The sequence below is a fragment of the Phyllopteryx taeniolatus genome, chromosome 3 (genome assembly GCF_024500385.1).
Source record: "Phyllopteryx taeniolatus isolate TA_2022b chromosome 3, UOR_Ptae_1.2, whole genome shotgun sequence".
Taxonomy (NCBI): domain Eukaryota; kingdom Metazoa; phylum Chordata; class Actinopteri; order Syngnathiformes; family Syngnathidae; genus Phyllopteryx; species Phyllopteryx taeniolatus.
Window position 1 is genome coordinate 31,982,098 of NC_084504.1, and position 134,078 is coordinate 32,116,175.

At 43.3% G+C, this 134,078-nt stretch overlaps 3 protein-coding genes and 1 long non-coding RNA gene across 6 annotated transcripts; 2 read left to right on the forward strand and 2 right to left on the reverse strand.

Moving 5' to 3' along the window:
* The first annotated feature begins 12,415 nt into the window (after nucleotides 1–12,415).
* On the forward strand, nucleotides 12,416–57,620 carry lmx1bb (LIM homeobox transcription factor 1, beta b). The gene is made up of 9 exons (XM_061768727.1): nucleotides 12,416–12,571; nucleotides 12,726–12,830; nucleotides 13,147–13,333; nucleotides 50,207–50,439; nucleotides 52,507–52,685; nucleotides 53,553–53,630; nucleotides 54,002–54,068; nucleotides 55,434–55,595; nucleotides 56,427–57,620. The coding sequence occupies exons 2-9, from the start codon at nucleotides 12,764–12,766 to the stop codon at nucleotides 56,582–56,584; spliced, it is 1,131 nt and encodes a 376-aa protein (XP_061624711.1). The 5' UTR covers nucleotides 12,416–12,571; nucleotides 12,726–12,763; the 3' UTR covers nucleotides 56,585–57,620.
* A 13,299-nt stretch (nucleotides 57,621–70,919) lies between these two features.
* LOC133475621 (uncharacterized) lies at nucleotides 70,920–85,979 on the reverse strand. The gene is made up of 3 exons (XR_009787884.1): nucleotides 85,878–85,979; nucleotides 78,686–78,850; nucleotides 70,920–72,700 (listed from the first exon to the last, which is right to left on the reverse strand). It is a non-coding gene; the product is annotated as an uncharacterized LOC133475621 (long non-coding RNA).
* A 5,541-nt stretch (nucleotides 85,980–91,520) lies between these two features.
* Nucleotides 91,521–107,918, forward strand: zbtb34 (zinc finger and BTB domain containing 34). Of its 2 annotated transcripts, none has more exons than XM_061768729.1 (2): nucleotides 91,521–91,947; nucleotides 101,502–107,918. In XM_061768729.1, the coding sequence occupies exons 1-2, from the start codon at nucleotides 91,891–91,893 to the stop codon at nucleotides 103,062–103,064; spliced, it is 1,620 nt and encodes a 539-aa protein (XP_061624713.1). In that variant the 5' UTR covers nucleotides 91,521–91,890; the 3' UTR covers nucleotides 103,065–107,918. The 2 variants fall into 2 exon arrangements, with proteins under 2 accessions (XP_061624713.1, XP_061624714.1); XM_061768730.1 differs by lacking the exon at nucleotides 91,521–91,947 and adding an exon at nucleotides 91,954–92,204.
* A 6,737-nt stretch (nucleotides 107,919–114,655) lies between these two features.
* On the reverse strand, nucleotides 114,656–124,699 carry angptl2b (angiopoietin-like 2b). 2 transcript variants are annotated; one of them, XM_061768731.1, is made up of 5 exons: nucleotides 124,147–124,699; nucleotides 120,990–121,878; nucleotides 118,053–118,246; nucleotides 117,051–117,321; nucleotides 114,656–116,163 (listed from the first exon to the last, which is right to left on the reverse strand). In XM_061768731.1, the coding sequence occupies exons 2-5, from the start codon at nucleotides 121,852–121,854 to the stop codon at nucleotides 115,964–115,966; spliced, it is 1,530 nt and encodes a 509-aa protein (XP_061624715.1). In that variant the 5' UTR covers nucleotides 121,855–121,878; nucleotides 124,147–124,699; the 3' UTR covers nucleotides 114,656–115,963. The 2 variants fall into 2 exon arrangements, with proteins under 2 accessions (XP_061624715.1, XP_061624716.1); XM_061768732.1 differs by lacking the exon at nucleotides 124,147–124,699 and having other exon boundaries at nucleotides 120,990–121,629; nucleotides 121,698–121,872.
* Between the last annotated feature and the right edge of the window lie 9,379 nt (nucleotides 124,700–134,078).

Here is a 134,078-nt window from a genome sequence, read left to right on the forward strand (position 1 = left end):
TCAGCGATGCCCTAGAGCGCACTGACAGGCTCCCGGAGCCTTCCTTCCTGATGTGCACACGGTGGATATACTGCATGCCAAATGCATCCACATCCACTTGCAGACTGTGAGCGTTGTAGTGCATTCCACCACTGGCGTACAGAAAAACTGAAGAGCTTTAAACGGATTTATAATAGAAATATTTACTTAGCCCTTCCCATCCGCTCTCGTGTAAACTGGAAATACAGTAATTCAGAACAGATTGGGATATTGGGACAATGTGTAATTAAAACGCAATAAGTACATCGCCGCTTCCCGCATGGGTGTTTGAGTATAAGCAAAAAAATGAAACCACTCCAGGAAGATAGTTTGTCTGTGCCTCGGTTTCCTCGGTCACTGCAGTACAAAAAGCCACCGACACATCCCTGCTGCAGAGAATACCTGACTACTCCCAAAAGTACCTTCAAAACAAACCAAGAACAAGAAACCACATGTAGTCATTACATTACGTAAGTAATTACCCTTTGAAAGTTACAATTGACATTAAGTTGTGCAATGTCTGTCAGCACAAATTGGCAAGAAGCATGTAGATAAGTTATGTTGGTGCACGTCAATTCAAGGCATAATGAATATGTCAATGAAATACATACGAGTAAATGTGTCATGATCCGTGTTTTTCTTGACTTTGTTTTGTTCTAGCTTTCGGTTTGCTTCGTGTTCTTGTCTCGTTTTCCCGTGTGCCTAATGTCTTGTGTGCTCGTTAGGTTTTCGGCTCCACGTGTTCCCGTCAGTCGTGTTGCTCGTGTCTACCGATCAGCTCCATCCGGCCACTCGTGTCTTGTCCAGTTGTGCCTCGTTGTCACACCAATTTGTTTGCATTGATATCCGTGGTTTCTTTCATTCTGTGTCGGTTCATTGTTGTTGTTGTTGTTGTTGCTTTCATTGCATTCATTGTTTTTCTTTTGGGGGTTGCTTCAGATTTCACCTGAGCTGTGTTTGCCTTCTTTGTTTTTGAACGCATTCTTTTGGAAGATGACACCCCGACCTCCCCACCTTGCTTCCCTGCATTTGGGTCCAACTCTTGCCTGCACTCCATCACAACCAAACCTGACAATTGTGACAATAGGAGCATTTCTTTCACTGTAAACAAGTACACCAAAAGAGGGTTTCATGTTACCGCCCTTAAGATAAGAATCAATTCCAAAACATCAGGCTCCACACTTGGATCACAAACAGTGGGTAGTGGTTAAGAATGATATTTTACGTACAAGCAAGTAAAATGATACACTGTACCTGCATGTTCCTTCATCAGCTTGTACGTAGCAAAAAAGTAGCTGATTATTAAGATTAGAAATAACTAGCGCAATTGGAACGGTATCGATCTTCATAATTGGAGCTGAACCCTCCCAAAAAAAAAAAAAAAGAAAAAAAAGTCATCCAAATAAGTTGTGTGGTATACAAGTTACTTTTGGTTAAGCAGCCGTTGTGAGGCACCAAGAAGTTCAAGCATGTGTGTCTCAATATTTGTTGCATGAAATTATATTCCTTCATTCCCAGCAGTCTATTCTCCTGATTTTGTAGTGTTTCTTTTGGCTGCACTGCTTCCAGTAGTGAATGTGGCTGTTTTCAATGACTTCCGCCTCTGTGTGCTGTCATGTCAATCTAATCTTCCCAGAGCCTGACGAATCAGTTGTGCTGGCCCATATAAATTCAACTATTTGCAATGGGACAGTTGAAACTTGACATTTGTCTCGCAGGGCCAGCTCGCCCTCGATGACGTTGGCATTTTTTCTGTGCTGTTGATTGGTTGATTTTGAACTGCTCCGGTACGTGGCGCAGTTGCGTTTTGTCGTGTTGCGTTGTTGTATAGAATTGATGGTTTGTACAACTGTGATGTTAAGAGACGGATTAAGTCGGCTCAGTCCCAACTGACGGCCCGGGTACCAAATGCACGGCCTGCCGCTGGAAAATTGTGGCAGTACAGGTCGGATAAGAAAACGTTCTGCCTCGTGGAAGCAAGGCTTTAGAGTATACAGAGGGGCCCGTGGAGTTTTTTACAGGACCGCATGCCCAGAATCACCCCTTTAAAAAAGCCGCCACAGATGGTTTCCATTTTCTATTCACGACTTTATGATAAGGCAAATGATTATTTTTAGACCACACATTAAAATAGATGTGCGTGTCTGATGTGAGTGCTCACTGTGAGCAGAAATGGAAAGACCAAAAGATTCATTTAAGGCTGTTGTGTATTTCACATGTGGCAGATGTGTTTCCAGGCCTCCTTTCAAGTTCTCCGCTATCTCTGACCTAGCGGGGCTACTTGTGTCTCAGTGGCACGGAGTGTTGTTGCAGAGGGTTTGGCCCACTGAGGCCGAGCTGAACTGGTGAGCAGCACATCAAAGCTCCACCCTCTGTGACTTTGCCAGATGGCCCGCGGTCATTTTTACACTCACACCCGAGCGCATGACACAGAGCGGTGTGTAAGCATGTAGACAGGAGTGGATGGGCTGCTTGGAAATTAGAAAAGGAAGCCCGTATTTATGAGGTGGTTTGAGATGCTGCGTTAAGACGGGCTTAGCTTGCCACTCTCCCTCTGACAGCCCTGTTTCCCCTGCGCTTGGGTGACCAGAGACAGATCGAGGTGAAGGAGTAAAGGCAGAACGCCTGTCAAAACAGGTCCTGACCAGACCTGAACCCACAGCCAACAAACTCACCAGCAGGTGATGCAGCAAAATCACACGGACGCCACGGAACATCATATACAACTAATGAGCTCGTGTTTTGTACTTTGCCTGAGCTTCTTCTACGCTGATCTAAAACAGGATGAACTAGAAATTACAATTATCGAAACTGTGAGTCACCGCTGTGAAATCCAAATTCAGAAACATTTCGTAAAACTAAATTAGAAAATGCCAAAAGGAATCAGATTGGAAAATGCAAATGTACATTTGTCATTCTGATGTTTTTTCTGTTTTACAGCAATGTCTTCAAATACACCGCAAAAGGCATCAATTGATTATACATATAACCCCTCAAGGGGAAATTCAACTCACACTCTGCTGTGTATATTTCGTGTTGCACACCACACCGAGAAGCAGAAAACGCACGCATCCTAACGTTCAAGAAATCGAAGCAGCGCGCAAACAGTGCTGCCCCTCTTGATCTGGGGGTGGAGATGGTGCCCCGCCCAAGGGCACCCTGACAGTGGTCAGGAAGCAACCGAGCAGATCTCCAACAATTAGTTGCCATTCTACAGTTTTCTGTAGCAGGACTTTAACGGTCCTCTTCCAACTCTAAACTGCAAGTCCTTACAGATGAACAACTGCCAGCCAGTTAGACGGAAAAGTAAATCTATCTGTTAATAGGTGTCACCACTATACAATATACATACAGTATGTAAAAATGAAAAGGCAATATTTTCTGAAGTGCACCAGTCCCTCCTGTAGAAAAACAACCCCACAACATAATGCTGTCCCCCCTGTATTTTACAGTTGGGATGGTGTTCTCAGGCTTGCAAGCTTCCCTCTTTTTCCTCCTAATGGAAGGACGCTCATTGTGGCCAAACAGTTCAAGTTTAGTTCCGTCAGACCACAGGACATGTCGCCAAAAATTAAGCGATTTGTCCTTGTGTGCATTTGTAAAATGTAATCTATCTTTTTGGTGTTTCTTCTGGAGTAATAACTTCTTCCTTTCAGCTCATGTCGGTAGAGTACTTTTTTATGCTGTGAATAATGACGCACTATTACCAGTTCAAGTCAGCATCTTCACAAGGCCGTATGTTGACTGGACATTCCCATGGTGTTTATACTTGCATATCATTGTTTGAACAAATGAATGTGGCTCTGCCAGGCATCTGGAAATTGCACCCATGGATGAACCGGACTTGTGCAAATACACAGGTCTCTTCCTGATATCTTGGCTGGTTTGTTTTGACTTTCCCGTGATCTTTCCCAAGGACGCAGTGTGTTTTACGTGTGCCTAATTCAAATACCTCCACAGTTGTGTCTCTAATGAACTCTGTTGTCAATAAATCTATCGGAAGTTTCCAAAGTCATGACATCATCATCTGATGTTTGAGGGCATCGTAATCTTGCTGTATGTAAACCTCTGGCTTTGAAGAAAGTAATGAAAAATTGTCTAGAATAAATCTGTCTCTCATAGAAAATAGCAAATAGAAATAAGTATGGTCATCCTAACGTCGTCATGATGCGGCCAGACAATAGCCTGCGAGCCATTTGTGTTATTTCCAGCAGACTCTTGCTTCTCCATTTGCATTCTGACATCATCGAACGTCAGAGGGTCCCACAGAGACTTGGAGAGAGAGGTTAGCCGTGCGCTCGTCGCTCCACCGCCACCTCGACAAGCCTCCTGGCTGCACTCCAGCGGGACATCAAATGTGAGGTTCCGTGAGTGATCTCCCAGAGCAGGGATCCCCTCCTCCCCAACACAGCCTCCACGCTCTCCCTGCCATGCCGTGGCCAGCACATGTGAGTCAAATTATTATAATTGAGCTGAGATGTAGTCGGGTGTGAGGTGATCTCTCTCTTCGACCCGCCCTGCGTCCCCCTCGAAGATATCCGCCAAATGACCGGCAAGCTTCTTTTGCCCCGCCTCTGCCGCCTGTAACACAGAAATCAATTAACTCCTTTCAAGTCTGATCAAAGCGCCTGATCACCATGCAGATCTTTCCACAACCTGCAGGACAATTAGCCCTCTTTGCTCCGGTCTGGATCTGCCACTGTGTGCATTCAGTAGGACTAGAGTGAGCAGAAACAAACAGGAAGCACCCTAAAAGGGCACAATTTCATCATCCCTTAATTGGCAGACACAAAATAACATGTGCCAACGACCCCGGCATACAGTACACGGACTTGGTGTTACAAAGCAGAGGAAGACTTGTGACATCAAACTGTTTGGACGTGGGGGTGGGGGGAGCAAGTGTAGTTTTCGTCCATAGACAGGTGCACTGACCCTGTCCACCCTCGAAGGTGCCACTTGCATTTTATTTGACATTAATGGCTGGCCAGCATTTTTTAACAGCCACCTGGATGCAATAAAGGCCCAGCTCCCGAGCTCTGGCTGCCCACAGGACTTCCCAGCGGCTCCCGCGGGACCTCCGGCTTGTTAAGATGTTTATGAAGCTGAAAGTGGTCCAGTGGGAAAACACAGCACTTCTGAAAGATTCGGGCCAGCAGTTTTCTTGTTAGTCGGACCTCTCCCCTGAGAGTTGGGTTTCTTTTCCTTTCAAACCGCGGAGGGAGGACAGGGTCAGTTCACGGGGCCACGAGGTTGACCGGCTGGTAACTAGGTGCACGAACCCAGCAAGGGAAGAATCCAGAGACATTCCTAAACTTAGAACATTAACTAAACACATCTCGGAGGTGCAGTCGTGTCACCGCTGTGTCAGTTGAAATTTGGCAGCAGTCATGGCGAGATAGGAATCTTGAGATTTGCTTCTTCCTGCATGCTGTTTTGTTTTTGCTTTTGTAAATGATAATAATCTCAACTCAATAAGTAGCATTTTGTGGGAAAAAGTACTTGGGGAAAAAAACAACAACATTTGAGCGCTATGGAAATGAATGCCTTCTTTGTAACCCCCAAACTGCTTAGAAAATTGTGTGATTTTGTGGCAAATTGTTGCATTCTATGCACAATATGTCCCACCATGTTTGTGTTGTCTTTTGGTAAGATTCGGCGTTGTTTTGCAATGTGCCAACCTGTGGATTTGTGCAAGAACATGCTTTTCACTAACTCAGTTCAAATATACTGCAATACTGTGTCTACTTCTTACCTTTGCACATTGTTCATTCTACCATCTGTCATTCATGCTTTTATCTCAAGTAGACTTGACTATTGTAATGGTCTTCTGACTGGACTCCCCAAAAAGAGCATCAAACAGCTGCAGCTCATTCAGAATGCTGCAGCTCGGGTTCTGACCAGAACAAAGAGGTCAGAGCATTAATTAATAATTGATTTTTTTTCCCCTCCTTGTTTTAAATGTTTATAAGCGTTTTCTTTTTCATTTGTTTTTAACTGCTTTTAATCATGTATAGCACATTGAGCTACCTTGTGTATGAAATGCGCCATATAAATACATTTGTTTTGCAAACCGACCTCGAATAAGCGGAAGAAAATGAATGAATGAATGCTTTGCTTTGCTTTGCTTTGCTTTACCAATGTCTCCTGAGACCACATTCAGATACATACAGTATCTCGCTATCCTTTACCAAGTAGGAGTAATTTCATCAAAATACTTGTGGCCGTAGATATTGTCTGTGCCCAGATTATAGCGATGTGAGTTCTGCTTGGTGTTTGCCAGATCTTGACCTCAATAAGCTGGAGTTCAAAGCTCCGGTCTCCAGCCCCGAGGCGCTCTGCCCTCATAACTTCACTTAGCCTTTGGGTTTTTTTTTTTTTTGGTTTTTTTTGTGTGTGTTTGTTTTGGTTTTTTTCAAAGTCATCACCCTCACTCCAGTTTCAAAGCGAAATGGCGTGTTTCAAATAGTCCGACGTGGAAGGCTCGGCTCGATAAAACTCGTCTCTTGTTCTCCTTTAATTTTGAACTCGAAGCAAAAGGCCGAGCCGGGCCGGGCCGAGCCGGGCGTGGCGTGGCGTGGCGTGGCGGCGGCGAGCGCTTTGTGAGCTGAGCGGCGCTCTCAGCCCGTGATGGTTTTAGTGCTCTCTGCCTAATGTTGTGGACAGATTAGAAATGGCCTGAGCCCGTGACAGATGCTGTCTAGATCTTCAGCACCAGATACAAGCAGCTGCCAGACATCTGGACGATTTCGACCTTCTTAAGACACACTTGCAATCGTACCGGCGCGTACATACAGCTCATTGTCATATAATGTGATCAGTAACGCTTAAGACATACCCCAGTGAATTTCTTTTGGAAAATCAAGTCATTTTTCTGATAGGTGTTTTTGAATTATTTGCATTCAAACAGTACTAATTGTTTCTAAGGAATAAAAGTATGCTAAAGTAATGTTTTTCAAGCATTTAATGCAAAATGTCTTTATTGCTGTGCGTCTCAAATGAAGTTTCATGATTTGCAACATGTTTTCTGAAGATGCAAATTCCATTTTGGGATATTTTGCTTTCTTTCTCCCATGGCTTAATATGGCTTTTCCATGAAAAGGAACACAAATGCATCTTAGTGTCGAAAGAGTTCCTATTTTTTTTGCTTCTACAAATGGTCCTTCTTTGTCACTCGAGCTGTCTTTCCCGTTAATTCCGCTGGGTAGAGCCTCATTATGTGGTTGCAATACACCACAGGGATCTGTGCGCTGAAGTGCCAGGATGAGGCGGCCATCAGACAGCAAAATAAATGCGGTTATTGCTGACATATGAATGAATATGTATGAATTTGTGAAAGTGTCAGAACTATTGCATGCCTTTATCGTTATTAGGGCTGTATAAAGACAAAAGTGTAATATGTCATGAGTGTATTGTGTACTTCCGTTTATTTAGCGTAAATATTAGATTATGCCATTTTGTCTTTACCGTTACGCAAGGAGTTGAATTCAGTGATTTTTGTTTTCTCAATAGGGATTGCCTCTACCATGAATGTCAACAATTTCAAAATCATCAATAACATTTTGTGTGGCTGGTTGGTTATGCGAGACAAGGAAGTGTAACATAAACCAAAAATGGTCAATTGAAATGTTTTTTATATATATAGATATACAAAATGTTGATTGGCATGGTTTCATTCTAAAATATTCTCTTAAAAAGATTTTCAAGCTGTATTTATTCCGTACCGGGATGAAGTATTCAATGATTTTCCCAATACAGTATGTGTTTATCAGCTTTGTATTACAATCAACACTGCCACAACGTTGCTATATTAATATCAATACAAAATCTGTAACAAATCTGCCTCGAGCAAAATATTTCAAACGCCGCTCAGTTTCATGCTGTTTGGTTTAACGTCTTATTAGAAATGGAATATTCTTCACAAAACTGAGCACTGATACCTTTCATACTGTTCTTATATTTGGAGCGCAATCAATTGTCGTAGCCAGTGTAAGTGAATTGGTTTTATTTCGCCAATCGTGTTTATTGTTTTCCAAAAGAGCGGCGATGGCAAACATCCTCATATTCTGCGGTCTTCTCCAATTTTGGGGACGAAAGAGAAGATGATCATCTGAAAGAACCTGCAAAGATTTTGTTCAGAGCTCAATTGGTCACAGTAGCCTGTGCTGGTGATTGATTTGGCATTTTTTCAGTGTCTTGCTTCAAGTGTGGCCCTTCCACTTAACACCACTTGTGCTGCACATTGTTAGACAGATTTCAAATTCTGAATTCACTCGTCAACAGTCACAGGAAGTCAAGTTACGCGTTGGTGGGGGTCTCCGGGAGACATTTGGAGCCCGTGGGCCCATTTCGTCTCAAATGATCCGGCTGCGCGTCTTTCCTCATGTGTCCACACAGAAGCTTGTTTGGCTATCGCATGTGAAAGTTTCATTCATTTGGTGCCAACTATGTCTGTACTGTGATGTTTAAACAACAAACATTGTGAAATAACTGTGTTATTGGTCATTTATTCATTTCAAATTCATCAAAGGTTATTTATATTTTCTACTGATTTGAATTTACAGTATATGCTGAATAATAATTCATGGAACTTGTCGGTGCAAGCAAACCCTTGCTGCATTTTGTACCTTTGAACACATTCACAATTGCCAATAAATATTTTTGGAATCTTTTTTTTTTTATCTTGTTTTATTTTATTTTTTATTTTATTTTTATGTTCGATTTATATTTCACAAGTCTTGAGACCCATTGGGCTAATCTGGACTTTGGGTATATATATATATATATATATATATATATATATATATATTGCCATATCATGTGTAAATCTGTGTTGGTATTAAAATTAAACTCTTCGAATCCTTGAAACGTTATTATTATTGAACTCATTCATTTTTCCAACTCCCCTTTATAGTTCACATTAACTTGTGTGTGGGTGTGTGTGTGTGTGTGTGGGCGTGTGTAATGTTTTATCCTAATAAGGAAAAAATGCACGTGTGTTGCGGGCGAATCAGACACAAACAACATATTGAAATTCATATTCATAATGTGCATCTGACTTTGTTTTGGTCTGTGAAATTGTAACAACGGCGAACGACTGCTCCAGTTGTGACCTCTGACAAATGCCTTGTATTGACCGCTTCCTGCCAGCAGGAGGCGATGTTGCAATTCAGACGCCAGGTTATTGGCTTCAAATAAGCTTGTAAAATCAAATCAAAGTATTGAGGGCAATCACTGACATCCGATCACACTCTCCGAAAATCGAAGCACTTTACCAAAATGTCTTTTTAAACCATGAAAGAAGAAAATTCAAAATGATTTTAGAATGGAAAAATAAAACACACTTAACTCCATATCTTGTATTTTGTATTTTATTTTATCACAACAATTATTTTCACTAATATATAGCACAAGTTATTTTCCGATAAAATAATGACTGCAAGCAATATTTTTGTTTGCTTATTAAGCTTTTAGTGCACTTTCCTGACTATATGAAGGACTTCTATTCCTTATAATTGGGTTATGTGATTATTACCCAAACCAAAAAAAACACGCGTGTCGACATATTTTAGAATCGTTTTTATTTGCAGGCTAACGATCCTAACTTGTCATTTCAATTCTAATTCATATTTGGGGCGTCTGGTTTCATGTAGATGAGACAAAAAAATAAAAAAAAAATACATTTTAAAGTTCGTGCATGTTTGTGAAAATGCGGATTGATTTACATTCGCAGCTCGGCTCCACGCGACGAATGAATTGATAAATGAATTGTGTCGGGCTCATAATGACGCGTCAAGCTCACTTCTCGTCGGGCCATTTGTCAACGGATGCAAGACATCTCAGACCAATCGATCAAAAACAAATGGAAGTGCAGGCGGGCGGGGATGATGGTTGCGCCCGTCTGGAATCGCGCGAGCCTTTGTGGAGGATGGCAGCCAAAAAAAAGCTGCAGCTTTTCTCGCCTTACACTTGCACGCAAGTCATTGATTTGAAATCTCAAACGCATTTGGGAATCGTTTTTTGTGTGTGTGTGTGTGTGTGTGTGTGTGTGTGTGTGTGTGTGTGTGTGTGTGTGTGTGTGTGTGTGTATGCGTAAATGATTCTTATTCTGTCCTCCAGTGTGACCCGAGGAGACGTGAAGTGCCGGGCCCCGTTTGCCACAACCTCTTTGTGCTCATTTTTCTGCTTCATTTTTGTGTAGTTGAAGGCGCACAAATGGCTAAAATTGGACGTAACGCGAGCTATGCGCAAAAAAAAACTTTAGCTGATTCGTCACAAATTGCGAACCTCCAACAGTGCTGACGAGATACGAGCCGCGGAAGAGCTTTTCCGTTCAATTATAATATCAATAAATTTAGGCCGCAGTGTGTGCTTAAAAATATGCAATGCGTTCGAAACGAGATTTGAAGATGCTCAAGGGCAATTTGTGAAAGAATCGAAGGATGTCTTCGTGTTTTGACTTTCCGTCTTGTCAAAATCCATCCACGTGCACTAAAGTTCAAACATCCAAGAGTCTCCACGAGCACAATCGACAAGTTGCACATTTTTGGGCACCGGACCGATGAGTCGAAGCAAGCCATTTATCCCAAATATCATATCAATGGCAGATTTAGTTTGATTTGAGCGAGACTCGTTCGTTTGACTTTGCGGTGCAAAAACATTGACTTGATGCCACATTAGTACGTGCATGCGTAAAATACCGTAGCTTTATTTGTTGTAAAGGTTGCAATGAAAATGTTGGCCGGGAGACGTTTTCAAATGGAGCAAATTAAAAAAACAAGGCAAGTCGCGCAATTTGCATTGGCTTTCTTTCTACTGATCAGATTTGCAATAATGATGATTTGCAACGAGACACGCACGCACTCACGCACGCGCGTGCTCGCCATGGCATTTGGAAGTGGCCCAGTTATGGCGACACGTGCGCTCGCTGCGCTTTGGCGTTGCTCGTCTTACCTTGCTGCTGCTGCAACAAACTGACTTCACTTCCAGTTGGCTTTTGCTGCTGCAACGTCTTGTTGTTTTCTTTCTTTCTTTCTTTCTTTTTCCGCAGCCAGGCCTCATTAAAACACCCCCCCGGCCCGGCTAAAGTCGCCCGATTGATTTATTGAACGCATGAGCACAAGTGAGCTGCGGAGTCGAACGGCTGTGATGGTGATTTTTGTTTTGTTTGCTTTCGTTTTTCAAGCGTATCGATTCAAATGTACTGACAATGCTCAGCTCATAATGCTGTTAGTGGGCACCGTAATCTAATAGAGGGTCGCAATGGAGCCCCTCGTGGCAAAAAAAAAAGTGTTGTAAGTAAGGAACTCGACTTGATGACTGTCAGGTGTGCCCGATTTCGAGAAAGCTTCCGCGCCCTTCAATGAAACCGCGAACGCATCCACGTTCGCGTGAGATGATTGCGAAAGAGCGGTTTCAGAGGAGGCCTGCAATTCTCGCGGTGAGCAGCAGAGGGCGCGCCCGGCAATCCGCTGCGCTCTTTCCGAACGCCGACTGCGGGTCGCGGTCCGGATGCTCCGCGGAGGCCTCGAGAAAGCCTCGCGCCGTCTTGAACGCCGATCAGGTTGATTCAGGCTCCTATCATTCGTAGCATTTGCACTGGCAGTAGCAAGCGACCTCCATTGTCGCATTCGACGCCACATCGGGATTTTGTCTACTAAAATAGCAGATAAAGCAACAAATAGTATCGGCAAAAAATAATATGAAATGATCACCATAATAATCACATTCAGCTCCCTAATTTTAGATTGATTTCATATGTGCATTTTTCATCCATCAAAGGCAATCGATGCCTATCGTTTCTATTATTATTATTATAATAAATTGGGTTTCTGCACGTGCAAAATGTTCTTTTCTGACGTCATGTACATTTCATTCGCTCCCTGTGTCGACCGTGTCACTGTTTGGAATTGCTCTCAACGACCTCGCAAATGATGTCATAATAGCGAAAGAGACTCGACGGCATTTTGTAGAATGGACAGGACATCTTTGTGTGGTTCTCATGCAACGTTGCGCTCCTTTGCATATGATTGTTATGATTATGTGGGTGTTGTTTTGTTGTCGGCGTTCCAATGGAAACAATACGAAGAACAAGTGATGCTCACACACACGCACGGACGCACGCATCATCAGTGTAAATTACACGCGTGGCTGTTGTGATTCGATTCTCCATTGCCCCGACAGTGTCTTTATTTCTACAGTATATTTTCTAAAGGGTCAAATTCTTGCCATTTTATTTTGAACGGTGAGTTGCGGTAATTTCACCATGATGATGATGATGATGATGATGGTGATTTGGTGTCATGTTGTTGTTGTTGTTGTTGTTGTTGTTGTTGTTGTTTGCGGCGATTGGGCCTCGCTCTCCCAAAGCTCGTGCGCGGGGAGTGAAAAAGCGCAGCCGTGCGTGCGCTCGGGTGGGAGGTTCCACTCGCCTCAATCACGACGCGAGACTTGAGCAGCGACACGAGCACAAGCGAGCGAGCGAGCGAGCGAACCTCCCGCTCGCCGGCCGGGACCGAGTCTTCCGTTCGGACCCACGCGGCTCTGATTTGCACAGGTGACAGCGAGCGCCAGCACTTTTCTCCATTGGTTTTGTGCACGCGAGGCATCCGTCGCGCTCTTGCGGCCGCTCAACAGGTTCCGAGCGCGGCTGTGACTGCGCCCCGCGTGTGCGTGTGCGTGTGCGTGTTGTGTTGTGGATCTCGCAACAGGTCCGCTGTCACCGGAAGAACAGTCCGAGACGCGCACCATGCTGGACGGCATAAAAATCGAAGAGCATCCGCTGCGATCGGGACAAGTGCTGGGGGTCATGCTCGGTGAGTCAGCAAACACACACACACACACACACATCCCCCTCCCAAAAAAACCCCAAAAAACAACAACAACAACACCCAAAAAAAACAAATATATATATATATATATATATATATATATGTAATAATAATAATAATAATGAGAGAATTGCACGGTTCCCATGTGTATTTGTTGACGTCGCCAACGAAGCTGCTCTCGCGGCTTGAATTTGTCGAGTTTTTGTTTTTTCGTTTTTTTTTTTTTTTCTTTTATCCTTGCCCACATTTCCCGTTGAGTTGAAACTGCCGCGGCCGACATTTGAAGGCAGTTTTCCGGCAGGGACGGCGTGCCAGCACCAGGCGGTGTGCGAAGGCTGCCGCCGCCCCATCTCCGACCGCTTCCTCATGAGGGTCAACGAGTCGTCGTGGCACGAGGAGTGCTTGCAGTGCACGGTGTGTCAGCAGCCGCTCATCACCAGCTGCTACTTCAGAGAAAGGAAACTTTACTGCAAGCACGACTACCAACAGTAAGAAAAGCTTTTTCTTTTTTCTCTCTCTTTGCCGCAACGTGTGCGCGCGTCTCGGTTGGCTCGGTGGTGTTTCGGCCTGCTCGCATGTTGGGCGTCTGCTAAGACATCTTTGACATTTTAATGCATATGTTCTCAACATTATTATTGTTAAATCTTGGCTTTTTTTTTTTTTTTTTTTTTTGGAAACAACAACAACCACAATTGTAGGACGTTTATTCTCTTTAAACATCTCCAAGAAATGTATTTATTTATTATTTATTTATTCCTTATTCTGAAATGTACTATTATTATTATTATTATTATTATTATTTAATGAGGCAGGAGCAGTCTGTATTTATTATTCTCTCCGTTTCGAAAATTGCGACGCTATTTTCAGTGCATTAAACAATCTGTTTTTATTGGAGTCTGTGAAACCAGAAATTCGTATTTTCCCTCTTATCTAAATCTGTTGTGAACATTTCAAGTAGAAAATAGATCATTGATCATTTATTTGACATTTACATACAAATGTGTGCTTTGCGTGGGCTTTTTTTGTGTGTTTACAAATGATATTTAATTCATCCGTTTTAACATGCGGCGGCTACAAGGTGCTCGTGCGCCATTCCAAGGTTTATAAAGTGCAGATTAAGAATGACGTGGTTTTTTTTTTTTGTTTGGTTTTTTTGAGTTTTTGAATTATTAGCATAGCAGTCTTGCGCATGTGCGCCACTCCTAACGCGCAAACGTCGTATGCATGACTTAATCGTGTTTTCGAATTACTGTCGGACTGCAAGGTTCCCAATTTAAATAAAATAAAAAAAAAAATAAAAAATGAAAATATTTGCTGTTGTGTAATTATATTAGTCGCAGGGATTTGATTAGTTCTGACGCAAACCAACCCTAAAAACAGATTGCATTTGTTATTTCATTTAAGAATCAATCATTTGTAATTGAAAAAAAAACCTGTATGTATTTGATATTTTATTATATTTGAAACCACCGTTGCGATATTCGCCCGATGATCGCACAATATTGCGGCCTAGCAGCATTTTAGCAGTTGTGTTTGGTGCTTTACGTTTCTGACCTTTCACGCTCGTCCTCAAATGTTCAGATTTTTTTGTTTGTTTGCTTTTTTTTTTGTCTGCGGCCTTTTCAACAATTCCACTCGTCTTGCGAGCGACAAAGACTTACAGCCGTCGCCGTGTGTGCGCCATTTCCCGCAGCTTTGCGACACTCCAGGTGCACCATAACAATGGTGGTAAAAAAAAAAAAAATCAGAGCAGTAACTATGGGTTACCAGAGTCATGGCGTCGAGGCTGACAGGGAGAGAGAGAGAAAAAGAAAGAGAGAGAGAGCTCTCTCACTCTCTTTTTCTATTTGTATTTGAGAAGAAATGAGAGTGCACTGGAACTTTCTACTGCTAGATGATAACAAGTGGTCCCCTTTGTCCTTTTGGTGTTTGGAATGGCGTCAGCTCGCTTGTGATCGGAGCTGAACCGAGCACGACGACGACAACAACAACAACAACAACCCGCTGGGCGCCGTCCTGCTCTGGCATGCTGTTACAATCCAACACATCTTTTCATTTTTCTTGGACTTTCCGACCCCCTACTGCTCCACGTTTACGCCGCATGCTAAGCGGAGGGTCCTTGTGTCACACACTGACATCACGGTCCCCTTTTCCTGTTTTGTTCCATTGGCAGTGATGGGATATTTAAGGATGTAATTGGCACCTTTTTGACTTTTATGACATCCATTTAAGATGCATTTGTCAGCCCACAAACTGCTCGGGGCTGGGAAGAGAGCTCCTAGCGTTCTCGGTTCTCCTTCCTAATTGCATTCCTCCAGCAACTGATTCATGCTCCGTAATCAGCTCTCACCAGCTATAATAAATCAAGGGATTGGCACGCAGTCTTTTTCACACCTTTGGTACAGCTTTAAGTGCAGACAAGGGAAAGAATTGCGTACCGTTTTATTAAAAGTCCCACCAACACGGTTCGACCTATCTTGCGCCATATAGTGCAATTATATAGTAACGAGATTGGATTTTATTATCCTTTTATCCCATATTTCTTTTCTTTTTTACTAAAACACCAGGCAGCTGACCCGTGTTTATTGTTGCTGCGTTGACCTAAATTTAAGGAAATTGGAATTTATGTGAAGGCAAAATATGTCTCACAACTTTTATGTTCATCAAAATTGCCAAACAGAGCATTTTTTAAAACAAAGTACTTTTCAAAATACTGAAATCCAAGATCACTTTTGGGTGCATGTGCCCACGTTCAGATCTTTTGGGCGGTTGTGAGTCGCAGGCGTCGGGAGCGACAAGCCGGGACGAGACACGGACGTTTTGTAAGAGGCCGAGTGGAATTACACCACCCCGAGAGAGTTTGTGTTTGCACCCCGGCGTTCGCAGGTCAATCACGCGTCATGAGAAAGAAGGAGAGCTTTTCCCTCCGGGGCCCTTTCCTCTAAGCAAGCGTCCATGTAGCGAGGCCATCAGTGGGCCCAGGGGTGTCGGGCAACACCCCTGGAATAGACGGCCTCGTTACAGAGTGCCGTGGGCTACGGCCGTAAATACTCAAGTCAAAATGTAACCGTCGCCAGATTACACCAAATAACTGACGAGCAGCAAATGTGGACGTAATAAAATGCACAATAATGTTTTACAGTCAAAAGTTGAACTATTTTATTTGCTGTTGCCCCTGATGGGTCAAACCGCAAGTCGCAACAACAACATTTGCAACTTGGCCCGAATGCACACACATGGTGAGCAGAATTTGAAATCAGGTCACGATAGTATGAGGAGTAGATCGAAACAGCGGCGATGAAGCCATAAAAGCGGCCTCGCCCCCCCCCATGCGCGCTGGACCGTCCCCAAGTGTGCTGAGAGCTGCCTTTTTAGAACTGTTTGGAGTACCCTCCTGTGAACTTGTTGCTTTTTAATTAGCTGAGCTTGGGACGTTGCAGCAGTGTGCCGGATAGATGCTGACGGCTGGCTTTGTGTTAGCTGGACCAATGTGTGTGTGTGTGTGTGTGTGTGTGTGTGTGTGTGTTTACTCAGGTCCAGGACACTCCCGTGTGGCCTGTGTATGCTGTTGCCCATAGAACAAAAGCTAAAGATGGAAAAAAAAAAAAAATAAATAAATAAAATCACTGGATGGACTTTGTGTTGTCAACCCAGCGGGCTACTTTTATAGTTAATTAAAGACTCTCCTATGTTCTGCTACAAAAACAACCTTTCATTTTTCGAAGCTGATCTTTGTTTGTTCCTTTGAGGAAGACCTTTCTTTCCAGATTTGAATTTTTTTTATTTTTTTGTTTTTTTTTTAATTGACCCTAAAAGGGATAAAAATGAGTCTTCAACCACTGTTCTTGGGTAAATAAAAATGAGAGCACTATAATGTTAGAAACGCTAAGCTGCATAATATTGCTTCAGCTTGTCGGGATTTTTAGTGCTCGGCGAGCAGCTAGCTCCATCTGACCCTGTTCCTCTGTAAGGAAGTATTGGGTTCTATGTCAACATGGCCTGGCCTGTCCAAGCAGCACACTCGGATGCATCTTCTGTCATCTCACTATAACGCTTCCTCTTATTACTATTAGTATTATTATTATTAAAAATGTTGGTCAATTTGCCCGGGTGGGATTGATGTGCAATGCTACATCTTCCAAAATTGTTGTTCTCTCATGCTCCTTCAAGAGAAAAAACAATTGAACATCCTCGTGTGGTTAATACATATTATTTGCAGTGTAGAAAGTGTTTAAAAAAAAAAAAGGTGACAGTAGAGATAAAGAGGGAGTGCAAATAGTGATTTTATTAAATGAGGTGTTTTTGACTTTTAGAGAGGCATTTGCGATGTTTTAGAGTGTTCGTGGCTATAGGTGTGTTCGTGTGGGTGCGTTATGTATTTGTGCGCGCTGCAGTTAGGAGACAAAGCACTTTGCGGGATGCTTTGTGGAGCCACAGAGGCTCAGCCGTGGTAATGCCATCGTCACTTCTGAGGCCAGACTGCTGGCGAAGGATGTGGAAAGGAGGGCCGTGCGTGTGCGTGTGTGCGTAGGGTCGGTGGGTGGCTGAGTGGGTGCAGTAGTGCAGGGGAGGAGGAGGATCTGCAGAGGGCTCTGCCCGGTGTGCTCACATTACACTGCACGATAGCGGAGGCCTGCAGAGGAACTCAAGCGTGCAATTTGTTGGTAGCCACAATTTAACCTCATCTCCTGTTAGGCAGCCAGTGGCACAAGTCAGTCAATCGGGGGGGAGCTAATCAGAGAGAGAGAGAGAGAGAGAGAGAGAGAAAGTCCTCAGCTTGGCAACAGAGTCATTTTCACTACTGGCTCCAAGTCCTCGGGCCTTCAGGTTTATTTTCACAGCATGACAGCTTTTCATAACAAAAGCGAAAGCAACCACAAACCATTAAAGCAGTTTACAAATTAGATTTGGTCTAAATGTGTGAAATACTCCTTCAGCATCACTCTGAGCAAATGTTTTCAATTATAATTTGGCATATCGCAAGTTCAAAGCCAGAGAATGAAGACATTATCATGTGGCTACGTGTTTGCCGTGCACGCTTGTGCACATTTGTGCCACATTTGCAATAAGATTTCACATCCGTTTGTCTCATTTTGCTCACGTGCGAAGCATATTTGTTTGGAAATTGTTTCTTCTGGCGAAACGCGCATGTGAAACGGAGCCCGGCCTCCGCTTGACGGCTGGCCCCGGCCGAGTATACGCGATCCCGGCCTGGAATGTTTTTCCAACACGTAGGCTTTTCACAGATACACGCGAGAGGACTGGCATCACGGTGGCAAGTGCTGCATTCAGACCGTTGTGTGCTCAAGGCTCACTCTCGCACTCATGTCACACATTCTATCCCCACACGGCAATGGGCAGAGCGGCGCGTTTGGTGAGGGTGTGGGCAAATGTGCGTGCGCAGTTGCTCTCTTTGTCTGGCATCCGAGCTCCTTCCGGCGGCCCGCGTTCACCCCGTTTTTAGCCGCACGTCGTTCTCCATTTCAACAATCTAGATATTTGCACGGATATGACAAAACACATTTCTTTGTCTTTCTTTTCTTACAACCTTTAATCTTCATCAAATGAGATTAGCGGGATTCCAGCTCCAAAGTGACTGACAGAGATTTGGACTTTCATCATTAAGTGTGACACTAAGCCGGTCGGAGCTTTGTCTTGAGTCGAGGCTCTGACGGAAACGGGGGCTCCTAATCCTTTTATTTGTGTCAGACCCAGAAAAAGGGGAAGAATGGGGCCAGGCCACAGAACGCCACAGCCCTTAGTCCCCCGAGACCTGGCCTCCGCAGCCAAGTGAGCACGAGACGCATCTTATGTGGTCTCGGCACCCGAGCGGACGTGAGCGCAACACGGATGTTTGCATCCACACGTGCGCTCACGTCATTTCCAAGTGCGTACCTGCACGCAGCTGAGGATATGCTCATCTCCGATTTGCAAAAAAGCATGCGATTCGGTTGAGGACCAGATGAATAAAGTTTGCCGCTTCGCTGGTCAAGGTCCAGCGCCGGCTTTTGTCTTCAGCTCACATCGGGTTGTGGGGCATCAGCTTCTTTGTGTGCGCACTCTTGTGGTAATTCGTCTCCCGCGGGAGTCCCCTGGGGCACTTTATTTACTCATTCAACTGTTTGGAAGTCTGTTAGACTGCAGATCAGATGCAGTGAGACCAATGTGATTACTGTGTGCACCGCAGATTGCTGGCCAGCGTCTCCTAACCCAAGAGGAGCTCTGCAGGTCTATTTCTATCAGTTTTACACTTTGATTAGATTTTTTTTGGGGGGATTGTTTAATGTTTTTCAATGAGGCGCTCCCAGAAACACGCATTCTTAAAGTTTACATTTGCTCGAGACCCTTTCTTAGTCGATCGTCATTGGGCGTCAGATCGGCCTGGTGTCACAGTGTAAAAACTAACATCTCCGTTTTCTTGCCAACACTGAGATGGATTTGGTTATCCATCCATCAACATAAACCCAGAGCATGTATGTGGGGCTAAACCCCATGTTAAACCATCTCAGGCTGTCAGACTCACTGAATTTACTCTCTGTCTGTCCGCCTGGTGCGGCTGGGGAATATGGCTGCAATCTGCTGCCAGGTCGGCATCTACAGTGACAGCTCTCAAAATACACGAGTTCGCACCAGCCTACTGACTGTTGATGGCTGCCTTGGCAAGGAAAGTAACCCTGTAAGAAAAGAGCGCAGATTGGGTTTCTTTGAGTCTGACTCACTTCGCTCCTGTGACCAGCCCCCCCACAGCCAGCCAGCATGATTTGCGCATAAGGTCCCGTGACCCATGGAAGCTTCAAAAAGCAGCCAGGGGAAACATTTGGATGATCCTGATGGGGGGAGTGAAGAAGTGGGAGGGAGGCAGAGATGATGGGCGGACTCGCTCGGAGCTGATGTAAGGCAAGGCAGATGTGAAGAGTCTGCATTAAAGCTTCGGTGGTGGGGGAATTGGGAGTAGGGTGTCGAGAAGAGGAGAGTGTCCCTTCCCAGAGCCTCACCCAGGCAACTAGCACCGAAAGACTCACGTTATCCATCACAGGCGGTAGAAATGAAAAGTGGAATTTCATCGCAACGTGCCAGCGATACCGATCTTCTGTGCCCCGCTCCCCTGCTGTACACATCGAGTCCCTCCTCCTGCTCCGTTACCTTTTTTCTTCTGCTGGCAGCGTATACAGTTTTCTCTGAAAGCTGCTTCAAATGCGTCTTCTCGGGAAGTTCCATGACTCCTGCGAACGGATCTTCTGCCTCTGGAAGGCTGACGGATAAAGGGATAAAACTTGAAGCGTGTTCAAAGTGTTTTTTGAGCACATGCAATCTTATACGGCTCAGTTTGGGAACTTGCAGTGAGAATTGTACGATGAGGTCCGAGCTGGTTTATACAGTTTATTCTATTGCGAAACAAACGTTCATTTTCTCATAAGGCCCGCCTAATTCACAATTTCTGTTCTGTGGAGGTGCTCCAGGTTGAATTCAGTTTCTTTCCATAAAGCTGAAAGCATAGAATTGTTTCAAATAAGATGGAGAATTAAAATTCGGGCAGAACAAAGGAGTTCAGCACAAACTTGGAGTCATTAATTGATTCGTACTTTGTCTGTTCAATTTTAGTCATATCATTCTGTGTGTCAGTGTAAAAATAGCTCTACAAATCTGCCTGCGTGAAACCACTTCAATAGCTGAGCAGAAATAGTTGCAGTTGGCTCAGGGCTGAAGAAAACCCCAGCACAGCACTTTGGAAAAGGAGCAAAATATGCCATCCCAAGGAGCCCCCGATCAGTCTTTAGCCCCGGTCGGTACATGTCGCTGCCTCCTCCTGAGAGTAGGTGGGCTGAGTAAGCACACTGCCCCCCCCGAGTCTCTGTCTGTCTGCCTCACGTTTAGCCCCGCAGGTCCAAACACACGGGGGTGCGCCGTCCCAGCCCGGGCCGGAGCTGTGCCCTGAAACCGGAGCTCCGAACTTGTGTTCTGATCGCAGCTGGAGAGACATCTCTGGCTCTGAGTGGAGCCCTCTCACAGCATGCAGCAGAGGTCACGGGTGGCCTCGCAACCTCCATTGCGCCGGTGCGCTCCTGCATTGCACACACTTAGACGACATTATTTATTGACTTGCAGTCACTTCTAAGGATCTGCCTTGCAACAAATACCAGAGGGCTGACGTTTTGATGAGGTCGTGTTTATCGACTCATCTGGCCTGAGAGGTTCAGCGACCCAAAATGTTCCACTTTTTTTTTTTTTAGCTGAATGTTTTGCATGAATTTTAACGTCAGTCATGACATACTGCCAGTGAGACTACAGTGAGGCCGGCATCTGTTACGACTGTGTTCCACCGTTGCCCCCTCAAACTTGAGTGTGTCAAATAGCCGTGAAATATGGATAGAGGAAAACTGCCACTTTAAGAGTCTTTGCCCTGACTGTGTCTTTGCAGTTTCCGAACACAGCGTGTTTATCTCTGCATTTGATCGTGTGTTTTGCATTCCTGTGTGAAATGGCTCGCGTGTGTGTAACCAAGCGACTGCGTGAGGAGCACTGCCGTTTGCGTGTTTGCGAAGTGGGTCTGTCACTTGGCCAAGGGTTGGACATGCTGTTGGCAGGCGACATCGTCTGTGGATTCTCCTGCCGGTCATGTTGCTTCGGAGGCGGTAAGCGTTGCGTGCCACCAAACCGCCGTCCCGTACCCCCACCCCCTGCTCCCCCCGCAAGCCTCTCGTCTCTATCGTCAGCCAAACGGCCCTATCCCTGCTCTCCGTGCTCTCCTTTCCTGGGCCCCAGTGCCCGGGCCGTGGCCTGTGGATGAGTGCTATATCCTGGCTGTCAGCACCGGGGTTTACTGCTTTACTGGACCCGAGTGGAAGTGCGGTATCAGGCTCTGTCTGTCAGCTCCCCATTCCACTTCCTCAGCCGCCCTCGTAGGCGGCTGCAGTCAGCGGTACAAACATTCACTGCCGGGACACGGAGCTGAGACTGTCTCCAATCTCAAGATTAACACGACAAGCCCCGCCCTTTTCGTGTAGCCGTGCCAATAAAAAGTGGTTGTTTAAAGACATTCAGTGCATGGGTGTTGTGTTTTTAAACAGACTTCAGTCTTTGACAGACTGTTTACTATTTTACCACGTTTCAATTCGGCGTTCCGAACAGCGGCCAGTTACAACTCCATCCATCTCTCCCATGCCCATTCATCAGACTGATTCATATTTGCAAAATGTCATTTGAAGTTTGTCATAAATCTGAGACAATGCAGTGTACATTTTTAGCCATACCTTTGCTGCGATACACACAGGTACATTCTGACTCACACACATCTGCACTGCACATGGCTGCGGGACGGCCTTCGCATGTCAGAGGATTTGCAACAATAATCAGATTAATTGCTCCATCTTTCCCTGGAAACATCACATGAAGGCAACCTGGTAGCGTTCAGTGGCACGGTGCTTACACTAACCAGAAGCCACGGCTGCAGGAGCCAGGTCAAAAGTGTCAGTGCACGGTACATAGAGAGATGCAGGCGTGTCTAGAGAAAACATGTTTGAGAAACTATGCAACGTGAATTTCATTCCGCCACAGTAGACTCATTTATATTTCAGTTTGTGCGGAAAAATTTGTTTCGGCAACATAAATTCATATCAAAATTAGTGCTGCTTGCATATGAATGTTCTCCCAGATGCTTGCAGGTTCAAGTGCTCCAGAACTTTTCCCACTACTGCGGTGCCATGAAAAAGTACTTTCTCAAATTCTTATATTTTTGCATAGTTTCCCCACTTTTATGTTGAACAAATGTAAATGTCAGACAAATATAACACAAGTGAACCTAATATGCAGTTTTTAAATGGTGATTTCATTTGTTGAGGGAAAAAAAATTCAGTTACCTGGCCCTGTGTGAAAAAGTAATGGCCACCTTTTTCTCTCCTTAATAAATGAAATCACCATTAAGAAACAGCCTTTTACATTCGCTTGGGTTACATTTGCCTGACATTTACATTTTTTTGATGATCTTAAACATTAAAGTGGGGAAACTATGCAAAAATATAAGAATTTGAGAAGGGGGCCAATACTTTTTCACAGCACTGCGTATCTATTAAAGGAATTATGTCCAGACGTCCTGCCATTCATTATTTTATTCAAGGTTTTAATTTTGACTACAATTTTACACGCATACTAGATAGAAGCCAATAATGTCTTCTGCCTTTCAAACGGTGCCATTTTCTTCAATACCGAGGCCATAGTGAGACGTAAATAATATTCATGTACAGAAATACAGGCAACACGCTAACCCTAACCCCTAACCTTCGAACCCTAACCCTAACTCGCCTAAGCCTCATCCACGTTAACGCTTGTTTGAATTTTCCCGAAGTGCCCTTTATTTGTTCTGATTGAAATTTCAGTGGGATGTGGTTTACCAACTCAGAAAAATTCTGATGGTCTTAGGTAAGCGCCAGATCCCGAGCAGACCAAACAGACCTTTCATGATTGTCCAAAAATTTCTTTCCGCCTGCACTACCTTATGCGGTAAAGCCAACACTGCTGGCACATAAGACGAGCAAAATGAGCCATAAAAACGTATTCGCAAATTCTGCTTTACCCAGCTCTGCTTTTTTCACACATTCTGGCGCTAATAGGCTCTGACACACCCTAAACAACCACCCTCACAAAAAAAAAAAAAAGCGTGTGGAGCGAGGCGCAGCGGTTTGGTGTCCAGGGGAAGCCTGTGGCTCTGGAGCCAGAGAAGGAGTCATGGCCCGCTGTCCCACAGAGATGACAGGAAGATAAGAAAGAGAGTTGGCCTCTCCGCACAAAAACATCCCACCAGGAACTCACCCATCCTGGGGGTGAGCCGGAGGAGGGCTTCTGGACTCATGTTGAAATCCTTCCTCTCGGCACCAAAAACAAAACAAAAAGACCATCCAATGCTTGATGGAAGCGGTGATACTTTGAGTGAAGTTGACTCAGCGGCCCAGTAGCCACCAGAATCTGCTGAATGATACCTCATGGTATCACAAATATCCATATCACGTTTGTACTTAAACAGCATGCCTCTGTGTATCACAACTTTGGCTTGGCGGCGTGGCCTCCTTTAACAGCCACAGCGATACAAGAGCAAAAAAGTTAACTACAATTGACAGAAACTTGGCTGACACAACGGCAGCAGTTAGAACTTTGGAAAGTGCTTACAGTTTGCAATATTCGAGAGGGCGAAGTGAAAAGGTAGCCGTTTCTTCGAGACGACGTGTAATGGGAGAACCGTGCGGAAAGCCAAACGGCGAGCGCTTTCTGGAAGCGGCACTGTAACGCAGGGTTCGGCAGCATTAAAAGAGATTTACACCACCGGCTCGAGAACAGTTTTCTTTTGCTCAACGGTTCCTCCTTTACAGATATTTCAAGGAAGTAATAAACTGTGCTGACAAGTGTTGGAGTGGCTTTGAACCATCCTTCACGGGCAGCGCAGCTCCATCACTTCTGTCACAGTGACGCCGCTATGCATCATTAGTTTTATAGAATTTTGCCTGATTCTCCTTGTTAACGGCCTTTGACCTCACCACCTTATTAGGATCACTGTTGTTTTTCATACTAAAGGAATATTGCATAACTATCTGTAAGACATAAATCTCGACGCTCGCCAGTCATCTTAATCAGACTGTAAGTGGTGTTTTTTTTTTTACCGCGCTTTAAGCCGACAGGCTGTTTTCCCCCGATGGTTAAGTTCTTTTTGAAGCCATCTGCAAAGTCCAGAATGAGGCCCTGCACAGTGTAAGATGTCATTCTCCCACTGTGCTGACCAACATGCTGTGTGTGCCCATAACATTTAATGGTGTTTTGGCAAATGCTCATGGAAACTCTTACTTTGCCCAGCAATGTTACATTCCCTTCTTTCTAGGGAGCCCCGTTTTTTTTTTGTTGAAATTTACTATAACCACCCATTTGTCTTTGAAGTGTAAAGTCCTAAGTTAGAGCTGAAAAAAAAAAACAAAAAAAACGAAACAGAGTAGCATTGTAATTAGAAGAAGATGCTTCTTGTTCTAATTGAATTGGGATTAAAAATATAGGTATAGTAAGTAGTATTAAATTAAGATGTGCTTCCTGCAAAGCGCAATGACTAAGCTAATTCAGAATCTTCAGAAGATTAGAGTTAGGACGAAGGTTGACGCGGTATCGAGGAAGACCAAAGGGAGAAACGGCTCAAAGCTGCGCAGAATCGAAAGCAAGCAGATTGTTAGTAGTTACTCCGATTCATTTTGCTTTTGCTCACCAATTGTTTTCTTTGACTTGAAAGGTTTTTTGTTCATATTTGCGGGGTAAAATTTCCTCAGCTTTTTTTCTCAATTGGAGCAATAATGGTATTCAGGGGACAAGCTAAAAGTTGCAAAAGCTAAATTCCCACAAACACCCCTCACGCATCCAACAAATTTAAGCGATCTATGCCGTTATTAATTGAAGGGGGAAAAAAATGACAAAATAACAAAGCAAAATTGGAAAACAAAATATCCGTGCTATCATCTGGTTTTTGAAATAAATTCAATGGGTTCCTCCCTCCCAGAAAATCTCTTCTGTGTATATTTTTGGGTTATTCTATTGGAGAAGGTAAAAATGTGTTACGACCTAAAACATTTTAGATGTTAAACTACCAAACAAAACGTGTGAAAGAAATATTTAGAACCATCCAGAACCAAATAGCGCAGTAATGCGTCTCACGCTGGGAGCCGGTGGTCCTCTTTTGTCTTCGCTAGTAACTGGCAAGTTTATCTGTTGCCGAACATCCGTGCACATGCCTGCCATCGAGCTTTGCCGTGATTAAAATGTCTGGAGAAGGTTCGTGTTAACGGTGAGCACAGGATCAAAGCTGCGTGGAGAGGATGTAAAGCAAATAGAGCAGCAATCATAAACAAAGCAGTCAGTTAGTTAGTCACAGGCAGATGTATGACGTGTAGAAACAATGATGGGGAGAAGCAGGCATCTTCCCTGCTGTTCTTAACTGTCGTGGAAAAAAACAGTCCAACAACAGGTCAGATAGGCAAGAAAAGAAAAATAGGAGGGGAGGGCCTTTGTTTGCTTTTCTCTGCCATATTAAAGTGGAGGAAATCGGATTTTTCCGGAACAGTCTTAGCGAACCGATGGCTGTCTAAGGCTCGCTGCTCACCGGGCGACGCTGCCCGACGTGACCGAACTGGACAATCGCGAATAAATTACAGTTGGCCACTCACGCCTGCACACACGGCGTTTGACCTTTGCAGAACAACGGAAAAACTGGGAACACTGGAAGCGACCTTTGCAGGCTCCACGTAAACTGCACTATATGTACAATTACTTTTCATTGAACCACAGACAACATGGCACGAGAGTCGAGGTCGCTGTCTGAAGCTTTCGTTTTCTATCTTTCTGCGGTGGTCACATGATATGTCGGCGTGGCGTCTTCCAGTGTGTATCCGCCGGAGCGGGAGCGGTGTACCACCCGGGTCTGCGATTCCCATCATGCTCAGACATTTGCTAGCGGCTACAGCTTTAAGTAGGAGTTATTGCCGGTGAGATAAGTATGGAGATAAGCTTTTTCTTTCCTGCACGACGTATGAGGTGTCTGGACAGTGTGACAGATGCACCTGACCTGGAACCGAATGGTGTGAAGGTACAAGTGCAGCACAGAAATCTCCTTTTTCTCGTCGGTCAGCTGGTTGTCGCAAGTCGAAACGTCTCCGATTGTGACAGAAATATTAGCAGATGCGAGAAGTTCAACCTTGAACTCAAAAGAGAGGAAAAACAAATCCTAAATCTGTCGTAGTACATTGTGAAGTTTTTTTTCCCCCCCTTTAAGGTGTGTGGGAGAAGCATTCCTTCAGCTCACAATCACGAAGCTCGAGGGCCTATCCCCGCCTTTGTTCTTTGGCGTCTCTCCCCTCATTGCCTTCTTCACACCAGGTGAACTTTCAGCCCCTCGCAGCTTTTATTTATGACGCATTCCCTCACATGTAAAGATAATGAAGTTGACATTTTACAGGCACTCACTGGTATTGCACCTTGAAAAGAATTCCATGTTTAACCCCCAAACAAATTTGATGACACTTCACTTGCCAAAGCAGTTTAGCACTTGGACAAGAGCCAAGAAACTCTAAAATTATTATGACAGCACACCTCACCATATTTACTTCATTTCTTTGGAGTTAACCTTATAGACGACACTAGCACTCATTGTAATACCACTTGCCACTTGACTTAAATACAGCAGCGATATAGTTATATTCAATACTTTCTTATACAGTGCATATTATTAGAGTGCATGCTGTTCGAGTTCTATGGCATTATTTGCAAAATGTACTTAACTTCCTTGCGAAGTGATTTCATATATCAGTGTATTTGTAACACTGCACCTATATATATATATATATATATATATATATTTTTTTTTAATATATATATTTGGATCATATTCAATCATAGTCACATAGCTAGCTAATGTCCAATAAGGTCAGCCAGTGGTATGATCGAAGGGTACGCTTTTGTTTTGACCAACCGCACGAGACTTAAAGGTAGCTGGTCAACTTGTCAGTGTTTTTTTTTTTTTTTTTTTTTTTTTTTTTTTTATGAATCATTTCATCTTTGCCGTGGGGCTCTCTTGAGACCCCGGCAACGTTTAGCAGTCTGCAGCACAGGACCCCGAGGCTCGTCTAAGCCGTGCCTGTATCCGAGCTGCCATTATTAGCTCTGCTCTCAGGAGCCCGCCGCTCATCTCTCCCCGGAGAGGAAGGCTGAGAAATGAAGCGCAGCGGCTGGGCGCCGCAGCAGCGGGCCAACAGCCTGACGTGGAACAGTAATTACTCCATTGATATTCCTTGTGCAATAACACTGTCATCTCTCATTTGCATAACGTCACTCGCCTCGCTACAACTGATGAATGCATTAGATCTTGTCCAAAGGCTAGAAGAGACGATGGCATGTGGCGTATTTTTTTTCGTTTAGGGGAGGGCTTAACCTCCTTTTGGGTGTGACATTTGTTTCAAACACAGAGTCAAATGTTCAAATTAGCAACAAGGAGGAAAGAGGTGGCACCCAAGCCACAAGTGCTCTGCGCTTGACCACCTTTGCAGGATCAGGGCGTAAACGAGAGCTGGCAACAACTATAAATTGAATCAGCTCAAAAACTCCGAGCAATTTTCCTGAAAAAATACTTGATTTCAAGATGAATTCATTATTCACACGATTTCTATGAGGAAAAATGCAGCATTAACAAATGTGAAACCATTTCCAAAATATGCACCTTCATCTCTTTATCTGATGTGTCCCACCACTCCACAATATTCCTGGAGATTTGGTTTTCAGGTTTTGCATGACTAGCGCACAAAAGTAATGTAGCTTTGGCCTAGCACATTTTCAACAACGTGTTTTCGTCTGCAGATGTGAGAGTGTATGTTGGTGTGCGGTGTGTGTGTGTGTGTTGAGGGGGTTGATATCATTGGATGTCACATCCCTCGGTTAATGGCCATTGGTCATAGGCTGTCTCGCCTTTATTTCTTTTGCTCTCCTGCTCTATCCTTTCAGGTTTCCCACCGGTACGGCACCCTCAGGCACTGCATCATTTATTGCTGTCAGGAGCCACATAGAACGGCGGTGGCGGTGGGTGGGGGTGGTGGGGGTGGTGGGGGGGGGTTGGGTGCTTGCGTGTGTGAGGGTGTGTGTGCAGGAGAAGATGTGCTGCAGGGGGAAGCCAACGGAGGCGATGGGGAGAGGCGGGCACGCTAGACTGTCAAATCTCAGCAGTTGAATATTTAATGGAGCCTGCAGTGTTTATTTAGTTAGCCTGTCGATTTTTACCACTCTGTCAATTGCGGCCCCCGTGTAGCCTGCTGATGATCTTTAGTGTCTCTTCCCTCAGGAGCGGCAAGGCTCTAAATGCAATTATGGATTTTCCTCCACTGCAATGTGTTTGATATTTTTACTGATCTAATTTGCAATCTGGTAGTTTATTGTTTGGCATTTTAGTGGCGCTCAAGTGGCGAGGCAAATTTGATTTCCTCTCATAATTCTTTATAACTTCATTAATGCTGTTAGCACAATGGCACAGATCTTAAATAAAGCAAGAGAATCATCCCAAGGATGAATGCTCCCCCCCATTTTATGGTCTCCGTACACCATTATTTCACTGATTGTGGTTCTAATTAAAAATCATCCAAGGGGTGTATTGTCATTGCGAAATTGAAATGATTCCCTTTACTTAGACATGCTTATTCAACCATACGATCACAAATGCAGTATCAGTGGCATTCACAGACAAAAGATATTAACAGCAGAGGGACACAAATAACAGCAGAAAAATAATGCGGCTGATTGTCTCGCACAATCACTGCGCGATTCGGTCGCGCTTTAGGATTTGCGGTCCTTTGACGGATGTGTTAGTTAGAGGGGCGGCATTAGCTGTAATGCTGTTAGCATGTAGCTGTGTGAGTGATGTGCTAGTTAGATGCCCAGCAGTAGAGCTAATGGTGTTAGCGTGCTGAGCCTGCCGAGGGATGCGATCGGTTAGGCTGTGATGGATGAGTGTCGTGCTGCACTGGCCTGCAAGCCTCCTCATTCTCCTCATCCAGGCTGTCGGCTGCTTAAGTGGACGTGCGCAATTAACACTGAAATCAGAGTCCGCTTAATCTGCTGCTGGGCTGAACATTGAATGGGAAAGAAAAGAGGATCATCTGCTCTACGAGGAGTGAGAGATTGCCGTTGTAAAAAGATGAGTCAAAGCAAGGTGTGCTATACATTTGCGCCAAGCTTTTATATAAACATTGTATAAAACTGCACAGTACTCCTTTAACATGATTTGAAGATATCGTATATGTCACTGATATTTGTTTTGGTCCAGACCCTGAGCACATAGACTATACTTACATGTAGCCTAATATTACTGTAACACTTAAATACAATCCCTTCATCCATCTGTTTTTATTTCTTTTTTTTGTACTGCTCATCTTCATTAGGGTTAAGACTGAGCTGGAGCCTATCCAGTAATTTAAAACAAACAAAAAAAAAAGGACTTATATATTGATTCAAATTAAAATGTATCCAGTATAAAGGTTCAGTACAAATTTAATTTCTCCTCCACATTTATTATTTGTTTTTTTTTTGCATACGTAAGACATTTTCGACAATGCTACAAAAACCCAAATAGTTTTATCAATAACCATGTCAACAGTTTCCGTGCATTTATATTTGGTTTGTGAAACACACACAAATTAGTCAATATAAACCGAACTGGTTGAGATACAGCAAAGAAGTCAACATTGAATTGTTGTTTTCCAGTGTGACTTTGCCCCAAAGAAGCTAGAATCTTTTCTTAGGTGTAATGTCCCATTACTGTTGCCGTGCTGTGTTTTGAAAAAACAAAAAAAACAAAAAAAAAACTCTGTTTTTTATTAATAATACAAATCTCCTGCAAAACTATTGCATGCTCTATATCGCTGTAACTGAGCACGGGATGTCATTGACACATTTCACTTCAGAAGTAATGAAGAGGGCACTTCACAAATTCAAACCTCTCAAAGGAAAACGCAAGGAGCAAATTCCCACCTTTGACGGCCTCCAAAACAAACAGAGGAAAGATCAAAGCTTCGGCGTGTCCGCGATCAACTTGTCATCAGCAAAACTTGTTCTCACCTGGCGAGTGCTGCATGCCCAAACTCACGGTAGCTGTCAATTCAGGCGTCATCGTTAAAATAGTGTAAACTCTTGTTGCTTGCTGCTTTCAAAGCTCTGTGTACGTTCAAATTGTGTCTTTTTTTATGACACAATGACACACATCGTGTCCTGCTGCGTCCAACTGTGACGTTGATTACTCTTTTTGTATGTGCAATCTAATTTGATCTAATGCACTACTGTATTGTTTTTATTATTCGTTAGTAACTGAATATAGTGTATGTATTGGAGATTCTTGAAGTAATTCTACACTGTACTACGAATTTGGCTTGAAACAGATTCATTTAACAATTTTCACTGGTAGAACCAGTCAGCGGTCAGACGATATTGTTTTGTATAAAATAAGGTAGACATATTCATAAATAGATGAAATTTAAAAAAAAAGTATAATTATTGAAATAATACGATTGAATAATATTTTATTCCAGTTATTTGTAAAGGCGACGTTTTTGGTTTAGCTTTTACATGGCTCGAACAGATGTATCTAATGTTATTGCCAGTGACGGAACTGCTAGTTTTGGTAAAGTGAGTGTTAAAATCCAACAAAGTCTCTTAATTAGATCCTAGAATTCAATTTGTTCAGAGTATATTAACATCGCAGAATAAAATAGTATTTGAGCCGCTCCCTGGGGGGTTGTTTCCCTTACACCGCCGCGGAAAACACGCTGCTTTAATTTGCCGTAATCCCTGCGATTGCTGCTGTTAAGGCCCAATTTGAAGAGCCACTTTCATGTACGGACATTTCAGACAGCAAATAGCCCTCCTCTAATTGAACACTGTCATCAGTGGAGCCGCATCTACGGCCCCTCCCCTCTTTGCATCGGTGGGATTTCAGAAGAACGCAAAGCTCCTCCTTCGAGGATACGAGAGATGTTTGCACTCCGGCCGCGGACGAGATTCATCGCTCTTATCAGCTGAGACGAGCGGGGGAGCGAGGTTGGGGAGGATCAGGAAATGTCACTGCTCTGTAATAGTTTATGATTCATCCCTCCACCTTTGACGAAATAATGAGGGATGACAATTAGAGCAGACCATGGGAGTTGGAATCAAAGGACTGCGATTCCCAGTTGGCAGAGTCAGGCGTGTCTGCGTGTGCTCCCTGCAAACTGGATCCAGATGTCGATTTGTGTGCTGCCAAAGACGTCGGCTGCCACACAACAGGCTCTTTCTGCCAGGCGCCCGGACCGTCTTTCAGCTTCCACGCTACAAACGGGACAAGAGGCCCCTCTCCAAATAAAAGAATTCCAACTCACACTGAGCCAAGTCCTGATAATGTGATTTCTCAAACGCCGCTCTTTGTGTCTCTGTCCGCGTTTTGTCTTCCCTTGGCCTTCGCTCGGTTTCCAGGCGTCGAGGTGGGGTGTTAAAAAAAAAAAAAAAAAAAAAAAAGATTCAAGGTGGTAGTAATCACAAAAAAAAAAAAAAAAAAAAAAGACGTCAAATTGTTGAACAAGTGCCAAGTGATATTACAGTGATTGATTTGGGTGATTATGTTATCTTCCAACTCTTTGAACATTTGTGAAGCCAAATTCAGTGCACGTGTAAGGATTTGATTATTCTGGCCGCGGCAGTAGGCGGTCGCGTCGGGATTCGGGGGTCGGGCGTTGTCACTCAGCGCGGCGGAGGCCGAATCAATGGCCCGACGCAGCCGGGAAAAGGCCGGCGGCGGCGGCGCGCTATTGATATGTTTAACAAATTAGCCGCGATGACGGCAGGTGTGATTGTGAGCGCGGCTCGGGGGTCAGCTCGTCATATGGTGGCTAACAGACACAATATTGCTGCGTGTCCTGATCTCTCCATTGCCTCACAATGGCATTAGGGGCACCCCAGGGAAATAAAGAGTCCCACTCCCCTATCCCCAGTGCTCCTCAAATTAACTCCCCTGAAGGTTAAGCTGCCCGATTCATAATTATTCAAGCTTACCACCAGCGCCGTCGCCCCTCTCCTCTCCGCAAGCCCGCTTTCTGCCTGCCACTTCCCCTGACTGGCACTTGGCTTTTTTTGCGGGAAAGCGCAGGAATTAGATTAGCTAAGCCTGACCGCCGAACATCCAGCCTGATGACGGGAGCGGGATTGGACTTGATCTCTGCCTGTCTAGCTGTCGCTCTATTCAATCGAGCTGTCTGTCTCTCACGTTGCGTTATTGCTTGCGAGGGTCCCGACGGATGAGACGTTCTCAGCCGGCTCTCTGAGGAGTGGGCAGTGTCGCGAGCTTGTCTCACTTGCGTATGACTTGATTTGAATGATGCAAGGTGCGATTGGCCTTCGCGTCTGCTTTCGAGTGTTGCGGCGGTCTTGGGACTCGGATCAATTGGGCCACTGATTAAGTACTCGTGGCGACCAAGTAGAAGAGTGAAAATAATCTCAATCTCGCTCTCTGAACTGCCATATTAACTGTCTTTTTTTAGGAAGAAACATAAAAGAATATAATGTAATACAGTGTTCATCGTTTTGTTTAACTTACTCTAATGTCCTCGCATGTGGGAAAGCCACAGCTGCTTATATTCTCTTTATAGCACAGATTGACACGTTGTAGATTTTTACGTATTGCGAGTGGCTCTGAAATGTGACGAACAGGGACTTCGTTGTTGTTCCGTCGTCTAAATTATGAGTTTCTTACCTCTGTTTCATTTGATCTAGTTCAATATATTTCTTTGCTTGATTTTGGTGGCGTTACATTTGTTCATTTTTTACGTTTGTTGTCTCAACATTTTGTTGTTGGTCAGCAAATTATGCAAAAAAAAAACAAACTATGTACTGCTGGTCCTCATTAGGGTCACGAGTAATATCACATTCAGGCCTACTAGCAATTTAGAGTTTTCAATCAACCTAGCACGTATTTGTAATGTGGGCGGAAGCCATTTTACCCGCGGAAAACCCACGCAAACACGGGAGAACATGCAAAGCTGAGCTGCGATTGGAACCAGAACCTTAGTACCTCATAGCACATTACAAATTGGATCCGGACAGAGTTGCAAAATATGATTGGATTGAATTTCACCTTCGTTTTAGTTTACTGATCGTAACGACGCAATAAGGACAGGCGGGTATCCGTTCAGGTATTATTGGGTGTCGATCCAAATGTTTTCAGCCTTCGTGGAGGAATCACATTGTTGTCTTGTTTTATCGTGCTTGTCAGAGCAGTTTCATTTCAAATCTCAGCTCACTCAGATTATTTTTGCGTTTTGAGAATTCTTAGCCCCAAGCTACTTTTTGGTCTGACTAGCAAAAACAAACACAAGAACTGACTCCCATGTTTTTCCGCCAAATGCTGCATTTAACACAGATGATGGTGCGGTATTTGCGGCAAAGCGGTAAATGCGGTGCTCCTTTAAGGGCTGTCGCTGCTCTCAATCAGCGTAGATGTTGCCGTGTGGATGGCTCGTTGCGGAGGAGCCTCGAAAGTCAATTGGCCTCCTCCAGAGGCCGAGGTAATGCAATAAGGCACCGCGCTGACTGAGGGGTGGGCTCTTTTTTTTTTTCTTCTTCTACAATCGCATAATTAATCTCCCGATTGTACCACTCGCTGTTTCATGACAGATGCGTTTTTGTTGGCTGCATAATGGTGAGGTGTTGTGCGCTCTCACGTGCCTCTCTTTTGGAAAATAGTCGTAAAGCCAATTCCTTTGGAGTCTGCAGAGGCTTGTATCTCAAACAACACTCCCTTTGGGCTCTATTAGGAGAGAAAAAACATACACAGGTCTCAGGCAGGTGCTTTAATAATATGTCGGCAATTTAGATAATGACAGGGAGTGAGATAAACTCAAGTGTGTATTACAGGTAATTGGATATATGGTGTGTATGCTACCTAAGCATAGCTACGAGTTGTGTGTTTTTTTGTTTTTTTTTCAGCTTTCAAGGAGCATAAAAGGATGATCTGGCAATGATAACTATTGTAAGTCCTGGGAGTATGTGCAATAATAACGGCTGATTTGACATATTTTCACCAGCCACAGATATCAACTCAGCCTGAGGTAGATCACAGCCGTATCTAACTGTGAAAAAAACAAAAATTCTACAGCAGCTTGCAAGTGTGTCCAGTTAGTCGGAGGATGACAAATGCAACACCTGGGGCTGCCGCAATGATCAGGTTTGGAGAGTTTTCCTCCAAGGTGGAAAAGTTGGAGCTATAATGAGAGGTGTCAAGCCTGCGAGGCGACGCACTGAAAGGGAATCGGCGGATCTCCTCGGTCCTTAAACCGATTACGGTGGCGGCTCCACCCAGAGGACTTGGGTGGAGGTAGCCCAATAGTGCGAAGGAGCCCTACAAACTTCATTAATAATCTGAAGATGAATCGCGGCTTTAATTGGATCTTTATTGCTGTAAATCTGGTTCTATCCTTTCAACTATATGTTAATGGGGTCGGTGGCCTGCATTTCTAGCATGCAGTAATGTACAGTAGATGTTCCTAAATGCTCCTAACGTTGTGAAAGATGGGTTGGCTAAGCGTTTGTCAATGTGTTGGCTTTGCAGAAGAAACATGGCTTTCTTTTCGGATGGTTAGTGTGAAATACGTGCACATATGTCATCAGTGTATTGCCCACTTATAGTCAGCACGCGGGGTCGGGTTTCTCCCATTCTTAATTAGATGAGTGATCACCTAATTACATCAAATTCATTATCTTCAGCTCTAGAAATCAAGAGGCCTTATTGGAAATAAGGTTAGGCTTGCCCTCATCCATCATAGCCTAACTAACCAATTCACAGACCAGCTTTTTGCATGAGCCATTATTACCTTGTCATAAACACTCACCTTTAGAATCCTCGAATCAAGCCGTGATATGCAAATCTTTTATCACATTAGCGTGTGCTACTGTGTCAGCCTCTTTCCACCTAAGATAAAGGAGGCTCCAAATAATTACATTAGCTTATAAGGCAGCGACGGTGCAAATGACAGCTATTTAAAGATGGCTGATAATTTGGTATTATTATGACATAGCACAGCCTCTCACAGGAAAAAAAAAAAAAAAAAAAAAAAGGAGCACAGGCTTTTCTGTTGCAAACAGAAAAGCAGCACAGTGCCTAGGATTCATCTTTTGGGTAGAATAGCAACAATCTTACTTTAGTCATCATTTGCTTGGTTTAGCCACAAGAAGGCATACACACTATTATGTCATTATAAACCTGTAAACCTGGCTACGTGTTGTTCCCCCGAATACTTTGTTGAAGGGAAAAAAGATCTTTGATGACACCGCACTAAATCTGAGCCAAGAGCCGGTAACTGCAATCACGGTTTAGTGATTTGCATATTTCCATGAATGCGCATGTTTTGCACGCACGTGTTAAAGATGTGAGAGTGTTGTCGCACAGCATTTTTAACAGTCCACCGTAGGGCCACAAGCCCTTTAAATGCCACTTGGTGGCGGCGCCATATTCTCAAGCACATGAGGTCTGTCCTCTGCTCTGTGTTGGAAAGTGAATTAGTGAGCGCCTTTCTTAAAGCCAGTCATAGCAATGGGCTGTGAGCAGTGATTTGTTGGCCGTGTATATTACGGCCCACGGTCAGGGAGGGATCGCTGAAGTGTGTGCGCGTGTGTGTGTGAGCCATTGGATGTGGCGCCTTATCATTCAGTGTTTACTCACAGTAAATTGAGTTGGAATAATAGTCTTTCTCTGAGGCAAAACAATAGAGGAGGCTGCAGGCGGACGGCCCGGGCTGCCGTGGAGCTGGCCCGCGCCACTTCCAAATGAAAGGCAGAGCCCGAGGCCATCGGGAGGGCGCTGGGGAGGGATGGGTCGGGGGGTTGCCGCCTTTATGTGGACAGCTACACCGGTTGCGGAACAGACACCCCTCTGACAGGCACCTGGGTAGGACAACGGCGAGAGAGAAGCCGGGAGGCGACGAGGCCTCGGGGCTGTCATTAGCTTGCTGGCAGAAAGGAAGATGAGCGCCCCGAGGACAGAGGAGCGACAGGTCCCCGCGGGACAGCCGCCTCGACCTCTCACTCCCCCGGGTCCGCGCCGGAGCCGGTGGCCTGTGTTCATCTATTAACCCCCTCCTCGCATCGACGCGCACTCAGAGCCTTTCGCTTTGCACCGGCGGCGGGAGGCTAACCTGTGGCGGCCGAACGTGCGCGCGCAAAAATGACATACAGACACGCCTCTGCTATTGTTTCTGCTCGCGTGTGTTTCAGCTGCGCCGCTCCTCCTCCTTCGCCTTCATTTATCACGCTGCAACATAAAGTGCTGCCACAGCATTATAGAAACAGCTGCTTTTCCAGACAGCCAGAGAGAATGGGCGACCCTCCAGCACACAAAGACGCGCGTGGCTCTAAAGAGGGTGTAAAATTTGTGCGAGAATGAAAAGCTTTTTCCTCGCGGAGAGGGCTGAACAGGGGTGTCAGACTTTGTCATCGCATCTGAAGACAAATCAGGATCCATATCAGCACAATAATGTCAACATTGAATGGCAGGGAGACGAACAATGTGCTCCTTTACAGCCAAATATGCATAACTACAGCTGCTGCCCTCTCTTAACAATTCATATCGAGCCATTAAACTGCGCCTTTTATACAAGATACAGACCTAAGTGTTACAAAAGTGTTCCTTTACAACCGCAGAAAAAAAAAAGTTTGTAGGTTTGCAGCTATAACAACTGAAACTCTTCTGAGAAGATTTCCTACTGGATTTTGGATTTTGGAGTGTGTCTGTTGGATTTTTTTGTGTATTCGTCCAGAGGAACATTTGTGAGGCTAGAGGTAACTCATGTTCTCTGGTCTAGTGAATCCTGAAGGTGTTTGATGGGGTTGAGGTCAGGGCTCTCCATTTTTTTGCACACTGACCTCATCCAACCTTCCCTGAGTGGTTTAGGCTCCTCTTGATGGATTGAAAAAGTTTTTGGTTTCTCGTGTTTGATACCATACTTGCCTTTTATTTGAATTCTTCACCAAAAAAACGTAACATTTAAAGCAGTATTTTCAAATCGTACAACTTCTGTATACTTTTATCCATGTCGTGTTTAAAAAAAACTAACAAACAAAACATCCACTTTGACATCCACTTTGCATTACACCTACAGTTTACCTGAAAAAAGAAAAAAAGAAAAGCCTGCTGTGTTCGGGGTCGTCACGCAGTCAATCGAAGACAACTGAGCTGACTCCAAGTCAGCGCCGTGGGGCCGTGCAGAAGCGTTGTCACTCGGTTTGCGGAGAGCGCAGACGTGCCGTGCCACGCTTCTGCCATTCCGCTCTTTGCCTCCGAGGCTCCACGTGGAGGAGAGAGAATTTTGTCCAACCTTTTCTCTCCCAGCTGGAGAGATGAGATTTTACACTCCGCCAAACACTTGACAGAGAAGTGCTCTCGTTGGAGTGTGCGAGTGTTTGTGTTTGTGTTTGTGTGATCAAGGGTGCGGGGCAGTCCGGGTAGGGTTTTTGAAAAAAAGGTCTCGTGAAAGAACAGGGAGAGCATCAGACAACTTCTTACTCAGACTTGCCCGAGGCCAAATGCATGCTTGAGTACTTTAAGACAAGCAGAGCAAAATACTTTCACAGAAACTTTAGCTGGCGTGATTGAGAGAATTCTTTCGCCTTCAAGACTCAACAGAAAAAACATTGTGAAAGCACGATGCCAGTTGAAGGAAAGATCTCAAAGGGAGACGATTCCCGTGTTGTCTTTCAATCCTAGGAAAGCGTTCACCCAGAAAATGTAATATTTCCTGGCATGAAGCGACAATCAGCTGGCCGCCGCCACTGCCACCTTTTGCTGTACAGCATTAAATCAAAGATGTATATATTGTGTTTTACAATAATACTTAAGTATATGCTTGATTTCATATGTACACGTGGAAAAAAAGGGATGCCTCGGAGAGTCTCTGTCATGGCACAAATGCACGAGTGCAGTCAACAAATGGAGCCAACACACGCTCTCCTTTTATTTCTCGCCAGTTTCCTCTCTTAATATTATATTATATTATATTAGAATATAGCTACAGCGGCCAGGGCAATCCATTTCTTTCTTGACAATCGCACCATGTGATTGACTCAATCTATGTGACTCAATAAAAAAGAATTTGGTACAGTACAAGTGTTGGCCCGAAATGTTGATTCCCAATATAAAGGTTCGGGGGTTCCGTTGCAGCGAGTTTGTAAAGGTTCCGGGGGCAACTGGTATAAAAAGGCCTAAAAAAAAAAAAAAAAAAATGTTGATATGAAAACAAAAGTTAGTAGTTGAAATCTTCCCAGCAAACTGCATCAGCACAACATTCTCAGTTTTTGTTCCTCCTCTTGTGGCAAATATAGTAGTAAGTATATGTCGCGCTTCAAACAAACAAGGACTTGAATAAGGAAGTGTCGATGAGGAGAACCGCAGCTTGGCTTGTCGTCTCCGTGGGGATGGTTTTGCGCACAACACATGCTGACAGCTAGTATCCCACATTAAAAAGAGGCTTTTGGTCACCATGGAACGATTTGGAGAGCAACGCAAGTGCAAAAAGGAAGTTGGAAGTGATGGAATTGGAAGTGTTAGTGGAAGAGGCCAACAAAGATATTCCAAAAATAACAATAATTTTAAGGAAGCCAGCAACCGCATAAAATCCATGCTTTGTTTGATCTAGCTGGCCCCGAATGTGTGGCAATTGGATGCAGGCTAGCACAGTAAAAAACCAACAAAAAGAAAAATCCTGCTGTAATTGAGTGTTGCACATACAGCTGAACGTTGAAAATGAAAACATGATAATGAATAATAATAACAACAATGATAATAATTATAATATTTGTGGTTGAGTTTGTTGTGTTGTAGAACTGCACTTACACAGGATTTGATACTGTCCGTGTATTGGGTCACATTAGATTGTGCGTTGATTGAAAACCCCAAATAATAATGAATAACCTTTCCATCTCTCGCCCCAAAGGCCGCTGGTTCTTGGAGGTGGTCTTAATAACGCGGCTCATACTCTTCAGTGAAACAGCAGGTTTTTGGTTTGCTCTGCGTGTGTGCGCGTGAGTGTATGTGTGTGCGTGCGCGCCCCTGTGTCTGTTTGACACATTCCAACACCCCGCACCCTTCTCCAAGGCACCTAACTACCGTTTGGTCACCATGGTTACAGCCATACATCCACGTCAGCTCTTCAGACATATTTGTTTGGCTAGTGTAGCTACGTCCTGACCAAAAAAAAAAAAAAAAAAAAAACACAGCTTTTTAGCATAACACCTGCTAATCTTGGGATTTTGTGCTTTGAAGAGGATTGCTGATCAGAAATTCAAATATATTAATTGAATGCTAATCTGAATGTTAATCCCCAGGGCCCCGGGTTTTAAAGCATCCTGTCTTTCAACAACTGTGTTTATTTTTCATTGGCCATCTCCTTTTTCATTTTCTCCAGCCTATAAATTTCCATGATATATTCTTCTCCCTCAAGACGATAAAAGGATGTCTTGTCGAGTGTGTGACCAAATTCTGGAACCATGTTTTGGATTTTTCAATAATTTGATCTATTTAGGACTGAATTTGATGTAGATACAGCTCACATTGGTCTCTCAAATGCCACAATTTGTCAACACCCTTTTCCCATAATTAAAATATTCATTTTGCCACTCTTTGTCGAAGGGCAATTTTCCTCACGTGGTAATTTTGTCTGATTGTCCGTCTGTTAGAATTTCCCAATGTAGATCTCAACTGCGTGATATTGTGCGGATGTAAGTATGTCGAAAAAGTGTGTTTTGTGTGTCTGTTTCACCAAGAGTCATTAAATGGAAAGAAAATAAGAGGAAAAAGGTGAGACGTCATCAAAAGATGTATTGCTTTCGGACACTTATTTTCTATGGTACACTATACTATAAATTCCTTTAAACTACATCCGCAAATGTCAGCATAGCTTAAAAAAAAAGAAGTTTGATTCGTTCAAGAATTTAACCACAGGTGAGTCGTCAAATTTAAAAAATTTAAAAAAATACAAAAATGTGTTTCGTGAGAAATTGTTTAAAATACTTTCCGTAGGGTCTCATTGATGTTGAGCAGCGTACTGTTCAACGAGGTTCTGCTTGTTGAGCCATGCGAGTATACTGTACATACTGTACACGACGGCGTAAACTTGCAGCAGTCAGTCCGCTAGGATCAAACGCGCGCACACAAACGCTGATCTTGCGAGCGACATCTCATTCCTGCTCGCCTCTTCAAACTCATTTTGCTCTTAGACGGAATCTCTGGTAGGTAAACAGAACCCCCTCATCCAATCCGTGTCCATCACAATGATCTCCAGATCATCTCAGCCCATTAAAAGCTGCTCAAACACTTCACTTTCCGCCAATACGCCAGAAGAACAGAAGATTGCCGAGAAAGAAAAAGGGAGGAAGGCAAAGGAGCTTTTGGAAGCCTTTCCCAGATTGTCTCCCATTCTTCTTTGATTCCTATTAATCCAGTATCTTCCAGCACTGGTAAACTCCTCGAGACGGACATTGCTTGGTTCGTGGCGGAAAGGGGTCAAGCTCCATTGGCCTCTACGCAGCACTGTGGAATTTTTCATTAGTGCACAGCTGGGTCACAAGTGGCTCCAAAGCCGTCTTAATATTGTGTAGACCCCCAGATTAGGAGGCAAGAAAAGAAGCCAAAGCGCGATGCTCTCCACCAGAGCCTGTCTTTGCATATTTGCAGACTTGTGCTTTGGAACACCTCATATTACTGTTTGTTTTATTTCTTACACCCACAACCTCCGGGTCAATAGTAATTATAAAGCCCTCCAACCCAAATGTTGTTTTTTAACCATTCCAGCACTCAATCGCCAAGTTTATCTTCATAAAAAAACATGAGTTTTCTCTTTCTAACAAGAATTAATGTGAACGTACTAAATTTGACTTTAACTGTGGGACATCTGTAAATTATAAGATTCAGAATCATGACTAGTCATTTAGATGTGTCAATCATTTAGTTGAGATACTACAAGTAAATACAATTAAAACATATGACTTTATGACATTACAATAATTCCACACATTTTTCTCTCTCGAATTTTGGGTTTGCCTGTTTTTAGTCTGCTCGATAATAATTCTGCTTTACGACTGGGCCTTCTGCGGTTGCGTTTGTACTGGAGTACATGTATTTAAAGGTCCTGATGTGGCCAAAATATGAAATACCTCTCGTATCAGGCCGTCCATTTCAACAGCGCGGCGAACTACAATATCAAAAACAAATGTGCTGATAAATCAGCGCCTCTCTTGTATTGTAAAGGCAGGATTTGTAGAAAGTTGCACGAGGGGGAACCATGTTTCTGTGTGCGGTTATAGTCACTTGGAGCTCGATAACATGTGATAGCCATTAGCCTTATTGTAGCCATCACTCTCCGTGCTCTCCTCGCGCTTTCAGAAGCTGCGATTGCTCCCAGTGGCTCGTCAAGCAGGGCCGGCCCTCAATTGTTAGCTGATGCATATTAGTTTGGAAGAGCAGGACGAACAGAAAAATAACACTGGGTTACAAGAAAAAATAATAATTCAATCTTGTCTCTGTTTTTCCAACGGATTTAGGACAATTTTGCATCGCTAAACCTGAAAATGTTTCTCTTGTTCAAGTCAGGTTTTTATGTTAAATTGATTTTGAAAAAAAAAAATCAGATTTCCTTACTAAGTCGCGTATATTTTTGTGACATTTTCGGTGGATTTTTTGTTCATATTTCTCATCTGAGATCGGTTTTTAAGAGAAAGCCCTGAGAACCCCTGATATACAGTGGAAAATACAAACATGTGGCCATAGTTCAAAAAGTTGACCTGATTGAGCAAAACCAATGTCAAAATTGTCCTAAATCAGAAAAAAAAAAATAATAAATCAATCTTAGATAATAAATGTTGCTAATTAGTGTAATCAGCACAGAATGCACGATAGTTGCTGGCACATGTACTTAGAAATATAATAATCATTTGACCTGATATGATATGATATGATGATGACGAGTTCAATTGAAGTATCGGATATTTTTTCCCCCAGAAAACTTTACAGTGATAATTTCCTCCTGATGATTCCATTGGCGCGGCCGTGTTTGTTACGAGGTGGGAACAAAATAAGCTAAACTTTAAATGTGACGTTGCACACATTTGACATCCTCAGGAACAGCAGCTGTCCAAACAGCATCCTATGTGCCTGTCTGCTTACTCTTCTATTTAGATGTGTACTTAGCCTCCACTGCTGCCCAGTACACTGTCCCTTTCACTCTGTCAGCTTTGTTCTACCTGTGTGGCTGGGAGGAGGATTATTTCCACCCTCAGAGAGGGAGCGGGAGAAAGAGAAGAGAGAAGAGAGCGAGAGAGAGAGAGAGAGAGAGAGAGATCCCATTTTCCCCTCAGACTCATTAGCAGATAGATGTGAATGAGAAGCAGCCGCTCACTTGGTACTGCAAGACAATTCTCGGTACACACAGCCCCGTGTGTAACATTATCGTATGCTTGCCCGACTTGCAAGGTAGAGAGAGTTACATGCAAGCTGTTTGCGTGTTTGGGCTTTGTGTCATCTGAAAAGTGACATCAGTTGAATAATGAAGGGAGGTTTCGGATTTCTTTGTGCAGCTGTGCAGTGTCCACGCGCAGATATCAGACCGAGATGCCGGCGACTCGTCTCGGGAGCCGCACATTCCTCAATTCGAGAGCTCACGCTGCCATAGAATGAAAGCGGCCATATTTATTTTCACACTAGCAGACTTGCGGGATAGATGATCCTGGAAAACACTTATCTCCAAACTAACCGTTAGCGGCGTGTTTTTAGAGATTCGGTGAAGATCCGTCGGGCGGCTTCCCCCCCCCGAGTGTTCTTTCTCCCGCTGAGACGTAACGCAGGTGCAGACGCGTGCACCGACACATCAAACACGTCTCTGCTATTATCAGGTCATCTCGTTCCTCCCCGGCGAGCTTAGGAGGCGGCCGCTGCTGCGCTTCGGGGAGGGCAAGCGGCTAAAACCCCGTGGCCAGAGCCGCGTGATGAAGAAGGCACCGTTGGGCCATTAACGGTGTACACATCTCTGCTTAATGTGTTTTACTTTTACCTGCTGGGAGTTTAATTAAAAAACAAAGAGCCTCAATTTAAAGGCCATTATTATGCTAATGTTGTAAGCATGGGAAGGTGATTAAGCAGCTTTTAGAACTGACTGCAGCTAGCCCTCGGGAGCAGAAGGATGGCACTTTTTATTTGGCTTCATTACTCTCCATGAATCTATAGAAATGCTGATAGTGTGAAACGAGGTCAGCCACTGAGATCTTTTACACACACAACAATATCGCATCAGTTTTTGGGGACCTTGCTTTCGTGGGGACCGCTGTGCGTCTTTCTTTCGTTTTCTTGTTTTTTTTTGAACAAATCAATATGGCAACGCAACATTCTTTGGAAAGCTACCTTTTTACCTCGCTATCAGCAAGAAATTATAGTTTTTTTTAATTCTGGTTACTATTTTAGGTGAGCAGGGTTGAGTGTACTGTATATAACAAAGTCATTTTAAAGGTTTAAATTTGCAAGTTTGAATCTTTTTTCATCTAAAACGTCTTTATGGACTCAAACGTTCCCGCTTTAAATTAACCTCTCATACTACTATTTAAGGATAAAACTGGAATGTTGCTTTCTTTTGCATGGTAACATCAACATTGTAAAATCCCCATTCATACAGACTTTACTAATCTGACTGAAATCATCATGTGGTTTGCATGTCTTGCACGCCCAGACTAAACTCGTAACAAACTTGAACTGTAACACTATTCACAGACAACTATTGACCAAAAGGATCATGGTGTTTTTTCTAAATATCCACTTTCAGACCATTTTTCAGACGTTCACATGTTTTCGTGCCTAAACATTCAGTTGTCAAAAATAATCGAGAAGTTGTCCCTAAATTTAGTTTCAGCAAAATGGGGGAAAATTTATTTAGGAGAAAAGGACAAGAAGAAGGAGAAAATTATATATATATATATATATATATATATATATATATATATAATTATTATTTTTTTGCAGCTATTTTTCAAGTGCAACAAAAATTGTACTCATGGAAACTTCCAAACGCAACTGTAATTTAATTACTAGGCTTTACACAATCAGGATTTTTGGGGCCAATCACCGATCAGCGAGTTTAAAAAAACGATAACCGATCACCGATCCGATCACATGATGGAGGAACGTGCCTATTTAAATGACCTGTTCATTTACTGTATATACTTGTGTACTTAATTGCTCCCAAAATTATATTTACAATAAATAATGTCTCTTTGTTCGCCTATTTATGCCAGTGAGGCATAGTGACAGACAGAACAAATGGTAAATGGTCTTCTATTAGATGGCAGGAAGTAAATACAGAAATTAATGTCTCCACCTTTTGTGACATTTTTGTTTGTTGGTGTGCCATGAGATTTTTCAATTATAAAATATGTTCCTTGGCTCTGTAAAGGTTGGAAATCACTGCTCTACTCAGATCATGTATTCTAATCAGTCAGGTCAAACCAGCATTACAACGTGACAGAAATAATGGCTGCTAACTTACTGTAATTAAATTACTTTATTTTTAATTAAATGACTTCACCCACAACGGAACTTTAGAGCATGATTCGACAGAACGGCGGCATGTTTACGTCCAACCGTTCGTGGTACCACGAGCTCGCTAGGCTACATAAGGTTTTTGTTGCCTGCTTGCGAGCCGTATCGTATAAAAAGTACGTGAACATACCTCACGCGAGCCTTAAACGAACGTCCTCTCCTGTCCTGTCATGTTTGTCCCCATTTTGTCCTTATAACAGTCGGCGCGATCCACTCTTGTTGTCATCGCCACGGTAACGAGTGTATCCGGTCGCATTTGAGTTGACAAGATAAAGCCCAATGATCGTAAAAAACGGAATACAAGATTCTATTGCAGTAGTCTGAGCAAATTTGTCTTGCAGTCTGATCCGGGCATTACGTGTTGTCTGCCTTAGACGTGTTGTCTGTTCCACACCGCCGACGTTTTTTTATTTTTTTATTTTCTTGATTGGCCGTCAGATATTTACAGTACTACGTCAACAGACACGCGACAAGGCTAAAAATAAACTGGCTTTTGGATTCAAATATACTGCGCACGATGGTGACGCGGAGTAAATGTCTTTTGCGGAGCCGATCAATCAGAATCAGAATCATCTTTATTTGCCAAGTCTGTCCAATGACGTCATTGATCGGATCGGCGAATTATGACATTAAAGCCGATCAGCCGATCAGCATAAAATGCTAATTATCGGCCGAGATAAAATCGGTGTAAGGTCTATTAATTACCCTTTTTTTTTCCTAGTAATGTAATGGATTACAATTACATACAATTATCAATTTGATTACATACTCTCGTTCCATGTAATGAGTTGCTCGGCAACCCCGCGTGTCACCAGCTTTCTCCCGAGACCTTGTTCTGACCTGTCGCACAGTCATCGCGTCACACCCTCGCATGATTGGCGTGGCCGCAGGCCGCCTAGCCAAAACAATCTTAAAAGTAATAGTTTACAGCTGCTGCCGGGATAATCCTCGTCCCCTCGGGCTCGCATGAGAGTCGCTGACATAAGAGGCCGAGATGTATTGGTCCCGAAACCTTTGTTTTGCGATTTCTCTGAGTCCCGGTCAGCAAAATCCGAGTGCGTCGGTCGCACGTGTTGCTAAATGTAGCGTGATGATCAAGCGGCGTGAGTGGCTTCGTATTCAGCACCCCCGTCCTCCCCCCCCCCCCCCTCTTACTTCTCACTTTCTTTCATCCTGTCCAGTCCTCCTGATGCTTATCACTGCAGCAGAAGCATTAAATGCAACGTCTGTGGAAGGGAAATCATTGGCAACATGTGGTGAGAGCTTAAGATGTTGTCACACTTTAACTTGCCTGTAATCTGCTCAAAGGGAGCGTGCATAGTTCTCCAGTGCCCGTAAAAAAGGGGGAAGAAGAAGAGCGAGAAGACACTGAAGTCTCTCAGCTGCACTTGGCCAGCCTGAAGTGTTCTGCAGACAAAATAAGTGCTGCTCCCTCTTGGCCTTGTCTTCTATACAATACTTTTTTGTACTCTTGGCTGTTTCTTTTTATGTTGACTAAAAAACACCGCCTTACTTTAAAACCAGTGTGATAATCTGTCAGAGCCGATGAACTCGATCACAGATAAATTGAGAAAGCGGAGACAAGGGATTACAGGTATGTGGACACAGGATTAAAAAGAAGGACGTGATGAGTCCTCCTGGAGCCATCTTTGCGCTGCGATCGGCCTTTTTTCTTTCGTTTATGAGTCCAGCGGGGCGGCCGGGGTAAATATTGACGGCTCTCCGCTTGAGATGCGGCCATTGATCCACAGAGGAGGCGCTCATCCCTTGATCCGTGCGCTCAGGTGTGGGAGGAGGAAAGTGAAAGGCGTTATGGGAATTGTTGATGCCGGTGGTCCTCCCTGCGACAGTGGGAGTCAAATTACGCAAGCAGCTGCATGTCCGTACGGTCAGACGGTGGTTCACGGAGAGGTTGGACAAGACAAAATATCCGAGATGAAAAAAAAGCCTTTGTGGAGCTTGCCTTCCTTGATACTTCAACAGAAAATAAATCTACCTCCACCTTTTTCCAACACAAAAACATACAACAGTTTCTGCATATTGGAGTTCAATAGTTTCAATAGCCACAATCAATATTTGGATAGAATAGCCCAAACTGTTGCAATATATTATACAACATTTGCACCTTTGCGCTCATCCACAACTGTACTTTTATCTTATTTTGTTACTTTTTGTTTTAAATGACAGTTGCTGTATTGCCATGACTATTTATTTTTGATTAGTATGACTTTTTTAAGTCTTGAGACTTACGGGACCTTGGGTCTCACGTTTCGTGCCAAATGATGTGTAAATGTGTGTTGGCGTGACAATTCAAGTCCTCGAATGCTTGAAATATTTCACGTACACACGACCACTCGCACAGCATAATGAAAGACTCGTAAAGAGCCGTAGCCATGCGAGCCATGTATAAATGGTAACAATAATCAGCCGCCTGCTCAAAATTCCATCCCGACACATTTCCATCTTTTATGAAGCGGGACGTCCCGGTTTCGATTTGGACTCTCGCAACGTGACCGCACTTCTGCTTCTTGTCGACATGAAATCATATTTTTTTATGTCCTCTCCTCTGGCCCGCCTCCCGCCGGCCCCGGACCTCAAACCGCTAATCAGGTAATGTCGGGGAGGTTGAATGGCGAGCCTCCCCCCGGTCAACCTTCACTGCTCACACAGCGGTGTTGTTTTAAAGAGCATTCTTTAGCAGCTGAACTTGGAAAGGTATTAAAGTGGGATTAGGCTCCTCCACAATCCACTGCTTGTGTCATTCAGGGGGTTTGTGTTCAGCTCTCCCCACTGCCACCTCCCCACTCCTCTTCTGTTTGATTGTGGCGAGCCGCAGGAGTGGGCCCGACTGTGCCTTTCAAAGGAGAGGGGTAGGGTTAAATCTCTAGTCCACTGCTCCCTGCTAATTCTCCTTGTTCCTTAGAGAAGGATTTACTTCTGCTGCCAGCTTCTCAAAGGCCCTCTCTGCCCATCCGAAAAGTCGCCGTTGCCTTCCTGTGGAGGTGTGGTTGCCATAGAGGGGGCGTCACGCATGGCTTTTCCATCTGAACCCCGCAGAGAATGGGGACCGGGGGCTGGAAACAGGCAGAAAGTCCGGATTAGAGTCGAGGACAAAGCAGGACAGGAAGATTCCAGAAGGGACGAATAGGAATTACAGCAGCAAAAATAATGCAAAGTGACAGAGAGGGGAAATAGAAAAATAATGGCTTACAAGATTAGACTCGGTGCACGGAGGAGAAGAAAGGAAAAGGGGCTGAATGAGAATGTTTTCATCGAGATGAGAAGATTCGAGACAGCGGCTGTAGGTGAATGCAGAATCCTGGACATATCAAAAGCGTGCTAACAAGTCATTTCCTCGACTTTTCGCTCTCTTTCTTAGCCTAAGCCGTCAATCATTAGCTAAACATTAGCGCTGGGAACTTGACAGATTCATCACTTCGTTCCACTGATCCCAGCATGTAACACATTAATCCTTCTAAAAATGTCAAACTAGTCCTTGAATATTCCGTTTTATGGGGTTGAGACTGTGCTTTGTTTAAATTTATTCTGCACTTTTTTTTCGTTTTTTTTTAATTTTTTTTTATTAAAAATGTTTTTGTTTTTTTTTTCCTTTTCTCTAGTGGACAAGCATGGTGGTTTGTTTGGAAGCTCCATCCAGCTTGGCAGGTCACTTAAGACTTTTAGAAACTTGCCAGCATTTTTTTTCATGGGATTATTCTTGAGGTTTTTCCATCGAAGTCGAATAATAATCTTCTTAATTTATTGTAATAAATGAAAGATTATAGGATTTTATGAACCTTGCTAGGTCTGTATTGGCTGAAATGTTAATAAAGTATGAACAAGTTCCATACAGTGCACTGTGTGATCTGACAAATACATCGGATTATTTGGATTAGAGTTGATGGGCTAATTTTATAGAATAACCTATCAATTGTTGATGTGTAATTAAAGTAACATTAAAAGCTGCTTCCGGCGAGCAATGTGCGACGCAATCATTTTAAAATGGCCGCATACAGACAAGAATAGAAAGCACGTCTTTCCGGCCTGCATACAGCTGCCCGATGCTGCTTGCACACGTGCGAACACAGACAAACACACACACGCCCTATCAAATCTCAATCAGCTCCTAGAACTAAATTACCATAACAAAAGCCCCCTCCTCTCATATTTACATTCATCACCATCGCTCATCCCTGCCCCGAAACAGTCGACGATGTTCAATAGTCCTCTCGTCGCCTCCCTGCTTGGCACAATGAAAAAGACGTTCACCACAAATAGATAGGCGGCTGCCAGCTGCCTTCCTGACCGCGGCAAACAAAGAAGCCGTTAATAAATCCAGCTTTACGGCCGGACAACGTCAACCGCGCTCCCTGGATTCTTGCTTCATTTTACGAAATCAAATGACTCTCCGTCTCCAATCCGAAAAACGCAAACATCTCGCAAAAGACGATTGAGGCGGTGTCGCAGCACAGACGCATGATGTCAGGCAGTTAGATCAGATACAGTCAGCACTGAATCATCCGTTCTGAGAAGATATCTGATGCATATAGAATTGTGTGGATATGAAACAAACGTGTTATCTCTTGGCAAAATCTTGATCGCGGTCATACAAGGTTGGGGGTCGTTGCTCTTTTATTCTGCTTTTTGGGTGTCCATGAATTTGCTTGGCCAGTGACGCCGAGCACCGTCCTTTGTGCGGAAGCGCCATTTCCATGTCTACCCAACGCAGACCTCCACCCGGGCCTCACGCAACTCAACGGAATCAGCACTGGGTAGAAGCCCACCTCCGGCATATCGCCGGCGTCAAGCAGAATCCTCACGTCTTCAGAACCATCACTTTTCAGGAACCCCCCCCCCAACTAACGCATGTCTGTTGAGCCATTAACGTTTACGCGGCAAAGAGAGCAAAACATTTTCAACACTTTCGATTGGTGACTAATTTGTGAAAGTGATAGACCCACGTGGGGATGATGAGACACATCCAGACACTGAACCCTAAATTGTTCCCTGTGGCTCTGGCAGCGCCTTGCATGGCAGCAGTCGCCCATTAGTGTATGAATGTGTGGGTGAATGTGAGGCTTTGTGACGGTGTAGATAAAGCGCTATATAAGTGCAGGCCATTGGCATACACTGATAAAAATTGTAACCTTATGAACTCATTCACGTGTCGGCATCTTGGAGGTAAATATATCCTTCCCCCTCCCCCCCACAGATTGTTTGCAACCAAGTGCAGCGGCTGCACGGAGAAGATCGCTCCGACGGAGTTTGTGATGCGAGCTCTGGAGTGCGTCTACCACCTGAACTGCTTCTGCTGCTGCGTGTGCGACCGCCAGCTTCGAAAAGGCGACGAGTTCGTCCTGAAGGAAGGTCAGCTGCTGTGCAAGGTGGACTACGAGAGGGAGAAGGACTTGCTCAGCTCGGTCAGCCCGGACGACTCAGACTCAGGTCAGCCCCGCGCGCCCTCTCGCAGCAGAGTGACAACAGCACTGCGGTGCGATGGTCACATGGCACCGAGGCGTTGGCTTTTGCGCGTGCTGCGCCGTTGCAGTGGCAGCCAGCTCGGAGGTGCTAAATAGCGTTCGCATGCCATACGCTCACTGACCACAACATTAGGTACACTCACACAGTGCTGCTAGTACCCTCAAGTACAATATCACAGATAGTTTAACACGTTATGTTTACTTTGGAGGTGTGGGCAATTTTGAGCGTCATCTTAATTTTAGAGCAGTTTTCATTTAACAACGTGAATGAGGGAGGGTCGCCGCTTCGTTCATCGTTGGTCGGATGTTTTCTGGTGGTCAGAGGGGCCGCAGGTGCAGAATGGCAGCCACGCTTCCGTCAGACTGCCCCCTGCAGGGCAGCTGTGGCTACGCAAGTAGCTTACCACCACTCGGGTGCGACTGTGGAGTGAATGAATGAATGATGTGTGCAATTGCCAAGCGGCTTTGAGTGCTTTGAAAAGAAGCTATATATAAGTGGTACACATGAATTATTATTATTATTATTATTATTAAATCCCTCATGGGATTAATAAAGTATTATTTATCCTAAGATAAGTGAAACAAAAATGTATGTGCACCTTAATTGCGGGTGTGCACCAAAATGAAATGCATTTTTTCTTTTCCCATGTCAACACCCCACAAAGGTTTGGACAAAAATCCTTAGTAACTCAGTCATCATCAAAACTTCCTCATACAGCTCTTGTGTTGGATTGTGCAGGTGGAGCTCAAGATCTGCTCCGTGAGCGTATAGGAAACCGTGCTTCACCTTTAAACAGCTGCAATTTACTAGACACCGCTTGCCGTTAAAGCTTCCAACATGACTTGATCTGTTGTTTTTGTAGCGTTCTAATTCGAGCAGGGAGCCCAAGTTTACGATACAGTAGGAAGTGGATCCAGCAGTCAGCCAAGCCCCTCTTTTCTAACGGCTCCGTGCGTGGGCCGGCTGTGGTGCTGGAAAGAATTAAATCACTGTATCATGGTGAGTGACAGAGGGATTTGGGGCCGATCCGCAGAAAGCCTGCCTCGCCGCTCTTATCAGCTGGAGTGTTCCTCGCCTATAGACAATGAGGCAAGTCGCCAAGTCGCACTGTTCACCACCATCTGGCTCCCATTTAAACATGCACAAAAGCGGGGAATTTGTCAAATACATCTGTGCCTGTGTCAACTTTTGTCAACTTGTGGGAATATTTGCTCTGCCTCATCCTTGCTCGCTCGTGTCCCCGAGTATCGCGCAGGCTTTTGTGCGTGTCTCCAAATTTCGAGATGGAGAAAATGTTGACATGAACAGAGGTTAACCTCAGTATGTGGTAGACAAAATGTATATTTGCAGTGGACAAATGTTGTTACATATCGGAACCAGACACTGAGACATCATGTGTGCCTCTCCTGAAAAATCCGATTTAGGTCAGTTTCATTCAAATTCAATTGGGATTTGTGATTATTTCACTTGAGAACAAAATAAATGATACATTGTTATTCCATGTATGTCCACAGCAGACTTTTAGGGGTGTTCTTTTCGTTTCATATTTTATTTTATATAGACTCATTTGAATGAAATTTACTTCGCCAAATATGCTGCTCTTGATGGATAAAAAAAAAGTTCATCTTGTTTTGATGCTTCGACGCATTCCCCATATGTTCGAGCAGTGCCTCTGTTACGCTCAACATCGTATTCTTATCAGAGATTGATTTTGTGCAAATCAGCTAAAGCTGAGGGCAATATGTCAGAAGTGACACAGTGTCCAGTTCACTGACAAATGAACATACTTTCCTTTTCTGTGCGCTGCGAGCACACGCTTTGTGAGTGCAATCATGCATGAGGCGGGTTTCTTTTGAAACTAATGGATAACACCGTACACAAAACACACGCGTCTCCTTTCATTGCGCATTTGCGGTGGGTGCCAATCTCCTGGAAGAGGCGAGAACAAAACTATAGTCATCAGTAGCCCGTCACTGATAAGAAAGAAAAAAAAGCTCAAACACAGACTGACGACGCAAACCTTTTTTGCAGAAAAAAGTGACGAGGAGGAATTGGACATCAAGCCAGAGAAAGGAGGCATAGGAGCCCAGGGGAAAGGAGACGACAGCAAGGATCCCAGGAGACCCAAAAGGCCACGGACCATTTTGACCACTCAGCAGAGACGAGCCTTCAAGGCCTCCTTCGAGGTGTCCTCAAAACCTTGCAGGAAGGTTTGTGTCAGGCAGGCAGGCAGGCGCCAATAAACAATGCGGGGATGCATTTGGGTCACGTCGCCAGTTCAATTCATTTCATTTCATTCATTTTGATCATAAAGGTCATCAAAGCTGCAGTGCATTCAAGTCTGGATTGACTTTCGAAGTGGTTTTGTTCAAGCTGGTGTAAAAGCCGTTGAAAAGCACCGAATGACATAACGCTATGGAAAAACGGTCGAGCCTTTCTGGGCCTTAAACCATCTAACTTTTTTTTTTTTTCTTGGTTAAAAAAAAAAGAAACATTTTCCCCCCGAGCCACGACTGACACAATGCTGATTAAACCTATCATCACCTCGAACATCTTGTTGTATTTTTTTCAGTATTTGACTTCTTCAAAGCGCGGCGCCATGTCGCGTGTAAAAAGCTCACGTGTAACATATTATTTGGCATTTCTGTAGCAGAAAGTAATCATCCAATAGTTACTGTGTCAATGAAAACTAATAATAGTCATTGCAGCGAATGAACAAAACCCCCTTTGCTGCCCAACAAGGTGCCTGATGTAAAATAAAAATGCACAAAACGCAGTTATAGGGAATTTATAACAATTGCCTCTTCTCCTCTTTTCTCCACATTGGCTGACCTTCAAAACAGAATAAATCTGTTGTCGACCGTTGTAGAATCATCGACTTCATATCGAAGCGACAGTTTCTGTTTTTGTAATACTGAATTCCAGCCTAGGGGGCGACAGAAGTTACATCTTAGAGCTTTCAAACACATTCAAAGCTTTGAAGCGGCCAGCGGGCAAAGCCCGTATTCTATCACGATGGTGTATGTTTTTTTTGTTTTGTTTTGTTGCTCACGATGCGATAAAATCGCTGTCTTCAGGTGAGGGAGACGTTGGCTGCAGAGACAGGACTCAGTGTTCGGGTGGTCCAGGTGTGGTTCCAGAACCAGCGAGCTAAGGTGGGAGAAATGAAGCCGTTTGCCGACGTACCGAACAGCCCTTTCCCATCTTGAATTTACAGAACGAGTCCAGAGGATAAATCAGCAAAACGATGCGTGTTCAAATTATCACTGCATTCCTTTCCACAATGCTAAAGGAAATGAAATATCACTTGAAGTTGCAAATCTAGCGCACCGATGCACTAAATGTCTACGCCCTCCCTCGGGCCGATGACTATCTCGCCAAATCCTTTGATAGTTGACAATGAAATGCACTCTGATACAGATTTGATGCGGTTCACGCCAGGGTGAAAAGCGAGACGCGTCCTTTGGAAATGAAAGAGCGCATGTTAGTTTTGGGAGTTCCTCACAACTTTGACTCTTTCGTTTAGATGAAGAAGTTGGCCAGACGGCAGCAGCAACAGCAGGAACAACAGAATTCCCAGCGACTCGGGCAAGGTAGCGACTCACTACACACAAGCAGATTTCAAGCATCGCTCTTTGGATGCATAGCTACTGGCTTTCAGAACATTGGCAAACATTATTTTGAGTCAGCAATAAAGTGTAGCTTGTGTTTTTTTCCCCTCTTCTCCCCAAAAAGGTGTTCCTTTTCAAAATATAGAATATTTGCATATTTTCTTCAATAGTAGCAGCACACGTAGAGTGTTGTTATTATTATGATCTGTCGTTATAATTATACCATCGTAATCACAAGTCACGCTACGTTACACACACCACACTCACTGTGTGAAGCGATAATCTTTTTAATGCAGGAAAATGTATAAATATTGACTTGAAGTTTGACATTTTAATCATGTCCTTATGACAGAGATGTTCCATGCAGGATGTGTTTTACGTGAACATCGAGCCACGATGAGCACATAAAAGAGCAGCACTAAAGTAGCACTAAAATATCATTCAAGCGCTGAATCGAAAAGGATCTCCCCCTTATGTTTCTTTACTGCTCACAATTAGTTTGAATTCCCTCCAGAAGAAAATGTGACGCTACGTTTTTAAATACACGTGCTTCCTAGATATATAAAGTGCGAACAAAAACACACCCAAAAGCAATTCAAAAGTCACTCTGTTGAATCTTAAATTCCAAAGTGAATGTAGAAAGAGCATGTGGAATGTATGACCTTTCGTGAACAAGTGCGGGGTTTGGCCTGGAATAGGAAGAAACCCTCAGAGGCGCGTTGATCTCCATCGGTCACTTTGCGGAAGGGTGCTTGGGAAGGCAATCGGCTTGCAGGACTCTCGCCGAGTACGTTTGACAAGGTTTCCAAGGTAACGCGAACAAAAGCATGCGAGCCAGTTTGCTATTTGGAGGTTGCCGCCGTCTCACAAGAACTGCACTTTTTTTCATTTCGTTAGTATCGCTTGACGAGCTCAAAAAATGTCTCCATAATTCTACACCTCGAAAGATACCAACCTCCAGAAATGTCGCCTGAATGTTGTCATTAAGAGCCCCGCCATGTCCCGTTTAATAGGATCTTCGACCCTATTGGGTAACGTAAACCCCCAAAAGTTATCATTCTCATACATACAGGGCTGTAATTATAAGATTCAAATTGTTATATTGTTTGGAATGACAAATAGACACATTTTCTTCAGTAAAAAAAAGAAGAATGAATGACATTTGCAATTAGAAACAATGGATTCTGATGAGTGCTCTTTAAAAAAAAGATAATCATAAAAAATACTGAAAAAATGTTCTTATTGACAGGAGCCTGCAAGCAGATGAATCTTGAATTGAGACAACAATTGTTCCCGTTCAAGCTGACCTACGTGTCGGCGTGTAACCTTGTGCAAACTTTCTTGCAGAAGTCCTGTCCAATCGGATGGAGGGGATGATGAGCTCCTTCACACCTCTGCCTCCGCCGCAGCAGCAGCTGGTCGCCATGGATCAGAACGGCTACAGCACAGACCCCTTCCAACAGGGGCTCACCCCCCCGCAGATGCCCGGGGACCACATGAACCCGTACGGTGAGCGACCCTCGCTTGATCGCTCGTGGCCTGGAACGTATTTCCCATTTCCGTTTCCGATTCGGGGATCACGTGGTTTCAAGTTTTGAGACGTCGGCGGGTAAAGACGTGTTCGGTCGGCGAGGGGCTCGTATCTGCCAGCGCGTCAGGAGGCCAGCGCAACTACTCGCACAATTTGCAAAGACATCAAATTGCAAAGGGGACGAGGGGGAAAATATCAGTCAATCAAGTTTGAATCCACAGGATGTAACCAGAATAACACTTTTCAGAGCGATCTCCTCAACAAACCCCAGAGGGACCATTTCCTCAAGTTCATAACGTCCTTATAATTTGCCTCCGTTTAGTTCTTCTTCTTGATAGGAAGAACCCAAATCCCCGCTCTCATCACTCTCCTTCGGTTTGGGGAAAAGAACAATATTGCCAAGGCATTAAAAGATATGTCTCAAAACACTGTCCCCATTTTGTGCACTATCATTAAGATCCAGAGTGTAATAAAGTTAACTATTCCCAATAGAGAAATAACATGTTGAGCTTTTATGAAAGGCGTAAACAGTTGCTATTAGCCAGCTCTTTGAGGAGGACGCCCCTTGTTTACCTGCACCCTCACACAGCACAATTGTCCCAGCGAGGGCAGCAAAAAGTCAGCAACAGTTTTCACAATTGCGATGACACCAAAACACGCAATTCCTCACAGTGATGCTTCGGAATTTGCATTTCCCGACGCTGCCATCAGTCGCCAAATTGCCTTGATTTGCAGATTTGTTGTTCTTCTTGTTTTCCCCTTTGCCACTTAAGTTGCGTGACAGCTTTTTGCATTTCATCTTCACACAGGTAACGATTCTGCATTCCATGACATAGACAGTGACACATCTTTAACCAGCCTAAGTGACTGCTTCATGGCATCGTCGGAAGTCAACTCCATGCAGGCCCGTGTGGGAAACCCGATCGACCGCCTGTACTCCATGCAAAACTCATATTTTGCATCATGAAAAGACGAGGACGAGGACAAGAGCAAGAACAAACAAACAAAAAAACAGCACAGAATAAACTGCCCATCTCTAGCTCAAGCCCGACGCTCGGGAGTTCGCGGATACGACGGAAGACCTGCGTTGGTTTGCTCCCGGTTGCGTGAGGGTGCTTCCTCCAAGTCTGTGAAACCACTTGTAAGAAGACAGCCAAGACTCCCGGGAGAAAAAAAAAGACTTCTTCGTTGTTCCAGCTCATTCAGTAGGATGGCTGATGCCTCCCTGGAGATTCTGTATTCCTCTTTTCTTCGTTGGCAAGTAGATATTAAAGCCACTGACACAATCTCAAACCTGCAGTGAATTTCTACAGTGCATGATCAATTGTAAACCAAACTTTTCTAATTCATCCCCCCGCCCCGATTAAGATGTGGTGTCTGGATTGTTTCTTCTTAACACTACGTGCTTTACCATGTTTACCGCTAGCATTTTCATCACTATGGATAGGTACTAGATATTGTGTTAATAGTAAATAGGTGCAGCATGTCTGCAAGAGTGGCTGTACATTCGTGTATGTTTGAGAGTTTGTGATGAGAAAGAAGTGTTTAGGGGACTTCAAAAAAAGAAGAAAAAAAAAAAGGTGGAGAATATGGCGGACTAGTCAGATCAGTGAAATGTAAATACTTTTCCAAGGCAAATTGGATGTGCATGTTAGAAATGGAAAGCATTCTATTTATTTAACTATAACAGGCTCTTGAAGGTACATATTAAAAATGAAAAGCTTTATTTAAAAAGGAGAACTTTTTTTTGTTGAGCAATTAGTGAGTTCACAAGTTTCACGACTTATGTGTGTGCCATTTGAATATGAAGATTAACCCTTTTCCCCAGCCCAGCTGTAAATGAGCAATGTACTATTTATTTCGTACAGACCATAAACTCTTTGTTGTCATTGTCATACGTGCATTCTCAAAATGTTCAAGTTGCTAATTGACCAAAGTTGACTGGTTTGATGAATAAACAATGTCTTTCTCCTGACAACAATGAATAAATGGCTTTCTTCAGAGTGCTGAATGCAAAGCATTGAATAACAACGATAATAATGTGACAAACATGAATTTCCTCTTGTGTCAAAATGGCTCGAGGAAGTTGATTCATTTGTGTCGAATGAAGAAGTATAAAACAGTAACTGTAGCCACACATTTGCAAAGTGACAGCAGGCTGATGCATTCTGCTCTGGCTGCGGCCAGACGGCGACGTCGGTGGCTTGTTTATGATCAACTCGACGCCTTGCGGGACGACGTGGCTGCCGGGAACACAAACAGCGCCATTGCTGATCGCTTTCGGGAAGTAGATGCAAATAGAGGAATTATGAGAAAAATGATATACAGTGGAGCCCCGCTTACTCACGGTTCAGCACCTGCGGAAGCGCCTATCTGGGGATTAAAAAAAAAAAAAAAACATATACATTTTAAAAAAAAATGGCAGAGACAAAACAAAACAAAAACAAACAAAAAAAAAAAAATATATATATATATATTTTTAAAAAATAATTATTCTAATGTTTTTTTTTTTTTTTTTTTTTTGGGGGGACCCAACCCTGAAAACAGGCAGGTACCTTCCCCCTGCTTATTCAAGAATCTTTTGCGGTTTAAAAAAAAAAAAAGAAAAGTTTTTCTTTTTTTTCCCACTGCAATTATAATGGGTGTCAAATATCTGCCGATTTTCACTATTCGCAGTCTGATTTATGAGAATATTTGACAAAGAGTAATGTAGTGTACTATCGTATATACAGTATAGCTTCATATTAGCCCTCTAATGTCACCATGAAGAAATTAGGACTTAAATATAAACAGAAATCCATCTCTGTCTTAACATTAATAGCAAACGTATAATTTAGGAAAACAGATTCTCTACAGCATTTTTCCTTTTTTTTTTTTTTTTTTTTTTTTTTTTTACACAGTAACTATCCCGACTTTGCTGATTAAACCCGTTGACAGTGCAAATGGTGGTGGCCCACTGAAATAGGCTTACCGAACAGTAAAGACAAATGTGCGTAACTGTGAAGATATAAAACACTTTATAGAAACTATGTGAGTTGCACAATTGTCATATGTTGCCCTTCAAACTCAGCGCATACAAATGCATAAATTGTCTTTATACAATCGTAAAATGGTTCTTTTGCTGTCTGCTATTGTGTGAATGCAAAATGGCTGCCACATCCTGGCACTTGTGTTGCAACAACATAATGAGGCTTTCTCCGGCGGCGCTAACGGTAAAGACAGCTTGACTGGAAAGAAGGACCATTTGTAAAAGAAGCAAAAAGAAAGGAAAGGAAGAAGGGAAAATCCAATATATCCAAAAATACTTTACTTTTTTTTTTTTTTTTAACCTTTTGAATGTTAACAACAGCCAATCATTTCAATACTCATATCACTAACATAAATTGAATTTCAAAATTCAATTCATTCTTTGAGCGTTATTGAAATGGTTTTTTCATTATTATTATTAATTATTATGAATGAATGGCTATATATTTGAAAGTATAATAATAACACACAAATGCGAGGATAGCCCAGCCGCAAAAATAAATTCCTAGTTCAATTAAAAATGAAATCAAAAAGGAAAAAGTGTCACAGTTGCAGCTCCTAAATATGTATCACTGTGATTCATATCAGCACAACCAACTCATACTATTTGCCTAAAATGCGTCCTTATTTGTAATTAATTGGACTTTATACACCTAACTCTAACCTAAGAGACATCTAATAAAATATATTGAATAAGGTCCGATAGCTACAGGCCGCACACACACACATCTTACACACACGCACGGAACCCACGCTAACCACATTGGCTGCATGGAAACAACACCAGGTGACAGCGGTGAACTCCTAATCATCCACACAAATCTTGCAACTCCTGTAAAAGCTGCACGAAGGAGCGGCTGCAAACCTCGCCCAGGTCCTCGGGCTTCGTCTGGCAGCCGCTCGCAAGCGCCACCTGCGCGCGTGAGGGGCCGCTCGCTCATCCTTCCGCTCCTCGGCGGCTCGTCACCGCAAGGTCACGTGCTCGCGCACATTCCGAAAACTCTGCCTTAACGCTTTCTCCTCTTTCTCCATACACAATGTTCTGAGCGTAGCGGGAAAGGGTGACCGTCGGCCGAGCCACCCGAAGCGAGCCGACGTGTCGTCAACGCTTTGAAGCCATCTTACGAAATCTCCTCACGCGGAACACCTCGAGGTGACGACGATCCCCGCAGGCAAAGGACGAGCCCTGCCAGCAGTGGTGGCAAATAGCCAAGCACTAACTCTTTGTACTTTAGCAGATTTAGTCGGAGAAGTACATTTATATTTTTCGGATGGAAACGGATATACTTTCGACTCCTGACTTTGTCAAAGTAGGGTTGGAAAAACAGAGACAGCAGTGACATGGATTCAATGCGAACCAGGGAGCTTTAATGAGGATGGCAGCAGGTTTGGAGAAGCAAGATATTCCCCATCCGTGGCCTTATTTAAGAGAATTGCTTGATGTTTTCCGCTACAATGATTTGCTTTATTGTCAGCCTAAAAATCACAAGCATTAAAAAAAAAAAAACAAAAAAAAAAACTCTCCATATAATTTGATAAAACACCGAGAACTAAGGTGTATTTTGTCATTATCACTATTAGCTAATTTATATATTTTTTGTTACTCGGGTCACAACGTTAGCATCGATGGCTACGGAACACGCCTAAAAATCAAGTCTACATCGCTCTTAAACAGCAGACATGTCGTAATGTGGTTTCTCTTCTTCTCAGTAGAGCGCTATGGAATGTGATATGTGTGTGGTTGTTATCAAAACGGGTATTATATATGACTGACGGTAAAAATGCAACGAGGACGTTTCAATCTGTATTTTTTTTGTTTGTTTTACCGAGATGTGGGGTTGAAGCACTTCTTCCGTCCTTTTTTCACACAAGTGACTGTACTTGTACTCACAGAACTCACAGAGTACTTTTGCTACCTCTGCCGTTTGATGTTTTCCTAAAAGGGACAAATGATTCGCTAGCCATCCGCAAGTAACATTCCACCTGGCAAGGTTTAACAACGCCGGACGGCGTCCTGCCACGTCCGCCTCGTGTCGACCAATCAGCTCCCTGCGGCCACTCGCGTCTTGTCCAGGTGTTCCTCGTTGTCTCGTCAATTTGTTCGTATTTAGTTCCCTGCTTTCTTTCAGTGCTTGTCGTCGTCGTCGTCGGCTGTTTCATTCAGTTACATCACTAGTCATGTGACACGTCTAGTTTCCTGGTTTGGGTTTACTCAAGTGTTACTTTGATGATTGGTTTTGGAACTTCCTTTAGTTCGTTTTTTCTACGCTTGTTTTTGTAAATAAATGATTTTTGTTTTTGTTTTTGATTTGACTCCAACCTGCACAAACGTGACAGGTGAGGCTGCACTAAACATGTTTGCATGACTGTACAATCGCATGAACCCACATTGGGTCGGATGAACTTCCACACAGGTGCTTGGGGGTTGTAGAGGATAGAAGAAGAAGAAGAAGAATCACCTTTTATTGTCATGAACACTCATGCATGCACACGAAATTTGTTCCCTGCGTTTAACCCATCACAGTGAACACATACACATGTTAGTGGAACACGCTGAGTGGCCAACCTCGCAACAAAATGAAGCAACCATTTGTGAGGTGGCAGGCTACTTCCTGGTTGATAGAGGACGACATAATACGGAGGAGACGGTAACATTTTGATTCGACTGTCGACTTATAAAGACTCAAAGGTTTCCTCCATCTGTTTTGTTATATTTTGGTCAGGAAAAAAGTTAGATCAAAAAGACGACAAATTAATCATTGGAAAAGGAAACCAGTCACAGACTGACATCAAATGAAAAAGTCCATTTCTAAAAGCATTTCACTTTCGGTCTCCTTTTTTGATTTGTTTACGTCCGAGAAGTTGCCTTTTTCCAAAGTGACGTGTATTGTTTCTATTAATGTGCTCAACCTTGGAGGCCTCGGCGCTAACGCTCTCGTGTTTGCAGTTTTGCGCAAACTTGTAATCTTGCAGCAAACTAAAAATGATTATCGAAGGTTGAGTTCAAGACATTATATTAAAAGGCTGTTGCGTATTTGCTTCTGAATTCGCTCAGTAGCTTCTTAAAAAACAATAATAATAAAAAAAAAATCGCTGTTTAATTTCTTCTGTTTTGTAGGCGGCGGCACGGTGGACGACTGGTTAGAGCGTCTGGCTCACAGTTCTGAGGAGCGAGGTTCAAATCCCCGACCCCGCCTGTGTGGAGTTGGCACGTTCTCCCCGTGCCTGCGTGGCTTTTCTCCGGGCACTCCGGTTTTCTCCCACATCCGCATGGTAGGTTAATTGACAACTAAATTGCCCCTAGGTGTGAATGTGAGAGCGAATGGTTGTTTGTTTGTTTGTGCCCCGCGATCGGCTGGCAACCGGTTCGGGGTGTACCCCGCCTCCTGCCCGATGATAGCTGGGATAGGCTCCAGGGCGCCCGCGACCCGCTTGAGGAGAAGCGGCTCAGAAAATGGATGGATGGATGGATGGATGTTTTGCAGGCCTTGAACCACACAAAGAATGAAACCACACAGGAGGCGAGGGAGCGATGTCAGACTTGTGGGTTTCAGTGCCTTGCTCTTGACAGCGCTCAGAAAGGAGATGAGCATTTCCATGTTATTTTTTTTGTTTGTTTTACCATTCGTAACTTTTGCATCTGATTGCATATTACAGTGAAGTAAAATGGAATTTAAAATTGAGTTTCAACCAGAGTGCAGTGAATTGCTCCATTATACCTCCACATGCGATCCTTATCCGTTTAAGATATTTTTTTTCCCCCTCACCTCCTGTTCCCTCAGCATCCATTCGGACAAACAGTGGAGCCAATGAGTGACTGCAATCAACATCATTGCCTGTTGCTTGGGTGTGAATCGGCCAAAGAAGCCTCTCAGAGGTTGAGGTAAGTGTGGTCTCAATATGAAAACAGTCGAGCTGAAACCTGAGCCGCAGCCTCAGACGCACGCACACACAAACTCACGGAGCGTTAAGAGCCGCCCTTCAGTAAACGCTTCACACGTTTACTCTTCTGCTGTCCTGCAACCACATAGGAAATGAGCCGAGTGGCAATATTTTCACTAGATAGTCCAAATCCTGAAATTTTCTGCCCGAAACACAATTAGTGGTTTGTGGTCCATTTGCACTCTTCGTTGTGGGATTCTCTTACAAGACATATACGGAAAACTTGTGCCTGGTGATTTGTTATCATTGCAAAGGTCATTTCACGGAAGTCGCTGCATGAGCAAAACAACAAAACAAGCAACGCTTCCATGTGTCGAAAGTCTTTCCAGTCTTTGGGATTCACATCAACTAACAGTGCAAGTGGCACGGGACTTTGGCAAGGCCCTTTTTCAGCTTTACAATGACTGCAAATAGAACTAGCCCAAAATATATTTTGCAGGCTCGATACAGTCTAAAGGATTCCTGATTTCAGAGGGTTCACAGGAGTTCACATGCAGCGAGTCCCCAGCGGGAGCAAATGGGAGCTTTTGGGCTGTTTTCCTTGGGCATTTTCCACGGTGTGTGCTTAATTGTTAAAGGGAGACGTTTAACCAGCGGCTGACACATATTCTCTGTGCCTTGAGGGCTTGTGCGTAATGGCACGACAGGCGATAGTTTGGTTTTGACCAGAAACGGGACTTTTCGGCCAAGTCTCCATGTGTGCGTGTTGCATCGTTGGGGTAGTCTGCAGTCCAAAACACTGCTGCCTCCGCGTGACGCACTGTTTGTATGATATAATGTACATGAGGAAACACAGGTTCATCCGGAACATGAGCCCATTTGGACTTGGAATGAAAAAAGAAATCTGAAAATAAAGGAGGCGCATTCCGTGTTTTATCCCTCCGTGCTGAGGAGCAAAAGACCATTTGAACTTCTTTGCACACGTTTATTTGATACGCTGCCATGTTTTAACCTCTCGCCTCGTTCCCTGTCCTGAGAAAAAATGCTGTGGGATTCACCTCTCAGTGCCCAGGGTGCAGAGAGAGCCCTGGATAGTGGCTCGGTAATCCCCCTCACTATTGGAGCCCATCTGTTTTGCTTCTCATTTTTCTGCATTATTAGTGCTTATTGGTACATGGTCCGGGAATGCAGCCAGGGTGTTTGAAGTGGAGGCGGAAGGTGATGCCAGGGGCATGAGTTGAAGGAATGATGACCTTAGGGTCTAACACAAGCCAGCGCTTCTAACCTCTAGGAGCCTTTCTTGATGCTGGAATCCAAGTCCCGCCCTTTCGCCAGTCTCGGAATCCCTTGACTTTCCCCGATAATCTGGAACATAACGTCTCTCGGTTTGCTGCTTTGGGAACCAAGCTAAACCTTCTCTCTGCTCAAACTACAGTACTGCATAACTTTTGAAAAATGTTTCCAAATGAAGAACGTGGAGAGAAAAAAGAAACACTGTGCTCAGAATGTTTGATGTAACGCTAGACATGATTGGCAACTGTCCACAGGGTGAATACTGTAATGCCGTTGCGTGATGATGCAAAGCTGCAGATTTGAAATCAGGAATTTACCACACAGCTAACCCATAGAGTTATACCTGGTATACTCCGGTTACCTTTTGGCCTTCAGCTGTTTGCGTCTCTGCGTGATGCATGGACACCAGCGAAATGCAGCCATCCTGGCCACAAGAGCTGGAGGACAGTTCGGGTTACAAATGAAAAAGTCAATCATAAGAATCCACTTTTATGTAACTCCTCTTCCTCAAACATGTTTGCATATAAAAATGACCCGATTGTGGTCATTGGAAACACACTAGCTCCCTGTTTCTTGTCTGGATGAGGAGGAGAGGAAACGCTGCCCTCGCTCAGGAATGACTTCAGGGCAAAGTTGATGTCCGCAGCAACTCTTCCAAACATGAACTCGTGAGACGTGGGATAGCGAAAAGGACAAGGTGTGCCCTCAGCTCGATGCTTAAGCCCTGCAGGTTTTGACAGAAGTCACCTGTGAAGCCAATAAATCACCGTCAGTGAAAGCGTGGACGGTAAATCTGAAAGTCAACAGCTGAGTCAAACTGTTAGAATTCTGGACGTGGCCCACTTCCTGTCATGTTTTCCCGGTTTACAATGTTCCCTTGATGAGCGCCATGAGAGGTGCAGCTTTCTCGTGACCATCACAGTTTTATGAGACGCATTACTTCTTGGAAAATAAAGCTTGACCCCTTTCCTTGAGGTCGCGTGTTACAAGTCATCTGTCGTGTTGCCGTGTTCATTTGTTTCCATAAATTCGATTTAGTCGAACAAATTCCACACAGACCTTTTTAAAGCTGTAAATCTTCCAAGTGCCACATTGGCTATCGATGCTGTACTTAGAACGGAGCGATTGCTCTGAGATCCTTTAATGACCTTTGTGTCACATTTGACCCCCGAGATGACCCGGCCCGACATGATAATGACGGTATATTTTTTGAAGACAGGGGTCAGTGCTACTCACTCAGGGCCCCGAGTGACCTTTTGGATCGCAACGTGCAGCAACCTCATCATCAGTTCATCGGGACAATTCATAATCCATAATCTTACATATGAATATCATTTGTCAGCCGTGACTCTCTGTCCAATTCCCCCGAGAGATGAAGCCCCTCGAATGGCGCTTTGATTTGAAGGCCATTGATTAGCCTCAAGCTCCCCTCCAGTTAACAGCAAACAATCCTTCTTTGTGCACAGCCTGGCCTTTTAGTGTGTTTTTGACAGTTTTATTATGAAGACTAGAGCGGCCCAAATAAAGTACACATGAACGGCCTCCACCGGTGAGCTCTCCAAAAGGTTAGTAAATTTCACCATATGGATTTTGGGTGTCTGGCCCAAATGTCATGGTTTAATTATTAACTGTGGGGTAATTTGGCAAGAGATTTGCTCTTTTACAATATTGCAGTTCCTGGTGAGGTTAAGCGTTGAATGTGCAACTCTTCCACGTTTAATGAGATGTGTCTTCTCGTAAAGATAGCAATGACCTTTAAAGTCATACCTTTGGAAACCATGTTGTTGGTTTAAAGAACCAATTGATAATATGCTACGACTAGATTTATTTATTTTTTTTTTTTCCGAACCGAATGCTTCTGCTGCAACATATTTTATTAGCAATTTGTTTTGAATGACTGCTGTGGTATTATCAGTGAATGTCTGCGCTCTAATTCAACATTAGAAGGAGTCACGAACACCAAAGGTCATGACCTCCCGGAGTGGCCGTTATGAGTAAACGTTTATTATGCTCCAGTCAGTCAGTTAGGTGGAGCCACCACCGGAGAACACAGACACGCACTGTGATGTTTTTGAAAGGAGTAATATCTCGGCTAATTCTTCCTCGGCCCCGGCCGACGCAATTCTTTCTGCTGCGCAAATCAGCATGCGCGGCTCCGCGCCGAGCTCGAGTTACCGCCAGCTCCCGCGCGCTGAAGTCAGAGCTTCGCGGCAGTGTGTCTGAATATGGCTCCCGAATCTCAAAGTGGAAGTTTCTTCCACTCGACTGACTCCCAGGATGGTGCGGCGGCGGCGGCGGTATCTGAGTCCACACGTTCGTCGCCGCTGCCTTTGGCGTATGTCATCGCGCTTGCTGTGCCCGCCTCACTCGAGCTTCTCTGTTGACTTCCGCTGCTGACAAGCCAGACATGACGCTACACGGCGTTGAGCGCCGCGCCATCGAGCGGGACCTTGCCGTTGAATAAGTGAAACTCTGTGATACGACGCAGCACATAGCCAAATTCACTATGCAGTGTGTACATTTGCTTTCGCTTTTAAATTAGCGAGATTTTTCGACAGACACCTCTGTGTGATCGATTTATTGATTTACTTTTTTGTCCGACACTAATAAATTATATTACAGAGGACAACGTTTTGAAGAACTGACCAATGACGATGGCAACTAACAGCAGAATGATAATAAAAATCATCAAATGGAAATAATAACTAATCGCCAATAACAAGCTACACATTGGTTTATCATGACACAAAAGCACAAACAACAACAAACAAATAATACCACACCAAAATTTAACAACACAATTAAAACAAACATTCCCAGCAACTCCGACCATGATTGGCAGCAAACGACACTGAATATTGATTTTATTGCACATTACAGTTGATTTATGTCCTTGCGCATGGATTGCGCAAGTGATTTGTGTAAACTAGGTTGGTGTCATCATACACAACATATTTCACAGCACTCCAAGAGCAATACAGCGTAGATCCCAAAGATGCAAAACTAACGCTCATGTTCTTCCTTTCAATTCAGTGAAAATTCAAATATTCGATTTTTTTCAAAACCCATGAGAAAAAGAGTCATATTGAAGAGCCATGACCTGAAGTATTTTTAGGTAGAAGTTCCAAAGCAAGCCCTGACAGAGAGCTGCCATTGCACACAGCTGGCCAGAACTCATTGCCTGTGGCTTGCCCTTGAACGCTACATGTCTCCTCTTGACGTTTGTCCTCAACTTACCGTGCGTGGAGAACCATTAGATCATCCACACCGAGACACTTCAATGAGATCAGAGCGTAGCAAAGTAAGTGCTAACCTAAACCAAAACAAAATATAGGAAACAAATCACTCTTGTGGCCGCACATACTGCCTTGACACGTTGACTTTGAAGTGAATGAAGACAATGCAATGTCTCACTTTTTTCTTGAGAAGTTTTCATTTTCTGGACATTTGTAGAATAGTTTGCAGTCCAAGCAGGCCGGATGTCTGGGGAGTTCCCTTCTGACAAATGCGGACAAATTGCATTGCGTTACTGTTTCTTATCATAAATATCGCTTTCAAGTTTGCAACCTTGTTCGCGGCTTTTCGTTGCCCTACTCATGTGGCCGGAAGGGTACCTTGTTTGAGTCACTCTCACAATTAGAGAGAGCAACATTAATAGGGCATGTGGGTTGCAATACAATGAAATTATAAATATGCAAAGTACACCAGGATGCCGTAGATATTCAGTACCTGCAGGGACAGGTGCCAGCCAGCTTTAGTGTTTGCGAATAGATTTATATGCGTTCTGGCATGGTACTTTAAAGCATTACTAATCTCAGCGGGTGGTTAAAAAACTTACCTCTGAGGGTTACCGTGTGATTATCTTGTTCAGTAGTGTTTTGAAACGTTTCACACTTTCCACAAACACATCTGCAATACATTGCATCATACAAAGCGTGCGTTCTGCTAGATTTCTTCGATGTGAAAGAAAGTGCAAAATAGCATCGCACGTCTGAACAGTCTGCTTGGATTCCTCGGAGGCAAAGTCCGACAGAATGCCACTGTGCTCCAGGTAGCCGAGGCGGACAGTCTCGAGTGTCGTTGACCCGCCTCTTATCGTATGCCGCTCATACATTCCGTCTTCTGGCAGGGCGTTTGCTTTCAGTCAAAAAGGGGCTGCTCTATGACGTCGCTTCCACAGTGCTGCCGACGCCGAAGGACCTGTGGGCTACCTAAAAGGCCGTTGCCGCTAAAAGCTTTGTCTGGACAAGTAAGGGAAACTAATGTGTTGCGATGATGACTGCTTGTCAGTAAGACGCTTTCTCCAAGGGAATGAGGCTCAAATGCAAGTTTAAGACGGTGATTGTAGTGCATGCAACACTTTCATTCCCAACAATAGAAAGTCGTTGCTTGGCATTGCTCCTCAAAGATTACGTTGACGGCTCCTTTTGTTCACGTTTCGAATCTGCAAAAACATTCACAGTGCTAATGACCGTCGGCAAACTCATGACTTTGCCTAAGATTGTGCGTTGACTGTGTGACGAAAAATGGGGTAGCATCAATACACAATGAGATTTTTGTAAGATTCATTCAGTTGTCTTTTAAAGCTCGTAGAAAATAAAATAATTGACATGACATGAGAGGGACATAATTACAGGAAGTCCTCGATTTACGAACGAGTTCCGTTCCTACGCTGGCGACGTAACACGAATTTCCACGTAAGTCGGATTTCACCGTCAAAGTCGAAATTTACGTCGAAATACACTTCTGTTACGGGTATTGTCCCACGTGTGCGTCGTAAGGTCGAAACGTCGTAGGTCGAGTGCGTCGTAACTCGAGGACTTCCTGTATTTGAGATATTTTTGGTATAGTTTCAAATACACAAAGCTTGTGTTCCGTTTGGGTAAACGCATCAAATATCCTGCCGTTTTCACAGTGATGAAGTACGACCAGCCAATGAAAGAATTTCTTTCAAGCTGAAACCTCGAGCCACTTTCAAATCAAACAAATCGACTTTAATGTGAACGTACAGGAATTTCGTCAAGCTAAATGACTACATGTCAGCGCGTTAGCCTTTACCTCTCTGTGGAGTCAACCAACAGAAAATTGCTTGGGAGGGGAATGTATCTTGGATTAATTAGGTTCAAGAACTCCCACTTTGGGGAGCTTAGCATGTGCTAGGTGATGTTTTCTTCTGAGTCTTTTCCACAGGGATAGGTTTGCACTCATCTTTGATAGTTAACCCATGTGACCCTTCCCTAGAGCCACCTCACTGCGGCTGCTTCTCATTACAGCTCGTCCACTCCTGCAAATGCGTCCGAGTAGGTTGGCACCCAAATAAGATCTAACCTCTCATGATGAAGAGGATTGGTGGGAATAATAATAATAATTAAAAAAATAAAATAAATTACATTACAATATTAAATATTACATTCCATTATTATTATCCATCCATCTATTATCTACACTGCTTTATCCTCACACGGGTCGCGGGCGTGCTGGCGCCCATCCCAGCTATCTTCGGGCGAGAGGCGGGGTACACCCTGAACCGGTCGCTAGCCAATCATAGGGCGCATATAAACAAACAACCATTCGCACTCACATTCACACCTACGGGCAATTTAGAGTCTTTTTTGGGATGTGGGAGGAAACCGAAGTGCCCGGAGAAAACCCACGCAGGTACGGAGAGGATATGCAAACGCCACACAGTTGAGGCCGGGATTTGAACCCGCAACCTCAGAACTGTCAGGTTGATGCGCTAACCAGTCCTCCACCGTGCCGCCTATTATTATTATTATTATTATTATTATTGTAACGTGTTTATATAAACACAAAATATGCACATTATAATAATATTAATGAAGATTCAAGTTTTATTGTTGTGCTTTGTGTCATGTGACAACACTGGAGTACAGAAAAACACACTTCACAAATTCACCATATTACACACAAGATTTTCTCGTAAATAATTAAACATGGAATGAATGGATAGACAAGAAATTAAAATGTTAATATTATTTAAGTCCTGGGTACCTCAATATTATTTGTGGTGGGCTGGATCCTAACAAAAGTCATTTCATGGCACTTTACATCTTGGACAGCTCTTTACGAGAAGCAGCAATTCCCCAATGAGCAATGTTAGAAATCGTGTTGCAAAACAAAATTTAAAAAAATAGCTTTAACTACTGAAATGAAGCAGAGCTTTCCATCTGGACTCCAATTTCCTATAAGCATAGAAATGAAATCTCATCGCCAAAAATCAATCTTATCTAAATCTAGTACAAATATAGTCCTGTGTAATAACAATAATCTTCACGACAATATCTCCAAACGTGTATATTTGCTGATTGAGCCACATGATATAAGCTGTTTTGTGTAGCCAAGGAGAGACAGCGTTGAAATTGCAGCTGAGTCATTATTACCCCGTATCGTCGCTATCTGAGTGTACGACGAGACGTGAATTCGTCTGACCTCCCCGGGGGCGGCACAAAGGACTGAATTCAATGCGGGGCACCCAGGGGCCAAGCTGGCGGCGGGCCCAGCTGAGGAGCACCAGCCAGCCAGCCACCACCTGCATGCTGCTGCTGGCCTGGTCTCCCTGGATATGAACACCCCCCCACCAGGAGCTGCAGCGGCCCTGCCTGTGTCCACCCACTCTTAACATGTCAACCCTCACCCACCCTGCTGCTCTCGCACCAGCTCCGACAAGGCTCATCTGCATCCCGGTCCCACTGCGAATATGTGTCCATCTCATCTGCCCGTCATCTTGTCCAAAGTCACACCGCGGCCTCAGCTGCAAACACTCTTTTCGCTTTGTCGCCGCTGTTGCCAGGCTGATTTCTCAGATTAAGCCGTGACATTTATTTGTCTTCAATCTTTGTCGCTCTTTTTTTTCTTTCCTCCATGCAGTATCCAGGGTAAACTCTGCTGTTTGGAGGCAATATTTTTTTTCTTATATATATCATTTGTGTTTGTTATTATTCTATTCTTTTAGAAAAAGGGGACATTTAATACATTAGAGATTGGTCCCGTGTTTCAAGAGATGATTATATAGTGCCCCCCCCCCACCACCCCACACACACACAAAAGTGGGCTTTCTATTTAATCTGTTATGTCTTCATCTAAATATGCCCTGCAATATGACCACACCATGCTTCAGTGCACAAACAAAACTTTTCTATAAAAGCAAGTCCTCTTTAGTTTTATATTATCATAAAAAAATATTTTTTAAATGAATATAAACAGTGTAGCAAATTCAGATGCTTTTGAAATATCCACTTAAAGAACTATCAATAAATGGATCATTAGTTTTGCTTTGAGTGAAGTCAACAGTGATGCAGCTGTGCTAGACTTGTCAGTTTCTCTCAGCTCAACACTGCCCCCTCGAAAATAATCCGAGTACTGCACTCCGCAAAGAGCATCAGAGTGTAAAAAAGACAGCAGTCCACTGGACCAATCATTTAGCAGGCCAATGCCTCCACCGAGGCCTCTCACTGGCAACAGTAACATCAGAAAATGTTTGGAAAACTCTTTGGTGCTGTTGCTTCGTAACATTTACAGCCAGAAAACTAATCAGGTACTGTAATGTAATGTGATGATTATTGCGCAACACTGTGGGGGGGGCGGGGAAAGCAATATGATTAGCATTGTTGCTCATAACAAAAGGCAATATTTAGCTCAATATTTGTCTGCCCGAGTCGACCGTGGCCTAAATTCTCACCTCCATTACGATCACTGTTTGCAATTCATTTCCCGTCAAACTCGGATGTCACAACCCATGTGAACCTTGCCCTCGAGCAAAAACAATATCAAAACATTGAGCTGGGAAGACAAGGGAGCCAGACAGGGAGGACTGGGACGGAAGGTCCAGACAATGAGAGCGTGAACCAGCTGTAGACCCAGTCCAATCCCTCTCCTGAATTCCTGAGCTTTCTGGAGGAGCCCTCGGGGAGCCTTGTGGGAGTCTGTCGTGTTTCTGTAAACCCAGGCGGGGGTCCGCCAAGGAGGGGAGCGCTCGCTAACGCTGCATTTTTGACCCCCTCGCGCCGCCTCTGTCTCCGATGCCGCGTCTGAGTCGCACGGACGTCAAGCAGACCCGCGTGTCGCTTAGCTTCGTGGCAACACTCACGCGAGGCTCGTCCCGGACGACGACGTTTGACACCAAGAATCTGCTTCCGGGGGGCACTAATGGCAGAGTTCGCATAAGGTTAAAAGGTTAGAGCGCTTTACTACTGCTCTAACCTTGATCACTAAAGTAATTATGAGGAGGGCGGAGTTGAGAACATGCCTGAGGCGACTGACGAGAAAGTAGAACAGTAGAAGACTACAGCGTGTGTGTGTGTGTGTGTGTGTAAATGTTTATGTGTACGGTCCGGTGTGAGAAAGTCCCACCCGAACACCATTGAAATCATCCTTGAACTAATGTCAGAGAGAGAAAAATGTCATTTATGGTTATGTATTGTCATGTCTTATCCTGGTATGAAATGATCAGAACTTGTTGTTCGGGAACACTTTGGACAACGGCTGGAAAATGAAAAATGTAGTTCTTCTGCTCCTGGCATTATTCCGGTGATGACAATTGTTGAAAAATGTCAGCAAGATCAAAACTCGCAATTTGGGAGATACACTGATGCAAAAAAAAAAAAGATATACACTTCAATTTGTATAATCTGTTTGAGAGTGTCATCAACATGCCGATGCACTGCTCGGGCATCCATTCTCGGGAACGGGTGGGGGTCACACAATGGGGCCACTTTGTCAGATCTGCTGGGGATGCGCTGCGGTAGGCAAAGAGGCCGCTTTGATCTTGTGAGCATGTTCACCGGAGTGTGCCGTGTCTGAAAATGGATCCGCTTTCTGACAGTTCCCTCCCATAACCATGTGAGGATGTGCATCACTTTTCCTACAACGAAAAAAGAAAAGACATTGAAAAGAAGATTAGCATTAGGAACTCAATGGGACTGTCAAGTGCAACATTAGAGACCCGTGCTTTCTAACAAGTGCTGCCGATGATATCTTTGTTCTCGCTATTGTCTTTCTATTGTATCCAAGATGAACAGTTGGCGTGCACGCGCCCGTGTGTGCGTGCACGAAACGCAGCGTTTGTAGTTTTTGTAGTCCGGCGGGCCCCTGGTGGGTGTGCTCACTTTAAAGGGCCCAGTCAACTGTGAGGACTTGAGACATGAGACTGTGCTGCCCAACTGGCCCCAGGACACGGGTTCACCCGGAGAATGTGAGCCGACCAGGGGAACTGGTCCGAGACGAGCTCAAAGTTCCGCTGCGTTCCGAGAGACAACGAGCCCCTCTATAGAAGGAAACTTGTCGTAGGATTTGATTCACTGTGCGTTGAAACCCTTGTTACGACCGCTGTGTCTTCTGCTATGTTATTTTACAGTACAACGTTGTATTTCATATTCCATTATTAATGCTGTATTTTTTCTTTCTCCTGCTGTCAGCTTGATAATGTATTGACAGGCTGTGTATTTGCACTCAAGACCATAAATCTTAGTACATCGTACCACTGAGCACAATTAGCTGCACTACACAACATATAATAGACCGCATCTTTCACTCCTGCATAATGTCATGATGGCTTTTTTTATTGATACCAGAAACAGCAAAAAATATATCAAGGTACACATGTATGCATACATGTACATGTATCGTGGCAAGCAGTGTCCAAAATGTCTAAAAAAATATACATATATATTTTATATACATATAAAAGACCTACCTGTGAAAGATTTTTTTTGGATCTGTCCTCACATATTAAGATAAACAAATCAAGCGTTTAACAGTTTTGCATGGTCGCATATGTGCGGTGTGCTCCGGTGATTGCAACACATAACTCCACAAAGATCATTTACGTTTCTGATTCTATTCCACCACCGCTGTGGAAACAATTCCTCTGAGGAAGAAATCTCGCACGATCACACGTGATTTCATAAAAGTGAAGACGACACGATGTTACCCGAGAGTTTCCCAAGGTTGCTGGAAGCGGCAGTGTTGTAAATTGGTGACTTGCTTTGGAAAAGACTTCATAAAAGCCATCTAGGGAACATTCTTTCGTAAGAAAAACACATCAGATAAGACGTCTTGATTGGCTACGTTCTATTTGATGTCACGACTCATCCATCATGACTCGGGAGACATCGGTATTCCCCCACACATGTAAAGATTTTGGGTCGTAAATATTGAACTTGTTCAATTTTAAGATTGTCGGCCCGTCCAGTTTTGGACCCCATAATCGTGACAAATTCACTCTTAACACACCTTAGACGGAGGGATAATCTTACGAGACATAAGATTGTCTGGCGTTGGTGTCGTGGGCAAAATTGGGACAAAATCAGCCCAATGGTCTTTGTGTGGCAAGGCCTTAGGTAAAATCCCATCCACTTATTTGCTTCTACTTTTTCAAATTATTGTTAGTTTTGGAAATAAATAATGAATGTGATTTATTTTTTACCCCGGAGACAGTTTGAGGAAGTCCTTATATATACACACACTGTCCCAGGAGAACAAAGCAGTGAGCGGAGAAGTACAGCAGACCCCAGTGAGTACGATATCAGCTTGGGATGTTTGTTGTTTTAGCATGGGCCTCTTCTCTCTTTTTTCCTGCTGTTTCTTCTCCTCTTCAAGCGAAGACAGGCAGACAGAGCCTAGGGTTGTATCTCCCCAGCTGGGATCGAGGGTTAAGCTCAGAAGGGGGGAAATACCTTGATCGTTGTCTTTTGCGATGAAATGTCACATCATCCACTTGATGATTTCCACCACACATCCATTGAATTGACATTTATTTACATTATTTAAAAGTAGATGAAAAGTCCAGAGTTCATAAAACACTTCCAGTGCTCACTGTTGAACTATTATGATGCATAGTTATGAATTGTAGAAACCAGCCAAAAGAAAACGACTTGTAGGATGGCACCAGTCAAAGGTCAGTGATGATACCAAAGCCGACTGAAGAGAGCTCAGAAACACCAAGCAGGAAATGTGTGGATATTTGGTAAATTGGATATACGAGTATAAATGTATCTTCTTGAGAAATAAGACATCGAGATCAGACTAAATCATGTTTACCTTCTCAAATGTTCATCTCGTCTTGAAGAAACGCTGGAAGTGAATGTAATCGAACCCCACCTTTCATCTTTCATCTTACATCTGGCTGGCTGATCTCAGACAACGGGCAGGGGCTCCTTCTATGTATTCTGCAGAGATAGAGACTTGAGTCACTGTGACTTGGACTCGAGTCCACTCAAGTCAAGTTTTGATGACCAAAAGACTTGGACTTGGGTGTTCATGACTTGGGACTTGATTTCATACAGTGGCTACGGAACGTTTTCCGACCCCCTTCAATTTTTCACTCTTTGTTATATTGCAGCCATTTGTTCAAATCATTTAAGTTCATTTTTCTCCTCATTAATGTGCACACAGCACCCCATATTGACAGAAAAAAAACGGAATTGTTGAAATCTTTGCTGATTTATTAAAAAAGAAAAACAGAAATGTCACACAGCCATAAGTATTCAGACCCTTTGCTGTGACACTCATATATTTAACGCGGGTGCTGTCCATTTCTTCTGTGCATCCTTGAGATGGTTCTACACCTTCATTGGAGTCCAGCTGTGTTTGATTATACTGATTGGACTTGATTAGGAAAGCCACACCCCTGACTATATAAGACCTTACAACTCACAGTGCATGTCCAAGCAAAGACAGAGTTCAGAGACAGAATTGTGGCAAGGCACAGATCTGGCCAAGGTTACAAAAATATTTCTGCTACACTTAAGGTTCCTAAGAGCACAGTGGCCTCCATAATCCTGAAATGGAAGACGTTTGGGACGACCAGAACCCTTCCTAGAGCTGGCAGTCCGGCCAAACTGAGCAATCGGGGGAGAAGAGCCTTGGTGAGAGCGGTAAAGAAGAACCCAAAGATCACTGTGGCTGAGCTCCAGAGATGCAGTCGGGAGATGGAAGAAAGTTCTAGAAAGTCAACCATCAGTTGGGTTTTATTGCAGAGTGGCTCGACGGAAGCCTCTCCACAGTGCAAGACACGTGAAAGTCTGCATGGAGTTTGCTAAAAAACACCTGAAGGACTCCAAGATGGTGAGAAATAAGATTCTCTGGTCTGATGAGACCAAGATAGAAATTGTTGGCCTCAATTCAAGGTGGCATGTGTGGAGAAAACCAGGCAGTGCTCATCACCTGTCCAATACAGTCCCAACAGTGAAGCATGGTGGTGGCACCATCTTGCTGTGGGGGTGTTTTTCAGCTGCAGGGAAAGGACGAGCGGTTACAATCGAAGAAAAGATGAATGCAGCCCCCTATAGTGAGTACTACTAAAAATATCAAAAATGGACCTTGACTTATCTCACTCGTGAACAAGACCCCAAGATACTTGAACTCCTCCACTTGGGGCAGGATCTAATCCGCGACCTGGAGAGGGCATGCCACCCTTTTCCGACTGAGGACCACGGTCTCAGATTTGGAGGTGCTGATTCTCATCCCAGCCGCTTCACACTCAGCTGCGAACTGCTCCAGTGAGAGTTGGAGGTCACGGCTTGATGAAGCCAACAGAACCACATCATCTGCAAAAAGCAGAGATTCAATACTGAGGATGGAAGCATCGGTGCAGCGTCTGCAGTGATGCGGACTTTGTATCGATCAGTTGTGGTAAAGAAGGAGCTAAGCCGAAAGGCGAAGCTCTCGATTTACCGGTCGATCTACATTCCTACCCTCACCTATGGTCACCAGCTGTGGGTCGTGACCAAAAGAACAAGATCCCGGATACGAGCAGCTGAAATGAGTTTCCTCCGCAGTTTCCTCTCCCTTAGAGATTGGGTGAGAAGCTCGGTCATCCGGGAGGATATCAGAGTAGAGCCGCTGCTCCTCCACATCGAGAGGAGCCAGATGAGGTGGCTGGGGCATCTGATTCGGATGGCTCCCGGACGCCTCCCTGGTGAGGTGTTCCGGGCACCCCGGGGACGACCCAGGACACGCTGGAGAGACTACATCCTTCGGCTGGCCTGGGATGAAGTGGCTGGGGAGAGGGAAGTCTGGGTGTCCTTGCTAAAGCTACTGCCCCCGCGACCCGACCTTGGATAAGCGGTATAAAATGGATGGATGGATGGACCTTGACTTATTTTTGGGGACTTTTACATGAAATGCAATGCAAAACATGTAAACCATGAACAGAATGGACTTACGTGAATCATTTAAATAGTAATATATAAAATCCTCTCTTTGTTCCTCCCTTTTTCTGTGTCCTAAAAGAAGTTATCATGTTGATGGTCAGTTAGCTTGTCAGTAGCAGGTTGGCTTTAATATTAACACTTACACATGACACAACAGCAAGCTTCAAAGAACTATGGCTCTGTGCATCACGCATACAAGCCCTCCAAAAAACTGAAAACTGCTTGAGATTGTGTTATTAAGCCTCAGTGTATTCATGTTGAAAAATACGAGGAAGTTTACACAACTCTGTTCAAATGCCAGCTACAACTCAGTTGAGAAAAAAAAGAAAAGCTTTTATGGAGAGGGTAAGTAAGAATAAACAACTGAGATAATGTGGTTCCACAAGTGTGCACACCCCTTATAACTGGGGATGTGGCTGTGTGTGTGTGTAATAGCTATCTATATAGCCTCTTTATTCGAAAAGGCCAGGCATGGTGGAATCAATGTGAGGCCACGTCATCTTCATCACGTCGTCAAAACAAAACGACGTCTGTCTTGCTTGTGACTTACTTGCGACTTGCACGTCTCTGCCTTTGATCCCATCTCTGATATTTTGCATACAGTATGTGAGGCCTGTTGGATGTTCTGCCAAATTCTCAGAAACACTGTTGAAGGTTTACCTAGATGACGAAGTGCTGACTGAGTTCCGGTTGGCGTTAGAATACGAGTTGCACACACCAAAACCGCTGGCATGTGTGGTATGACTGAACTTTATATTGGAGCGAGGCCTTTTATTGTAACAAGTCCAAGGCACACCTGTGCAACAATCAGGCTCTTTAATCTTGATCACATGACTTTCAGCTGAATAGATCAAAGGTGAAGGATTCACAAACACAGGTGAATCTTTAGGATTTCAATTACTATTTTTGGCTATTGTGCTGTATTTATCGAAGCTAAATATCTACATTTGCAGAAAAATGTGACAACGCCACAGAAGCGACAACAAAGCTCCAAATTGAGATGATAACCATATGACTGAAAATTGTTTTTAAGGTCTCTGTACTTGCTGCTCAGTATGTACAGCATACTGCTGCATGTGTCTCCGCATGTGTAAGGTCCCTTACATGTTACTATGACACAATAATATAAAAAAAGCTGCATTATGTCATTATGTTACTGATTTTCAATAATCCTCTATCTGCACATAAATATTTTCACACGCATCACTCGTCATCAGATGATGAGTTCACTATTTGTTTTGTACAGTGGTTACATTCTATTTCCACTTGTATGATCGTTAAGAACGTTAAGATGCTACATTACATCGGTTTTATGATGGAGACAGTTTGACCCTGGAACAGATTAAATGTAAATGATTCCATTGAAAAATATTTCATTAAAAATATGAATAGATTGGAGGTGGACCATGTGTCCCAGAACAGATTGTGTTCGATTCCAAGAATTTTCATGTAGGTTACAGACCTTCAGCCAATTTATGAAATAAACTATAGACATAGTTATCATCTGCAGACAGTAGAATAAGTTACATATTTTAACACTTTTAATTAACCGAGTGTGCATTTATATTTTTACTGACTGACTTTCCTCACACCAGAATTCTGCGTTATGTTTGCAAAGCAGTTCTTAAATTGAACTCTGGGTAAGGTCTGACGGATGTCATTTAAGGGGCTATTTAAATATTTAAGCAACAAACTTGTAAAGTCGTCCCACGGGCGCAGTTTTGTTAGGGAGTATTGCAGCTTCAGCTCTCCAAGGGCCAACTGAGAGCCAGGCAGGCGGCACGGATCGTTGGGAGGCATCGTGGCTTGGGTTACGGTGTGAATTAAAGCTGACACTAAGAGGCGCTCCTCACAATGACCTGCAGAAAACAGGAGACAAAAGGGGCTATTTTATAGCAGGACAAAGGGGAGTTTAGTGGAGATACCTGAGCCCAGCCTAGCCAAGTCAGCGTGTCTGTGGACACATGACTGGTGCCGCAGGAGCACCGCAACTCGACGCAACAGGACAAGAAATACATTGAAAAGCACATTCCTGCACAGCCATAACACTAGGAGACACACACACAGGGAAATGTCCTGGCTGCACCCATACTGATAATATGAAAAACCTTATTTTTCATCGATATAGATCCGTGTTGGCAGTGGATTGATTGGCTTTGCATTGGATTTCTTGTCATACATTCACGTAGCCTACACGCACACACACTCGGTGTGTTCATAATGGTTCAGATCAGACAGACACTGTGCAATCTTTTCTTGCCTCAAGGACTTTGTCATCTTGAAAGCATTTTTAACGGTTTCAATCGTTTCAGAAATATTGTATTCTTGACATCCAAACTCAATTAATCACTGCTACAGACCGCTATAATCACCCAAAATACTTCTGAGAACAATTTAGAGCTCTCTTGTCAACAGTCAAAACCCGCCCCTCTCCGACTGATTGCCTGGGAATTCCACAAGAGTTAGCAGTTAGTTAGTTAATTCTAGTGATGGGCACAGCAGTTCTTGAGTGTACTGAATCATGCGAATCCCCTCCTGGAAGCCGTCACCTTATCGTGGTGGAGGGGTTTGTATGTCCCAATGATCCTAGGAGCTAAGTTGTCTGGGGCAACACGTCCCTGGAAGGGTCACTTATGGCAAACAGGTCCGAGGTGAGGGACCAGACAAAGTACAGCTAAAAGACCCCTATGATGAAAAATATTAATGGGTCTAGGTTTATGACGGGTCCTGACTGTTGTTTGTGCCTATGCACCAAACAGCAGTTCAGAGTACCCACCCTTCTTGGAGTCCTTAGAGGAGGTGCTGGAGAGCGCTCCCGCTGGGGACTGCATCATTCTGCTGGGGGACTTCAATGCTCACGTGGGCAATGACAGCCGAGACATGGAAGGGCGTGATTGGAGGAACGGGCCCCCCGATCAGAACCCGAGCGGTGTTCTGTTATCGGACTTCTGTGCTCATCACGGATTGTCCATAACGAACACCATGTTCAAGCATAAGGGTGTCCACAAGTGCACTTGGCACCAGGACACATTGGGTTGCAGTTCGATGATCGACTTTGTGGTCGTGTCATCGGACATCCGGCCGCATGTCTTGGACACTCGAGTGAAGAGAGGGGCGGAGCTGTCAACTGATCACCACCTGGTGGTGAGTTGGCTCAGACGGTGGGGGGAAGATGCCGGTCCGACGTGGCAGGCCCAAACGTATTGTGAGTGTCTGCTGGAAAAGTCTTGCAGAATCCCCTGTCAGAAGGAGTTTAAACTTGCACCTCCGACAGAACTTTGCTCATGTTCCGCGCCTCCATTGCTGAGGCAGCCAACTGGAGCTGTGGCCGTAAGGTGATCGGTGCCTGTCGTGGCGGCCACCAACGGTAAGGGATGCCGTCAAGCTGAAGAAGGAGTCCTGTCTGGCCTTTTTGGCCTGTGGGACTCCTGAGGCAGCTGATGGGTACCAGCTGGCCAGGCGGAATGCAGCTTTGGTGGTCGCTGAAGGAGTTCGGTGAGGCCATGGAGAAAGACTTCTGGACGGCTTCAAGGAAATTCTGGTCCACCATCCGGCGTCTAAGGAGGGGGAAGCAGTGCTCCCAGGAGGAAGCAGAGTCTGGGTTCTCTGAGGCGGGCCCTCCTATCTCTAGGGTTGAGGTCACCGAGGTAGTTAAAAAGCTCCTCGATGGCAAGGCCCCGGGGTGGATGAGATTTGCCCGGAGTTCCTAAAGGCTCTGGATGTTGTGGGACTGTCCTGGTTGACACACCTCTGCAACATCGTGTGGACATCGGGGACAGTGCCTCTGGATTGGCAGACTGGGGTGGTGGTCCCCCTATTTAAGAAGGGGGACCGGAGGGTGTGTTCCAACTACAGGGGGATCACACTCCTCAGTCTCCCTGGTAAGGTCTATTCAGGGGTGCTTGAGAAGAGGGTCTGTCGGGAAGTCGGATTTCTGATTCAGGAAGAGTAATGCGGTTTTCGTCCTAGCCGTGGAACAGTGGACCAGCTCTACACCCTCTACATGTGTTTTGTGGACTTGGAGAAGGTGTTCGACCGTCTCCCTCGGGGAGTCCTGTGGTGGGTGCATCGGGAGTATGCGGGTACCGAACCACCTGATACAGGCTGTCCAGTCCCTGTACGACCGGAGTCAGAGTTTGGTCCGCATATCCGTTTTTGTTGTTGTTGTTGTTTATTTATAAGTGAGGTGGCTGGTAGGTATACAGACCTGATGCGAATTGAACCATTCACATGACGTGATTACATATAAAGTCAATGCAAACGCCGCGAGTTGGTGCAAAACGGCACCAGGCACCACGAAAGATGTGTGCGAGGCGACATGAGTGGAACAGTGGACAGTCAAGTATTCGCGCAATGTGATTACATATAGAGTCATTGCGAAAGATGCGTTTGCCCGCTACGTCGCGGTTGAACACGTGAATATTTGCTTCACCTCCTCTACGCTCGACTTGGAAGGACTGGACTTGTGCGACAAATTCACGTGACGTGTCGAGTATAATCTGCAGCGCAATGGAAGACAAGCTGACCGTCGCTGTCTGTGGGCACCGCCGCTGTACAATACATTTTGCTACTCATATAGCATCACCGGCCGGCCAGAATCAGCGTTCATTTGCATCTCAAGTGGAACGGACATTCCTTTGAGGACAATAATATATCCAAATTTTGGATAGGAAGGACCGTAGGTTTGAAAGAGATGTAAGAGAAGCCTTCGATGTCAAACTAGAAAAGCAATCTCTAAACAGAGGAGGAGGTTTGAGACATCACCTATGGTCTGCATACCACAACGTCCTGACATCTCTCCTTCCAAATGTCGTCTCATTCAACGGGAAGCGTGGCCCTCACGAGCTGTTTTTGCAACAAGACCTGTGAACGACGGATTAGTATGCAGGACGGCCATTTTGCCAACAACAACCTATTGTTGACCACCCCCAAGGAACACACCCAACAAGGTGTAAATAGGCACACTCCGCAACTAACATTTTAGAATTGAAGAAGCCTTTTGGATTAAAGGTGAAACATCTTCAACAAACAAGAAGTTGCCTTAAATCAACCCTTGCGGACGACCATGACCTGGATAACTGAGAATCTCAACAGACATTTAGGCCTATATGTCATAAACATCCAAACGACATGTTATGTTACAATACAAAATTTTAACTAGCTTTATATAACTGTAAATAAGTAGACATGGAACAGTTTTAAGTCATCTTCATGCTGGGAATGCATAAGAGTGAGTTTGTATTGACACAGCTTTTCGTATTAAAAGTAAACCCTGGTAACTGTGCACACAGACAGAAGAGGCCCAGCAGGAAACCAGCAGCTTATATGTCTCCGCTCTCTCCTGATGAACATGGATAACTTTGACCTAAAGAAACAGCCAGGATTCCTGTCTAATTCAATTAGTCAGTCTCCCAGCCTCCAAAATATTGTGTTGAACTCAAAACCCCTCTTTTTTGTTGTTGCCAAACTATATATATAATGTAACGTACGATACTGTACATGTTAGTACTTTATAAATGTAAGATTTCCCCCCCCCGCCCCCTATTTAGGCTCAGTTATATAGTGGCAATGACTGTTTTGTTCCAGCAAATTATGAAGCATTCTTGGAAATGCGAACCATGACACGTAATTAATCAACCACAATAAGGCTGCGCATGCTGTTTTAAATGACTTCGTCAAGGCCTGTGAAATAATAAATAAAATGTTTCTCCTCAGACACACATAACCAAGCACCTGCTCTGTTTTTACAGATGATACTGTATATTACTTATTAAAACCTAAAGACTATAAGACCCATAGTTACAGCTTGCTGTACTGATCTAGAGAAGTGTGGCACTGACTGAAGGCGCGTTTACCTCAATTTTAAAGATAAAGCCAAAATCAATATTAGATATTGCCTTGAAGAAAAGATGTTGCCATGGCAGATGGCCGCATCGGTTACGCACACTTCAGTTGCGATTGTCTTTGTTTTTGACATTTTTGTTCGTCTTTGATGACCACACGCCACTTACACGAGAGAAGATCTTCTAAGTTTTACGGACTTTACTCTGGACAACTTGGACAAATTGAAAACATTTTTGGGAGATATTAACCAGAGGTGTAGCAGCCCTCGATGGCGGATGGCAGAGACCCAGACGACGGCACACTGGGGACTAGCGCCGGCGTCCTGGTACAACTTCGACACTGAAGAGTTCGAACTCCGCTTCCATCGATTCATCTAGCGAATCTCGGATCTCCGCCCAACAACGGGCTTCTTCTCCTTACAAAGATTTGCACGCTTTGCTGTCTGCATTGCTGAAACTTGGCTCAGTGATGCATCCCAGACGGCGCGATACAACAACCCGGATTTCAACTGCCCCAATCGGATCGCGTCCCGGAGCTTTTAGGGAAAACAAAAGGTGGCAGAATATACTTCTACATTCACGAAGATTGGTGTGTGGATGTCATGGAGTTCAACAAACATTGCAGCACAGATTTGGCGTGGCTGGTTTTTAACTGTTCACTATTCACGGCACAAATTTTCCTACTTCATAATCGCCAGTGCGTACATTCAACCTCAGGCTAAAACGAACGGTGCATTGCAATCTCTAGCTGACGAGGCTACCAAACAAGAACAAAAGCACCCAGATTCGCCACTTATTATTCCTGGGGACTTTAAGAGCGCAAAATTCAACTGCAAACATCCTAAATATAAGCAGCACATCGACTGTGACACTGCTACTGTATACCACGCTGAATCATTTGCACAATTGTCATTGTATCAGCATTACCACATTATTGGTACCCTTACGTTGCTCATTGACACGCCGAACATGTGTTTTTATGTCTGAAGTGTATATTTTTTTTTACTCAGCCCATAAAGATGATTCTGATTTTGATGTGCAAAAAAACATTTCCACAGATCTTTTTTTACACAAAAGCAGAATGGATGCAAAGTATATAACGTCTATGAAAACACTAGCTAACAATCCCATCCCCAGCAAATGCTTCTCACTTCCTTCTTGTAAAAGGCATCTTCCTTGGAAATAAATTTTGCACCAACATGAACACACTATTAAATATGCATATCTCTAACGTCCATGTCAGAACATGGACCGTCTGAGATTCACAGCACCATTGACCATCGATACCTTGGGTCATCCTCAAGAGAACCTGCCACAGGCTGCTTGCCAAACGCTTTAAAATTTAAAGAGGTGGTGAAGAAACTATCCAGAGGAGACAAAGGCACATCAGTTCTGTCACAACAGGACATTTTTTCTCTCCTTTTCACTTTCTGTGAATCATGTTGATCCTTCCCTGAGATTAGCAATACAGTATAGCCTTCTCCTCTCAAAAAGTATTGAAAAAGTGAGGCCGGTTCATTAATTTTTGCTGTAGACTGAAAACAATTTGGTTTTATGTCACACGAAAGTTGAGGAATGCTCATCAAACACGTGTTTGGAACATCCCACAGGTGAACAGGCTAATTGGGAACAGGTGGATGCCATGATTGGGTATAAAAGGAGCTTCCCTGAATTGCTCAGTCATTCACAAGCAAAGATGGGGCGAGGTTCACCTCTTTGTGAACAAGTGTGTGAGAATATAGTCGAACAGTTTGACAATGTTCCTCAATGTACAATTGCAAGGGATTGAGGGATTTCATCTTCTACGGTCCATAATATCATCAAAAGGTTCAGAGAATCTGGAGAAATCACTGCATGGAAGCGGCAAGGCCGAAAACCAACATTGAATGCCCGTCACCTTCGATCCCTCAGGCAGCGTTGCACCAAAAACCGACATCAATGTGTAAACGATATCACCACATGGGCTCAGGAACACTTCAGAAAACCAATGTCAGTAAATACAGTTCGGCGCTACATCCGTAAGTGCAACTTGAAACTCTACTATGCAAAGCAAAAGCCATTTATTAACAACACCTAGAAACGCCTGAGCGTCTGGGCCCGAGCTCATCTAAGATGGACCGACGCAAAGTGGAAAAGTGTTCTGTGGTCCGACGAGTCCACATTTCAAATTGTTTTTTGATAATTATGGACGTCGTGTTCTCCTGGCCAAAGAGGAAAAGAACCATCCGGACTGTTATGGACGCAAAGTTCAAAAGCCAGCATCTGTGATGGTATGGGGCTGTGTTAGTGCCAATGGCCAATGGTGTGAAGGCAACATCAATGCTGAAAGGTACATACAGGTTGTTTTTGGGATGTGAGAGGAAACCGGAGTGCCCGGAGAAAACCCACACAGGCACGGGGAGAACATGCAAACTCCACACAGGCGGGGCCGGGGATTGAACCCCGGTCCTCAGAACTGTGAGGCAGACGCTCTAACCAGTCGCCCCCACCGTGCCTATTAATCAAGTTTCACACTGCATAATTACAAAGAAAAAAACTATTCAGAATTGCCATTATAACAAGCTTTACATGTGCGCAGTACTTTGGGAGTAAGGAAGCACACAGTTAAAGTGATTTTCTTTCCCCTTCTAAGGCCATTGCTGCAAGCGGAACACCTGCATTCTTTCCACTCTGTGGAGGATTTAGAATTTGACCTTTAGTGTATCAGTGAAACGCTACAGACATTCTTCATCATGTCAGACTGCCACATGATTCTATTGTTCCTGACATGTTGTAGCCATAAACAAACAGTTCTCAAACAGTGGTGGTAGGAACCTATCCACGTGGGAGCAAGTCATATATTCTCTAAGCAGCTCTGTGATTTTCTCAAATATAAAGTAAACTGATCAAATTCTGCGGCAATACATCTGGAGTGTTTCATAAAGGCTTCGTATTGACCCGAAAGCATTTGCTGACCACAAAGTGAGAACCGTATATTTCTCCTGTGAGCAGATGAATCTTTCTTTCAGGCACATAGGATTACTGTGTGGTTCTCAGAGCTGACCTTCCACCGCAGACCCTCCATCAAGCCAGGCCTTCAGCATGAAAATCTCTGCAGGATGGATTGGGTTCCAAGGCCCTCACCTCTCCAGGGACTCACCCAACCTGGGGAACAGGGGGCTTTCATGGGTGATCACAGGTGTTTACATACAAAATGGCAATTTTCTTCTTCCATAATTCCATGTTACTGCATTACCAGATCTTATCGGCAGGACAGCATCTCATTCTTGAGGTTTTAGATGTTAATGAAAGATGCTTTGCCTGCAGCCACTGGGGGCTAAATCAACAACTCTTGGATTCCTGTTGGCCTTTGTTGAGTAAAGCCAACGACTGAGCTGAAGTCAGAGACATTGAGATGAGGTTGGCGGGGCTTTGCCTACAACAAGCTTTATTATTATTATCATTATTATTATTATTATTATTATTACAATCATAAAGACACTGTTTTGATTTACATTGATCAGCAACTGCATTGATTTATGGGTGTGCATGCTTAAATATCTATTTTTTGCATTTCCTCCCGAAGAAACTTGTTTTTTTCTTTGATTTGAACTACACAATTTATAAAACCCATATTTAACAAAAAAAGAAACAATCCAAAAATAGTTTAAAAGGATTGATTGTTGTCTCATTTTTCACGAAAACCTGCAATTTCAAATGAGGGCGCTTATGTTTCATACATCCCGTGCATATATCCAGTGGTGTCCAAACTACGGCCCGGGGGCATTTGTGGCCCGACATCTCTTATTTAGCGGCCCATGGCATAGACTTAAATAAACGTTTGATGCGGCCTATGTCGTTTTATCTGCATTGCACAATAGTTCTTACTTTCTGCAAGTTCATTCTTAGTTGTCAACCAGTTACACACATCATTTGGTAATGCTCATGTTTTGGTTCTAAATGTGGACATGTGATTCTGCTGCTGCTCAGTGCAGGCGTGGGTCTATTCGAGTAGGATACAGGGCCATCGGCCTCTTCAATATGCTAAAATAAAAACACTGACTTTTCGCTTCACTAGCTAGCTGTTTTTATTCTCAAATATAGAGTATATATAATAATAAATATAATATTGATTTGCATAGTTTTACCTACATTATGGATTGTTTTAGTGTGTTAAATAAATGAAAAGCTGTCAAAGTGGCCCTTACCTCCTTTGATTTCAACTATATTTGGCCCTTGAAATAAACAAGACACACCTGGGCTATAGAATAATTTATCAAATTTTGTTCTTCACTGTGAGTGTCAATTCCACCAGTGTTCTCTGGGATAAGATATCATCAGCAATACGTGCTGATCACATGTAAAGGATCATTAAAAGGAGATCATATCGAATGCCACGTCAAGAGCAGGAAAGAGAAAGCGAGAAAGAAATAAAGAGGAGATTTGTTTGTCAGTCAATTTTATCCACTCAATCTCCTTAGGCTTGTGAAAGAGCGGCAGAGAAAGGCCCAGGTTCAGCTTTCTGTAAATCTCCTGATGAAATGTTGACAAAACAGATAATTTTCTGTAATTTTCCTGCAGCCCTCTTTCAGCAGGTTACTCACTCAGAACCCCTTCATTTCAAACAGGCGTGCACTGCGACCTCTGACTGGTCCCAGACTTCTTTGGCCTCGGCCGAAAGTCGTAACAGTTGTGCCTTTTAGATCAGGTGGATGTCGTTTAAGAAGGCAGCTTCATAATGGAGGCCTTTGTCTCTCAAAGCGGCTCTCTCGGGCCCCAGTAAAAGGATAAGAAATGTAGTTAATAGCTCAGGAGTGGCCTAATCATCAGCTGCCATTACTGCTCCAATATCAGCGCAGATGACAGACTTATCAATAACAAAGGCCCAGCTGAAGCCTCCACCGCTCTGTCATTTTGATCTTTGCTCCACTCATCAGAGCTTTCATTTGAGCTAAGCACCAGGCAGCACACCTCTCATTCTCTTCACGCTGAGCCAGAAATCACTCATCTTTACAAGCCACTCTGTATTCTCCCAACCCCGGGCCACCATTTCCACAAATTGGCTTGATTTCTCTGGCAAATATATGACACATCAGAGAGCTCATTATACTTATAATGTGAGGGCTTCGAACTGTTAAAACTCTCTTTAGCTTCGGGCTTTTGTTCCTACTGCAACAGTTGGAGCCCAATATGTAATAGTACTGCACTGAGCTCGCTTTAATCGTTTTTAATTATTCTTGTCAAAACATGAACATAAAACTAACACTGCCATTTATGGTCAGCTTGTGTATATGTGCAAACTCACGGGACACTTCATTTCACAGGCCTTGACGAAGCCAAGATCCAATGCCAGAGCAAAAGCAAAATAGAATTATTTTCTATTCCGATCGACAATGTGATTGACAACAGGTTAACTAATGCAGGTGTAGTTTGTTAAGGTCCCTTTTACAAACCTACGTTACGTACAATCGTTTAATATTTTAAAAAAACAAAAACGTATATTATTGTATTCATACCTCCATGGCAGTTTCAATTAAAATGGAGCATTACTGCATTTGTATTTATTGATTCCGCTCTTTTGTTACATTGTGCAAGTGTAACTAATCTTGCGGCCAGTGAGTATACTCATAAGGCAGGAAATATTCAAAGTCCGTTATATACTCACTTAAATGTCATTAGCTTTAGTGAAAAAAAATATTATTGAACACCAAAATATATATACTAAACATGCTCTTCCTTCTTGCACATCACGTTTGTCCACCAAGAGGAAACCCGAGAGGGCCGAGGAGGCGCTTGTGCACCTGGACGAGGCGGCTCTTTCATTTACAGTCACGGTGAGGATCAGCCACTGACGGATTTAGACACCTGCTACTGGGAAATATGTTCGCCATCAGTGAGCTATGGACTATTTGTGGCCAGAACACTGGGAGACCCTTGTTCTCCACAGCAATGACGGCCAAGGTAGCCAAGGGACTCCTGGCAAAAATATTAGATGTTTTATTCATGTTATGCTTATAAATATGGTACTGCTTTTTTCATTTAGCAAGCAAAATGAGAATTGTAATGGTTGATTGCACTGACATGGTGTTATTGCAAAAATTAGACACACGATTCACACACAACAAACAAGAATGATTGATAATAAACAAATGTAAAGACTCATGGAAGGTTCAGCAGTCGATGCATAAAGTCATCAAATGTATATGTGCTATTAGCGCTGTACTTTAAGGCTTAGCATTAAACAGTGGAGCTCCTTATTCCTTCAGTTTGATACATGATATGTGCTCTTTAAACAAATCATTCCATCGCTATACACTCATCTATAGGGGCAGTGAGTTTGGGGATTTAGCAATGTCATCTGGGATTAAAAAGAAGCAGAACATCAGAGCCCCGGGCCACACCACCTGGAGCCCCCTGATGATACCTGGAGCTGCACCACCCAAAGGGAGCCCCATTATCATACTGCCAAATAATTCCTGCTCAAGCAAACGACACACAGCTAACAAGGCCCCGTTTGAGAAAAGATTACAAGTTCAACAGGAAACCCTTTGATGGAGAATTTGTTGGAGACCTTATCAATGCCATCATCATTCCTCCTGATCAGACAAACAATCTCTCATGACCAAATTTTTGGCTGTGGCTTCAGCTGTGCATCAATCCCCCCCCCCCCCCACCCCTCTCCGCTGCAAGAGGCAAGAGGAGGGAAAGGTCCCAGCTGAGCATAGAGGAGGGACGTGCGATGACAAAGCCATTCTTTCTTTGGGTTGATCATCCACCTGCACACGATTAGGTCAAATATTCACTTGTGCTGCCAACTTGTCATTCACCTTAAAACAAACACACGCGTGCACACGTACATGCAAATACACACACACACACGTGGCACACGGACACATGCACACACAGTAGACTAGACTTAACCTGTTGACTTATCGAGGAGTACATTTCACAAAATTCATCCATCCATTTTCAACACCGCTTATCCTGGTTAGGGTCGCGGGGCGCTGGAGCCTATCCCAGCTGACTACACCCTGAACTGGTCGCCAGTCCGTCGCAGGGCACATATAGACACGGACAACCATTCGCACTCACTTTCGCACCGTCACCGAGTGGGAACTGAACCCACGCTGCCCGCACCAAAGTCAGGCGAGTGGACCACTACATCAGTGACATTTCACAAAATTAGAATTATGAAAAATAAACTTTGGCATAAACTGCCTGGGTAAGTAAATGGATTGTAAATTCCATATTGGCATGGCAAAAATGTACTCATACAAATTTGGATCTTCACTAACTACTGCTGTTCAGCGCACTACAGTATAAGTATTAGGATTTATGTATTGTCTACTTTAATACAGACTAGATAACACATTTATATTACTATTTTGTGTTACAAATTCTCCAAATGTCAACGTGATTTTCATCTTTCTAAAATAAAAACTTTGGAAAAACAAAATGTTCTCAATTAGCACACAGGGAGAAAGGAATTACCGAATGCAGATGTTTCCATGCATGAGCTAAAGTGCAGTCGACGTCAGTGTGTCATGTGATGCACCCAAGAAAAGAAACAAAGCTACGGTTACGCCACCTTTCTCGATCAAAGAAGTAAAGATCTATACTGTATGTGACTTGGATTGAGGGTTTACTGTTTGAAGAGCAGGTTTTCCAAAGGCTGCTAAAAAAATATACGCTCTTCATACAATTTCATCTGAAAAATGGACAGAAATCTGAAAACATATTTGATGACAGTGATATCTGCACGACTGTGACATTTTAAAGGTAAACCCGTGGAGCACATTGCCAAGACTCAAAGTAAGAATTAATGAAGAATGAAATTACTACGCAAAAGACTACAAACAATCACGTAGAGTTGTTTTTGTAATGGTTTGCACACAGCACTCATTAAAAAAGATCAATTTATAGTTGAAAGTGATAAGTCACTTTGTTTTGTCTAGTATACTTTAGTGAAATAATTGACCACATTTTGTTGCATACACTGCAAACTCCTTTAATCCTAATTGTCCCAAACAGACAACTACAGGGCATTATTTCCTCCAATATACACACAAAGGGGTTACTGAATTGTCAATGAACATGGCACAAAAAAAACCAATGTTCGCAGATGACACAGGAGAGCTCCCACTGGATTGTCTCAACTTCTTCCAATAAGACATTTCAAACCAACAGAAGATTGATTGTGTTTTGGATAGTGTTGGTTATATTATGAACGAATAATATGTTCAATTAGTTTACAAAACGTGGAAATGTTGTATTGCCCTTTAATTTGATAACCGTGCCTCGTTAAAGTAAAAATGTCACATGATATCCAGTATTTGATTGCGGACATGAGAAACAGTGACCTGACATTATGCATTCAGGATCTGTTTTTGTTCTTATGTATTGTATAGGAGGCGCGCTTTGTGCGTTTGTTACAATTTAGTCTCTGGCGCCCCTTTGTGGCATGTCCACAAATACTTTTTTTTTTTTTTAAACGTGTCATTAGATGAGAGGGGATTTTTATGACTATGTTGCACACACTTAAGATCATTCCAAAGAAACAATAGGTCGCAATAGAGAATACCTGCAAAGTACAGCGCACAGCAATAAGTCGAAAAAAGTTCAAAACTACAGCGATTGTTCTTTAACTTTTTTTTTTTTTTCGCGACGCTCCCATTGGGGTTGGAGATATTTGAATTGCGCGTGTACTTTATGAAGAAAAGCTACAGGTTATTAAATGTACTATTACACGCGACAATAGGCACAACTTTGAATAGACTGGTATTGAATAGTCAAATATACCCAGTCGACTGTAGATCACTTTTACTGGAACTGATACTTTGGTTATCATTATCACAATATGAGGTGGTATATAGTACGCATATCAACGCACGTATGGTTTTGGTGCACAAATGTCAAAGCACGACTGTTCAAAGAATACGCGAGGTAGCTAAAGGTGCGCATGTGTGGTACACGCCAACACAGAATTTCACACAAATCCTTGGGATTGTGGAACGAAAGCAGACTTGAGCGGATATTTTGCTCGCCACCGGTGCAGTGGATGAGGCAAGAACATTCCCATGGCCACGTTGTGGATCGAGAACAAACTGGATCGCGACTCCTCTTCGTTTATTATGGTGCGTATGACTTGCACGGTGTGTCGGGAACATTATGTCTCTATACATTGCACTGGCACGGGTGAGCAAGGGAGGGGCTGCTGCAAAACTCACCGATAGAATGAACGCAAAGAGCCAAAAGAACACTTCCTGTTGATGCAAAAAATTGCAGCAGCAACTGTCTGACACATCTGGACTGGAGAGGGGGGGAGGCCTGGCTGTGGCTGTTCGCGAATTTGAAGGGGAATGGACAACGTTTAATGTCAGTCTGCAGCACGGTGAGTCCGCTCGCGTCAAATGTGGCGGCGTGCACCGGTTCGTCACGTCAACGTGTTTTTTCTGTCTTACTTGAGTAGTTCGGTGCAATCTAGTGTCAGCGATTGCATGCTAGCGTTAGCCACCGCCGTTGGCTAATATGGCTTGAGCGCTAACGAGCGAGCTAGCCCTGTAGCTAGCTCGAATGACAGCCGACCTAGCGCTTGTGTTCGACCCTGTCGTTGAAAATGTAGAAAAGCTTGTCAATGTTGTGCACACTGTGCAGAAGCCGAGCCGACTGTCGAGTCATTTCGTACTGGGTGCACATCGCAAGGTGTGTGTAAAGGTCTGGTGTTTTTTTGGGGGGCGAAATGCTAGCTAAATGTGAAGCTAGCTAGCTAATGGAGTTAGCGAATGTTCGAATGCTGCTCGGTCGCGGTATGGCACGGCCCTGTGAAGCGATGCAGATATAATCTGGGCAAACATTTCACTATACCAGTGCTTGAGACAGCCGACATGACTCATTTGGATTCGATTTTGTGCTGCCGTTTGCACGAGCAATGGACACACTTCCAATTTCTTTTGCTACTTACACGTTGGATTGTAATAAATTACAATTAAAGTTTGGCACGACACACATTTGCTACATTTTGCACCGACAATCGACGTCCCGCGATTTATTTTGTTTAAACGATGGGTTTGACACAATTACTAAAGTAAAATGTGAACGCTACTGCCATTGTAATTCAAAACTGTCTGGGGCAGCCAGACCTATTAGGTAATCAGCCTGTGATACTGGACATGGCAGTTACTAGTTAGTGTACACGACACCCTTTTACCAGCCAAAACCACTAAAGTACCAGTAGTTGTTTTTTCCATGTTCTCGTACCTGCTATTACAATGGTATGACAGGAAAGACCAAAGTGCAGGGAAGAGTCAGGTTATTCAGTACAGCTGAGTTCACCCAGGACATTATTTACTGTTAACTGTTTTTTTCCCCCCAGCAAGCTTTTCCCGTTAAATTTGTGATTTTTGTGACGCTTTTAGGCAATATCATTTTCCGTAGACTATTGCACAGAAGCCTGGCTCATATTTTTTTTATTTACGTGGACACACCCACACAAGTGTTTGTGATGTAAAGCAGAGCGAGTCACTTCTGAGCTTTATGTACCTGTGCAATGTTATTTACAAAAAAAACTATTTTTTGGGCAATAAAAATGCTTTGGCATAGATAGTATCAGCTTCTGGTTTCTCGCAGCACTCACTGTGGTATAAGGACATTTTCATAAATCCCTCCTCTGCCTTCAATGAAAGCAGTCGTTCCATCCATTTATCCATCTTCTTCCACTTATCCGAGGTCAGGTTGCAGGGGCAGTAGCTTTAGCAGGGACACCCAGACATCTCTCTCCCCAGCCACTTCCTCCAGCTCTTCCGGGGGGATCCCGAGGCGTGCCCAAGCCCGCCGAGAGAAGTAGTCTCTACGGCGTGTCCCGGGTCGTCCCCGGGGTCTCCTCCCGGTGGGACGTGCCCGAAGCACCTCACCGGGGAGGCGTCCGCGAGGCATCCTAAACAGATGCCCGAGCCACCTCATCTAGTTCCTCTCAATGCGGAGGAGCAGCGGCTCTCCTCTGAGCCTCTCCCGGATGACCGAGCTTCTCACCCTATCTCTAAGCGAGAGCCCGGACACCCTGCGGAGGAAACTCATTTCGGCCGCTTGTATCCAGGATCTTGGTTCTTTCGGTCATGACCCGCAGCTCCTGAACATAGGTAACGGTAGGAACGTAGCTCGACCGGTAAATTGAGAGCTTCGCCTTTCGGCTTAGCTCCTTCTTCACCATAACGGACCGATACAAAGTCCGCTTCACTGCAGACTCCGGACCGATCCGCCTGTCGATCTCCCGTTCCATTCTTCCGTCACTCGTGAACAAGACCCCAAGATACTTGAACTCCTCCACTCGGGGCAGGATCTCATCGACTCCGGTCGTACAGGGACCGAACAGCCCGTATAAGGGGGTTCGGTACCCCGTACTCCCGAAGCACCCCCAACAGGACTCCCCGAGTGACATGGTTGAAGTCCGCAAAACACATGTAGACTGGTTGGGTGAACTCCCACGCACCCTCGAGGACAGCTGTACAGCTGGTCCACTTATTTCAGTGTTTTGCGACTTCATGACACGATAGCCTAGCAATTAGCATCACTCCTCGCTCTCCCTACGTGATAACGTAAACTATACGTATAAGTGTTTGAAAAAGTGCTGACGTTTATTCGCTACCGTGGAGGCGATGATCGGTGACTTACATTGCGTTGACACCTGATGCAGAGAGAACTTTTGCCTCTTCGGCTTGGCAGCCGGGGGGTGTAATAAAATATAGTGTCCCCAAGCTGCTTGGTTTTTAAGTATTTTTTTTTAAACAAAATAGTGTTTATTTCATCAAATCCATCGTCACGGTGGCCGGACACAGTGCCGTACTGTAGTCTCGGACACTGGATATTGCCGCCGCCCCTCCCCCCCCCCCCCCCCCCAATATCAGAAACAATCGGTGTTACGGAAATCATGAGTCAGCGTTCAGTGATTTCCGTAACAAAATACATCCATCCATCCATCCATTTTCTGAGCCGCTTCTCCTCACTAGGGTCGCGGACGTGCTGGAGCCTATCCCAGCTGTCATCGGGCAGGAGGCGGGGTACACCTTGAACTGGTTGCCAGCCAATCACAGGGCACATAGGAACAAACAACCATTCGCACTCACAGTCATGCCTACGGGCAATTTAGAGTCTCCAATTCATGCATGTTTTTGGGATGTGGGAGGAAACCGGAGTACCCGGAGAAAACCCACGCAGGCACGGGGAGAACATGCAAACTCCACACAGGCGGGGCCGGGGATTGAACCCAGGTCCTCAGAACTGTGAGGCTGACGCTCTAACCAGTCGGCCACCGTGCCGCTAACAAAATACATATGATCCGTAAAAGTTGGCATCTCTGGGAATGTTAGAACAGGCTTGATCAGCAACAGTAGGTATGAGAAAAACTTACTCATTTATTATTTGCCAATTGGTAACTGCTGTGCATGTCTTGACCTCTGAGAGGCAGTGTGGGGCACGCAGTGAGATACACACTTGCAGTAACAAAGAACGTAGAAGAAGTCATGATCGAATATTGTTATTGTAACACGTTTTTCACAGAGTTTGATTAATATATGCCGGAAATAGTTGTTGTATTACCCGTTTATGTTTATTGACTACCAGTATTCATTATTTTGAGTCATGTAAGTGCCACGAGTCGGATGCAAATTTTCCTTAGGTCGTGAATAATCTTTTTCATTCATTATGTGTTAGCGCTGAGCTTGCGATTTTTTTATTTTATTGTTTTTAAACAAAAACAAAGAAAGAAACGAAGTATGTGGTGTATTTGAGCATTCAGTAGGTGTAATTATTTTATGCGAGTTCAGTTTTACAGTGAACTTCAGCTCGAGCATCAAGAAACGACTTTAAGCAAGCAACATTCACTCCTACTTCCTGCTACTATGTTAGCACCTTAGCAAGTTGTCGTCGTGATCACGTGGGCTCCGCATGCCATCGAGCGCTGCTGGATAGAAATGCTGCAGTAGAGCATGGAATGGACTGCTTGTATAAGAGTGGTAAAAGCGGATGATTTAAGATGCAGTCCGATCCTTGTTTTTTTGCTCACATCGGACCAATTCCCGATCTCAAAGATCGGTTCGGGACACCCCTAACTGTTATAGTATCCTCCACTCCCCCCGCTGTTAAGAAACAGTAGGGCTAATTAACATAATTCCACCCACATACCGAGTTTCTCAATAACTTGGCAGCCTGGCTGGACGTTGGTCCAGACCAAATGTCAGAGACATTAATAATACACATGGTTTTAAAATGGTGAACATGCTTAATGAGTCCTTTTTAAAGTCAAGTTAGGTTGGAATTAATTGGTGACTACAGCGACAAAATTTCCCCCTCAAAGGCAATCCTGCCAGGCCATCGCACTGGTCTTTAATTACATTTTGAGGATTAAAAAAATTAATCTTTTTGCAGGGCAAGATCAAATGCGTCACTGATGTGAAAGTTGTCACTACCCAGTCTTCCTTGTGCTGAAATATCACGTATTCTCAAAGAACAATACTACTTGTTGTATACTGTGCTAACGCTGACAATTTAGGATGTGTATTACCCAGTCTTACTGAAGCAAGTGACAGGAAAGACAGGATGAAGTAAAGCTATATGGGTATGTGGCTTCAGTTGAGGATTAACTCACTTTGGCAGAGAGGAGTGGGCAAAGAAGCTCAGCTACTTCTGCTCGTACTGATCCCATGTAATATGTATATAGATGTGGACAAGACTTTGTTCCCATCTGTAGTTTGGTGCCCCAAAGCAGTGTCCTGGTTCACGTACTTCACACTTCCAGTTTTATGACTGGACCAAAGGTTGCTAAGTAAAAACATTATTCTTAAGGTTGCTAGCAAGTTGGTCTGTGTTCGTGATATTGTGTGACAAAACAGAAACCTTCAAATCGATAATTCTGTTTACTGACATACCCTTATTGTAATATATGTGGTACTATTTCTATTACCTCAGGTGTGAGGAAGACATTGTAAAATGTATGTTGTAGCTGTTAGGTCCTTCTGTTGCACCCATGCTGACACGTACTGAAGGAGATATGCTGAGTATTACAAGCTGATCCAATTTGTAAAAGGGTTTTTCCTGGCTCAAATTGATACAATTCTATTATGTCCAAGTGGATATGCCGTGACCCTCTTTGATGAAAAGTCCATTAAAACAAAAGTGCATGTGTGGGCAGTTAAACAACAAAGCTGGGCAATTAATCAATTAATTTGACTTTTGGGGTCAAATTATTTATTTTTTTCTTAATGACTTGCGTAGTTCCCTTGTAATGCGTACATTACAACAACAACGTGGCTCTGAACAGAGGAGCTAGTTTCTAAAAGGCCCACCGTTTTGTCAGTTATTTGGAATTGGTTTGGGTTCGCATCATCGGACAATGTCCAATTTACGTACATGGATACGTTGCACTTAGAAGGCTGCGTTTGAGCGAGGGAAACTAATCAGCTTCAAATTGGAATTCTCTCTGTCTGTGTGCGTCTTTCCTCATCTGGTGCCTAGATGAGGACGTGAGGTTGAGTGGACAGGTGCCTTGGTGACTGGACAAAGTATTTGCAATCCAGAAGTGCTGACTGTGACTCAATCTGCAGGAACGCCGTCTGAATTGGCAGCAAGGGGTTTGGAAAGAGTTGCAGCAATGGCAAAGATGGGAGAAGGGCATGTGAACTAGGCAGTCGGAGAGCTGATGTATTTGCCGAAATGCTGAAATTGTGTGCATAGAAATTTGCTGACTGAATTCAACAAACTGTTTCGAGCGTGACATCAACGAGTCACTAAGCGCGTGTTATTGGCTTGAGGAGGAGGGAGAGTGCTTGTAGCAACAGACGAGTGTGCTGAATTGAATTAGTTGTCTTCTTTTTCTGAATGCACAGCTTTGGTAAGTGAGGGAGGACCAGTGTAAGAATTGGATTGAGCGGAAGTCATGCCTGGAGAGGGAGGAGTCACGATGACATTATAGAAAGGCGGCTCTTGTTATGCTGTTCATGTGACCTGCGTTTAATAATAACAGCCTCAAAGAGGAATTTGAACAACTTTGCAGCCCTCACTATGAAAGTAGAAGGAGAGCAGGGAATTATTCCACCGTACACGAAGAGGTCCGTGATTTTTTGCAAATACCGTAAATTTCCACAATGCAGAATCCGCTGCTGTGGTAGTCCCACAACGAGAACAGGTTTGTGCAAACGTTATCTGTCCTAATGACAAGCACGCCAATCTATGGATTGTTTTTTTTTTTTTCTAGCTGGAAATAGCATCACACAACAATGAGGGAGCCTTTCATCTTGTGTTTGAACGTAACTTTCCCAACTTATATTGATCCAAAACCACTGCACACCACTAAACAAAAATGTCACAGAAAGTTGATAAAACAGGTTAATTGTTCTTTCTGCCATCTAGTGGAAGAGCTCTTGAATTGTTCTGCCTGCCATTATACATTGCTGGATGACATGAAATTGTTTTCCGCGTTACACTGGTTTGGGGGAGGTGAATTCAAGTACAGTCTTGAAAAATATCAATACTTCCAGAGATGTCAAAAGTACTGGCCTTCAGTACTAAAGTAGAAATACTGATACTGGTGCGAGAAACATCTCTCGTGGTAAAAGTACTGAAATAAAAGTATAATAGTACACACTTCAAAATGTACTTAAGTAAAAAAGTAAAAACTAAACCAACATTTTCCAGCCAAATAATGAAATACATAGTTAGATTTTTCTTTTGTTTCAGATGATTGGCGTGCTTTCCCTGGGGGAAACAATGGACAAACAAACAAAGAAATAAAAACAAGTCCGCTTAAATGAAAAAAAAGCATTTATTTGTACTATTGAAATAGTTATATACAACATAAATACAGTTGTTAAAAAATAAAAAGCCAGATTTGTTTCAAACACATTTGCCCACTGCCAAACATTACGGGGGAATGAAACTAGTCGAAAATGGGCAAATTATAGCTATTTTCAGTTTTGTTTTTCATGGTTTTGTTTTGGCAGTTGGAAAATAAATGTTTGAAATATTATACACTATATTGCCAAAGTATTTGCTCACTTGCTTTGACTCACATATGATTGTAAGTCATTTCCCATTCTAAATCCATATGGTTTAATATGATATGGTATTTTTATTGTTTTTGTGACAGTGGACTCTTGGAAAAGTAATTTTGGCCATCTGTATGTTCCGCATATATTAAGGAATGACAATAAAACGCTACCATACCATATTATTTATGATGTTTCTTTTGGCTTTTGATTCAGAGAGTCTTTTGCAACTTGCACATAAGTAAAAGCAGACTTTCTTCATCTGGCAAATGTGGAGCATATACTTTCAGGCTTTTGTAATCACCTCTATTTCCCCATTATTTTCATCAAAGGTACTGTTTGTTTTTATCGTCGCCATCAGTTTAGCATTAATCTCAGGTTCCGCCATAAGACTAGTAGCAATTATTGAAAAATGAATAGAATTGGGTCCAGACATGACAGATTTTACAGTCATGTAATCAATTCTGTGTACAGGTTTGAAGTGGCACTCTTTTTTGCCTCCTCTAAGTATTGTCGATGTTTTTCTGATATTTCAACAGGATTCTGCGTTCTTCAAGTGCTCAAGCTTGTGAAGTCATTTAAATTAGATCTAATTGTAAATCTTCAAAATGTTTCTGTTTGTTCTCTATGTGCCATTTGTGATTCTGTGGTTGTTTTCAACCTCTCCAGTGGCGAACTGTGGGGTGAAATTGTTGTCGGAAGTGGGTTGTAGTCCACATTTTCCACAGTGGGGTTCCGTTTTTCTGTTGTACAGTTCACCAACAGAAGAAACCTTGAGTGTCCTTTCAGACTCCATATTTTCTCTGGCATAGTAAAGAAATAATCTCAGGCATTCCAGAGACCTCTTTGCACGCAAGAAATTAAGTTACAATTCAGTTTCGATCTGTCCACTTTTAAGTTTGCAATACTGCAAAATTTAGTCCGTATTAATGCAAGTCTAGAAAAGAGACATTTTAAATACATTTTGCATGATAATTTTAACAACAGGTCAATCGCATCATCCAAATTCAGAAAACTGTTGTTGTGATCATTGGGAAACGGATTAAAAGCCAACTTCTCAAAGGAGGAGTCATCTTTTCTATAGAGCGCTGTACAGTATATCCTAGGGCATGGTATGATTTATGCAAAGTTCTTGTTGTTGAGACTTTTGGCTTGTCCCGTCAGGCTTTGCCACAGAAAATCACTCGCATGATTTGTTTGGCACAGTTTTTATGCCAGATGCCTGAATGTGTTACATTTTGTCACATGTACTGTGCACAGAAAGGCGTGATAGTCTTAACTTTTGATCTCAGCCTATGTAGACTGTATTGTTCCCTTGTCAACCTCAACAATGTTGCCAGACCCGTTCTGCCTAATTTAAGTCAGCCCGCCGAGCAACCAGACCAAATGTTACTCTGGCTGTGATTCAAATTTCGAATCACAAGTGGTTGGCATTGCAACAGCACACACGTTATGGCCAATCAAAATGCAAGGTTTAATCACATGATCTGTAACAACGGCAACAAAAGAACTCACTGTTCCAGTATTTTTGGAGGGGGGTGTAATGTATATGAGCTGTTTTGCTGCTGATTGTGTGATGAGGATGAACTCCTACAAAGTTAACAATTATTTAGGATTCAAAAGAAAGTTGTCATTATCTTATCAGGGTTTCCGTGGGGTCATTTAAAGTCTAAAAAGTAGGAATTTTCTCATGTATGTATGCTAGTTACCTTAAAATCACAACGAAGGGGGCGTACTGTATATCAGTGGTTCTCAAAGTATGGTACGAGCGCCACTAAGTGGGACGCGAGCTTCTTCCCCTTGGTAGCGTGTGAAAGTATCACAAAGTTTACTTTAGTGAACTTTTTTATCGTCCATCCATCCATTTTCTATACCACTTCATCCTCACAAGGGTCACTGGCGTGCTGGAGCCTATCCAGCAGCCTGTTTTTTCTTCCCTGTATTTACGTAAGCACAGTGTTAATATTCAAACTGTGTACAAATGTTGGTCACGATGGCGGTAGTTGGACAGTTAAGATTTTTTTTCGGTGGTCACATGTACTGTGCACAGAAAGGTTTGAGAAACACTGCTGTATATACAGTAGTCGTATTGACACACACAAACGATTTACCTGAAAGTTAACTTCTGAAGAAATTGCAGCTTAAAGAAGTAGAAACTACAGCTGAAATATATTTTCCCCTTTTTCTTAGAAACAGTATTTCAGCCGTCTGATTAATGCGCATCTGCAATTTTTTTTGTGGGCATTCTCTTCCTGTTTGCCGGGTACGTGGTGTTGATGCGCAGATGGCACCATTTCCTTTCAGGATTTCATGGACATCATTACATTTCTCCTCCCTCTGTGGTGGCATTCCAAAAATACAGAAAAAGCCACAGAAAAAGCAAGATGTCAACCATGACATCGTCATGAATTTTGATATTTTTTTGGGGGGGTAACTTTGAAGGTCCATTGTACCAGATTTTGTTTGTTTGTTTCTTTCAACTCTTGTACCACTTCACAGGAAATTAAAGGCTCCTCTGTTCTGGAAAAAAAAAATGAACAGTTTATTCTTCGCAGCATAAAGTACACCTTGTATTTCAGAATTGTTTTGAATTACATAGGAATGAGATACCCTTTTTGTATTTTTGCTAAATGTTTTTGTCTTTTCCCCCTCAGGTGGTTGACAAACTGGAGAAACATATTCTAGAAATGGACGACGGCAGCTACATCGAGTTTGATGTGTCGGAGTTCAGCAACACCGTCCTGACTCAGCTCAATGAGTTGCGACTGCAGGGCAAGTTATGTGACATCATTGTTCACATTCAGGGTCAGCCGTTTCGCGCCCACAAGGCCGTCCTGGCAGCTAGCTCCCCCTACTTTCGAGACCACTCGGCTCTCAGCACCATGAGCGGCCTTTCAATCTCAGTCATCAAAAGCCCTGAGGTGTTTGAGCAGCTTCTTGCGTTCTGCTACACAGGTCATATGTCCCTGCAGCTCAAGGACATTATCAGTTTCCTCACCGCCGCCAGCTTTCTGCAGATGCAGGTCATTATTGACAAGTGTACTCAGATCCTTGAGAGCATCCACTCCAAAATAAGCCTCCCAGTTAATACCTGCAGCCCAGAGAAGGATGATTCGCAGAGCAGTCGCAACGGGGTCAACGACAGCAACCTCTTCGTCAACCCTACGCAGATCTCCCCCCCTTACTACTCCCGTCAGAGTCACGCAGGCCACGAAGCACGCTTGGATCTGGCAGGAAAAGGCCTGGGTCGTGGGCGCCTGCAGCAAGAGGAAGGCCAGTCAGATCGTGGCAGCACCGATAGTGTGTCAGAGCATGACGTTCCCATGGAAGGAGAAATGGAGCAAGTGGAACTCATTGGCAAAGATGGCCAAGTAACAGATGTGCACGTGAAAGTGGAGAAAACCGAGAGGCCTACCTACTCCGATAGTTCCTCGGCTGGCGATGACGGCTACCACACCGAGTTGGTGGACGGAGAGCAAGTTCTGGCCGTGAGCGTGGGTTCTTACGGTCCAGTTATCCAGTCTGCTGCCTATTCCTACTCAGGGCTGTCTTCCCCGTGCTTTGTTAACCTCAGCAGCTCCAGTCCATCCCGTTCCATCCTCAGTGGGTTCAGAGGTGGTAGAGCCAGAGCAAAGCGCCCCCTGGCCATCCCAGCAGCGGTACTGAGTCACATCAAGCAAGGTGCGGACGACGGCGAGCCCGCTGTGGGACCCGCCGTGTTGGAGAACGACGTGCGAGAGCGTAGCCTGAGGAGTCAGTGGTACCCGTACAACGAACGACTCATTTGCGTCTACTGCGGTAAGACGTTCAATCAGAAAGGGAGCCTCGACCGTCACATGCGCCTGCATATGGGCATCACGCCTTTTGTTTGTAAATTCTGCGGCAAGAAGTATACGAGGAAAGACCAATTGGAGTACCACATCCGTGGCCACACGGACAACAAGCCGTTCCACTGCCAGATCTGTGGAAAGTGCTTCCCGTTTCAGGGCACCCTTAATCAGCACCTGAGGAAGAAGCACATGGGAGCGTCCGAGGGCAGCAATCACATGGACTCTCCGGAGCGGACGGAGGGAAGCTCGGGTCAGAAGGACCAGGAGGATGCCGCTGAGGGGATAGCCTACGAGGCCCAATATGCAGAAGAGGCACCGGCCACTGATATGGAGGAGAGTTCCAAATGCAGTCCAGAAGAGGCTCAGGCATCCAGATGTGATTATTAGGTTCTGCTTCAGGTTCAAGAAGCTTTAAGAAATGTTAATTTCAAATCGACTTAAGGACTTTTCAGCTCCCTCTGCTATAGACGTTTCTTACTTTAAGGGGTGCTGCTGCCGATTTTGTGAACGCTAGGTGTCAAATGCAGAGTAAAGCGAGTTACTTCGGGAGCTACGTACGTCGTACTATTTTTGCTGAGGTCCCATTTATCTAGGCCCTCCCCCCCCCCCCCACCCCAGGATGATTTCTCTTTATATCTTTCCATGTTTTTAAAAACATATTTACAGAGTTATATAGGCATGTTGCAATAATTGAAAATGTGAAAGCTCTGGTAAGATGCTTGTCATATCACCTTTTTACCTGACCTGTTTTTGCACATACGGCCACAGGAGGTCACTCACTCACTCACTAGGAATTATCTTTTCTTTTTTTTAATTGCATAGCTTTTTGTGACATATCCGTTCAATACCTCATGATACAACTACACACTCATCACAGTATTCTCACGTCAATGGAACTTACTTGGTTCTACCTCATAGCCAATAATTTACCGGGCGCAGACAAGTTCACTGTTAGAACTCCATTTTAGGGTGTATGTACAGTATTTTGCCAAACCATGTGTAAAGAATATTCTCTCGATATAAAGCCTTCATAGACGGGGGAAATATTCCTTGTTGATTGTATTGGTTAGACTAACAAAAAGGAGATATGCTCAAGTGAGTACATTTTGTCTGAAAGTGTGTTTGTTTTTTTGGGAACATTTAGAAAGAGGAGAACAAAATAGATGGCCCAGGATACTTAAAGATAGCAGTTTGCTGTCTAACATTCATTTCCAACAAACCGCAGAATATTTACCTCGTCACAAGTCCTGGTGGCATGCTCGTCCATAAGTCACGGTTTTCGACACTGTTCACTATGAAAAGCGGCTTTTATGTGAAGTCCACCATACTGTACGTCCCCCCCGCCCCCACACTGGGATGTCAAATTTACATCAGAATGTGTAACTTGTTTTTGACCCGAGTTAGGTTAGGTAAGCTAGAACTCGTTATTCATTCAGTGCCGTCGCAACAACTCCGGATCCGTTCACACACAGTACAGCAAAAGTACTCGTCAATAATATGCAAAACGCAGCAAAGGAATCTCAGCCATTTTAACGTGTTTTTTTTTTTTTCTTCCGTTATTTACAAGGACTATTGTGTTTTTTCTTTCCGTTTTATTTCATGTTCATTCTGTCCTACCTGCCATCTTTGTTCTCTGCATTGGTGCGGATCAAATATAAATGTAAAGACCAAGGTTATTTTCAGAAGTCAATACCACTTTTTGTTTGATATGTGTGGCTAAAACGAGAGAGAACTGTTTCAAGGTGGTGGAAAGAAGTACGTGATACAAAGTATTGATGCACTTTGCATAGTCAGTAGGTGGGATTGATGTCCCAGTGATAGTTTGCTAATCTCTTTTTAAATCTGATGCTGCATTGTCAAGAGTAGGACAGTAGTACCAACACAGGAGTTACTTACGACATGATGAAACTCTGCAACCACATGATTACTAACGGCTACAAATCACGCAAAAGGCTTTGTTGTGTTTTATCGGTTTATTGAACCATAGGGCTTGGGCGTTGGGTAGAAGGTAGTATACAAAGACTGTTTTATGTTGATAGTGATTTTATAGTTGATTCTTACAAGGCACTTGTAAGGCCTGATTGATTATCCTTTCAAGCGGTTTGGTCATTTAAAGCTCCGCTCGTGCGGTCTTTCTTTGATACAACGTTGCTGTCTTATTTTCCATCCAAATGAGTTAATGCCTTTCTTGTGGTGCAATTTCGCTATATAGCAATATGAAATGTTGTTTTGCCCAGTTGGATCAAGAGGATGGCCATTATCATTTTTTCATGTGCAGTCCTTATATTTACTGGGCAGTTGAGAAGTTTAATCAAATTTGGTCGTCGTCTTTTTTGTTGTTGTTGTTGTTGTTGTTGTTGTTGTTTGTGTGTGTGTGCGTGTGTGTGTGTGTGTGTGTGTGTAGGCATTTATTCTTTACAGTTTTGGTTGATAGCCAATTTGTTTTTTTCCCCCCAACGTCAACATTAATCTTAGAATTGTTTACTACATTTATTTCCATCATGTTTATTTTTGTCCGCTGCTGATGGAGTCTAATTTGATTCTGCCAGCCATTTCCCAGAAATGATTTGCGAGTGAAAGGTACAAACTGTTTCAACTCTCTTGTGCCATGACTTCACACCAAAGATTAGCACATTATTTTAGGTGTACATTTTTGACTGTATTTCAGAAGTGAATGCTTATCAGGACAAATGGGTTATTCATTAAATGTAGGCAGAGTTAATTGCTATTTGAGAGGAATGTACACTCCCAACTTAAAACAATCATTTGTGTCAAATCTGAACAATTTGCGATGAAGGCTAAATTATAATTAGCAACATTCATTGAAGCCATAAATACTGTAGCTGTAGTAGTTGGTATACATTATGTGCAATAGGTAATGTAATTGTGTGAAGCCAATGTAAACACACAAAAAAGAGAGCGTACTTCACAACAAGTGGCATTTTAAACCTAGTGCCTTCCCACAAGCTTTACATTTTAGAGTTTGGCACTTAGAAGAATGTGCCTCATTTCTTTTTAAATGAATTGAAACGAGAGACTTCGATGAAACCTCGCCACGTGTATTGTAAAGTCGTACCGACAAGAAATTAGACGTCTCCAATGTGTCATCCATTTTGTACTTCTTCAGCTCACGTCCTACCCCCCTTGTTCCCTTTGTATCAAATGAAAGGCATGTTTTCGCTTCGGGTTTGATTTTATTGTCATGGGACAAATGACTATCTGAGGTAGCAAGTGATAACAATCAAATGAGGCTCTTGCCCCGTACTCAGAGAGAGATTTGTTTATCCCTCCACTCTAGCCAGTGAGGACAATCCCATTCATGTGCCGTACTTTTCCGCTCTTTGAATGAATGAATGAAGGAAGGAAGGAGATGCATGAAACGCACACATCTACTTCCCTTTCCTGCCCCAATATTGGTTGGAGAGCAGCTGCTTGGATATTCAGTGAAGTATGTGTGCATTTAAAAAAATAAATAAATAAATACGCGTACCCTATACTGTAGTTAAATTGCACGTTTCGCAACCACAAAATTGTATACAATTGCCAATGGATACTTTTGAAACTTGAGTTGTCCTCGATTGTGCACTTAACACTTCTCGTTAATAGTACATAACAGTCCATCTGGAAATTGTATCTATCCAGCTACGTATAATGGCCTCATTTGCTTTAGCAGGGGCCTTAACCCATTAAAAAATATATATTTAAAAAAAAAATGTTTTTTTTTTTTGGGCTAGTAAGGTTTTTTTTTCTTATCAAATAAGTATATAAGTCCATGTATAGGTAAATGGCGGGGGTATTGTTTAAATGCTTTTCATGTAGCTATATTTACTTAAGTCATAGTACACACAAAACCAACTGACCTTGACACAATCTCTGACTTTTTTTTTTTTTTTTTTTTTTTTGGTCAAACCTTAGTTCCACACACAATGCATGCGATGCATTATTGGCCACAAGTAATCAAAAGGAAGTGTTTACAGGGAAGGCTGTCAGACTACTTTTTGAAATTGCAGCTCATCCTCTTCTTAAACTCACTTCAGGTAGTTTACAAACACTGATATACCGGCTGAGAAAAAAAAAATCTTACGTCTTCCATAGCATTTTTTTTTTTTTGTGGGGGGTCAGTGTCTGTCCACTGTGTATTATAAAAAGAAAGCAATAAACTTTTATAAAAGTGGTGCATTTGGATCATCAAGCCTATTGAAATATTGCCCTGTCATATCAAACAAACTGCATGTCAGGGAGCTGTTAAATTTAAAGAGAACCAGGATAATTTGATATTGATTAGGGTTGTTTTTTTTTTTTTTTATATCTATATTTGCTGAAAACTTTTGGCCAGGTTGGCTTCATCTTTAGAAGAATAATTAGCTTACTAAATATACAATGTGTATATATTAAAGAAAACGTGAAATCTAGTGGTAGTCGGTGAACTGCAACTGAAGAACTGAGCCTGTGGCTCAGTCGTCTGACTGCACTGGGCAGAGTTGCACCTCCAGCTGTGTCAAAATATCGAAAGGGATGTTTGGGCTGTTTAGCCACCTTTAGGGAGCGGGCTGTGTGTTGTCATGTTCTGATTTGGCGGACACTTCTGGCTCCTCAGTTTGCATTTGATCAAGATGAGAGGGCTGTTAATAAGCTCAACAACAATTCCCTCAACACACTATAATGTCTCTGGCTCATGTATTTGGGGACAAGGCAAAAAGAAAAAAACAACAAAAAAAACTTCAAACTTTCAACTCAGGGTGTTTCGTGTTTAAAAAATGGTCTCATTGGGTAGCATCCTATGTCCGTAATCGTGCGCTTCTCTTCAGGTGTCCTCAAGTCAGTGGTTTCCATACATTCTGCCTCAAGGTCTCAATGAGTCCATTCCGATTATGTTCCGGAGAGCTGAAGCTCGAGGTCCGGCGAAGGCCCCGAAATGAGTCATGACAGCACATGTGCCCAATCTCCTGTTTTGTCCACTCTCCACACAACCTCACAACCCAACTGTGAACCTCAGAACTCTACTGTTTTGTACAACTATGAAGTAAATGAAGCTAGCTCAAGCTGACGTATCTGTTGCCATTTCTTTGAGTTTTATTTTATAGCATGAAATAAAAGTATATTTATTCAAATGATATATTTTACTCATAATCATTCTGTGCAGCTTCATTTTGGTCCTTAAGCTTGTAAATTGCTTTTTTATTAAGGAAAAAAATGTCAAGAGAAAAATGCGTTTGTAAAATAAAGACGCTGATTTGGCAATTTCTTGTCGTTTGTGTTGTGTGTTTTTCTTTTCTTGCGTCAGTGAGTGCCAGAAATAATTATCACGAGAAACTATAACATGAAGATTTCAGATGAATAATATCATATTGTTTGCTTTAGTTGTTATTCCGTTCATTTGCGGTTGACGGTTGAACGCCATCTGCAGAACAAACTTTTCATCCTCTAGAGGGAGACACAGATCACCAATTGTGTGATCACTCATTTCTAATGACGTGGCTGCAAAGTCGCCTTTCTGCTTTTCAAGGGAAAATAATAATCGTAATAAAATGTTATGAAAAGAAAAATCAGTTAAAACGAATTGCAATGTATCCCATTCTAAAATGGCAAACATATTACTGTTGTACTTTTAAAAGTTGAGATAGAATAGAATAGATCAAGCCCTTTTCTTCCATGTGTTTTCAATCATTAAACGACTCATTCAGGCAGCTGAAATGGAAACCATTGCTCACCGTGATCATTACTTTGACCTTTGCAACCCCAAACTTGGACATACGTCGTTAGGATTAACAGCACTAAAAACTGCAACCGCAAGGCAACGAGATCATCTCTACAGTGCCGTGTGGCTTTGCGAACGCAATATCAAGACGTCCAGCAAGGAAGCCCGTAGGACTGCAGGCATCTCCGTGAGTGCGGAAATCCTGCAGTTAAGGAAGCAACGGTGGGCCGCCGCGGCCTTCTCTGCTGAACTTCATTCATTTATTTCCAACAAGTCTGATTTGATGTCCAATCAGATTCCAGTCTCTATGTGCTGCCGTGTCAGTCTAATCTGCCCCAGGGCCTTTAGCGTGCGTAGTGCTGGCCAATGGAACTAACTAAATTAACAATGAGCTTCTTTCACCGGATTGTAAATTCTCCTCAGATGCTAAATAACCGTCCTCTGATTAGTTGGTCAGATGGTGGTCATCGTCTTTGGCTGACACTGACAGCGGTGCTACTGCAACTGACAGCGCATTCAGTGACACCGTGAAAAAGATTCAAACCTTTGGGACCCCATAATTCACACGTTAAAAATACATCAAAGTCGCAACAAAAAAAACGTGTTGCCGTGTTGCGAGGAAAATGAAGCAGTTATCCTCGTGAGCGCAGAAGGCGAGAAGAAAACAAACAAAAGAAAATTTAAAGTACCAAACATGGCTGGGAATTAATCCGAAAATTTGAGTAAGAAAATGGACCTGTTATGTGACAAATTCCTTTTATTACGAGCCACCTGAGACCAATACTTGCTGTTGTTCTATTTTCTACTACTTTCCCCAAGCACAGCAGTTGCAGAACAAGGTAAGATCATTCGTGTCAATTAAAATCATCATCATCATCATCATCATCATCTGGCTAAAATAAATAAACAAATATAATGAATTTGTCACATAACAGGTCCATTTTCTTCCTCAAATTTTCTGATTAATTCCCAGCCATGTTTTTGCTCTTGTCCCCACCAAATTTAAACACGCACACGCACACACACACACGACTAAGAGAAATATTTTTATTGAGTGTTACGGCTGTGCTCGAGCCGCCTCCCAGATTACGACTGCGTGTGCGTTTTACATAAATAAGTCCATAAAGAGCCAAATGTCTAATAAAGCCCTGAGCCGGCCGGCTGTATTCTCTGCTGACGTTTTCTTGAATTAGTGAATAAGTTCAGTCTGCAGCACAAAGCACGTCCAAGGTGCAATAAATAATTCCACCTCCGTGCAATATGTCAACATGTGGCGTCTAAGTAGCCATCACTCACTGCGAAATATTCCGATAACCCTACTTTAGATTGATTGTTTCATAATGTTACACAGACAGCGGATCCTGAAATAGTGTGCTAACTCGCCGTGTGCAGTGGAATATGAGAACAGCAACTACAGTGTAAGGCCAGGAAAGTCAGGCTAATCTTGCTTTTGAATGGTTCTTGAACTGATCTCACGTATTATGGCTCTGCAACGCAAAATCTCCCCCGCAGTCCCTCTTTGATCTTGCAGTCTCTGTGATCATTTTGTTTAGCTTTGACAGCTTTGCTACTTACTACAAGAGGCTTCAGGGGCTGTTCACATAACCGTGCATCTTCACACAGCACAAGTGAGCGTCTCATTTTGGGACGCTCTGATTGCATCCTGCCATAAAATCGGCTGAGACGATGCCAGTGCACATAAATAACACTTCCACTTCCTTCCTCACAGTTGCTCGGATCGAAGGAGCTACTGGAGAAAAAAAAAGGTGATGATAATAATCATAAGAATGGTTGCTATCAAGCTGTTTACAGTCAGGCCCATAAATATTGGAACACCGGCACACATCGTTTTGGCTCTAAACAAGACCACAATTGATTAGAAATGAAACAAACTGCATGTGCTTTATCTGCAGACGTTCAGCTTCAATTTGAGGGTATTGAGATTCAAATCAGGTGAACAGTTTGGAATCGCATCAGTTTGTATACTGCATATGCCGACTACTTATTAAGGGACCGAACGTAATGGGACAAATTAACAATCGTCGAGCAAACTTTCACTTTTTAAATTCTTAGTTACAAATCATTTCCAGTCAATAACAGCCTGAAATCTGAAACGCATAGATGTCACCAGGCGCTGGCTTTCATGCCTTCAGTTTTGTCTTCAGCAAGTGAAATGCATGCTCAGTCGCATTCAGGTCAGGTGATTGACTTGGCCATTGCATACAATTCCACTTCTTTGCCTTGAAAAAGCTTCGGGTCATTTTCCATCTGCACTGTGAAGCGCCGTCCGATGAATTTTGAAACATTTAGCTGAATATGAGCAGAAAAATATTGGCCAAAACACTTCAGAATTCACGCTGCTGCCTTTGTCAGCAGTCACATCATCAATAAATAAATACAAGGCAAGCAGTTCCACTGACAACCATATATGCCCACGCAGTGGCACTACTAGACAAGGATATAGTCTGTATAATCTGTATCTGTACCAGGGTAACTGTTTAACATCCTGTTTGAACAAATCTACATAAAGTTGCCTGACATACTGTAAAGTCTTTGCGACAAAAGAACTATTGATGAAATTCCAAGAAATGAATCATTTTGCTGATGTAAGCGTTTTCTCCTTGTTCATATTTTCCCGTTATTAAAACAGAGTTTTTTTTGTTGTGTACTGGAACTAATCCGTCTTTCCTGTCATTTTGACTCATGGACTAAAAATGGTCTGGAGGCCATTGGTGTACTGCTGTAAATGTGTTGGACTGCATGGTGCACATTAACAGCCAGTGGGAGGCACTCAAGTGTATCAGTTTGTATTTTATTTGTAATGCTTTTATATATTTATTATCTTGACCATTTTTAAATCCCAATACTGATTTTATTCAAGTGTGGGCTAATTGCATTGGTTGGACTGACGCTGGATAACAGCAGTTCTCATTTGCAGTATCGAATGAATCCATGACTTATTGGTGTCCAGGACACAAATTGTTTTAAGAGTCCATTTAGCAACCAAAAAGTTGTGGTATAAATACGTATATCGCGAAAACCATGCCAAGTTCTTGAGAGTCATGCGGGTGCGCCTTTGAGTAAAGTTTCCTCTCCTCGAAAGAATACAACTACGTAAAGGGAAATATAGTTTGAGCATCTTCAGAGATTTCCTTGACGCGTGCGCCTACGACTGTGCGATGCTTTGGAACAACATCAAACGGCGGTCAAAGGTTGTTCGGCTGGAGACAATTCTGCACATAGCCACGGTTGGAAATCAGTTCAAATGCTGAGCCCTTGGAAAATGGAAAGAAAGTGGAATTTTCAAGTTCCACTAAACAATGAGGTGACTATTCTCCCAAAGAGACGCTTCACCGCATTATTATGATTTTCCAATTTCAGGCATCCTTAATAACTCCCATATGCATCACAATCATTTTACAGCAGCAAGAGGGTGCTTTATGAATGAAAGCAAGCACATGATTTTGACCGTTTCGGGTGCTGTGTTTATTGTTTTTCCATTTAAGTTGTTTTACCAATTATGTTTAGCGTTAAGTATTTGCATGCCACCTTGCATTCAGCAACAGTTTGGCAAATGCTCAAAGAAATCACTTCTGTGTCAACTTAGTTGAGAAAGACAGCAATAAAATATAGGAGTGATAATTCGAAATCGTATCGTAGGTTGAATTCTGTGCAGCACTTGCAGCAGCTACAAGAACGAAACTTGTGGCGCTGGTTCCTTAGTATGGAAAATGAGACACATACACACAGGGAAAAGTTCCTTCCTCTGTGCTTTTGCTGCCGTGGACGTCAAAACCCTGAAAGGCTGACTTTCTCTTCCTCCTCTCATTTTAACTGCGCGTAATAACTCTTCCATCACTAAGTTGGTCAAATCAAATCCCAAAAGATTTTCTTCAGTCCACGCATACAGTACTTACTTCTGGTTTACCTTAACCTAATCCCGATGCCTCAGTCCGCATGTCGTAGGCAAGTTCGTGAATGGAAAATGACTGTAATGTTTTAGCACGCTTGTGACTATTTCCATCCATCCATCCATTTTCTGGCCGGAGCCAATCCCAGCTCTCGTCGGGCAGGAGGCGGGGTTACACCCTGAACCGGTTGCCAGCCGATCGCAGGGCACATTGAAACAAACAAGCATTCGCACTCACCTTCACACCTACGGGCAACTTCGAGTCTTCAATAAAGCTAGCATGCATGTTTTTGGGATGTGGGACGAAAGCGGAGTGCCCGGAGAAAACCTGCAAACTCCACACAGGTGGGGTCGGGGATTGAACCCCGGTCCTCAGAACTGTGAGCCGGACGCTCTAACCAGTCGTCACTGTGCCATCTATAGTATGTATTGCAAATGATTGTAAATGTATGTACACTTTGTTTGCGTTCAACCCTTTGAGGTTGTACGGAAGCGCCAAGTGGAATACTACTTCCCGCTTCCCAACAGTATCTTTTATGAACCAGTTTCCCTTTCATCCATTTTCTCTACCGTTCGCCTTCATAAGGGTTCAACTGGGGCGTCTCCAAGATGGACTTTGGGCGTGAGGCAACGTACACCCTCAACTGTGAGGCGGATGTGTTAGCCACCTCAATCTTCTCTTCTCACGCTAAATGAATTTTGGCTTTTAACATTATCTCACAGTTGAATAGAATTGCTCCTCTTCATCAAAACTGGACGAGTCCTCGGAGTCGGCGATGGAAGTACAGTATGATAGTGTCAAGGTTTCAATACAACAATTTGTGCGGGTAAGATAAGATTTACCAAGACACAAGAATGTGAAGAGATCGAACAGGGCAAAGGAAAATGGTTCTTTAACACTTGGGACGTTTGCAGATGTGAAGTTTGAATGTTCAGGTTCAGGTTTGACAAGTCAGGAAATGTGGTCGTCTTTGCGCTGACTCAGCACTGTGTCAGCTCTTGGTTTTCCATGTTGGTTGATGTACGGGGTCTATGCAGGCCAACCTTGCTAAAGCTTTTCCATGGTGGTGAGTCATCAGACATCCGACATGTTGTTTCTGTTTATGGAGACGATGAAACATTCTCCTTGAGGAACCGCAAATCGGTTAAAGCCAACCGCTTTTAAGATGTGAGTGTTGGTGACGAGGAAAACTGTGCATTCTCGTCGACGGCGCAGGTCGCGTCACCGACCAGCGCAGCTGCAATGATTGTCATGTTTTTTTTTTTTGTCAGACTCAGCAGTCAATGGAATGCTTGTCAATCAAATGTTACGAGAGGGGAATTGTAACATAAGCATCAACCATACAACGTGCTAACATGCGATGTTAGGTTTTATATGGAGAAAATGATTTTAAATCATGCATGTCACTTTTCCTCTGTTGCTAACTTGCCTCTTAAGAAAAGTCCAATTGTCTGTAAAGTTGTCAGTCACAGGAATTCCTCCTGAATTGTTTTGAGTCGGAAACCCTCACGTCTGTCATCCAAGTATGACATGATGGGGTTTTGTTCATCACTTAGGGGGCTCATTTTCCAGCTGTCTTTGGAAAACTCTTTGACACTTTTAACTCAAGTGAAGGAAGGTTTTGCTGACAGTGGACACATCTGCTGGATGCATTACTTGAACAAGCCAAGCCTGTCACATTTCATTACTCGTTTTTCTAGCCTGCTAAATCTATACCATGCTTCTTGATTTTATTCTGCCAGGAATTTTTTTTAAACTGACCCTTTTTCTCTGCCGTTTATCAATTTGTAAAGTAAGTTTATCATAAACATGTAATTATGTCTCGGGTGTGCTTTACTGCACTTAGGTTTTAAAAGAAACTGTTTTTCTTTATATAGTGCCATTAAAAGCCACTAACCACGGGACTATAAATTATGATTAGCTCACAGTGTAAACAAAAATAATGATGCCAGGAGTGTTTACTATGCATTGATGTATTTGCATATTGACTCTGGCCATTTTCTTAATTGGATTTAATAAGAATTGCTTTTTTGGGGGGGGGGGGGGAAACCAGCATGTAAAGCGTCAAGTTCTTCCCGCTTCCTCTCGCTTAAAAAGATGATGACTGAACCAACGATGTGAAGTGGTTATTCAAGAGTACAAAGAACATTTTCTGTAGTCAAACAATAATCCTTGAGTGGGAGCACTTAGTCTCAAATTCATTCCTGTGACAATGTAAGACTGTAATGAGTGTAAAGCATTCAACTGCATTCATCAACTTCTTCCCCACCGTAAATCTGGACTTTATCCCAGGCTAGGTCCACAAAAAAAAAGACAACCATAGGGGGGAATTCATGCTGGCTCAAATGATGATTATTATTATTTTTTTTTTTACATGAAACAAGGAGGAAAAGCTTATCTGCACAGATTTTATTGTTTTTTGTTTTCATAAAATGGATTTACTACATTATATTACAAATATCTTATGTACAAACGCATGTGTTTCCATTGACATCAACAAACCTCCATATTTATACACTAAATACAATGCTTGATTCATACAAGCAAATCGGTGGATGACTGTTCAAGCAGTTGAAAAATTCAAAAATAACAAGAAGGTAAAGTCAACATTCTGTATGCCACCAAGTCAAACATCAGGGAACATGAAAATTGCAATATCGGTACAGCATATTTTGCCCTTGGCTGATAGACCACACGTGCCCATGTAGAAAGCAATGCCACTGCTCTGATGAATTATCAACTTCGATTTAGAATGAAGCTAAAAAATAGTCATGGGATACATTTCCTGTGTCTGATAGTACAAATGGATATACGTAGTGTCTGTAGAACATATATTGGAACGTTTCTGTCTCAAATCTGATTAACTCAAGTAATTCCCTTTTTAATATAATTTGAAATTATGGATAACCTTGTGGCAGTACAGTGAAGTAGTGGTTACCATGTCTGCCTCACAGTCAGGGGGAGGTCCTGGATTCTCGACTCAGGCCCCCTAGAGTGGACTGGGCATGTTCTCCGTAAGCTTGCGTGGGTTTTCTCCAGCTTCCTCTCACAATCCGAAGACATGCATCTCAGAGGAATGGAAGATGAAATCGTGAACGGTCGTCTGTCCAGATGTGCCCTGCGAAGAGCTGACGACCAGTCCAGGGGTACCCGGCCTCTGGCCCAAAGTGAGCTGGGACGGGCTTCAGCTCAGCCGATGAGGACAAGCGGTATAGAAAACGGCTAGATGGATGGACAAACTTGTATTTTCTGTCACACAAAAGTCAATTGAACGGTGTCATATAACCATTTATGTGTGGACTATACCGGCCATGTCATGAACTCTAAATATTAGCGCTTGTTTGTGGTTTGTTCCCTGGCAGACATTTGTGCTACGGTGCAAGTGAACTGAAGACTTTTAACAGTGCGTTTCTTTCATGACATGTTTGTTAACGCACAGGCAAATATCTTTCAGTCCCAGCTGCCTTCTGTGAATACGATGTAAATGCGGTGAGTGAGTTTTTCTCTCAGGTGGGTGCGAACAGGCGGGGGCATAAGAGAAAGGTTTCACGCTGCACTAAACAGTAATGTACCTGAGCAATGCACCAATACCAACACAATTGGATACTACGATTGTAATAAAGACGATGTAGATCTTTGAACCTTTATGTTTTGTTGCAGGGAACATTTTTTCATAGCTAGTGGAAAGTGTTTGCGTTTGGACGGATCATCATGATCACTCTCTTGAGTGAATAAGCTCCTCCTCTGAACTCCGCCCAGTAGACTCCATCTTGGTAACGGCTTCGGTAGTGTCCTCCTCTGTACCAAACGCCGTTCAAATTAGAATGGGCGCAAGAGTTGTACCACCAGCCTCCCTTCTGGTAGTGGGCACAATTACCTGGAGAGATTGTGGTCGATTAACAGAATACATATAATACAAACACTTACAACTTTAAATGGGGTACAGGAAAACCCTCGCCGCATCGCGCTTCACTGAAGGCGGATTCAGCGAATTGCAAATATATATATTTTTTGTAGGTCAGCGTAGTGCAGTTACTCAACTAAACTTTTACGATACAGTTAGGTTGATTGTCTGTATGATTTTTATGTGGCAGCAATGCCTCGCATAAGGTCAATTGGGCTCTTATTCTTAGCAGAAAAAGAAATGTTACTGCGTCATCTCAACTCATACATTTGCTAAGTCACCAAATTGCTTGAAGATACAAAGAACATGACTGGAAAGCCACTTTTTAAAACACAAGCCACAGTCAGAGTTTTATGAAATAAATTGACAAATAGCAACCGTAGCCCGACGGAAAGCTGATGCACATACACGTAACAATATCGACAGGAACCCATGCAAGTAAAGAGCAACGTCTAGCTTGATTTTCTACAGCTACAATACTGTAGTTTAAAACATCACCACAATGAATTCTGAGTTCCGATCATGCTTTAGCTGACTACAGTGCCAGTACAGTCGGTGTGAGGAACTGTGCCAATGCTTAAGACATTAAATCGCCTGTTCACACCGTGGGCGGTTCTTCACGTCACTTAAGCAGAGCGTAAATGAATGTTCCTGTTTAATGTGTGTGGACAAAAAAAGGACCTGCACCGATGTAGGTTATCACATATTGTTATTGAACTGCATATATGAAATATAAATGTATATAATAATATAATTTAGAATTCGTTGCTATTTCGCGCATGTTATTTGTTGCGGGGCTTTTCTGGACTGTAACCCCATGATAAACAACGGTTTACTGTAATTTATTGAATAATTCATACCTGTATATGCATCATGGTCTCTATCCAGTGTTGTGAATTGTTTTCCGTTGTGCCAGGTGAGGGAGTCGCCGGCGTTGCCGTGGTAGCGACCCAGCCGTAGCTTATAGAAGTCAGCCTCGGGCTCCACTCTGAAGCTGGCATACTCGGCGAACACCTTTCTGCCAGACCAGTCCTCCAGCGTTACCAGCAGCTTGTAGTTTCCCTGGTTAGTCAACCAGTAGATATTTTCCAGGCCCAGCCAGTACTCGCCATCGATATTTCCAAACCCTTGCTGCGAAGTGCAGAAGAAAGAAAACACGAGTAGAATTATGAAATTCTCTGTTTGGAATTATTTCAGGGTAGTAGGTTGTTCTCTAAAGCTAATCAAGAATTTAGCTTGTTGTTTGTTTATCTGAAATAAGCATTGTTGTAAAAGGAGTGTATGAGTCATGGAATAGCTTTGAGAGTTCAGTAAGTGTTTGTCATGCTCTTTTGTTATTGAAAACAAAGCAAGGCACGTAATCGGGATGTTTCAATGCTTTGTTGGAGCATCAGTCATAAAGCTCACTCGGTTGTACACACATGCTTTCAATCACGCAACACTCCTTCTGATCAGCACATGAATGGAATGTCTGATTTTAGGAGGTTAAAATATTTGGTCTAGGAAATATCTCTTTCTGCCCTTTGCTACAGTTTAATCAGAACCTTGTGATTTGCCGGTAAACAAATGTTTCCTGCTCTTGAAAAAAATTGGAATTCTAAAGTTACCCAACCACCAGTCAGGTATTGTAAGATTTCAATTTCTTTCTTTTTTTGTGTGTGCGAGTAAATGTGAGGTAATTTCACAAAGAGCAGCAGATGCAGATGGGATTAATGATTCGTCTGTGTTTTGTGCAAGCGCGAACACGACACACTTTGTTTCAGAGTTAAATAAGGCATTATTTGTTCACATCGGATTAGTGTCAGAGCCCCACACAAGCCACCACTTGCTCTTGTAAGTACACGGAGCTTCGTTTGGTGTACCTTGTATGTCTCCCAGTTCCTGAAAAAATTGACAGAGCCGTCCACTCTCCTCTGGATTACGGTCCAGCCACCTGGGTCGTGTCTCTGGTCACACCACACCTGCATGAGACGGTTGGCATTCTCTGGTTTTAACAAGTACATGCCGCTGCTGGTGTGGCCGTCTTCCAGAGCCTGCAGGCAGTCTCTAAACGGACCTGCATAGAAACATGGCATTGTGTCAAGCAGGTAATATTTGGTCCAGAAAGCCATGTCATCGCATTTGGGGTAACAGCGTCTCCAAAGAAACCGCAAATAGATTTTGGCTTCTGACAAAGGGAATCCCATCCCTCAACAACGTGCGTCTCATTTTAACAGTAAAGTTGATTTTGGCTTTTCCTCTCGTGAGGGAAATGGCTGCTGCTTGTGCAGCCAAAGGAAACACTGGCATGAGGGCAAAGGGAACCCTGACAGCGGAATGATGAAACAGTAGCAAACTTTTCAATCCACTTTTAGTTCCTCACAGTGCAGCAATTTTGTAGTACCCCCAATAAGAAGATGATATTTTTGGCTTTACCTTATTCGTCGATTTGGGTTTGAAGAAGACAGAAATGGAATAATAGTAGGAAAGAAAAGATTGGGAACTTGTTTAATGTCTCATGGCATATCAAATTGGATCCAACTTGCTATTTGTGTTCAAAAAAAGATTTATAGTAAGTAATAACACCATTTGAATTATCAAATTCATAATGTCAAAATGAATTGTACAAATATGTTGCAGCGAGTGTTGTTTTTACAGATTTGCAATAACTCGTGCCTCTCAGTCCTATTATGATCGTACACTTCATTTGTGAGCCTGTTTGGCGAGGACAAAACACTATAATCGTCAAAACAGCTCCCATAATTAAGTGTGAAAGTGTTTAAGCACTTGTGCACTGTGCCTGCCATCTGGCACCATAAATGAGGTGCAACAGAGATGGCATCTATTAGGGGTCATAAGGAGGTGTACTCCATCTAAGGGTGGGGTCGTTTAACATTTTGGAAGAGAAGTCAACGTGTTGTGTTAGAGGCAATACAGCACACTATTCTATCAGCATTAATCCTGCTAAGATGGCATTGCAAATGTACTGCATGTAGGTTTTATCGTATGGACGCTGGCTACATAATCCGTAGATCCATTATATCTCATATGCCTTTCATTTACTTTCAGGAATGTCTTTGACTTGTTGCAAGGCCGAGAACTATCCTTCCGTGCTCTTTTTATACTTGATAAGTCCAGTTCTTTGGGGGAAACATATGACTTGATTCTTGCCTGGAACAAATGACATCATTGCCTCCTGGTATCTCACGCCTTCCCTTCCCTTTTTTTTTTTTTTTTTTTTCAGTGCTCTGTTCTGGCTTGCTCTGTAACGCATTAGCTCATTGTTACACTATCAGTGCTAGCCACAAAACATTTCTAACATTTTCTAACAGTTTGAAAAATGCTTGAATTTTCAGAAGCACTTGAAAAAGCCAAAGTATGTTTTTTCAATAATGACCCGCTGTCTGAATAGTTAATTTGCTTGTTAAATGGAGTCACAAAACATGCAAGAACATGTGCATAAAATCGGTTTCCTTAAATTATTCTCTCTATGCTATTGTGAAACATAACCTTCCATTTAGCATAGCATAGTTCCACCTATGTTAATATGATTGAGAGAGAATCTATATATTTAATTCAATGTGTAATTCACTGCAATACTTGCTTTCTTTCCCAAAATATTCTGATAACTACCTGAATTTGACCCTGGTAGTGACTGCAGTTAAAGGTGTAGTCTTGCCATTGGACTGTGTTTGGTGTGAACCAACGTAACAGAAACTTAAATCTAAATTGCACAGAAAGGTACATTTGAAACATGTAAAGATAGAATATCTAATTGTAATTATTAGATAGGAATATCTAACTGCATCTAATTGTATCGAATATAAGCGGACACACATGAACAAAATCGTATTTTCTCCCGTTGAGGTGGAAAAACACCCCCCCAAAAAACTGAAGCAACAGCTGAAATAACTTGAAACTGACAAAAATAATCATAATTGAAAATGTGTTGAAAATTAACCAATGGACAAATCTGGCATTATTTTTGAGGTCTAACAACAAAGAAATAATGACATCAACCCGTAATTTAATTTGTTGCATTGCAAACTGCAATCCCAACGATTTCTCAATAATACTTGAAAGCTGATGACTATCAGGGCATTTTGGAGCAAAATGTGTCAGCGGGCTTGGTCTCAATTTGTGGGTCATGGCATATTGTTTTATGAAGATTTTTGTACCGTAGAGTGAGTTCATGATGTACTTTTGAACTGCTCCTGGATTTTCACTTTAACCTGAACTACCCAGCACTGCAGTACTAAAATGCAAATGAGTGCACATCCAGTGATGGATGCCTTCAAAACAAAAAGTTCTTAATGGTGAAGCTAATCATTGCTTTCAAAAGCTGTTTCTTGTTTACCCTCTGAACATGAAATTAAATCATCTGTGGTCATTTATGTGTACAAATATAAATTGCATATCTTTGGGTGTTTTCAATGAGGTTCCATTTGGCCACTCTTCCTTTTTAGTTCATCAAAGGTCCAGTCATTTTCAACTAACGGTGACGTTAGAATTCTCAAATGTTGTAACCCTAAAAATGTCACAATTATTTTTTGCAGTTGTCTCTAATTATGCCAATGAAATAAGCCCCCAAAGGCATCTTATTTAAAACAACAATCACAGAACTAGCCCGCAAAATACCGGAAGAAGTGATTCTCACGAGCTTCGGTGCTGAGTTCCTGTTCTACTCGGAGGAAAAGTGGAACGTCAGCCATACCTTCTGTTTCTAAATTGAAGGGAGCTAGCGCAAGCAAGCGTTTACCATACTTGTAAGGATTTGTCGCAAAAGAGAGAAAAGGCTGGATTTTCGCCGTGAGACTTACCAGAGGGCTTGTCAGTGGAGGACGGGTCGTGTGTGATGGTCGGCATAGTCGGAGGCGGTAGAGACTTCTGATCACTCTGTATCTCATTGCTGAGTGGCTTGTTAATACGAGGAAGGACTGCTGGCTGGTAAGGCCTGTTAAGAGGCGGCGACGGTCGAGGCGGCTGCGCCCGCGGCTGTGGCTCGGGCACGTGTCGGGCAGGCGGTCGACCCTGGCACTGCTCCTCCAGGAGGGCGATGAGACTTGACTGGTTGGTCGCCAAAGAGGCCAAGTGCTGGTACTTATGCTCCAAGTCTTTGTAGCGACTGCTAAGCGTTTGCATCTCTGAAGTTTGGTTAAGTATTTTGTTCTCCACCTGAGCTAATTCTAGGGCGTTGTCTCTCTTCCTGATGATCTCGTGAAGGAGTTGCATGTACAGCTGGGTAACTCTGGAATTCATGTTTCGACTTTCTTTCCTCAGAAGCTTGACCTCGTTCACGATGCCTCCGTCGACCTCTACCAATTGTTGTAGAGTCTCGATCTGGCTCTTCTGTTTCTGCAGCTCCACATTTAGTAGCTCTAACTCCTGCTTATTGACCCGATTCTCCAGCGTGGCCTCTGGATCCTTGGAGTTGACGCAGATAGCCCCCGTCACTTTTTGCTGTGGCACAATGAACGTGTAAGAGCATTTGTCCTGCTGCTGGTCCGCGGGAGCGCGTTTGTTTCTACCAGCATATAGAAATTCTTTCTCCAGACCATCGTCGCTACTCTCGAACTCTTGGGCTCCCGTAAAGCTGTGGCGGCTGTCCGAGACACTCCCCTGAATCTGACAGACGAGCCCGTAAGCTAGAAGGAGCCCCAGTAGGACCATTGAAGGGGTATCCATCAGACTGCGTCCAACTCACCAAGCCTGATGGAATGAGGAACAAAAGGAAGAGTGTGATTTCAATTCAGAGTCAGAATGCAAGAAAAAAAATCTAAATTACTTATGAATGTAGTTTGTTTTATGTTTTATGTGTTGTAGTTTATGATTTTAGTCTAACATGCATCTGCATCTTTTTGCACAATTGTCAAAAAAAATAAAATTGTACCGGCATTACCAGATAACTAGCAACACTTTATTGCTCAGTGACTGTTATTCTCAATGTCTTTATGTCCCAAAAGTGTTCTCTGTCAATTGACTGTCTGTTGTCATACTAGAGCGGCTCAGACTACCGGAGACAAATTCCTTGTGTTTTTTTGGACATACTTGGAAAATAAAGATGATTCTGATTCTGATGATCAAGTATTCCTTCAAGGAGATTTTTTGATATGCCTGTCTTATAATTCGCTCTGGAAAGTATGACGGTATTTTGGAAATGAGCAAAAATGATCATGGCATTAATGAAGTCCTACAGAGAAAATAGAATCGTCAAAGTGTACCTACAGTAGAAAGAATAGAAGCCTACAGACTGGACTGCACTTGTGATGTGATTGGACTGGTGAGCTCCTGTCTCACTGAAATGTTGTGCGACTTTCCACCGCTGCTCGTCGTTAGTCGTGATCTCACTCCAAAGCTGAGGTGAAAAGTGTTTGCAGCCCACAAGGACGTGTGTGTTTGTCTGAGTTTACATGCGATGTGGCCTTTTCTTTTTTCCATTAACAGACCTTTTTAAAACAACAATACTCGCTGGGCTCGGTCTTCCGGGGACCAGAGAGAGTCCCGTCTGCCTCTTGTGAGGCAGCCTGTTATTATCAACACATCCGCAGCCTGCCAGAGGGAACAACAGAAAACCTAATCCTGCCTCTGTTGTTAACATGCCCCACAGCTCATTACGGTCCTTAGATCAGCTCAGTTGAATGAGGCGCTGTTGAGCGGACAATATGATTAGCGGGTGTTGAGAGGTGCAATACACTTCCACACATCCGAGGATGTAAATATGAATGACAGAAGTGCAGTGAAAATCACGTGTTGATTGGCAGCTCATCATCTCCGTTAGGTCAGCGTTAGGTCAGCGTACCTCTGAGCGCCGCCGCGCCCCTGCCCACTCATGGCTAACGCTCAGCGTATATTAACTGGAAGCCGGGCAACCTCTCCCTGACTGGCTGATGTCGCTTACCCTCGCCCCTCTGATTTCAGCTTGAGCATGGGGGCATTCTTCACATTCTTAGTCACCTCATTAGAGCGAGTGGCCGCGCACACATGGAGAGAGACCTAGACCTCGGCGATGCAGGACCGCTATATCATTCGACCGCCGCACCTACACGACGTACCGTGTCCTACTTACTCGGTGTCCGCAACACAACTGCACAGCAGCACTTATTGTTCACTAGCTGAAACGAAGTGTTCACTTTACACGACTACTGTGCGGCATTTTCAAACCGCCATCAACTCTGCTGAGTAATGTCTGTCGCCTGCATGACGGCTAGTAATTGCTCAGCCCCCTCCCCAAAAAACTTGAGGTGATTATCACCATTTTAATACTTTAACAGTGACCTCACTCTTTTTCTTCGCTTGTAAATCTTCATGCAAACATATTTGGAGCATGATGAGTTTCATCAACCTGCACAGCTGAGTTCTACGTTGTCTTGGGACTTTTCTTGCAGCTCATTCAAACAGTGCCTGAGTTAATTTGGGAGTTGGGGTCTCATGAACTGTTTTGATAAGTTCTCCCTCAAAGATCTACGATCCAAACACTACCCTGGCAATAGAAACAAAGACAGGATTCAAGCGCCTGCCTCCATATCCTCTTGAGCTCCAGGGAAACATCCTCAACTTGTACACTGCTAGATATAATGGAATTGTAGATCGAGTAGATGGAAATGTTGTTTGTTTGTTTTTCTATGACAAATAAACATTTATGATGTAGCATCACTCCTCCACTGGAATTCTAATCATTTGCTTCAACTGGGTGAGTCTTTGCATTTGTAGTGAAGAAAGCATTTAGCCTTGAGAGCCTGCGCTCCATCATCCCCTTGCGCTGAATTAAATGCTCAACCAAATCGATCAAAGTCAATTGACAGCTCAAACATCATCAAATAGCAATTTGTTGGTTCCAAACTCATACTAGACTGAACAACTCAATTGAGTACACCTTCCCTGCAATTGTCAACGAAGTTTACAACACAGATTATCAATGGAGGTGACAAAAATGTCGAGGTCATTTAATCATAATAAAGTAGATGAATTTAAGCTTACAAGAAAACTGAAGGGTGTTGAGGAGACTCCCTCAGTTGCTTTTCTCTCCCGGCTGAGCCAACTGTAGTTCCTCTTGACGGAAAGTCATCCCAAGTGAGACGGCTTGGTCCTCCTGCGCTTTGTCCTCGTCTGGTTACTCGCTCTCTGTCATCTCAGTCCATTCCAGCAGTGCACAGGTAAAAGTGCTTGAAAGGCTACTATTTAAAAAAATCATCTGGTCAGCAGAAGGTCGACTTCCAGATTGTGAAAAAACTTGTTGCATCAGTCTTAAGAGACAATATTGACGTTGGCTACTATCCTGAGTCCCGGCCAGGTCGTGCGCTACCTTTGGCGCTTCAGAAGATTGTCACTTTGTGGTGAGCTGAATCCATCACTTCTGCCTCAGAGCTCCAAGAGGGCTGTCTCTCGCAGCTGCACCTCTCTTGCTCGCTCTCTCACTCTCTCCCTGTTTGGTACTCTTAAATGATCAAAACTTTCAAGCACAGTTTCAATAAGAAGACGAATTGCGCTTAGAGCCTCCCCCTCTCTTATATTGAACACATTTTTGCTGCCTGTACTCCACCCCTCTTCCTCATGGCACAAGAGATTGCTCACACACATGCACGCGAACACACACACACACACACGCACTCCACTCGAATTTCCAACCCCTGCCCTGCCCACTGATCAGTGGTTCATCAGCACTATTTTTGGTCTGGGACTGCATGGTTCCTCTGGTGCTGGACAACAGTTGTGCGTTTCACCCGTCAGAACTTAATTAGAGGATAATGAGCACCTGCCCCGAAAGCGACGGAAAGAGGCTGTCGGGGTAGGACGTCGATCCAGGTGTTCAAGCCGGACCAAGTCTGCTCACCTCGGTTAATCGTCTGAAGGTGAAATATGAGAGGTGTCTTGAAGCTCAGTGAGGCATAGAAAAATAGTGGAATGACATCACAACACAAGATAACGATGCCATTGCGTCAGAGGCAAAACTGTGCTAGCTTGTGTCCATGTGCTGGTGGAGAAAGGATGACACATTGCCGTCAGTGTGGTCAGTCATGCCAAAACTTAAAAATGAATTTTGCAAGCTGGGATTTGGCTTTCAATACCGTTTCCTTGGATGTTGTCTGTTGTTTTGTTTTCGTTCCGTCTTCAAAGTGTTGTATCTTTTAGCCAGGCCGACAATAATGTCAATAGGTTTCCTTTGTTCCACTGGCTCTTTTTGTATTTTAAAAAAAAAGTATGATTAGATATTTTTCGCATCAACAATCACAGAAGATTGTGCATTTTTATATGACAAACAAAATGTTATGTTAATGGTATTCGTTGTCATTTTACGGCATAGAGACCGGAGAAAAATAGATATGGCAAGGGTATCCTGGTTTAAGTAAGCCATTTTAGCATTTTGGTAACATCTTTTTCGGGAACTGTATCAGCGTAATCTCTTTCTGGTGTTGTGATATATTATAGTCTGCGACCCTTCTTCTTTTGCTTTGGGCTTGTCCCTTTAGGGGTCGCCACAGCGCGTCATCGTTTTCGACGTAAGCCTATCTCCTGCATCCTCCTCTCGAACACCAACTGCCCTCAGGTCTTCCCTTATGACATCCATCAACCTTCTCATTGGTCTTCCTCTCGCTCTCTTGCCTGGCAGCTCCATCCTCATCATCCTTCTACCAATATACTCACTATCTCTCCTCTGGATGTGTCCAAACCACCGAAGTCTGCGCTCTCTAACTCACTCGCCAAAACATCGAACCTCGGCTGTCCCTCTGATGAGCTCATTTCCAATTTTATCCAACCTGGCCACTCCGAGAGCAAACCTCAATATCTTCATTTCCGTCACCTCCAGCTCTGCTTCCTGTCGTCTCTTCAGTGCCACTGTCTCTAATCCGTACATCATGGCTGGCCTCACCACTGTTTTATAAACTTTGCCCTTCATCCTATCAGAGATTCTTCTGTCACATAACGCACCTGACACCTTCCTCCACCCGTTCCAACCTGCTTGGACCCGTTTCTTCACTTCCTGACCACACTCACCATTGCTCTGGACGGTTGACCCCAAGTATTTCAAGTCCTCCACCCTTGCTATCTCTTCTCCCTGTAGCCTCACTCTTCCCCCACCATCGCTCTCATTCATGCACATATATTGTCTTACTTTGGCTAATCTTCATTCCTCTGCTTTCCAGTGCATGCCTCCATCTTTCTAACTGTTCCTCCACCTGCTCCGTGATTTCACTGCAGATCACAATGTCATCTGTAAACATCATGGTCCACGGGGGATTCCAGTCTAACCTCATCTGTCAGCCTATCCATCACCACTGCAAACAGGAAGGAGCTCAGGGCTGATCCCTGATGCATTCCCACCTCCACCTTAAATTCGTCTGTCACACCTACAGCACACCTCACAACTGTTCTGCTGCCCTCGTACATCTCCTGTATTATTCTAACATACTTCTCTGCCACTCCAGACGTCCGCATGCAGTAACACAGTTCCTCTCTGGGTACTCTGTCATAGGCTTTCTCTAGATTTACAAAGACACAATGTAGCTCCTTCTGACCTTCTTTGTACTTTTCCATCAAAGTCCTTAAGGCAAATAATGCATCTGTGGTACTCTTTCTAGGCATGAAACCATACTGTTGCTCGCAAATACTCACTTCTGTCCTGAATCTAGCCTCCACTACTCTTTCCCATAACTTTACTGTCTTTCCATTTTTAATCCTCTTTAATGCCTTTCTAACTTCCCGCTCACTAATCATTGCTACTGCCTGGTCCACCACACTCCCTTCTTTCTCATTTTCCTCATTCATCAACTCCTCGAAGTATTCTTTCCATCTATCTAGCACACTATTGGCACCAGTCAATATATTTCCATCTCTATCCTCAATCACCCTAACCTATTGCACATCCTTCCAATCTCTATCCCTCTGTCTGGCCAACCTCTATAGATCCTTTTCTCCTTTTTTATTGTCCAACCTGGCATATATGTCATCATATGCCTCTTGTTTGGCCTTTGCCACCTCTACCTTTGCCCTATGTTGCATCTCAATGTATTCCTTTCGCCTCTCCTCGGTCCTCTCAGTGTCCCACTTCTTCTTAGCTAACCTTTTTCCTTGTATGATTTCCTGTACTGTGAGGTTCCACCACCAAGTCTCCTTCTCTCCTTTCCTGACAGGAGATACACCAAGTACTGTCCTCCCTGCCTCTCTGATCACCTTGAGTGCAGCGGTCCAGTCTTCTGGAAGCTCCTCCCATCCACTGAGAGCCTGTCTCACCTCTTCCCGAAAAGCTGCACAACACTCGTCCTGTCTCAGCTTCCACCACATGGTTCTCTGCTCTGCCTTTGTCTTCCTCATCTTCCTCCCCACCACCAGAGTCATCTTACACACCACCATCCTATGCTGTCTAGCCACACTCTCCCCTACCACTACCTTACAGTCAGTAACCTCCTTCAGATTACATCGTCTGCACAAGATGTAATCCACCTGCGTGCTTCTACCTCCGCTCTTGTAGGTCATCCTAAGTTCGTGCCTCTTCGGAAAAAAGTGTTCACTGGAGCCATTTGCATCCCTTTTGCAAAGTCTACCACCATCTGTCCCTCCAAGTTCCTTTCCTGGATGCCGTACTTACCCATCACTTCTTCATCACCCCTGTTTCCTTCACCAACATGTCCATTACAATCTGCACCAATCACGACTCTCTCTCTGTCTGGGATGCTCAGAAGTACTTAGTCTAGCTCCTTCCATAATTTCTCTTTCACCTCTAGGTCTCATCCTACCTGTGGGGCATAGCCGCTAATCACATTATACATAACACCCTGAATTTCAAGTTTCAGCCTCATCACTCGATCTGATAATCTTTTCACCTCCAAGACATTCTTAGCCAACTCTTCTTTTAAAATAACCCCGATTCCATTTCTCTTCCCATCTACACCATGGTAAAATAATTTAAACCCTGCCCCTAAACTTCTAGCCTTACTGCCTTTCCACCTGGTCTCCTGGACACTCAATATATCAACCTTTCTCCTAATCATCATGTCAACCAACTCCTGAGATTTTCCTGTCATAGTCCCAACATTCAAAGTCCCCACATTCAGTTCTAGGCTCTGTACTTTCCTCTTCTCTTTCCGCCGAAGAACCCGCTTTCCACCTCTTCTTCTTCGACTTCGACCCAGAGTAGCTGAATTTCCACCGTCGCCTTGCAGGTTGACGTCGCCGGTGGCGGACGTGTTAACCCGGGCCACAAATTCTTTGGATGAACGCTCATATTTGTTTGGCAAAGTTTTAAGCCGGATGCCCTTCCTGACGCAACCCTCTGCATTTACCCGGGCTTGGGACCAGCCTACAGTTTGCACTGGCTTGTGCCCCCTATAGGGCTGCATTTGTAGTCTGCGAGCCAACCCCCCAGAAAAAAATAAAATAACCGTGACCAGGACGTAACCTGGGGGCTTTTGATTATTTTATATAATCAAATTGGATTTTTCATTTGTTGGACAATAACATGTCTTTATTTCAGGATAGTACAACTCGTAACAATTCGATTGTGATTTACATCATGTGTCATTCGTTACGGTCAATGCAAATCGTGAATGGGGATTTACACCTGGAGTCCGAGCCGTAGTTTTCACAGTACACAGACAAATCGGAATTTAGAGTTGCTCGCCTTCAGTGGAGTACCACATTGTGCCGCAAGTTGCTGGACAGCACTCAGGTCTTCTGGAAGAGATGCAGCCTAGTAAAGAGCAAGAAGAAGAGGATGCCCCTTCAGTGTACTACAATACCACGTTTCACCATTTAAATATTTGTTTATCCCTCATAGCACAGAGAATAAGTGCCTGTGCGTATTGATGTATGCTCTCTTTCTTTTTCTGCCATGTGTGTTAAAGGTGCAAGTAGTATTTGGGATGTTAAATTGGCTTTATGGTGCCTCAATAAACGTGAAATCTGAATTAAAATGGGACACGAATTCCTGAGTTGCAGATGTTTTTCTGCAGAGAGGCTTGTAATCAGCTCATTGGAATTTCCCGATCTTATTTACGTCACGTCTATGTTTTTTTTGTGTGTGTGTGCTTTAATAAGTATAAATGTGTTTAAAGTGTATGAAAGGGTTAAAACTCAAAATGAGTCCTATGGTCTACCGCAGATTTTCACCTATCGTGAATGGGTCTGGAACGTAATTCATTGTGACAAATGAGGTTTGAAACTGTGTGGCAGGAGTAAAACTATGTCCCAAAAATATTATATCACCTATCGTGGGTGGGTCTGTACTTTTATTTTCTCAATTTTCACCCATTCTATCTCGGAACTTTTTGAAGTTGCTGCATTTGAGGTGATGCCATGACAGAATTTTTCCACAACCTGTCTCCATAAACTTCTTGCGAGGAAAAATCTGAACAGATACGTTTGCAGGGCACAAATCACCCATCCATTTCAAACAAATGTCCCATTTTGGTTATCGACCATGCAATAATACCTCAACAATCATTCCAGGGTTGTCTAAAATAATACGCTCGGCAATTGAGCATATCTTCAGTGTGTCGAACTGTTTTCACTGTCAAAAAGTGAATAGCATCGGCTTCTGTGAGGCAAGTAGCTGTGTGTAAAAATGCCAGACAAAATGTCGACGAATCATCTGGAATCTAATTATGACTTGATCCCCACTTTTATATGTAATTATTTGGAATTCTCATTCACTTTAGACAATCGGAATTTTCCATTTGTTTTGGTTTAAAATGTCCATGTATGCTTCCCTTTAAGCCTTGAGCTTTTAACATTGGCTACAGTACTTCCAAAATTGCATTCATGTGTTATTTCAATCAAAAGGCTGGCCAATAATGAAGCAATGTTTTTTTGTTGTTGTTTTTTACCCCTTTCTTGCATAATTTTAGTGAAATATGTTAAGAAGGGAAAGTATACATGCACAGATACATGACTTTAACAACAAAGCTCTCTTATGATTACAACAGTAAACGTTATTCTGGCAATGGAATTTAAGAATAAACATTTTACATTCAGTTTAATATTTGAGGCACATATTTTTATCCTATTTCCTTCTCAGCAGAAGGGAAGGCATTATGTTTCCCTGATGACACAATGAAAATGCTGAACTGGCTGGATGTGACATATTTCCTGGCAGAAGATCCGCTGCCATAAAGATAGGGGCACGTTTATTCCATAACGTCCATAAGTTTATCCTTCAGGAAAAGTTTGATCAAAGGAACCTTTATCTCCCATGTGATGTACCATGTCCTTTACCAAACTTGGATTATTCCTTTCATGCTGTTCTTTGGCTCTCTCCATTTAGAGTAGATGACAACTGCAGCTGAATGTGAAAAGTTCCTCTTATTCAGTGGCTGGAAACTGGACTTTCTCTTCAGTGCTTATTGTGCGACTGACTTATTGGGTCTCATCCAAAGCCGCGGTGTTGATGCTATGATTAATAATCTTTCCATTCCTACATTTTAGCTGGCGGAAGAATGGAAGCATATGCACATGTAAGTGTCACGGCAAAACGTTGTTTGAATGTTGACCACATGGGCAAAAATAAAGAAAGAAAGAAAGAAAGAAAGAAAGAAAAAGGGCAACAGTGTCATCACTATTGGCTTTTTGTACATTTTAATCTTTTGCATTTCAGCTCGTGGATTTTGTTTTACTCGGCATTCGAATGCAATTTCGGAGGGAGCTGCAACTTGTGGTAATTTAAAGCTGTCCACTGTTGTCACACGCCATACATAAAAAACAGCGTTGGGAGTAACTAATTACATGTAACGAGATTATGCAGTTTCATTACAAAGTGGATGTGACTGTAATCCATTACATTACTGGTGAGAAAATGTACTATTTAATTAGTTGCTTTTGGAAATTTCCTGGATTCCAATTTTCGTTACATTTGAAAAATAGCCGCAAAATCTAGGATTTTTTTTTTTTTTAAAGCCGACGCTTGTGATTGGCTCTCTGTGGTCATGTGCCCTTCTGCTGTAGTCTCAAAGATACAGTGATATAGTTTTCTAAATATGACCTTAAAGCACCACTTTTTAAAATTAAGAAGAGTAATAAAAATGACATTATATTTCATTACTTTGAGAAAGTCATTGAAATAGTTCCACTACATTTTCAACAGGGTAACTTGTCATTGTAACAAACTACATTACAAGTCATCTTCCCAAAATTGATCGTAACACATATAGCCACTACTCCCCATTTATCGTTTCCCATAATGTGTTGCGTGAATTCTTGAAGTGCTCTTTGTGGAACCACAAACCCCCCCACCCTCAAATCAATCTGTTTGCCACGGTAATGAGGTAGTAAATTTAGGACGAAAATTGACAATCTCATTCATTTGTCAGTGAGACCACACTTGCAATGTTTTTTCAATTTTTTTTGTATTTTTTCTATTTTATTTTTTATATATATATATATATATATATATATATATAACTGCCAGAATGTCTCCCGGTCAGCCTGAAATGATGGATGGTTCTCTGGTGACCCGTAGCAACCTTGTCATCACCATCTGTGTTGCTGACGGGTTCTTCTGACTAAGTGATTGACACCCCACTCCCAAATGCTAAATCATTTATGTCACTTATGGTTGTAATGGGCCTTTATTTCCACACATCTTTTGAACATCTATATTAGCAACCTGACAGCACTCAGAACAAAAAAAAAGTCCCCTGAGTTATGGTATGGGAAAAAAAGTTGACTTCATATTCCAGGGCCTTGTTGTGTCAAGTTGGTGACAGGACCTGCAGGAGCACTCTATCGGTTGGAAAAGCTGAAGACTTGTGATCTGAGTGGAAATACCGGGACTGTCAGGCCCAAGCCAACTTTTGCAGAAAGCACCAAATGAGACCAATAAATGTGGAATGTGTGAGAAATCAAAGGAGAAGGATTTTGTTCAGACGTCATTAGTCTATTGTTATACGTCATGTGTGGCCACCTCTGGAACTGCAGATGAGGCTGCAAAAAACATTAAGAATACTTAGCCACATATACAGTACATACAGTATACTTTATTTCTTAAGATAAAGAATGCACTTCTGTCGATCTTAAAGCCGCCAAACCGACTCACTACACGGCCGCGACATCATCCCTTGTCCATGGAATTTGAAGATCAAGGCTGCAATGCTTGTTTGTCATGAGTGCTCGCTCCAGAGCGCCAGATGTTTTGTCATCAAATTTGACAACCACCGCAGCCTTACATCATTTGCAAAGAATCCAAGTCAACATGCTTACGCACACAATTGCTTTCAAACAGGTGCTGTTGTTTGGGATACACATAATCAGCCTGAATGTCATGCAACTTGACGTTAGAATTTCCCATTTCAATATGCGGATTGAAAAAACTTTCATCACCAGAATGAAATATGACTAAATCATCAGGGGAAGTGCAAGTAATAAGGTTCAAGTTTCCGAAAACTCTGTCCATGTAGTTTATGAGTGTCTTTGTGGATTATGTCAGCTGCATATTTGACCTATTTTTCTGCCTGATGACCAGTGCTCATACAAAAAGCAAAGTCCCCACAAACCTCCCCAGCTTTTAAAAATGTGCTTTGTACTTGTGAATATGAGTGTAATGTACTGTATGCCCCTACAACGTAAGGATCTCTGTCATAATGAACATTTAGATCTTTATGCCACATTTGGAGCTATTAGAGAGATGATAATATGGTAACTTCAAATGTTCCAAAAACAGCTTTGTTTTTACGAGCAAGACAAATAGTTCTTTTCAATGGAAAGTAAGAAATAAAGTCATGCTTGTGCAGCTTTCCAACATGTTTTTTTTCTTTCACTTAACTGTGGAAAACAAGGCGCATTATATGGCTGCGTATTTAGGTGCAGGTCTGCTCTCTTTAATGACTGAAGTCCTGGGGAGAGGACGTTCTGGGGAATGACTAGACCAGCAGCCCGACGGTAGACTATTGCTCATTTCCCTCTTGTTGGTGGAACAATTGATGGCAGCAGAGACACACACACCAAAAGCTCAAGCCAACCTTGAAAGCTGTTTTTTAAGTGTAACCACCGACGGCCATCGTCGACCTCTATCCATCCAGTTTCTCTTCTGCTTGTCTTCATTAGGTTGACGGGTGAACTGGAACTAAATAAGAAGAATAAGGATAAGAAGAATCACCTTTTATTGTCATGTGCATACAAGGACACCACAGCTGTGAGTCCGGGGGATGGTCCAGTCGGGGTCTTGAACCGAGGTCCCCCACGGTGGCATGATGATCTTAACCATTGGGTTAAAAAAAAAAATGCTTGAAATCTCTCATCATTAAAAGTGAAGACAATTTACAATTGTGGAACAAATCTTAGCAAGAACCATGAAGTGGACTCCGATGATTTGCTTTTGCGGGACCCGTAAAATGATGTGGCGGGCTGCATCTGGCCCCCGGGCCTTGCGTTTGACACGAGGCGGTCACAATATGTGTTTCAGATGAGAAGGAAAACACAAATTACTCGTTTAGGCTAAGACAATTAGGCTTACAGTATATATACAAAATTTTGTTAGCTGACCATATCCTGTATGTAATGTCATATATACTATTTGTATTGGTGTAAATATTGCAATTGGCTATTACAGCACAAAGTCATAGCATGGTACTTTATTTTTTTATCAAACACTACGATTAATTCTATGCATATCTAAATGGCCATTTGCGGGAGTTCCTTTGCTTTCCTTTACTTATCGGCCCTCTGTTTGACTTGCACCACAATCTCTTTGGTGTAACTGAACATAACCTACTTGTGGGAGTGTTCCATTTTATTACTTATCATCAAAATTGCACTGATATTTGAATGTCCATTTGTTTTCCATTTTGTTTGTCTTTGCTTTTGTGGGGGGAAAAAAGAAAGAAAGAAAAACCAATTTAATGAGCCGGTTTCCAACTGAAAGCCATTGACCTAAAACTCCCAGGGAGTACTCGCTCCGGTTTATGTGACCAAATTCAGTCAAG

Bases quoted from the DNA above. Each gene is read 5' to 3' on its own strand.
- zbtb34 (XM_061768729.1), top strand. From the start codon at position 91,891: ATGGCCACGTTGTGGATCGAGAACAAACTGGATCGCGACTCCTCTTCG. The intron at 91,948-101,501 runs GTGCGTATGACT...TTTCCCCCTCAG, and splicing joins ACTCCTCTTCGTTTATTATG to GTGGTTGACAAACTGGAGAA.
- angptl2b (XM_061768731.1), bottom strand. From the start codon at position 121,854: ATGGATACCCCTTCAATGGTCCTACTGGGGCTCCTTCTAGCTTACGGG. The intron at 117,322-118,052 runs GTACACCAAACG...TGCACTTCGCAG, and splicing joins GGAACTGGGAGACATACAAG to CAAGGGTTTGGAAATATCGA. The intron at 116,164-117,050 runs GTATGAATTATT...CAATCTCTCCAG, and splicing joins AGACCATGATGCATATACAG to GTAATTGTGCCCACTACCAG.
- lmx1bb (XM_061768727.1), top strand. From the start codon at position 12,764: ATGCTGGACGGCATAAAAATCGAAGAGCATCCGCTGCGATCGGGACAA. The intron at 12,831-13,146 runs GTGAGTCAGCAA...GTTTTCCGGCAG, and splicing joins AGTGCTGGGGGTCATGCTCG to GGACGGCGTGCCAGCACCAG. The intron at 52,686-53,552 runs GTTTGTGTCAGG...CGCTGTCTTCAG, and splicing joins CCTCAAAACCTTGCAGGAAG to GTGAGGGAGACGTTGGCTGC.